Source organism: Cibotium barometz, chromosome 10 (assembly GCF_041138505.1).
Source record: "Cibotium barometz isolate CiBa-2024 chromosome 10, ASM4113850v1, whole genome shotgun sequence".
Lineage (NCBI taxonomy): Eukaryota > Viridiplantae > Streptophyta > Polypodiopsida > Cyatheales > Cibotiaceae > Cibotium > Cibotium barometz.
This window is the reverse complement of record NC_141055.1, coordinates 19,548,667-19,692,845: the sequence shown is the minus strand read 5'-3', so window position 1 is coordinate 19,692,845 and position 144,179 is coordinate 19,548,667. Positions and strand designations below refer to the sequence as shown.

Sequence of the window (144,179 nt, the reverse complement as noted above, 5' to 3'; positions counted from 1 at the left end):
CAAATAAATAAAGCCAATATAGAAAAAGTATAGGCACTGAATGAGACCATCAACACCAAATCCTTGGCGATATAGAAGTTGATGGACACACACAGATAGGAAATGATGCATATTACTCAATAGCTCCAAGCTAGTCAAGCTTTGGCCACTGAAAGGCTTCAAAAGATTACAGAGGCTCAAGAAATGGAACCTGCAACCAGACGAGCATAGGAGGCGGCCACCATAAGACACTTTGAAGAATTGGATCCCGCAACGAAGAATGGTGTGAGAAACAAGCATCTCAGATCTTCTCACCACCAAGGATTCTCGAATACAGGAATTGGAGTACTAACTGGCAATCCAAGAACGTAGTGAAAGACAAAAACCTACCAATGAGTTGCGACTACTTCTTGAGTGAGCCTCGGAGATAGGTTCGTTTGCTAGTAATTCCTGGGGCCCCTCCTCAAACTTTGACTCTCTTTTTGTCTACACTAACACTCTCTTTACTACAATATGAAATCAATCTATGCTGATGATTTGAGCCTAGGAGAATTAACACTAATTAAACAAAATACAGAGCGTGATGCTGACCCTACTATAATCATGGGTATTTTTTTGGGGGGGGGACCTAGTACTAACTGATCCAAAGGATGTTTTCTTCTATCATTACACCCCATTGTGCTCAACCTTCGTAGTTGGTGTTAGGTGTTACAAAACTCATACATCCTGGACAACAGTGTCAACAAATTAGACTTGTTTATTCTAGATGATATTTTTAATACACCAGCCAATTACGAGGTTGTAGCTCATAGTTCTAGTGGATCATAAGTCATGGTTGGTTAGAAGTATATAATACCCACCAACATCTAAATCTCTGTGAGTCTACACTATATCATTATTTTGGCATTCATCTAAATCTCTGTGAGTCTACACTATATCATTATTTTGGCATTCTTAAACTATATCAAAATATCCACAAACATCTAGAAGCCATGCTGACTATCGCACTTTATAATTTTGATAAAATACATATTGAATATCCTAACAGGATATCATTGAGCTACAAGAACTTATGAAGCTCAACAAACCCACCGACCCACCCCCTAGTTCCGGAGAGGGTCAAGAGGAAACATCAAGTTTCTCACCTAATCCAACTTATCCTGTATTTTCAAATGTGGCAAGTAAATTACTTAATCCATACCCAAGTGTTCCTCCAACTGACAAATCTCAGGCCGATTGTATATTTTCTAGACTTCTTGCTCATCCCTTAGAATTTCCCACTAACACTCTCGCCCCCGAGGAGTTACCGGCACCCAACCCATCTCCACCACCGCCAACTCAAGAGGTTAGTCACACTCTACCCCAAGATACTCTTGAGCCGTTTACTAATAATACTATTCTTGAGTCTTTGTCTGCAGCATACGAGGGATTAATTAGAGCAGGGAATCCTCTAATCAAGCCAAAGTTAATGTTCAAAGTGTTAATGCAAATAACACCTTCAGAACCTACCCGGCAGATCCTACCCATAAGCATATTCTGATGTTACTCCAATGAAGCAGCCATATGTACCATACCCTCTCCGAGAGCAGCACTAAAGCCGGAATTAGAAGAATTATCGCCCTTGACTGGAGAGGGCACATTATGGTTAAATGTGGCACAACATACAAAGCTAGCAAACCCTCACGTGGCAGATCTACTTGACATCAGAATTGTTACATTCATGACCAGTTACTGCTTTCGCAGGTGGAAAAAGGCAAATCCAGTCCATACACGAGGGGGATATACAACCATTGTCACAGATGATGCCAACCCCAAACTAGAAGTTTTTGGTATACAGCCAGCATGGAGGAAGGAGTATCTGACCATTCCAAAATACAATCATCAATATATGTATGCCCCACCAACACAAAGAGTGGACCCTTTGTATATACCAATGAAAAGAAGATGGACACCATTGGAATTCCATGAGGCTAAGCAGAGAGATTCACATGTCTGCTACAACTTTCCTTTATTATTGCTAGCAACATTTACAGATATAGGACAAAAAAGAAAGCAATTACTAACTTGGATACATGCATGGCGTCGCATCCTGGACCGTGCCATTGTCCACTAGTGTCTAATTTTTGAAATCGATCGTGGTCCTCATTGATCAAACTAAAGAGAGATATGATGGATATGATGCTGGCCAGCTACAATTCAACATGAATCAAGGACCTATTGATAGAGGCATAATGTTATATTATCATTGCCTAAGGTTTTTATCCGCATACATTCATGTCACATGGTTGACACTGGGTTCTAGAGATCACACTCTGCATTCAGAAGAACCCTGAAACAGCTTCAATCACGTCGGAACTTCTATGTGGAGGTGAAACTTAGAGGATTGGAGCTTCTCAAGTGAGCTTGGAGACCTCGAGGGACATGAGCTCAAAGCATTGGTAAGTTCCCTACTACGACAGTTGTGTTCTATTGCTTCTTCCAAAGGTAAATGCATAGAGTTCCATCTTGGAAGTGTGGTAGCCCATAACATAATCATCATGGTGAACTAATTTGAGTAGTTTTTCTTTTAAAAAAATATTTTTTTGTAATTTACTTTTTAAGAGAAGATAAGCTTTGGATTCTAAACACAACCAGAAGTAAAAAAAAAAAAATTTGTAATTTACTTTTTAAGAGAAGATAGGCTTTGGATTCTAAACACAACCAGAAGCAAAAATAAATTATTTTTCATAATTCAACAAAAAAATCATAAAATCCATGTAAAAAGAATTAAATTACCGAATTCTTGGACTAACACAATTGACTCCCAAAAAAAGTGCTGGGTAAATTTTAGTAAGTTCAAGGGGAGCCCTTTTCCAGTCACTTACCTTTGCTGTACTTAAGAGTTTGTAAAAGCAACTAAAATTAAATGAGCTTTGAAGTGCTCTAGTCCTCATTCTTCTTCTCAAAGTTGAAAACAAAGAAGTACTCAAATGTTGAAGCTTGGCTTCCACGTGAGGGCTTAGAATACCTTTTTATGGATTTCCACCACTCCAATAGAGATAACAATACATGCTCTTGAAGTCTTAAAATGAGATTGTGAAATGTCAAAAAGAGAAACATGTTATTGGCTACTTGAAATGCTTGGGGATGGGTGCACACATGTATATTTTTAGCAAGGAGTTTAGGATGATTTTTGAAATGCTTGGGGAAACAATTCATGGTAGCACATGTATATTTCTAGCAAGCAATTTGGGATAAATTTTTCCAAAAGCTAGCCTGTCTCATCAAAATAATGAACAATGGAAAAAGAAAGCATTGATGTTTCCATTTTCTTGGCCCAAGGGTGTATCAAGTAGTGACAATGAGAACTTGGCAACTAGTACTACTAGCCAATGCTCCATTCTAAAGCAAACCCTGTAAATGCTTCATGCAAAAACAAAAGAAATATATCTTGGTTCAATAAAGTCTTCAAAGCATCAATAATAAGAGTAAGAAACATGGAATGAAAATCTATCTCAGTTCAAGAAAGTATTCGAAAAGCATCAATAATGAGAGCAAGAAGCGTGGGATAGAAATTTTCGAGGGAACCATGGTTAAAGTACTCACTTCAAAGCATCGATAATAAGAGTAAGAAACATGGAATTAAAATGTATTTTAGTTCAAGAAAGTCTTCGAAAAGCATTAATAATAAGGCAAGAAACATGGGATGGAAATGTCCAAGGAAACCATGGTTAAAGTACTTACTTCAAATGATGAGAAATAATGCCCATTCTTGATTGCAAAGATCTTGTCACAATTGTATATGTAATTTAAGTACATTAATACCACACCACGGCACAAATGATCCATTGTTTGGAAAAGATGTTTATAAAATGTTTGAAGATAGGAAAATATGGACAGTGGAAAATCAATTATGGATTTACTCTACAAGTCTCTGGTCAAGTATGAAAGCAAGTAGTGAATATTTTTAGATAGAAAGTAAAGCAATTGTCTTTTTTTTTTTAATGCACATGTTTGGCCAAAAAAAGGTACTTCTTGTCATTGGATTTTTTGTTATAATGCCTTTTTCTCTCTCTTTTTTTAAAAGTAATGTTGTGTAAAATTTTAAGTTATTTTGTGAAAGTATCTGCCGAAAAGTTTGGCAAAAATGATGTTTTTCCAACTATAATGCAATTGAATTATGTTTTTTTAATAGGGTTTTTTAATGATTTTTTGAAAAAAAACTTATCGTTTAAGCGATTTTCTTATCGTTTTTCATGACTCACGATAGTTTCCTCTACTATAGGTGATTCTACCAACACACCACATCTCATTAGCAATGTTGCTAGTTCACCTCAAACTTTAGGTAGTTCAATCTCATTTATTCATGTGCATGACAAAGATCCTTTTACAAGAAAGATGTATTTATGCTTTTGAAATAATGAATCTTTTTTAAAGTTTTTTTATTTCATTGCCATGAGATATCTAATAATATTTTTTTAGCAAGGGTCACTCCACATTGTATATCTAACTATGATGGTGATTATTCTCTAGTCACATTTGCGTGTCTTTATATATAAAAAATCTTGACCACTACAAAGAGTTTAATGAGATGAGAAGATTTGTGGTTAGATTGGCAAGAAGTGGTAATATCATGGATCCCAAGTACACATTAGAAGGCTACTCATTGGTTATTTTCCCAACTCAGTATCCATTGATGCTAGCATTCTATTTAAAATATGTGGAGTTTATGGGCTGCTTATATAGCCACCAGTAAGAGAGAGCACTTTAGTGCGATAATAGAGGCTAAAAAGTAACATAATTTCTACCTTTTACGCACCATCTTTTTGGAATTGCAAACATCATCCACTATCACAACATGAAAAAATTTACGAGGAGGTACGTAACCCTCACTACAGAATCTTTCTATCGGTGTTTATTCATCATAAGTTACAGGGACTTACAAGCTAGTATGTTGATTGTGGACACATTTTTAAGAAGAGCCTCAAACACTAGAGCACCATTGTATTTGAGGAAAAAAGGCCCTGATGCAAGTGAAATGGTGGGATTTCACCCATATATTGACCTACTATCATAGGTCATTGCCCTTGGATACAAAGCTTTGATTTTTGTGAAATACATGACACACCACTACGTGGTGCAACATGTTGAAACTTGTGGATCCAAGATCCCATGGTGATGTTGATGATGAGAAATACTTCATCCTATACTAACTAACAATGTAATTAGTGTTAATCTAAGCTAGGGAGAATGATAAACATAAACATGATGAATAACCTAAACTAATTTATCTTTAAACTCAAGTACAATTACATTACAAGATTAAGACTTGTACTACTCATAAACTCAAGTACAATTACATTACAAGATTAAGACTTGTACTACTCATAAAGAGGCTTGAGAGCTTGCTTGATTTCATTGATTAAAAGTGGCCCCTTTTATATGAGGGAAGTACAACAAGGCTTTGATAACTTATATGGGATACCTTTGACTAGGTGACTTGGCACTCTAGCATCACTCATTTCAACACCACCCTTGATGGTAGATTGGGTACAGTTTTTAGGCTTTCACTCTTCCTCTCTCTTCCCTTGTGTTAGGCTACTTTGGCCCTTGTGTTACTTTGGCACTATAGCTACTTTGGCAATAAATTTTAGCTTGAGTGTATCATATGGTCTCACAAGTTGATTACATCACACCTTTTTTGTAGAGACAAGAGGGCGCAATATATAATGGTTCTTTCTCTAGTAGAGTGCGTCTTCTACTCTACTGGAGCATCTTTAACCTCTCGATGTAGTTTGCATGCTTCTTTTTTATAATAGTAATCTTCTCTAGGTGACCAATTTTTCCATAGTAGTCACAAACAAGCTTTGGTTTATTTTTATTGTGACATTTGTTCTTTGTGTAACTAAGTTGAGGCATCTTGGAAGTTGAGGCGTTGATTGATTTTCCTTTGAAATCTCCCACTCTTTGCATAGAGTGCTTGCTTACTTGAATGTGATTTTAATGGTTCTTTATCCTTGAATTTTGATTCATGTTCAAGAAAAGATGATCTATGTCTTGAATTTTAGTGTTGGGCACATTTTTAAGTGTAGTAACAAGTGATTCATATGTCTCTTTGTCAACACTCTTTAACAACATAGCAATAGATTTATCTTCTTCAATAACTTTCTTCAAAGCACTAAGTTGTTGCTTGATACCTTTGAACTTGCTGATGTGTTGTGCCATGGTCTCGATGTCATTCATGTCAAGCTCATAAAACTGCATGAGAAGGTTGATGTTTGAGCTCTTTGTGTCGGTGCTGCAAATCTTGTTAAGCTCCTGCCATGCCAATCTGGCATCCTTTGTTGCCATATATATATAGGCAGTGATGTGTGTGAACACACTTAGGACCGCCGGGGCACTTTTTCCCTCTTTAGGAGGTTTTTTCCCCCGGCTTGTATATACGGCCATCCTTCTAGGGCTAACTTATATTTTGTACATTGACACAATCTAATACACTTAGTGTTGTGTGCATTCTTGCTTCTTCTTCTCCAAGCTTTGTGTGCTTTCCTGTAACCCTAATTCCAACAATTGGTATCAGAGCAGGCATCGGCTCCCAGGGCTACGCCGCCATCACCCTCCGACTCACGTTCTCCGATTGAGGTGAGTTTTCACGAGCGCTTGCAGGTCCCTATACTCTGCAAATGAGCTCGTAGGGCTTAGCGTTCTCTGAATTTGCATCTGAGGTCGTTTCGGGCTCCGTTTTTGCATTTCAAGTTCTGCACAAGTGTTTTCGTCATTTTCTGCAGAAATTTTGACAGTGTAGTTTTCTGCAAAACAGGCATACGTGTTCTATTGTGGACCGTGCTACATAGCACAAGTTGTCTTCTGTTCAGTCTTTGCTTCATTACAGGTAGCTTTTGCATCAGTTTCAGTCAGTGGCCATGGCTGATAACAGCAATGATGTATTTCGCATGTTGTCTGCTGAAGACAAACTGGATGGAGACAACAACTACCCACTTTGAGCATACATGATGCAGCATGTTTTGGTTGCAAAAGGAGTGTGGAACATTGTGCAGGGTACGGATGTACGTCTAAGTTCTGTGGATGTAGGATCTTTGAGGATGTTGCAAGTTCTAGCAGCTCTACTGTTGCTGCTGTTTTACCCATTGCTGAACAAGCTCGTTGTTGGGATGGTAAAGATGCGCAAGCTCATGCCTTGATTGCACTTTCTGTCAAACGTAACATCACTCCACATATTCGTTCAGCTAAAACAGCAAAACAGGCTTGGGATATTCTAGCTGGTTTGTATGCAGGTCGTAACGAGGCAAAAATCTCTTACCTGCGTAAAGAGCTAGAATTGAAGATTATGCAGGAAGATGATGACATGAATGTTTTTCTTGCTGAGATTAAAGATGTCAAAGAACAATTGATTTCTACAGGTGAGATTATTCCTGATCATTCTCTTGTGCAAACTGTTCTTGATGCTTTACCTGAGACATATTAGACTTTTACTTCCACGTGGAGACTTCTTGTGCTGAGGACAGACCTGATGCTGTCAAGTATGATACTTTAGTCAACAAGCTCTTGCAAGAAGCGCAGTCCAGGCAAAACAGGGCCAGGCAGCGTGCAGTTGATCAAGTATTTATTGATGCCCAGCAGCACAGCAGAGAAGAAGTGGTAAGGCAGCCCCTTCCACTGTTTCTTCTCCTATTAGTAGGTCTGCAACTTCTTCTCCTTCCATAGGTAGCAACAATAAGTCTGAGAAGGCTCTTGATAAAGGTAAGAAAAAGACCAGGTGCAACTATTATAAGGCAAATGATCATGTCATTAAGAATTGCCCTAAGCTAAAGGCTAAAGAGGCAAAGAAGAAAGAGTCAAATGCAGCCACAATAGCGGATGCTTCTACAAATGCAGATTCAGCAAATGTTGTGCAGGATATAGAATGGCCGTTTAGCGTGTATTGCCAGTATGACCCATCTGTACATGATGCATGTTTGGCAGTTTCTGTTGACTCTAATGTATGGTATTTTGATAGTGGTGCTACAAAGCACATTACCTCACATCGTGATATGTTCACTTGTCTTGAGGCTGTCTCTAATGGGAATACTGTCACATGTGCCAATAATGCTTCTTACCTAGTGAAGGGCGTTGGTAAAATTATGCTTACTGCTGCAAATGGCAGCGCTTTCACACTTTCAGATGCTTTGTATGTGCCAGGGATAAAGAAGAATCTATTGTCTATCTCTGCGCTTGCTAGACTTGGACTTGTAGTCAAATTTGTGGATGACAGATGTACTGTTCATGATTTGACTTCTGGTGATACGATTATTGCATCTGGCACCTTGTTTCGTGGGCTGTATAGGCTCAATTCTTATGACAAGTGTGTGGAAGATTCAGCAAATGCAGTTTCTGATGAAAAGGCAGTTTCAGATGCAAAACTATGGCATGCTCGTTTTGGTCATCTGAACTTTGCTAGTTTGCTGCGTTTGCAGAAATTTGATATGGTTGCTTCATTTTCCCCTCTTGAGGCACCATTGAAACATGTTTGTGAAGGCTGTATTTTGGGCAAAATGCAGCGTTCTGCGTTTCCAAAGGATGGTTCTGTGCGGGCCAATCGCAAATTGCAACTTGTACATAGTGATGTATGTGGGCCTATGCAAACTCCGTCATTTGGTAAACACTTGTACTTCGTGACTTTCATTGATGATTACTCAAGGCATGCATGGGTATATCCACTGAAGGCAAAGTCCGAAGTGTTTTTGTGCTTCAAAGAGTTTATGCTTATGGTTGAAAATGTATCCAATTGTACTGTGGGCACCCTCCGTTCTGATCGAGGGGGGGAGTACATGTCTAAAGAGTTTGATGCATTTTTGGCTAGTCGTGAGATAAAACACCAATGTACAGTGCCGTATACCCCTCAGCAAAATGGTGTTGCTGAGAGGAAGAACAGGTCACTTATGGAGATGGCACGATGTATGGTCAAGAGCCAAGCTTTGCCACATGCGTTTTGGCTTGAGGCTGTCATGTATGCTGCATATGTACTCAACAGGTGTCCCACTAAGGCCTTGCAGTCTATTACTCCATACGAAGCTTGGCATGGCAGGAAGCCTTCTATTGGTCACTTGCGTGTCTTTGGTTGCTTGGCCTATGCTTTAGTGCCTGTGCAACAATGCAGAAAATTGGATGATAAGGCTGTCAAATGCATTTTTGTTGGTTACAGTGCTGAGAGCAAGGGTTACAGATTGTATCATCCGCAGTCAAAGCGTATCTTAATTAGTCGAGATGTTGTTTTTGTGGAAGATGCTGTGCAGCCCTTGTTATCATGTACCAAAGAGACGTGTGTGAGCTCACGGGATGTATTTGATACATTGTTGCCTCTATTTACAGGTGGGAATTCAAATGTAAGTCCTAATGAGGCAAATATTCAGCCTATGCAGATTTCAAACGACATCATAGATCAGCCTATTTCTGATGCAGATTTACAGGATGTAATTTATGAGGATAGGGCTGAAAATGAGCAGGCTAGAGGTATGCCTAAATGGCTGGTGCAAACCTTGCGTGATAGTAAAATTGATGCACCTATGACTAGTCGTACTCGTTCAGGTTTTGAGCATGCCTCTTATACATCAGATTGTTATGCTTTGCCTGTGTCTAGTATGTGTGAAGAGGAAGAACCTCTTTCATTTGATGAGGCACAAAATTCAGAAAATTGGTTGGTTGCAATGCAAAGTGAATATGATGCTATAATGAAGAATGGTACATGGTCTTTGTGTGATTTGCCTATTGGTAAAAAGGCCATTGGATGTAAGTGGGTTTTTAAGTTGAAACGAAAGCCAGATGGCAGTGTTGATCGCTATAAGGCTAGACTTGTTGCAAAGGGCTATGCTCAAGAAAAGGGCATTGATTTTGATGAGACCTTTGCTCCCACTTGTCGTATGACTACCATTCGTAGCATTTGTGCATTGGCAGCTCATAATGGTTGGAATGTACATCACTTGGACATAAAGACTGCGTTCTTGAATGGAGATTTGTATGAGAAGGTGTATGTATCGCAGCCTCGTGGTTTTGTTCAAAGAGGGGAGGAAAACAAAGTGTGCAGGTTGAAAAAGGCTTTATATGGTTTAAAGTGTGCAGGTTGTATGAGGAGGTGTATGTATCGCAGCTTCGTGGTTTTGTTCAAAGAGGGCAGGAAAACAAAGTGTGCAAGTTGAAAAAGGCTTTATATGGTTTAAAGCAAGCTCCACGAGCTTGGTATGAAGATACATGCATATTTGACTGCACATGGGTTTCAGAATAGTCCAACAGAAAGCACTTTGTATGTTAAACGTGTGGATGGTGTACGTCTAATCATTGCTCTCTATGTCGATGACATTCTGCTCACAGGACCAAATGAGAGCCATATTGCTGATTTTAAGGCTGATTTGAATGCCTCTTTTGAGATGTCAGATTTGGGGCATTTGCATCATTATTTGGGGATACAATTTAAGCAGTGTGATGGAGGTATTGCTTTGTGTTAGACAAAGTATATTGAGACATTGTTGCGGAGATTTGAAGACTGCAAGCCTATTGCTACTCCAATGGAGACAGGTTTGAAGTTGAGTCTTCATGATGCTGGAGATCACTTTGATGTCACACTCTATCAGACAGCAGTTGGTTGCCTCATTTATGTATTCATTACGAGGCCGGACAAAGTATATTGAGACATTGTTGCGGAGATTTGGCCTTGAAGACTGCAAGCCTATTGCTACTCCAATGGAGACAGGTTTGAAGTTGAGTCTTCATGATGCTGGAGATCACTTTGATGTCACACTCTATCAGACAGCAGTTGGTTGCCTCATTTATGTATTCATTACGAGGCCGGACATTCAGTTTGCAGTCTCACAGGTGAGCAAATGTATGCATAGCCCAAGGTCTCAGCATTGGAAGGCAGTTAAACGTATCTTTCGCTACTTGAGTGGCACCATACATCTTGGGTTGTTTTATCCCAAGGGGGGATCATTGCCGCCAGATTTACATGCTTTTTCGGACTTAAATTGGGCTGGTTGCTATGACACAAGAGTGTCCACAAATGGTTTTTCTTTTCACAAAGGCGCTTCCTCGTGAGAAGTTCGAAGCTTTCCGCAAAGCTTTGGGCTTGCTCCCCTTTGTGGATTGATCTACTTCGGGCATGGCACTCCCCTATACATGAGTGCCAGCTCTCGTTCACACCATCACTCCCACAGGGAGGATTATATATATAGGTAGTGATGTGTGTGAACACACTTAGGACCGTCGGGGCACTTTTTCCCTCTTTAGGAGGTTTTTTCCCCCGGCTTGTATATACGCCCATCCTTCTAGGGCTAACTTATCTTTTGTACGTTGACACAATCTAATGCACTTAGTGTTGTGTGCATTCTTGCTTCTTCTTCTCCAAGCTTTGTGTGCTTTCTTGCAACCCTAATTCCAACATCCTTGATGCCAGCAATGTGACTAATCATATCATCATCGAGGTTTTGAGCAATAAGGCTTGATGCTTTGTTGTTTTGAAGTGGCTCAACCTTCACTTGTTCATCCTCGATTAGGTGTACCAAAGCTCCTTATGCATAAGCAAGTACACGGTCTTGCTTTGCCATGTGTAAAAGCTATCACCATTAAATATTGAGACAACTTCTACATGCTCCATGATGAGAGGGTCTTACCATGAGCTTGTGACAAATCTCATGGCAATGTCTTTAACTCTTCTACAACTGAAGGCTTGAATACAAGAGGGTGGTTAAAATTCAATGCAAGAGAGTGGAAGGGGTTTGAATGGCACAATGACAAATCCTCAAAGCTTAAATCAGCCCCAATTTTTCAAACTTAAAGCTCTAATCTATTAAATATATGCTAATTATAGTTAATGATAATACTTAATGCTTAATCATTAACTATAATGATAATAATTAATGCTTAATCATGGTGATTAGAGAGGGCAAGAAATTGGAGGATGAAATGAAGCTTATAGGTAGCAAGTTTAATAGGGATTTTAGGATGGTTAATTTGTCGTTGATGATGAGAAAAGGCCCAAACAAAAAACACACCAACTTCAAGTACATAAACGTGGAATTAGAGCGATTCTCCTAGAGTGGCTTTTTGCATCTTACGGCTGCTACAATGGACCAAAACCCACTCAGTTTTGGGATGTGGGTTTCTTAAATGATGGTTAGCAAGCTCCTAAAAGGACTTGGCTCAATTGTAAGCGGAGATTTGGAATGAGCAAGAACATTATTACAGCTTGTAGCGTGACATTCGAGTAGTAGCGATGATACTTCTCTAATTCCTTTGGTGAGACTCTTAGCAATGAGTAAAGGAATCTCCCCTCAAAAGGATTTCGGGTAGTAGCGATGATACTTCTCTAATTCCTTTGGTGAGACTCTTAGCAATGAGTAAAGGAATCTCCCCTCAAAAGGAATCTCCCCTCAAAAGGATTCTCGAAATGGTTGATGGAACAAGCAATGCCAAGGATAACAAATTTGAGCCATTGGTGGGGTGAGTAGATAAGATGAGATTAGTGAAGCTTAATGGTGATTAATGATTGAGATTAAGTTGGAAAAGGATTAGGAAAAGCTATAACTAAGCTAATGGGGAGCATAGTAACCTGGACCGGCAGAAACGGTCGGTTCGGACCGGGTTGGAAACGGTGTTTCCGAGTTTCCGCGAGGTCGAAAACGGCAAGAAACGGAGTTTCTTTTGAATTCATTTTAGACATGTAAAAAACATGCATAAAGACATCCTATTAAATAAACTTATGTCAAGAGATGCAAAAAAACATGCATAGAGACCTCAAACAAGACACATCAAAGACTCAAGTGGACATTAGAATCATAAGACTTAACAGAATGTAGATAATGGACATGTATGATGTCGCGGCAAATTCATGTGAACCATAAAAAACTAAAGGCTGAAGGCTGAAGCATACATAGCGAGCTGCAAATTGTGATCATAATACATCATACATATAAGCAATGATCATCAAACTTGGGAGTCAGAGGTGCCCACTGTGGCACTGCCAATTTTCAAAATTAAATGGTTCAAAAACTACAAAATAACCGACATGCCGGCTGCCAAAAAAAAATGTACGGAAACGGCGTTTCCGTCGGTCTCCGTTTCTGGAAACGGCCGAACCGTTTCCAGAGGGCGGAAACACCGTTTCTGGTTACTATGATGGGGAGCTTAAACCTCGCTCTGATACCATGTAAAAACTTGTGGATCCAAGCTCCCATGGAGATGGTGATGATGAGAAAGACTTAATCCTATACTAATTTACAATGTGATTAGTGCTAATCTTAGCTAGAGAGGATGATACCTAAACACAAACATGATGAATAACCTAAACTAATTAAGCTTTAGACTAAAGCACAATTAGGTTATAAGATTAAGACTTGTACTCATAAAGAGGCTTGAGAGCTTGCTTAATTCCATTGATTTAAAGCGCCCCCTTTTATATGAGGAAAGTACAACAAGGCTTTGAAAGCTCATGTGGGATAACTTTGACGAGGCGACTTGGCACTTTAGCATCACTCATTTCAACACAACAAAGAGACCTATAAGTTTCTTCGAGTATGATAAATCAAACATTAATTACAATCTTGATGATGTTAGATTAAAGTACTAAAGTTTTCCCTTACTTCCTTTACTATGTAGGTTCTTTCTTACTACCTTCACAATGGAAGGTGAATTAGCCTTGTATTTGTTTGCGGGGACAGGTAGTATGGCAAAGGCTTAAATGAGCTTTGCCAATGCTATATCGTCATAGAAAATGACCATGAATGCCATTAATATTGTAAGGGGATACAACGGGTGCAGTGTATACAAGAGACCACTAACAAGAAGTCAGATCTTTTACATCACAAAACTAAAAAACTCAAATTGTAGAATAATGTGATGTGAATAGCGACCAGACTGCAACTTGTTATCTTGAACCACTGATACGTTGCATCAACTAACTTCAACAATATTATGTAATTGGCCAATAGCTATCGGATTGCAACTTGCCATCTTCTACATTGCACAAGCCACCATTGATAATTACAAGAAGTTTGAACACCAATTTGCTGAAGATTCATTAGCAACACGACTGTAAATCCAAAGCATTCTTTGACATTTTCTCACTCAAATGAGCAAGGCGGACCATATCTTAACAGACCAATCTTGATTGCATAAAGAATCCAAATTCTCACTGTATAGTCTAGAAATCAAGGCAGAACCAAAAATGTAGATTTAATTATTACTAGCACTCAACCTGTGCGTTGCTGCGGTATGTAAAAGACATTAAAAAGCGAAACGCAAGAATGGAAGCCGGAATACAAAGGGCCAATCGGAATACAAAGGGTCAATTGAATACAAAAAGTCAATCGAAGGGATTTTTTCCTCTTATTTTTTAAAAATCCAGGATTTCTTTTTTCTCTCTTCTCCTTGTCCTTGGTTAATATGTAATAATAATAGATTTCATTGAGAAAAATACTCTCTATATGAAAAAGCATAAATATATATATGTACACGCCCGAAACCCTAAACTCTTTAAGTTCGCGTCTCTCCAACTCTGCCCCCTGCCGCTCGTTCTGCTCTGCTCATTAGGTATGACAGAGTTCAATTTTCTCTTTCTTTCTGTGCGCGTAGCACTCTGATCTTGGCTTGGGGTTTTGCGTGTAGCGTTTCTGCTGCTTCTGAGAGAAACCCGTAGAATTAAACCACTAAGAAGCTATGATGGGGAAGATTGGGTGCTAGTCTAGTGTTTCACAGCAGGATGGGGGTTCTTTGAGCTTTTCTCTCGGATTGTTTGATGATTTCTGCGGATTCTTCTCGTGCAGAATGGCTGGCGTTTCTCCCGATCTGCTATGGCAACTGGTGAAGAAGAACAACAAGTTCCTGGTGAAAAGGAACGGCAACTGCAGTTCCTCTGTGCAGTTCAGTAGCGAGCCAAATAATCTCTACAATCTGAACACCTTCAAGTACTCAGGTATGTATCTTCTCTAGTTATTTCTGCGTTCCTTGTTGTTTTGATTGTACTGGTGTTGATGTTAGGGTCCCTCTCCGATCTGCTTTTCGACGGTGTTGTGCTTAGGTTTTGTCTCTTTTCTACTTTTTCGTATCAAGGGTTGCTTTAATCCTTTAATCCTCTACTGTTGTTCAGCTTTGTACATTTTGTGTGTTGATCCATTATCTTGTCTGATTCTGTAGGTTTAGCCAACAAGAAGACGGTCTCAATTGTTGGCGGTGCTGACCTTTCTGTTGTCCTTGGTACGTCGAAGACTAAAAAGGGCTACAAGCCCAAAGACTGCATCAACAGGTCCCTCCTCAAGAGAGATTTTAGGCGCATGGCCAAGGTCCTTGAGAACCAGGTAAGCTGTTGTCTATTTCTACTGTCATTAGGAATCTAAGGGTGGCTTCACAACATGGTAGCATGTGCGAACTTGCTACCTGGTCTCAGGATGCTGTCGGCTGCATGAAGGGGTACTGTTGGCTGCTTACAGGAGGCGTCGGCTGTACCAGAGACCAAGGCGGCTGAAGGAGCATCATGACATGGCAAGGCGGTTGCAAGCGCAACATTTTATGATTAATATGTCCAATCGGCTGGCCGACTGCTGGTCGGCCAGCACACCATGAAGTCCATGAGGCCTATAAATAGGCAGTTTGCTCATTGTGTTATTCATTCATTCCTCTAGGGAATGGGTCTTAGACTAGGACAGATTTTGGGTGATGTTCACCTTTTTAGCAAGGCAGCCTAGGGTTGTAGACTAGAGTCTGTACTCGGCTCCAACTGCAGAACCGAGATGCTGAGATATGTGGTTGCTGGTCGGATTTTGTGAAGTCACCCTTAGTTCACACTTGGAAAAGATGTAGTAGGTTATGATACACGTGCGGTAGACAAAATTGCTTCTGTGTTATCTGGAGCTGATATGGACCAGCTGCACACTGTACCTTCTGTCATTGGGGACCATCCAGGTTGCACATCCAGAGAAGGATATGACTGACCTGGATGTCCCTTCTGCCAGGGACAATCAATCTTGCCCTACTCCCTGCCAGGGATGGATGGGCAATTTTGCCTTTAGCTGCACTGCTGCCTGCCCATGGCTCATCACCTCGGTGGAGAATATTGTTAACCAGTCTAATATTACATCAGAGGTGTAATTGAGTGCAGTCTTTGATGTCTGCCTGGGTTTTGTGTAGTATAGTCAAAATGTACTTGTTAAGCTGGTAAATGATGTCAACGATGTACCTCTAGTTATATCTGGTAGCAGCTGAGGGTGGCATTTTGTCAGTATATGCATGACGTACGCATACTGCATTTTCTCTGATACAGATGAACGCTTAATTGTGGCAGGTTGGTGAAAATGGCTACCGCCCTGATTTGAAGAAAGCTGCCTTGGCAAAGCTGAGCTCTGTGCACAAAAGCCTGCGAGCAGCAAAGGCAGGAGCAACAAAGAAGAGTTCAAAGCCATCAAGGAAATCCATTAGAAACTAACTCCTCAAGATAGTCTGTCAGCCTTGACATTGAAGCAACCAAGGACTGGATAACTTTTTTTCTCACGGCTTTTTAACTAGAGATTTGAATTTTTGCGGTTGCTCAAGTCAAATTTACTTTTCGTTCCATGCAAGGTTTTGTGTTTTGGCCTTCTGCCTTGATATGATTGTGATTTGGAAATCTGGATGGACTACATCATCCAGCATGATAATGTTAGTTGCTTGGTGGGCGTGGTGCTAGGCATCACAGTTTGGGCATGAAGCGAAAGGGCGTTACAGATATAAGCCTGGCCATTGCAGGGTCTCATCACAAGTGGCCATGCGTGGCTGTGGAGATCCCTTGTTCGAGCACATGCGTGGCTAAATGAGACCACCAGACACATCTATTTTGGCAAGGGACTTGTCTTGGTTCCACTTTCCATAACACTGGATACTTTTTATGTGATTTAGAGCAACAGTTTGATTTATTGGTAGCTGTGAGATGGCTGCTGGTATTCTATGCTCTACTGTAGTAGTGAAAGGGATATGGTAAAATGATTTGCCCCCCCCTCGCACACAAGTTCATCTATGTTCATCAGGTTTCTCTTTCACAGTTGTATATGGTCAGTTTGGGGGTGGCAGGGACAAAGCTTTGATGAAGAGCATCCCTAAAGGGCACTTGCAAAGCGTGGAAGATGGCTTGTGAAGTGTTGATGAAGGTTGTAGATAGTGCTCTCTTTGACTTTTTATAGATAATCAAGCCATTTTATGGAGGAGCAAAATTAGTAATGAGCAAAATTAGTAATTTTTCGGTAGTTTTTAGTCGAGTGGTTATGTAGTGGACTTTTCCTGATGTTAAAGTATACATGGGACGAGGGTGCCTACAAGAGCAACTCATCTTTGTGATGAAGAGGAAGTACCAATGTCTTGTGGGCAATACGTTGCTCGGTGGATATGCCTGCGAGAAGTCATCTAGCCAGAATGTTTTGCATTTGGTTGCTGAAGTGAGATGTTTAGGGACAGGTCTCAGTCTAAGAACTTGGCAGTACCCAAAAATTGAGGTTTTCCAGCTCTAGCACTTCTTGTTTAGTTGGGCCTCTGTACGCTATGCACACATAGCAGGATTAGGATCACAAGTATGTTTTCTTAAATGTCAAAAAAGCAGTGCAAATCCAGTTTCATGTCAGAAATACATGCATTAAGTATCACATTATCTCAACAAATGACACCAATCTTGAAAAATCTTTGTATACCCAAAATCATGTTAAAAGGAGACTTATATAAAAAAGGCTCTACTTATATCAAACATTTCACATTATCTCAATGAATTAACCAAAAGACGTGAATTTTGAACTTTTAAATTAAAGGTTTGATTACTGCATCCTTAAGTTGCCTTTTTTTGCACGCTAAACTCCTTGGCAATTATCAGGGAGAGATGAGATGGGAATCATCTGAGCTTTTATTCCTTGCAGTGTATGGAAAATAGAAGACATGGATGTCTTCTAAAATTTGATAGACTTTTCAGATGATTTGATTCTCCGATTCACAATTTAACATTTTAAAGACATCTTGAAAAATCATAGAATATTGTCATGAAAGGCTGAAATCAGGCATCAAGTTTACATAAAACAGCTGAGCTATAATTTGGATCAATCGCAAAGGCAACACAGCTTTCTCAATTGAACTCATTTTAAAAGAACCTTATATGCTCACTGTGGCCTTTCATAATTCCAAAGTGAAGAGAGCATTGCTATCTCATTTGTGATTCTTGCTAATGAATAAATAATGTTTGGATGCCTACCACCAATTGTCTTCTTGCTTTAGCAGAGGAGCAATTGTCTAAAGCAACTAAAGATTGGCTCTCTTGCAGTTGAGGCCATATCTCTGTCAAAGACACATTGCAAAGATCCACCATCACAATCTATCATTAGGACCTCTTGCAAAGCAAAAGGATGGCAAGTCTCTCTTGTGAGAAACTTGTTAGAGAGACAATAAAGCACCTCATAGGGTTCCCACCAGCAACAATAGATGTGAGAGATCACTATTATATAGATGTAAGAGATCATTATTATTATCATGATACTCAACCCTATATACTTTTCCAAATGACTTCATACTGTCATTTCTAACCTTTTTCGCCAAAAAATCTAAGAACAAAGAATTTTGTATAATTAAGACACTATTATGGTTGGGATATAAAAGATATCTTTATGTAACACCTTGAGCAGCACTCAAAAGGACAATCCCACTAGATTGAGGAAACAATATTAAGCTCCCATGGCCAATGCCATCCTATAATTGAGAGCTTTCAAGAATTTGATATTCAATATCCTCCTCTTTAGATCCCTCAATTCAATCAAAGCCTCTCTTTGAGACAACTTTCACATTGAAGATAACTTTGTTTATACCTTTTCTACACTTGACTTGAGTACACCCAAAAGTAAACTCCCACTAGGTTGAGAAAACAATAGCAAGCCCCTACATTCAATTTCATCCTCTTTTTTAGATTCCTCATCACAAGATGGAATTTTTTTTGAATCAAACCCTCTCTTTGAAACTACTTTGGCATTGATGATAACTTTGTTTGAGCACTAGGTGCTAAGTGGTGTACCTTTATTTGAGATTTCTCGAACCTAGTTGGTAATTCAATAAAAAATAACTTCTTCTGATTTGACCAGTTTTATTTTCTTGGGAGGCCAAAAGGCAAGAAATGAATCAAACATAGGTAGTGCCTACTCTTGTGAATCCCTATTATTTGTCCTACCATCCTTCTTGTTTCTCTTGATCACATTTTTGCTATAGTCTCTGTGAAGCTGAACATGACTTTGATTAGCTTCATTGAGCTCAAAATTTAATAGTTCAAAATGAAAATTTTAAGGCAACATACACTAAAAATCTAGTAAACTCTAAATAGTAATAATACAAATTCAATACAAAATTTTAAAATTTTGAGCACAATGTGAGGAAATTTACAAAATGAGAAAAAAGATGAAAAAAAATGGTCAAATTTTCTATAAACAAAAAATCACGTATCCACTTTAGTGCAAAGATATGAAAGAGTACTAATTATGAAATTGATGCTACAGAAGAGCTTAGCATCATGAAGTGGATATTGAGCAAAGCCTTGAACACCAAATTTGATTACAATGTATTTGAGTAGGATGTGGAATTACTTATGATATGATATTAAATTAGATAAGTTGTATCCAATTGGCTACATTGGGTAGTACTCAAACTTGTTTCCATATGTGGTTTTCAAGTTGGCTAACATGTATGTCTACACAAATTGGCTTGAATGCATCTTAATAGAATACATGATATCCAATTTTGATATCGTCCAATTTGCATGCATCAAAATAGAATACATGATACCAAATTTTGATGTTGTGTAGACACAAACTGGATACTGTGGATACTTAAGACATGATATCTAATTTTGATGTCATGTAGAAAACTTAAGTGAAAAATGGATACATGGTTTTTGATGTTGTGTAGACACAAGCTGGATACTGTGGATACTTAAGACATGATATCTAATTTTGATGTCATGTAGACATAACTTAAGTGAAAAATGGATACATGGTATCTAATTTTCATTAATCCTTAGTTTTTTTAAAGAGTACACAAAAATTATGTTTTAGACATAAATTGAATCTCTAAGTAAACTTTAAACATAGATATATGTACCAATTAAATTAAATTATAGATGGATATACCATGTAGATACATTTAAAGTAAATACTTGACATCCATATCTCAAACTAGATTAATTGTGTAAACTAAATTTAATAATCATAAGTAAAATAAATTCAATTAAGTACCCTAAAATTTAAATAATTAAAAGTAAACTATAGTTAATTATATAAACTAAATTTAAAGAACTATGTAAGTAACCAAATTATGTGTAAAATCAATACCTCACATCTATATCACATCAGACTTTTTTGTTTTAATTTTTTCTTTTAATACTTCAAAAATATAATCGCTAAATAAAAATCAAATACTTTTTAAATAAAATTAAAAATATAACTCTTAATTATTCCTTAATGTATTAAAGACACTAAGATGTATATTATACATTGTAAAAAATTAACATGCCAAGCCATATTCGTGCATGTTAAAATTTGAGATTTTACTTCTACTTATTGCTAGAATGTACTATTATACAAACTTATTTATGCTCTTCTTACTTCTTTTCTATGTTGTAACGCTAGAAATGACCCCCTCCCTCACTTATATGCCCATACATGCCATATTGCTAAACCATAAAGTTAATAAAATTCTATAAGTGCACCTAATCAATTAGGGTTGGCTTATAGTGAGGGTGCTCATTCCACATTTTTGTGCATATAGACAAGGTGCCCAATTCACATTTCATTACTTCTATTATTAATATACGAGCTCCTTGCTATGCATAGAGAAGAATATCACCCATTTATATTAACTAGTTTCACACGAAAGGGAGATTTTGCTATACTTTATGCATCGACGAGATACTCTTGATGGTGGCTGTTTTGCCTCTTTCTTATCTATGTGGAAGAAGAGAAAGCTCTTAGATGGCCCTTTTTTGGTGCAAATTTTACATGATGTTCTTACACTCTAATTAGCACTGACATTGGAGGCCTTTTGCATTGCAGATATACATATTTCTCTTTGGATCTAAGAGACCGACATGACCATCACATATATACTTGATAAACGAGGTTAATCCTAAAAATAGAGGGGACCATTTTGATAGAGGATTAATTGGATATATCGACCCCCCTATCCATAAATCCACATGCCTTTTCCATGCATCTCTATTCTCTTGCATTATCGATTGTTGCATCATGGCAACCTCTCTCCTTTTATACACAGGTGTATACTTAGTATCAAGCTAAAGGTGAATGTGTCAGGACACCAGTCGGACTAGGGCGGTTCAGGGGAGTCTGGACATGTGTGGACGGCCACGGCTATTTTAGCCAGCTAGGGTTCCTATATCCAAATGGTCGGGTGGAGAGTTGTCATATTCTCTTCTAGGAGGTCTCATGGAGGCCTTGCACTGTATCAGAGCATGGTTCTTTCCTCATGCTCTGCTTTCTTTGCGAAATCTCACCACTGGTTGCGCACATCGTTAACATGAGGAGGATTTACTGTAGTTTCTCTCTCCCTCGCATGGTTGCATCTATCATGGAAGAGTGCAATAGCCATCATATACGATGTAACAGCCATCACTTTTAGTCCTTACGTAGCCAAACAGCCATCGTATATATGGATTTTGTAAGGCGCACAACATCTGAGCCGTTGACGGTTCATAACACGTAAGTAGGCCATAACGACTGCATCATATCCATAGTAGCCGACGCACAGCAGCAATCGACGCACAAGCCTCAATGTCAGCTATAGTCGAGCGTAAGACGCTATCCATAAGCATCATAAACGTAGCTGGAGCATTAGTTAGACCAAACTACATAACTAAAAACTCATAATGCCCAAATTTGGTACGAAAAGCTGTCTTAGGCACATCCTCTATGGCGGATGCGAACTTGATGATAGCCTAACCTTAAGTCAATCTTGCTAAAGTATCGCCCACCTTGTAGTTGATTAAAAATCTCATCAACTTGCGGTAAACAGGTACTTATTCTTTATCGTGATTGCATTCAAACCATGATAGTCCATGCATAAAAGCTTAGACCCATATTTCTTCTTCACTAATAAAATTAGTGAATGACCATGGCAAATTGCTAAGCTTAATGAAGCCCCTAGCGAGGTAGTTAGCAAGTTGACGCTCTACCTTACCGGCTTCACTACCACTAAGCCTATACGGAGGCTTGCAGACTGGCTTTGCATCCTTGAGCACTTCAATGGCATGCTGGACATTTCACTCAGGGGGCAAACCATATGGCAAGTTGCTTGGAAACACATCATGAAATTCATGCAAGACTTTGCAAAGAATTAGAAACTTGTTGAGTGAGCTTAGGAAAAATTTTAGTTTGTTCATTATTATGCATAGCAATAACATGTTCACATATGACAGAATTGAGAGATTCAATATTTAAATTGGAATTAAAATCACCACCACTAGCATCATCATGAGACAAAGTTGAAGGAGACATGTAACATAGAAAGACATTTTCTATTTCATGAGCATGTACAAGGCGGTCCACTTCAGCTACTAACAAATGAGTGGAGATGGGGGTACATCACGTTCACCTTGCAAACAAACTTGTTTACCATTGACCTCAAAATCAAAAGTATTATCTAGATAACTACGAGAAAGAGATGGTCCTAAATGAAACAACCATTCATAACCCAAAATAACATTAGCTCTCGTAATATGCATAACATGAAAATCTAAGTGCATTTCATGTCCTTGAATACTAAGTGGTACTTGCTTAACCACCGTGTCCCATACATGCTTATCATGCCCATTAGCAAGAGATACCATCTATTTATGATCACTAAGGCTTTGTGGCAATTTTAACTTTTTAACCAAGTGATAATTCAAAAAGTTATGTGTAGCCCTATCGTCAATCATGACATGAACTCTTCGTCCGTTGATGTGTCCATGCATCCGAACCAAATCATAAGGCCTGAAAGAGGGTACCACATCGTAGAGGTTACACAACACTCATGTGTGGCATCTGTATGGCGGCATATGTGAACTTCAAAAAACTTCTGAGAAGCTTCAAGTGGCAAGACTTGCACCATGTGCACCACCTTACTACCGCCCTTTATCGACATCTTTGCCATGGTTCTTTGGACAATTTTGTTTATCATGACCAGCAACCATACAAATAAAACATAATTTTTCCTTTTTAGCTCGCTCATAATCTTGCGGTGGTGGCAAGGGACCCCTTGGCCCCTTGGCCTTCTTAACCACATCATTACCTTGTTTGCCTCCCTTCCGTTTGTTTCCCTTAGAATTATGGAATTTGGATGCTCCAACCCAAGGTGTCTTGGTCGTGTGTTTCTTCTCAATATTATCATCGAATATCTATGCACTTTTATGGCCTCTTCCAAAGTTTTAGGATATTGAGTTTTAACCTTAGTTTTATATTCCTTATCTAAACCACGCAGAAAACCTCGTACTTTTTGAAAATCATCCAAACCTTTAAGCTTGAGAATTATCTCACGATACTTGGAAATATATTAGGAGCTGCCACTTCTTGATTCTTCCCGGGCATTTTGGTGTCTTGAGTTGACCCCCAGAAGTAGATGCCCCTAGAGTATCAATCGGGATGGTGTGAACCCTAAACTAGCAACCAACTGCTTAAGAGTCTCTTGCATGGTATGTAAACTTTGAGAAAGAACAAGTAAACTTTTCTCAATACAATGTGTGCGTGATTTTAACAAAGTATGTGCATGCAAATCCACAAATCCATGATCACCCACATCCAGATCATCCATATTGGTATCGAAAGATGGATTACCGCCATGCTGTTGACCCTCTCGGGGTGCTCGAAATCTTCCGAGGTCATGGTAATAAATCAAATTCGAATGCAAGATGGATATGCATACCTGACCAAAACCAGCTCGACTTGCTCTTGATTGCTCTTTACTCTCGTGGACACCCCTCGGTGCTGGAGTTGTGATGTTGCTTCACTCCCTCTGCCGGTACAAGAGAGATGCTTCTCTCCTTCCACCAATAAGAGAGATGCTCCTCTCCCTCCGCCGATACAAGAGAGATACGTCTCTCCTTCTTGATATACGAGAGAGAAAGATATGCTGCTCTCCTTCCACTTGTGAGAGCAGAGAGAAGGATGTTGGCTTTGTCCACGAGGTTGCTATGGACACTTAACGGGAGAGAGAGAGTTATTAAAAAAAAAGTTGGTTGCTGTCATCTTTTTTTTTTTGTATGACAACGGCTAGATACAACAGCGTTTGTTATATATTTATATAGGATTAACCACAACCCCACCTCCCTCCACGTGGGGGCAAAAGGAGGTGAGGCTACTTCAAAATAACCACTCCTCTTGCAAGTGTGAGGAGGAGCCAAATCTCACATCTTCCAATGCAATTTTGAATTTGAATCTAAGAAGATCTCATCTCATATCTTTCAATGAAATCTTTGTATACATGCTTACATACCTATAGATACACACACACACACATATATATTATGTATGTATGTGTATCTATAGGTATGTAAGCATGTATATATAAATAGTGTGCATGTGCATGTGCATGTGTGTGTGTGTGTGTGTGAGAGAGAGAGAGAGAGAGAGAGAGAGAGAGAGAGAGAGAGAGAGAGAGAGAGAGAGAGAGAGAGAGAGAGAGAGAGAGATTACATGTAAGATGCATTTATTTAAGAGTGAGCACACCTCACCACTCATCCCTACCATTAAAATTTAATCTAAAATTTAATTAATTAAAATTATATATATATGTGTAAATCTATTTAAGTGTGTGTGTGTGTGTGTGTGTGTGTGAGAGAGAGAGAGAGAGAGAGAGAGAGAGAGAGAGAGAGAGAGAGAGAGAGAGAGAGTGCATGAGAGAGAGAGACACAGAGAGAGAGAGAGAGAGAGAGAGGGAGAGAGAGAGAGAGAGAGAGAGAGAGAGAGAGAGAGAGTGCGTGTGCGCATGAGAGAGAGAGAGAGAGAGAGAGAGAGAGAGAGAGAGAGAGGCTGAGAATTTTTATGTAGGAGATAGTTTGTGTGGGAGGAGATAGTGTGTGTTTTCATTAGTGTATGTGCGGTGTGTACATGTGTGTGTGTGTGTGTGTGAGAGAGAGAGAGAGAGAGAGAGAGAGAGAGAGAGAGAGAGAGAGGCGACAGATAATTTCTACGTAGGAGATAGTTTGTGTGGGAGGAGAGAGTGTGCGTTTAGATTAGTGTATGTGTGGTGTGTACATGTGTGTATGGAGATAGTTCGTGTGGGAGGAGGGAGTGTGCGTTTAGATTAGTGTATGTGTGGTTGTATGTGTGTGTGTGTGTGTGAGAGAGAGAGAGAGAGAGAGAGAGAGAGAGAGAGAGAGAGAGAGAGAGAGTATATGCATGCATGTGCGTACATCTGCATCTATGTGTAGAATGTGCTTGAGAGAGAGAGTGAGATGGGGCAGACCTAGAGAGAGAGAGAGAGAGAGAGAGAGAGAGAGAGAGAGAGAGAGAGAGAGAGATAATGAGGAGGGTGAAAAGAGAGAGAAAGAGAGTGAGAGATAGAGAATAAAAAGTATCTTTTAATAAAATATAAATTAAATAGAAAACATATATGTATATGTGTGTATACATGTGTGTGTGTGTGTGTGTTTTTATTTACATTTATATATACATACATACATATGTATATATATATATATATATATATATATATATATATATATATATATATGTTTGTGTGTGTGTGTGTGTGTTTAGATGTGTGTATGATATATCTATCTATATATTTAAAAGTGACAACTTATCACCCATCTCCGCACATTAAAATTTAATCAAAATTAATTAAATTATGTCGATGTTTGTATTTATATTTTTAAATACATGTATATATGTATAGGTTTATGTATCTAAAACATAATATTGTATATACTATATATTTACATATGTGTATGTGTGCGAGAGAGAGAGAGAGAGAGAGAGAGAGAGAGAGAGAGAGAGAGAGAGAGAGAGAGAGCTTCTATGTGTGGGAGAGTGTAAGAAGAGAGAGGGAGTGTGTGCATGTGTGTGTGTGTGTGTGAGAGAGAGAGAGAGAGAGAGAGAGAGAGAGAGAGCAGGTGTGTATATGTGTGTACATGTGAGTGAGAGAGAGAGAGAGAGTTTCAACATTTGAGAGTGTGTGTACGTGACAGAGAGAGGGAGAGGGTCATGTGCATGTGCATGTGTGTGTGTGTGTGTGTGAGAGAGAGAGAGAGAGAGAGAGAGAGATGGTTGTAGAGAGGGAATAGTTCTTTTCTGGAACCTTGGTCGGCCGTAGCAATGCGTGGGTGCAATACTAGTAGTATATATATATTCTCAAAAAAACTTGGCTGATGATGGCTAGCTCTGCAGCGTTGAACGGTGAACTATAGGCGATGGCCGACTCTACAGCATTGAACAGTGAACTACAGCGATGGCCAGCTCTGCAGTGTCGAATGGTGAATTGCAACACAACTACTTAGATCGCACCAGGCTGTTGTGCGGCTGTGTTGTTGTTGTCGCCTGTGTGGTGGCTATGTTGTTGTTGTCGCCTGTTGGTGGCTGTAGCCGACGTTGAGGTGGTCGGCTACTGTTGATGATGCACGTGTTGCCTTGGCAACCTGTTTCCCGCTTGTGTGGTATATCTTGGTCTATTTGTTGTAGTATTTCTTGATGATATTTTGATTTTTAGTCGCACAGAGGAAGAACATTTGCAACACTTAAGATTAGTGTTCAAATTGTTAAGGTGAAACACACTTTATGCTAAAGAGAGCAAGTGTGAGTTTTTGCCTCCGAGATCCATTATTTGGGTCACATATTTTCAGCAGAGGGAATTTAGATGGATCTTGCGAAAGTCGAGGCAATCCTTAAGTGGCCTCATCCAACCAATTTGGAGGAATTACAGATATTCCTTGGGTTGGCAAGATTCTATTGCTAAGTTAGTGGTTCCCATGAGACGGACCAATTAAAGGCTAAGGTTCACAACTTTGTTTGAGGTGCTGACTAATAACCAATTTTCGATTGCCTTAAGGTTGCCATAGCTATCGCACCTATGTTGGCAATAGTAGATCCTAATCAGCGGTTTGTGGTTGAACGGATGCTGTGACCATGCCAGGTCAATAAGAATGAGTGTCTTATGATAGGCAGGCTAGTACAACCATTAGAAATCCCCGATGGTAAGTGGGAAAGCACATTAGAAAAACTCGAAGCTCATTTTGGGGCCCTGTAAGAAATTCACTATTTTCTTATTTATCTTGCTCTTAAACTACGTAAAATAGTCACAACAGGTCCAAAACCATCAGTTCGAGGCAATAAATATACTGTTGCTCACAAACAACGAGGTCTTATCATTAAAAGCTTTGAGACGATACCTTTTTCATAGGTTTGGCTCACACGTATGAACGATTCTTCTGTCAGTATTACATAACTAATCTCTCTCATTTCGAATTTAAAAATGTTTAGCGCCTTCATCAACTCTCAAACAAAACAATATATAGTAAGAAAGAATATATCACATTGTTGCGAAACATGGCAGAAGGAGAAACCAGTAGGAAACTTCATCATTTCCATGTCGACTTGGAACAACACTATGCACCGATATTGAAGCACCAAAAGAGTTTGCATCTATGCACTGAGCAAAGAGACATGTTGTGGGGAAAGGAGGTTTGCAGCATATAGACTTGTGGTGTGACGGAAGCATCTATCCAACATGCATCATTAGAAATTCAACACCTCCATTCTCTAATCCAACAACTCTATTAAAGTTTGTAGGTAATGGAGTAAATGGATTGTATGGATACGTCTCAGCTCAATGTGCTGATGCAAATATGTACAAGAATTTATATCTACGAGAGGAGGCAAGCAGAAGGCAAGATAAGATAGAGTGTGTGGCATTGAAGCAACTTCTAGAAAATGAGAAGGAAGAACATAAAAAGACAAGACAATGCTACTGAAAGCGAGGAGAAAAGGCACTGTATTAGGAGAGAGACTACGGAATAGAAAAATCCGCAACATTGAAGAGTTGAAGGCTGGCTCTGGAGGATGTAAGCGTAGAATTCAAAAAGCAAGGTATGACGATATCTTATTGTTAACTTCCATTAATGAGCATCTAGAAATGTAAGTATTTGCATGTTTATTTCTTTATTGCATCCAATTTGTTTAAACGAATGAAGAAGTTCCAAAATTTATGATTTCATAGATAAATATATCCATGTTGTAACCAAAAAATTTCAATGTAAATCAATGAACTTTTAAAGGTGAGTTATAAGTGTCTCATTGTAGAGAAGTTATATATATTTAAAAATGTATAATTGTAGATGTGTTTCTTTCTTGTTGTAGGAAAATTTTAAGGCTTGGTGAAAATGAAAATTCCAATCTTGTTCCAGTGAAGCAAATAAAAGGTTTAGTCTCTAAAGTTGTTGTGCAGAGCTTGATAGATGAAAAAAAGTTCAAAAAAAGGGTGAAACGTGATGCTGTCAAAAAGTTTATATCAGAAAGTAGAGTTGATGTCGAAAAAATTCAAGAAGCCCTTGATATGAGTGGGGTGAGTAGAAAAGGATATGCTTCAATCTTTAACATCGTTTCTTCTACTCTCAAAGATCAACGGATAAAACGTGTATTGTTACCCACCCTAGCAGCAGCGTGGCACCAAAGAGGTCTTCTAAATCAGGAAATAGATGACTTCATTGGACAATATTTACATATCAAAAATGTATATGAAGGGTCCAAAGGAAGGACTATATATGATCCTTTGAATAATATTTTTGTGGAGCTGCAACAATTACAGAGAAGAATGGTGGAGTTTTATAACATCACACTTGAGGAATGTAAAGGAGTTTTAAAGTTTGTTGTTAAGCTTGACGAATGTGAAATTGTAAAGGAAAAGAAGATAGAAAGAGTGACTATTATCTTGATGAATCGGGGACTTGATCCATCAATCACAAAGACCAGTTCAAAGTACTTTAGCGTCCAATCAGAAAAACATGTATGGTGGTTGGGATCATTTGAGGTATGGATTTTCTTATTTTGGTGTTAGTATTTGTTGAATATACATGTATATTTTTTAATAAACTTCTACCATATCATTCTACTGCAATGGCACGTGAAGATAGAGGACCATGAAACACTTAACTGGGTTTTTCACCAGACAGATATACCCTCAACTATAAGGAGTCAAATTTTAGGGGGTCATCTTCATGTTCCAAGCAAAGGTGATTTTCAAGTAGAATGGCATATGGCAGGTGATCTTAAGACATTGAAGTGTATGTACAATATCAGTAAAGGGGGTAACTCAAAGATCTTAAGAAATCTACAAATGGTAAAGAGGTACCTATCAAGCCATCCATTGGTGGAGTAAAGGCCCGAAGGTTTTTATCACATCCACAAAATAAAAAAGAAAACAGGGTAGACAATCACAATATGTATCCATAATAAAATACAATGTGTGGAAGCAAGTCTACAATGCAGTAAAAGATCATCAGGCAGATGGGATGGCACGAGATGTGAAGGCTGAGGTGTGGAAATCGTTGGACAAGCTATTTGTTTATTGTGACAAAGTTTCTTGGAACAAAAATGATCAACATGCATTTGAGGAAGAGGTTAAGAATTTCGGAAAGGCAATGAAGGAAGCATGGACAACCTGCAACATAACCCATTACATGGTGACAACACTAACTTCCACCCAATTGTTCAATTTTGAGAACAAATTTATTTGTATTTTCTGTGTTTTCTAATGCTAGACTCTTTCTGTGTCCAAACAGCATATTATCTACAACCATCTTCCATTCTTTGTAAAAAAGTATGGATGCCCTGTAATCTGGTCTACACAAGGAATGGAAAAATCACACTATATGGCCCGTAATGCTTTCTTTAGACACACAACATTTTGGAGGAAAATAAAAAGGCAACAGCTTAAAGGAAGTGTTTTAATGGTTTTATTGAGGCGTACTTCAAAAGATCGAAACAAAGAGAAAGGTCAATGCATCTCAAGTCAAGATAGCCTTTCAAGTAGCTCAGAAGCAGAGGACATAAAATTTTAGAGAGTTCGAATGCAGCAGAGAGACATGCTGAATGGAGAAAATCAAAGGTCTTTGTAGATCACAAATGGGTGGATAGAATACAAGTGTCAATATTGTGTATCTCATAATCTCATAATTGAAAACACTTCTCAAATTTTGATGCATAGAAATACAGAATGTGTGTTTACAATTCTTTTGTGGTGGATACAGAAGAATACAAGTGTAAAAATTGTGTATCTCATAATTGAAAACACTTCTCAAATTTTGATGCATAGAAAATACAAAGTGTGTATTTACAAATTTTTTGTGGTGGATACAAAAGATACAGCAAAAATAAATTGTTGTTCTAAAGCTAAATATAGAATGACAATAATCTTATAGCTAATGGCCTTAGGGTTTCTCCCAAGGTCTACCAATGGGAACCCTCCCTTTCACTTTACTTGGAGACTTCTTTTTTTTCAATGAAACCAGAGTGCTCTGAGATCTTCCTTGTTTAAGTTTGTGCTTGCCACCATAAGGCTCGAGTCTGAGAGGATTCTTTACACCAGCGAGCGCATAGGCAGTATATGACAAAAAATATCTTGCTCTAGAGCACTGTTTTCTGGAATAATAACCAAAAATATGTAAGGCAGACCTCTTCTCTATCAATATCACTTTGTCTGTAGATCTGCAGACCATGAAAGGGAATGGCCACCCAGGGCCTCTGACATACACTTGAAAAAAATAATTATTGCTTCTCCATTGTTGCTCATTGTCCCATGGTATATTAACAATTTGGCATTACATAAGTCTGCAATGAAATGGGAAAGACTTGACAGTTTACCCAAGCCAGCAACTCTGCTTCCTTTGGACCTCAAGAGGAACGTTTCATCTTCAACATCTAACTGCATGTAGACAATACTGTTAGATTACCTAAATGGTAATTAGAACTCAAAATCAAGGATTGAAATATTACAAAAGTACACAAATAAGATGCCATTACTTTCATATTCTCATCCTACTCAAGCAAGTTCTCTTTCCACAATGGGATACTATGTTCTGATGTCTATTCAGAATGATGTGCCAGAGCTGAGCTTCCAGTGAGATTCATACAGGTTGTACCTCTTTAAAGACTTCATCATCCACCTCTTGAAAATTATTTGCCTCTTAAAACACATAGAAAGTTCCAATGCAGGATTGAACTTGTCTTCCAGGTCCAGCAAGGGGTCATCATCTATCATTACTTCCTTGTCCACCTTGCATGATTGAGCTATGAGGCCAAGTGCATAGTCCTCTCTTAGATTGAAAATGCACAATATGTCATTTAGGAAAACATATTCTCCACCTTCTATCTTGAATGATGGAAGGATGGGAACAACATAATTGGAACTATCAAGCTCAATTTTATCAACTGTAACTGCATCTCTCAAAGTCTCTGATTTCAGAGATATAAGATCAAGTGCTGCAATAGCAGACTTCTCCTCCTCTAGATTAATGCTTTGCTCCTCATCTTGAAGTTCTTCACTCTGCTCTCACTTGCCAACTCCTCTCCTTTTCCTCATATTCTTTCAAGTCATGTTCTTGAGCAGACTTTTCAGAAACACCAAGTTCAACATAATGTAAATAAATGGCAAATGCAAAGCTCTCCTCCAATATCGTACAGCCCCTCTTGTGGAGATTGCAGATACCCTTGAAGCACCAGGTAGAACATCAAATCTCCTGTTTATATGATACCTCAGCTTATCACTTTGGCATAAGTCCTTGATATGCACAAAAGCCTCATCCTTATTCACAATCCTTCCATCAGCTGTCACCTATCTAAACACCTCAAACTCGTCCTCCAAAAAGTGTTTGTGCTGAGCCACAATATCAGTCAATTTGAAAGGAGTGTTGAACATCCTGTGAAATGTTGGATACTCCTTTTGGGCTTGCATTGGACTTTTGGAGAAACTCAAAAAGCTATAGGTCTGGTGACTTTTGCTCTTCCAGAGGCTTCCTTGGCTCACCTGATTTGATTACTCCTTTGCTACTGGTATTCTGCCTCTTAGCTGTAATGAAAAATATCATAGCATAAATAAAAAATAATTCATATTTTCTCATAAAAATAAGAGTAAATCCAAATATTGCTCACTTGGACCTTCCTCAGCTTTGATAGAGTATCTTGACAGGTACAATGTTCTCTTAGTAGGAGCATTATCCAAAACTGTACATGCACATAAAGAAACACAGAGAGATGAGAAGAAAATCATTATAGAATATATCGGAAAAGGTAAGAAAATTCTAGAGATTTAACTGGAAAACGAGATATGCATCGATTCTCATCACAAAATACATCATATCGCCACCGCCGCAGACTTCGATGTTAACATACTTTTTTGTCGAAAAACGTGATTTTGACATGTCTTTGCAGCCAGAATCTTGAAATTGCATTTCATTGTGAATATTCTTTGTATGCTTTTAGAACTCATATGCTAGCCTATGTAGTTCAGGGAAAGGATATACAAGAAAATGCTTTTAGAACTCATATGCTAGCCTACTACACCTCGGGGTTCGACAACGTCGACAAGTGCATGTGTGTGGACTGTCACAGAAGTCTCAGATGCTGACATTACAGAATATAACATTGCAGTTGTTATGGATCTTTCAGAAAAAGTATAAAATTGAGATCGCTTTGAACAGTATCTCTTTTTTCTCTGTCCATGCTTTCTGAACAAAAGTGTATGCAGGACCTTGAATAGGTGTACCAAGATTGCCTGCAAGGAGATGTATTTTTTTGGAAAGAAATAACAAGATGGCACGAAGGTGGTTTAGGGTTGAAGTAGGTGAACTTTGTCTATTTGGTATTCAGGGTCTGAGGGTAATGCTTGATGATGAGGAAAGCATTGGCTGGGTGCTTGATATGAAGGGGATGGTCAACATGGTCACTAGATGGTTTGTGTGGAGGAAAACACAAAAGGACACGATTAAAGAATCTGCACAAAAACCGAGGGCACATCATCATGACGCATGTGGCAGGTACCGTTGGACACACGTGTGACATTTAGAGTGGCACGTGCCATGTGGGCATAAATTTCGAGGCATAAAGTATACAATGTGCTAGAACACTTGCCCTCCCCACAAGTCTGTTCAGCACAACAACAAACATTTCCTCCACAAAAAGGCATCCTCCGACTGAAGGATAACCATCAGCATATCCCTAGCTCACCAACCAAAGCCAAGTACAAATACTTCAGAAAGCAGATCCTTCTGAAAGGATTGTACCATCTGAGAGGTGATACTCCTGCAAAACTAAAACCTCGTATTGTTTCTTCCTTATATATTCGATATCTAGTCCAAGTTTTCAAGAATCTTTTCAGAAAATAGATATCTGCATCTGCATCGAAGAGCATATAAGTTTCGGTGTTGAAACACGTTTTTGTCAGAAAACGCGATTTCGATATGTCTTTGCAGCGAGAATCTTGAAATCGCGTTTCATTGCAAATTTTCGTTTTAAGCTTTTCTGTTCTTTCACCTTGGATCACTCATGTATCGTACATCTCTCTACAATGACATGGAATAATTTGTGATGAGATAATATGTGTCTACAGACAGTACTAAAATTTTAGTGGGAAAACGCGATATGAAGCAATTTTCCTAGCAAATGTTCCGAAATCGCGTTTTCTGGCAAATCTCTTCCCTTGACATGCTCTCTCGTGGAGACGGCAAATTTCGAGCTGCTTTGATGTGTTCTCTATTCCATATCTTACTGATGACAGATAGGAATTTCCTGTCCTCCTCTTCCATGTTCTGTTCCATGATAATTCTCATCATTGTACCTATTTATGAGTGGAAGCTTACCTTGCTTGGATGTCATCTTTAAAGGTAATTTACCATTTTGCTTATTTCTCTTTCAGTTCTGATGGCAAGAACAAAGGAAACTGCAAGGAGAAAGGGAAGTGGGCCTAACTTGGCAGTGGCTGGAGGTCAAAGTCCTTCAAAGGGGAGGTCAAAGTCCTCCAAGAAGGGCAAGCCCATGCACATGCTCCAGAAAAGCCAGAAGAAGAGAATCAATCAGGGAACCAATGTTCTCAGGGAGATCAGGAAGGCACAAAAGGCTATAGGCTTTGCAATGCCCATGGATCCTTTCCAGAGACTTGTGAGACAAATATGTGACTATTGGGGTGTCAGATTCAGATGGAGTAGGACAACCCTTCTCACCCTACAGGAGGCAGCATAAGATTTTCTCATAGAGTTCTTCGATGCTAGTTGCTGCCCATGCACACAGGGTGACAATAATGAAAAAGGATATCAACACATTAGTGAGAGTAAGGTACAGATATGATAAAATTCTGAATGCAGAAGACTGGGATGATATTAAGATGAGAGACATCTTATTAATACCACCAAGTAGGAAGCCCTCTAAGGATGAGGTGAAGATAGAAGAGGTCACACACAACTATGAGACCAGAGGGAAGTTAGCCTATGAGGATTTAATGAAACAACAAGTGAAGGATTCATCTTCGGACCTTGAGTCAGAAACACTTGGTAAGGAGTTGAAGATACAGGAGAGGCTTCTGGAGTTGGGGCCCAAAATTACAATAACATTAGAGACCACTGATTTTGATTTGGCTGATTTGGAGTTCAGGCTTACTAGAGACTGTATAAAAGCTCTTTCCCAGAGGAAGACGTACCTGACAGATACTGTCATCCTGGCTACTCTCTAGTGAGTATTTTCCAAGATTATTCTTTCTACAAAAGTATCAATCCTCTTCAATCTCAAACTGAGTCTTTGAGTCTTTCCTTGTGCAGCATGTTCAAGAGCAAATTGCATCCTAGGGTTATGCACAGGATCTTTATCTCATTGATCCACGAATCTCTTTCAAGCTCAGAGATCACATAGAGAGCAGTGTAGGCATTACAAAATGGTTCAATTACTACAATTTTGAAGTAGTTGATGTCATCTTCCTACCATACCACTCCAAGTAAGTACACCTAGATTTTAGATTTAACAGTACTTTGCTTTTTTGGTTCCTTTATCTTTCTGGTCCTTATATTATTCTTCTTTTTGTAGCTCTCGTTGGAGTTTTGTTTCCATTGACCTTGAACAAAAGAGATGTTACACATTTAACTCTCTTTAGGGTACCCACCAGGAGCTAGGCCTGTAAGTCTTATGCTTAATGTATTCTCATGAAACTTTGGAGTATGGAGAATGCTAATATCAAAGAATCTTGGATAGTTCTCACATTTCCTTTGGTATTGTAGTGTCTTGAAAAGACTTTTTGATGCCCTGGACTTATGTCCTCCAAATACAAATTTACTCAACCTGATTGAACCAATTGCATTGCAGGTTTGTGGAAGAACGCCAATCTTATTTTATCTTCTGTATAGAGAACTGTTTATCTTTATTTAAATTTTCATAATTTCATTTACAGACACCAGAACAAACAGACCCATATTCTGTAGAAGTGATTACTGAGCAGAAAGATGTTTTGAAATCTTTTAATGTAAATGATAACATTCTTGATGGGTTCCAAAAAGTTCAGGAGCAGCCTTCCAAAGTGCATGAGGAGATGAAAATGGAAGATGAGCCTCTCCCACGAAATATGAAGTCTTCGGATGTAACTGAGGTGCAAAAGGAGAAGCCGAGGGAGAGCCATAGCGACAAGGAGCCTTTATCTGAGTCTTTGGACCAAAGCCAGGCTCAACCTGAGCTAGAATCCCAAATATAGGCATATTTGTACATCTATAGATATACCCTCCTCTTTACATCTGAGAGAACAACAACAGTAAATGCAAATATAAATGCAATTACTTTTTCTCAATGGATCACTTTTTGGTTTGAAAATGTTAAGAATTCTATAATGCTTTTACTGTCTGGTAAAAGTATACATGAATTGTCTATAGTTCAAGATGATTGAACTATTTGAATTGTTCTGCTTGCAATATCTTTACATTGTATCTTGCTTTCTCTTCTTTGCAGTATATCTGAAACAAAATCACAGTTTGAAAATGAGATGTCTACATTTTTTGAATTAAAATTTTGATAAAACAATTTTGCCAATCTTGAATGAGTACTTTAGGAAACTCAGTTTACCTTTTTGTTGTTTAAAATGAATGAAAATCCCATGCAGACACTCCCTTCAGTCTCGTTTATAATGTCGTTCCGTAATCGAGAGTGTGTAGTATCTTCCAAGGATGCTATTAAAATGCCATTCTCGACAACATCTATATCAATAATATCATTTTCTAGACATGAAGATCTCTCATCTTGTTCCATTGGTACAAGTTGTGTACCTATCATCCTGCTTCGTTTATAGTAAAATGAGAAAATAAAATTCTGGGAGGCACACGTACTTGAGATTAATTGTGTCATGGACAACCTCACAATACACAGTGTTGGCCATAATTTTATCCCAACCATCATCCAAAATTTTTGGAATGTCATCACAGCCTTTTGCTTTAAAAGAAAACATAGTCTTACAAACTTTGATTGAATATTCTTGAAAAATATCTATGAAAACATTGACAGGCATAAAAATTGTTATTTTGACTATTCTTGTTGCAATATTTGGTTTCAATGAATGCTGCACTTTTGCATATAGTTTGGCTCTATATGCCTCTATTATACTTCCATCGGGAACAGGCCAGTCTATTATATTCCATTCCAAAAAATCTTGCCTTTGCAATATGCCATAAGAATGAGCATGGTCCAATAGCTGGTAGAAGTGTAGAAAAAAATACCCGCTTTAGCCAAGTCTCTTATAGATCTACCTTTGTACTGTAGCTCTCCTACCGTGCCAGGTATGACATTGAAGAATCCTAAAATGCATTCCACTGGTTGCCACTCCTCGTATGATGAAGGATATAGATCTGAAACATTCAGAAAGATCATCTTAGTTATAAAGGGAGAAACAATTGTGCCTTGAAAATAATTTAAGTTATATTATGTGTTTACAATTTGGTCTATGATGTGGAAGATAAGCTGGATATTCTCGCAAATGAAGTTCTCGATGCATATAAACATGATGCACCAGAATCTCTTTTACGCATCTTCTGCCTTCTTTCACTCTAAAACCTTTTACTTTGCCTTTCTAGGATGTCAAGAAAGTACTCGTTGATTGTTGCTTTTTGCTCTTCTTCCTGATCCTCTTGGGTTGCATTAGTACCCAAGCTCCTTTTCCCACTTCGAACATTTTCCAGCTAGCATTTGCTATTACAATATTGGAAACCTCTATGCTTGAAATCTGTGTGATTGGCCTTCGTGACAAAGATATGTTTCGTACATTAACAGAGTCTTCGCCATCTAAACCCACTGAGCGTTTTCTAATGTCGCGTCCATTGTTTCTGGGTGCCATCTCAGGCTCTGAATCTAACACACCCCTAATAGAAACTAACACAAAAGAAAGATAGTATGATGTTAGATTTCAATTAATCTAACATTCTAAGTAATGCAGACTTAAAAGAAAGAACAAAAAGATATCCACAATAGGTGAAATGTTGAAGAGAGCAAATTACAACAAAGCTATGGCAAGGAGGGATGCTTGTTGAAGATGGAATAGTCCCTCGAAAGTCTGAGAAGAAAGGAAATTGGATTGTCATGAGCGGGAAGTTTCAAACAGACTCTTACACTCAAAGATGGACTAAAATCTCATGATAGAGACATGCTGGAGAAGAGAATAAAAAACAAATCTCCCTATTCAACTCGTATGCTTCTGCCACCATAAAGTACTCTTCTATTTTCTATTTTTCACTCTTTTTTTGTGGGTTTTCTACGTTACGTTGGCCTTCTCCTGATTGGTTGAGAGACATTTTCTCCAAATCCTAAAAGGCCCCAAAATGAGCTCCCCTTTTTCCTAATGTCTCTATGGATTTTATTGTAGGTCTACCTACAAATAGAAAAGGTCATGATGCCATTTGGGTTGTAGTGGACAAGTTGACCAAGATGTCTCAATTTATTTCGACTAAAACCACAGTGAAAACGCCAGAGTTAGCTCGGCTTTTCATTGAGAATATTTATCGACTTTATGGGCTATCGGCGGCCAATATAGTCAGTGATAGAGACTAGAAGTTTAATAGTCACTTTTGGTGAGCAATGTTCAAAAGGTTGGACACAATGCTTAGTATGAGCACTGTTGACCAACCCCAGAGTGATGGTCAGAGAGAAAGGGTCAACCAAGTACTCGGGGATATGCTAAGGGCATATGTGAGTAAATGGCAAACGAATTGGGAAGATTACTTATCAATTTTAGAATTTGCCTATAACAGTGCGAAGCATGTAGCTACAAGCATTAGTCCTTTCATGCTTATGTATGGGTTTTAACCTTGATCTCTAGTAGCTGTGGGATTAGCTACTGAAAGAATTCAAAAGGTTAAAGATTTTTTGCAAGATCATAGTAGCGATATGCTGAAAATCGCTAAGGAAAATGTAAAATGAGCCCAAGATCATTCCAAGCACTTTGCGGATGAAGACCACAAAAAGTGGTCACATTTGAAGAAGGTGACCAAGTATTTCTCAAAGTTCCCTTGAGTTTGGAAACTTTGGAAACTTTGAAAACGAGAAAAGTGCCAAAGTTATCGCCTAAGTATTGTGGACCTTTCACAATACTTAAGTGTGTAGGTGAAATTGCCGACAAGTTAGCTTTGCTAGAACATTCCAAGGTTCACCTAGTTTTTCATGTTAGTCGTCTGCGAAAATGACGAGGGCAAGATGCCAATGTGGTGGATATAGATGTTCTTGTAGATTTAATTGAGCCTCCGGTGTTACCACACGAGCTAGAGCACATCTTGGACTTTCAAGAGAAGTGAAATCATCATAGAATTAGATAACAATGTCTTGTTAAGTGGAAGGATAGACCGGAAGAAGGTTCAACTTGGGAGGATGTTAGTACTCTCAAGACCCGATTTCCTATCTTTTTTTTCAAGGACGAAAACTCTTCCAAAAGGGGGGAGTAGTGTCAGGACACTGGTAGGACTAGGCGGGAGTCGGGTAGTTTAGGGGAGTCCGGACATGTGTGGATGGCTAGGGCTATTTTAGCTGGCTAGGGTTCCTATATCCGACAGTCGGGTGGAGAGTTGCCCTATTCTCTTCTAGGAGGTCTCATGGAGGCCTTGAAGAATGTCTCTTTTCTTACTATGTGACCTGGCATGACCATCGCATATATACTTGATAAAGGACATTAATTCTGAAAATAGAGGGGACTATTTTGATAGAGGATTAATAGGATATATCGACCCCTCCACCCATGAATCTACAAAGTAGAATATCAAGGAGAAGGGCCAACAATGCAACCAAATCCATCAAAAGCCCAAGAATCAACGAGGCTTTGCATCTTTCTCAAAGACACAAAACATGCCTACAGCCATGCTAATCAAGTGAGGTAGAGATGCCCAAGAGGTCTGCCCAAACAGGTCAATGAAAAGCCACATGCCAAGGTCAGCATTGTTCAACAATCCAAATTTCATCCCTAAGTCGCATAAGCTTCACTTCTTTCTATTGACATCGCCATTCTTTGAGTAAGCAGGCCGAATAGCCACTAACACTTCAAAAAGAGGCTCAAGAAGTGCTTGGATCCATTTGACCATGTTCGACCACCCATAACTTGCCATTTATTAATGTATATGATATATTGGGTGTCCTTAATTCTTCGATTCTCATGGAAGAAATTAGGACACAAATTCCTTGTTAGCTAGCTTGTTACACACAAATGCCTTGTTGTTAGCCAACCTTGTTACACACATCAACACTCAAGTTTGTATCCCCGACAATGTGTAAAGTCCCTTGTTAGCCAGCTTAGTTACACATCAACACTCAAGTTTGTATCCCCATCAATGTGTAAAAGTCAAAGAAAAAGTGTTGAATAAAGTGGTTTGTTGGATTTTTCACTTAAAGGATCTTGTACATGGGCACACCTTTAGCCCCCATAGCCCATGCATGACACCTGCAATATATACATGGGCTCTACATATGCTAGACCCAAAAGAATGCCTAGATGATTGTAGATGGGTTTGTAAGCTCCATCTAGATCATAGATTTCTTGTTTTGCTATATAATCCTAGTTGGGTGATGTGGTTGAAACATGAATCTTTTTTCCAAGTATTTACGTAGCTTGCAATTCAAATAAACAAGGATGTATACATTATAATCAAGTATTTACGTAGCTTGAAATTCAAATAAACAAGGATGTTTTTCTATTATAATCCTAGTTGGGTGATATGGTTGAAACAAGAATATTTTCTCCAAGTATTTACGTACCTTACAATTCAAATAAACAAGGATGTACACATTAAAATAACACATCATAGCATAGCATGAGAATAAGAAAATCCTTATCAACACATGATTAAGAGCATTGGGTGTAATCTCCCTCTCGGTATGTGTGGCTCCTTCTCCCACATGTGGTATTTATGTTATATTCATATTTTTAGCCCTTGGAGCCAATAATAGCACCTTTTCCACTTTTGAGCTTTTGCTTTACATATAAATAACGTTGTCTAAGGTTTTTAAGATTTACACAGAACCAAACCTTTGCCTTATAAATCAAATGGACTTATACATACACCACTACTTGTGTATACACACACATAAAATAACATTGTGCACATACACACATAAAATCTAGCCACATCTATCGGCTACAAATGGTCAATTGAATGCTAATATAAAAATATCATAATTAGCATATGATCTTTGTCTTCACACCAATGCTTAGTCGACCATTTGTACGACACCGTAATCGCGATATCCTCATAATAGTGCGAGACCTCAATCGGTAACCTCGCATATTGAGCACTACCTATACTCATAGACATAAATCCACATTAGTTAAACAATCAATTGAACACATCAATAAATCCCAACGTTGTCATGGGAAATAGTTAATCATAATATTAAATCACATTTACCCGCACCACTGGCATAACACACACGGGCGTCCCTGATACAAAATAAAAAATGTAACCCCCAGGAAGAGAAGCTTCATTCTCCTTGGCTTTTTTAAAGCACAAACAAGGACATTGCTTCTGGGGCCTCTAAGAAGTTTTCTGTCACTTCTGTGTCCAATGCGAGAAATTCATCCTTATGCTCATTCTTTACATCGAGAACACCGGACGTAGCTTCACAACTGTCTGCTATTATAGCAAGATAGTAATCCTTCGAAATGTGGGAGAGGAGGAGGTAATACTTTCCATTAATTAGGAAGGACGATAGCCCATGCATGAAAAAATTGGACGTCAATTGCTCCCCATGGACGGATGACGTTCCTTCATCAATGATGGTGGAGGCCTTAAACTCTGCCACATCAAAATTTGTGCTGAGAAGTTCCTCCTCCTTCTCAGACACAAGGTCTAGGACCTCTTCTTCTGCAGACTGAGCACTTGAAATAAAGGACTGTTCTGATTTATCAGTCCTTTCTTTGAGCTCCTCTTTTGTGTAATCCTCCTTATCAGCATGAAGAAAGAGATAGGCAACAAGCCCAAAATGATATTCTAGCAACCTGCATTTCCTACCATGCATTGGGCACATATCAACACAAATCTTGATACGTTGATCATGTAAGTGTCCCACTATTTCGACATGCTTGAATTTTGAGACGAGGTGACTGTGAGGCTTGACATGTGGACATACGTAATGGACCCATAAGAGACGGTCCCTTCGCCAACCAACCTGCAATAGTCTGTCCACTCTCCCTCCAGGGATGTCCTTGCCATGTCCTTGATAATCTCCTCCAGACTGAAAGAAACGTTGAACATAGGCTCTACATGGCAAAGGGATTTCTTCTTCCTAGCCCTCCTTAGTAGATCAAAGAGATGCTCTGTGGCACTAGGCTCGTCCTTAATCTCCTCCAGCAATAAATCATCCACATCATCTACAGCATTGTACAAGTGAGAACCCTTAACCTTCATTGCTTCTCTGATCTGGGTGGAATCCATCGCTTCTCTGATCTGGGTGGAATCCGTTCACACCGTGCGATAAGGGGAAAGCAATGACGTGCAGGAATGCACCTATCACACCACTGTGGATGGTATGGTTGTGGAAAAAGGTGACTCACACCGTGGACGCACCATGGACGGTATGGAAAGCGAGTAAATTTCGAGCGCAGAGAAAAGCAAAAAAAAAACTTGCACCATCTTTATATAGGTCAAATAATAGGACTGATGTCACATGATTGAGGATCGAATGCCACGTGTTGAAGGGCGTACGTCATCGTCGATTCACAAATTGCCACGTGTAGGACTGACGCAGTCAACGCATGATTGCGTTTTGCTCTATAAAAAGGAGGAATATTTTCTTTTCTACGCTTTTTCTTCCACGGTTTTTTTCACGATTTTTTCGAATTGCGTTTCTCCACACTTTGCTCATGCAGCTCGCTGAATCCATCCATCCTAGCCCTTGTTTCAAGGGCCTATAGGTTTTTCTCTCTCTTCCTCTTTTTTTTTTTTTGCTGATTTCGTTCACAATGTAATATGGTAGTTCTCCATGTTTTCGAATCGACATATCACTCCGTGGACGGTTGGGTGAATTTTATTCATAAGTTCTCTCTTTCCCTTTTCTTTCGCTGATTTCGTTCATGGTGCGATATGGCTATTCTCCATGTGAAATCGAATCGACATATCACTCTGTGGGGACGGTTGGGTGAATTTTATTGATAAGAGATTTCGTTCATGGTGCGATATAGCTATTCTCCATGTTTTCGAATTGAAATATCGCTCCGTGGGACGGTTCTGAAAATTTTATTGATAAGTTCTTGTTTCTTTCACTGTGCGAAAAGAATGTTGGTCCACATTTGGATTCCCCTTATCGCGCGGTGGATGGTGGTCATGTGACTTGGCTAATTACTCTGCCTTCTCTTTTCTAGCGCTGTAATGGCACCGCGCACAAAACAGACCATCGGGAAAGTTTCAGTGCCAGAGCCAGATCCAGCACTCGATCCAACCCGAATCTAGTTTCCGGTTCCAGATATTCTAGAGAAGGATGTCTTAAGTGAATATATGCTTCCTAATGTCAAACCCAGCACCAATAGGAACATTTCAAAGGCCAGGGTCACTTTGCAGAGGCAAAGAAAAATATTTGCGGAGATAAGGAAGGCGCAGGCGGATGTCAATCTCCTCATCCCCAAAGCTCCTTTCTTGAGGATTGTCAGATTCATAAGCGACAGAATAAAGTGGAAAGGTTACTTTAAATGGCAGAGTAGCACCCTCGCATGTCTCTAAGAGTCATGCGAGTACTTTCTTATAGACTTATTAAATGATAGTAACATTTGTGCTGCCCATGCTAGGAGGGTCACACTAATTTGGAGGACATGACATTAGTAATAAGCAGAGTTAGGTATAGGTAAGATAAGTTCATGCGACCTCTACCATTTAGGGATAGGAAGGCAACAAAAATCGCTCCAACAAATGTTTATATCGCTCCAACAGATGTTTATATGCTCGTTGAAAAGATGTTTATATGCTCGTTGAAAAGAATAGAGAGATCAATGACAATATTGTGCTTACTTATTTAAGGTGTGTACTCTTCGCCTTTTTTTGAATGCTTTCTTATTTTGATTTCTTTTTCCCTTTCCTAATGTTTTTTATTCAATCTGTAGGGTACTGTTGAAAGAGCTTTTGCCAGACCAGGCAAAGCAAGTATATATTTGTGATCCTTTGGTAACTATCCTCATTGACCCGTCGAGGTCTGAAGAGGACCTTGCTCCTTATTTCCAGGGAGTTAGTCCGGGTACCTGCTTTGTTGTGCTGCCATATATAGAGAAGTATATATTTTCTTTGGATTTCAAGCTCTTGATGGAATTTAAGTTATTAGTTGCCTGTGTTAGGTTTCTTATATTTTTTGTTTACTTTCTCAATTTCAGAGGGCACGATCTGCTTGTTTAATAAATTTGATGAAATGCCGGACAATTTTTATGAATAGCCTTCTCGAAATGCATAGACAGTCTAAATTGTAAGTGTAATTACGCCTGATGACCCTGACTCGCCACTTCCACCAGTTGTTGCTAGCACTAGTGCATCAAAGAAGAGAAAAAAGATGCCATTTCATTCCCCTATTAAGCATTTTAGCTTAATTCCCTACATGCAGTGAGTCTAGGTGCAAGAGAATATTTTTTCTCGAGATGACAAGCCTCTCACCTTCATGATGTGGTAATTATAGACCACAAAAAGAGTCCAATGGTGCCTGAAAAACATGAAGTTGTAAGTGCTTTGTCTACTAATGACAAAAACAAGAACACATGCATCAATATGAGTAAACTATTGACTTTACCTATGTACTAGAGGTAGAAACAAGAACACATGCTTGCTCATATCAATATGTCCAAAGAAATTTTGCAATGAATTATTGCTCTTTGGACGCCGTGAAGCCACATATTCATACCACAAACTATCCACGAATGAAACCTTCTCCAGAGCATCTACAGGTAGGGTTTTTTCCATCCACCTACAAAATCAACATGCTTTAAGCATCTTTGAGTTGCAAATCCAAAAGCTATATTTCAGAATTAAAAAAATTACCGACATGGCAAATAGGTTAAGCATACGAGTAGACGCTTCCACATGCATGATTGACTCGGCTAGTTGCACATCCACCTTGGCAATGAATCCCAACGTGTAGAGTGTAAGTGAATAGTTTCTCCGTGTTGAAGTCTACATAACCAAAAATCAAACATGTTAAGATTGAAACCATGTATATGTTAAGATAATTCAATATTCAAGCCATAGAGTTAAATAAAGTATACCTTTCATAGACCGCACTTAGATCTTTTACCATGCCCAAGACATTGTGCGTCTTAATCTCACTAGTGGTTATTGTTATTATTACATTTGAAGGCTTACTCTCACTCGGAGAGCTAATATCAACATGAGATGCATTTACATTGCAAGCCATCCCCTACTCTTAAATTGTGTACAAAGAGACATCTTCCACCCCTTACCTTCTTCCGTGTCTTACTTTTTTTAGAGAGCACTACATGAGCCTCCTTGTTGACAATTTTCTCCTAAAGTGAGGAAACAAGAAACAATGCATATTTATGTATATTAGTGTAAGAAAAACAAGAAATAAAGTAGTACAAAGGTTGAAGAGTAGTATTTTCATACCATTGTAAGGGAGGCTTTTCCCTCGAATTCCACATTTCTCATCGACACTTCCTCATCGATATTTTTGTTTCCATGTGAGGAGCCTTCACTATCATGGATTTGAACATTTTTCTTTGATCGAGTCTTTTTAATTGGAAGATTACAAAGTTTCATGTGGCAAATACAATTTAAGGTTAGTACCATGTTTACAAAGAAGCCCTCTCACCAACTAGTATATCAGAAGCCCTCTGACCAACTTGTACACCATCTCTTACCTTCAAAGGAGAAAAAACAACACACTTTTGTCTCTTCTTCACTTGAGATGGAGCCACATGCTCATGGTTCGCCTCATTAATGATTTCCTTCTAGAGGGAGGAAAATGGATTGAGTGACATGTTATGAAAGTAAAGAAAACAAACAACAAACAAGCTAAAAATATCAAAAATTCATTTCTTGCATACCAAAGGAAGAGACTCTTTTCGATTTTCATCCTTGTTGCTTGTCATGTCCTCATCAAGGTTTTCCATCCGTTGAGAAGCCACTTCACCATCATCATTGTCACAATCATCACTTTCTTTTTTGCATCGCTACAAGATGCAAAATGACCGTCGTAGTTTGCTCACAGTCCTAGTTTACTACACAATCCTAGTTTTTGTAGTTTACTGCGCAGACCTTGTTTTTTGATTTTCCTACCACATATCAAATAGACTGTGTGATTTAGAGACAAGGGAGAGAGATAGCAAATTACCTTCAATGTTTAGTCAATAGCAAGCTTCTTTGAGTAAAAGAGGTGGTGGAAGCAACATATGACAAGGTGGAAGCGGGCATTTTTGAATGACAATGAAAATCTTGCATATTTCTTACGTGTCCTAGTTTACTTTTTTTCCTAGTTTACCTTGAAAAGACGTTCAAACCTTATTAATTGACCACTACATGCAACCAATAGATTTCTTAAGAAGAAAATGTTGAAAAATGATTAAGATTCAAAAATCTCTAAACCCAATGCAAATGATTACCACGACCTCCCGAATCTATGATCCGCGTCCTTTTCCTAGCCGCCACCCTCATCCCTAGTTTACTTTTTATCCCTAGTTTACTTTTTGTGCGCTTTTGATCTGACGACCGAGATCTACGCGCTCACCTGAGCCGTCGATCCCACTTGAGGTGCCTCTTAAAGGCACCGTGGGATTTAGAGACGAGGGTCATGCATGCCATCCTTTAGGGCCAGCAGCCCCGAGCCATCGGACGAGATCACCGCCGCCGCCGTCACCATCAAGAGCGCCGCCGCCGCAAGCGTGCATTGGCTCCGGTTCGAGGTCATGCTTCCTTTCCGGAACTTCCAGACCTTGAATTCACCCACAGAAACGAGAATTGGAGGAGCTAGAGACACTCTCGGCGACGGAAAAGCAGCTGGGTATGACCGTGTTACAGCGAATTGCGACGGAAAAGCGAGCTGCAAGTAGCGGTTGAATCTTAGAACATAGCTGTGACGGAATTTACAAATGCAGGAGACAGAACAGATGCAAAGGTGACGATGGCTACGGAATTGCGACGAAAGTAGCTGAAACTGCAAAAGAATGAGCGATCGTGGGATAAGATCTGCGAAAAGTTGTGGTGGAAGGAACGATGGAGTGTGCAGGATTGACGGAATTCTCTCAGACAGCGACGGAACCTTAGCGATCGATCCGTCGTTAGAAGCCTACACGCGTCGAAATGTCCGCCACCAAACTACGAGGAAGGGCGGAGCGCTGGTCGCCCCCTCGACAGGATCATCGCAGGGGAAGGGGGGTCCGCCACAAAGAGACGTTCTGTGGCAGCAGAGGAGATGACGGGAAGTGTCAAGGAAATCGTGACGGAGCCTCGTTCCGCGCGACGGGAATTGACTTGCATGTGAGCTATCGTTAAATAGGGTACCCTAGTAATTCAGTCCACTAAGCACATACCCATTTACCACTAAGCACATACCCTCTCAAATAGCCTATAATTATAGGGCTTGCAAGTGGAGACTTGACTAATTATGCGTGTAAGAGGTTTGGCCAAGCTTGGGTGGGTACCTAACTGAGCACTTAGAGTTGTGCCTAGGTAGTGTGTAGCCCTCCCTAAGATTAAGCTCAACAAAATTTCCACCATTGGTTGGACACCTTAGAATGTTTACTCAGGTGTCCAACCAATGGCCTTTACACATGGAACATTGGATGAGTGTTTGGAACATCCCTTGTCCATGTATAACACATTATCCCCACCATTGGATGGGGTGTTTGTGAAGATCCCCCATTGGATGGGGTGTTTGTGAAGATCCCCCATTGGACAAAATTTCCACCATAGGTTAGACATCTTAGAATGTGTACTAAGGGCCTTTAAAAGACACATGGAACATTGGATGAGTGCTTGGAACATCCCTTGTCCATGTACAAATGTACAACACATTATCCCCACCATTGGATGAGGGTTTTGAAGATCCCCTGTTCATGTATAGCAAATGGCTAGCCATGATCTCCTCTTTCATATGCATGGAGGTGATTGATAAAATCCCTTGGTCACCGTTGCTTTTGCCTTAAGATCAACATTTGAGAACAAACGAGTGGCCATGATCTCCTCTTTGCACGAAGGTGATCAATAAAACCCCTTAATCACCCTTGCATTTCCTTAAGGTCAACCTTTGGACAAAAATCTAATCAATCACCATACTTAGGGTGTTTTTATGTCTCCCCAATGGACAAGGAGATCCCCCACCCATGAATTTTGGGTGATGAGGATCACACATTTGGTGGGAGAAGCACGTTTCCACACCTTTTTCTATACTAAACTTAAATAAGGCACATGCCCTTTGTCATTCAATGTCTTTTGATAATAAATCATTATTATCCTAATTTAGCTGTACCATGCCAAACCAAAACACACTAAAATATCAAATAAATCACCCTCATTGGCCTAGTTGAACCTTCTCTAAAATTATATAAAACACTTACTTATCCCAACATGCAAATCTCCTAATCATTAGTTCTACACATATTCACATAAAGCTTAACATTTAGCTATTAAGCATGCCAAAGTCTTTCTACATCCAATCATCAAATTCTAGTCAACTACCTTACATTGCTAATATATGCCTTGTTTGCTAAGTATTGTGACCCAAGGCATCAATTCCCTAATGGCTCTATATTCCATGAAGTTTTACCTTCACCAAGTGTAAATCAAGAGTTAAGCATATCATATGTAATACATATTGCAATTGTCCACAATCGTAAGTTGAGAAAATTTACCCTTTTTGCACATCACACAATGCCTCTTCAAGTTTCTAGACTCATTATAGGTCAATTGAGGTTTTTTTATAACAATTCATAACTTATGCCAAACGAGAAAAGGACATGCACCAAAAACAATACAAAACAAATGTACTTTAACGTATCATTAAAGGAGGTTAAAGGAGGGAGAGAGTTTAGCACATGTATAATTTTTCTGTGTGATGTGATATCATCTTACACAAACACTTTAGCGTGCATATCTAATTCAAAAGAGAGAGCTCCTGCTAGAGACCCAAGTTGCTTGAGGCTAATTACAATTTTACACTGAAATTAAAGACATACAAGTATTTAATCTTTTTCTCCAATATTCTAGCTACTACCTACACACCAGGATTCGCCTCCTACCTCAATCTATCACTAGTAAACATGAAAAAGAGTATAGTTGATGCTTTGAAAAGACTCGCCTTGAAGGCAATATTTTTTTTATTTTAAGGCATGTAGAAGGAAGGTTCTCATCTTCACTATCTTATTAAAAATGTGTTGAGTAAAGGTTGATGTTCGAAGGGCTAGGGAAGTGTCACACATAATAGAGAGATCTACACAATTATCCCATATGTGTATGGATAAAAATATTTCTAGAGGCATATATAAGCATGAGGGCTCATAATTTAGTGTTGTGTGGGTGTAGATCTAGACTAGGTTTAAGGTGGGTATAGGGCTGCCAAACTTTATTGGCTAAGGTTAGTACCATATGTGGTGGTTAGGGCTAGTACCATGTGTGGTGATTAGGGCTGGTCCCATGTGTGGTAGTTATTTGACTGTGAGACATGGCCTTATAATGTGGAGGCCTCATGTTATCGTGGTGCACACATCCAACACTCCCAAGCTCCAGAGTGGCTTAGAGTGGCAGGCCAATAATGGATTTACCCATAGCTACAATGGAGCTAGGTGGCCTCTGTGGCTCGATGGATTTGGTGTTAGTGAGCACTAGTAGGGATAGAGGCAATGTGGATCAATGGATGGTGGTGGGGTCAAAGAAGAGGCCACAGAAGGTTCTTGCTGATTTGAGGAAGGTCCAAGCGATGGTCATGCCATGGGCCACTTGCGCCCACCATGGTTTCCCCATCTAGAAATGTACCTGGAATGTTATCAAAGATGTGGATTAATGCAATTGCTTCAGATATGAGTGCCCATTAATGAGTCTACTACATGTAGAGACCTTATGTATATATGCATCCAAGGAGATGGCTTGTGGGTTGAAGCCATACCACATCAGAGTTATGTAGAGCACATAAGAGTAAAACACTTGAAAGTGTGTCAACATGAGGTTGGGGAAAATATGTGAGAGGGGAAAATATGTGAGAGGTTCTCTGAGCCTAGTAGAACCATGGAATAAACAAGCCTAGAGGAGGAGAAAACAAGTTATAGGAGGAGGGTGTGAACATATACTAGTCAAGAGCTTAGTGTGTAGTGGACATGGTTTGAAAAGGGAAAGTATGAAGCTCATGGAATGGTTAGAAGGGTGAACTGCGCATGGAGGTACGGGGAGATCGTGGAGATTTGCATGACAAATCAAATGTGCACGGAAAGCATGGAGCAACGGGTGGCAGTTTCCTGTTAGGAAGGTAGGAGAGGTATAGGGGGTTTGGTTTTTTCTATGAAGAAGGCTTTCTGCGCAGAGGGCCAGGGATTAGAGTTGGGATGCATTGAGTGAACTGATTGGAGAGAAGGACACCGGAGCACATTGAGAAAAGAGAGGAAAGCTATGTGAGCATGTTTGGACAAGACCAGAGCAAAGGGAGTGCAAGAATGTCAGAGGACCAGCTAGGTTGCAGAGGCAAGCCCTGGGATCCCTGTTTGCACCTTTGTTAGAACTTGGTGTTATCTAGAGTTTTGTTCACCTACAATTTCTCTTTGAAGAAGAAGGTCTGTAGAGGTTCTCTCATCTCTCTTATTTCTCTCTTTTGTTTGAGCCCAAGGTCTCAGGGCTGTTGAGACCACTTTAGTTTTGTTTACATGCAGAAGACAAGGTGTTTGGGTTTAAATCTGTTGTAAATGGGTGATAATGTTTTGTGATTTGGTATTTTAGATGAGTTGGTTATGTTGTTTGATTGAAATTGATGAGGAAAATCAATGGTGAGTCAGAGTCTGAATTCTACGGACCCAGAGCTGACTCAGTCAGTGTCAGCTGAGAGTCATCAGAGTTAAATAGGGTCAGTTGAACATAAAGACCAATCAATTGTGAGTCTGAGTCTGAATTCTACGGACCCAGAGCTGACTCAGTCAGTGTCAGCTGAGAGTCATCAGAGTCAAATAGGGTCAGTTGAACATCAAGACCAATCAATTGAAGGTATAGAAGTGTAGATAAGGTTTTTGTGGACTATCATCGGGCGGTAGCTCAGTCGCTAAGGTGTTTCGTTGTCAAATCCCAGGTCATGGGTTTGAACCCTGCTGGCTACCCCGATTGATGCCATGCCCTTGTGTTCCGATTGAAGCCTTGCCCCTGCTTTGTGGGATAAGGGGGGTCCCATGGGTACTAAGCCCGTTTCTAACACCAAACTTTTAAAAAAGGTTTTTGTGGACTAAAAGGGAGTCAATCAGAGTCATGTCTGATAGCCTGAGGTCTGTCAGGCCCTGTCAGACAGTTTTGGGCTGGAGGGTATTTAACAATCAGCATGGAGTCAGCGATCGTTAGATTGGTAATTATAAGGTTGGGTCAGGGTGGATTTTAGGTTGTTTAGGGGTGTGAGTGTGTCATAGGACACATATGTGAAGAAATTTGAATCAGTTGAGTTCAGATTACAATTAGCAGCAGTAGGTTAACTGGCATTAGTTTAGGTCAGCTAGAGGTCAATGTGAGGTCTGCCCTATGCATGTAATAATGCTGCCCATGAAACCAAACTGTCAGGTCTTGTAGTGGTTGGAATCTTTCTCTGGGTGGGTCAAATGGTGGCACGGATCCTTCATTCATTCGTATCTGCAGCGCTTTGTCTTTGGGCATTCATTCCAGGATTTTCAATCCAATACATTGCCATTATGTTACTCAGCCAAAAGAACGTTTTTCCCGCCGGTTGGCTAGTGCCCAGCTTCGAACCGTAAGTGTGCGGTTTCCACTGTGAAGCACGCCAACAGACCCACTGTCGAAGAGGAGGTTAAAGCTGAGGAGTTGGGGTTGAAGTTTAGACTTGTTCAAAGCTAGATCTAGCCCAAGATGACATTTCGGTGAATTGGCTGATTCAGATTAGGAGGGTTTAGGTATCAGACTAATTTAGCAGAAATTCAGGGGATGGTTACAAAGCTGCTGGGTGTCCTGTGCTGGATGTTTTCAGTGATTTTGGTGCTATAGAGGCAGATTGTGTTTGCTCTTCTCAACGTGATAATGTTGCACACGTAAGACTATGTCACCATGTGACACTTATTTTTTCCAAGATTTTTTTGAGTGATGATGTGGGGGCGCATGTTAGCCTCTAAGATGCCATGTGACACTTTTTTTTTTCAAGATTTTGTGTGTGATAATGTGGCACACATAAGCCTACATGATGACGTGGCATATGTTAGTCTACATGATGATGTGGCACATGTGAGCGTGGTACTTTTCTTATATTTTTTGGGTTGGCACATGTGAGCCTATGTCACCATGTGGTGTTTTTTTTCCCAAGCTTTTTTTTAAAATATCAAGTTTTGTGTATATGTGTGTGGAAATTTTCTTCAAGGGAGGGGCTGTTTCAAAAATCTAGGGGAAGAAATTTAAAAGGTCTAAGGGGAGAAAAATTAAAAGGGAGGGGTAGTTTTTAGAGGGGAACTGAGTGTGCATACATGTATGTGTGGGTGTACATGAGGGTGAGTATGGGTGTGTATACATTGTGTGTGCGTAAATGCATGCCTGTGTTTTTAAATTTTTATTATCGTTTTTAGTTTTATTTATTTTTAGTGTGGGCATGTGTATATGCTATGTGCTCATAGGTGCATGTCCGTGTTTTTAAATTTTTTTGTTGTTTTTAGTTTTGTATCATTCTTAGGTATATGTATAATTAAGAAAAAGTGCTATGTTACATATATACAATTGGGTTTTAAGGTTTTGGCTTATCGTGTGGTCTCCTTATTGCCATCCCATGATGAAATCCTTGACATCATTGCCATCGGCTTTGCTGGTGCACTTGATTGAGTTTTGTCTTTTTAGTTTCACTTGACGAGTTGGTGTTGTAGTATGGCATGCACACACATGTTTGTGGGGTTGCTCGAGGGTGTGCCACAAAAGTGTGTGCCGCTTAGCTCTCTTGGGATTTGGCAACATAGGTGGCTCTTCTTTTTGAGGAGAACATGGATGAGAAAGGCCATTGCACATGGGCATGGTACTACCTCTTACTGCTTGGAGTCCACAGACTCCTTTGACTTTTCTAAGGTGGTGTCAGTACATAAGTCAAAGTAAAACCTGCTACTCTCCATTCCTGCTTAAGCTTTGGGGTTGCAGTCAGAAGCATGGCTTTTAGTCTCCACTCCACCTTTGGTTGATGGCGTGGTTGTAGAGGCTTCGGTTACTAATTATACAAGTTGTTAAATATTTACTTCATTATACATTATTGCCAATCGAATAGTTCTGTTTTACACATTTGTATCATAACTCTACAATTGAGCATCTACAAAATTTTCAGTTTCATCATTTAACCAAAGTAACACTTCTACTTTTTAAAGCCGCTTTAGAGCTCTTTCCTCTTGAAAAGAATTGATAAAGATTTGTGGTTGAGAAATATCCCACCAACTCCTTATTCAAGGTTCTAGAAATTGATTCTTGAGATTGATTGCACGTAAATGTAAAGGTTTCCCTAGAAACCTTGTGCTTCTAATAGCTTGGTTAGGACCGAACAAAATGTCGGTGGGTTGTTGGCTTGAATTCTAGAGTTGACGTTGCTGCATGACTCTCTTTAACTTTGAAGATTGGGATGCGGTCCACAAGGTTTTTGAGACCCAAATGGAAGGGTTGCATCGTAGAAGCCTTGAGCTTCTAGCATCTTGACAGGGATCCAAGGGGTGGAAAAAATTCTGTTGCATGGGGCTCCCACTTGGTAGATCTCTGCTCATGGATTAGCCAGGGTACTCGTGGGTACCCACTCCTTCTTTGTGATCTCTCGAAGGATTATTGTTGAGATTAAGGTTTGTGGGGTGGTCTTCAGGCGGTAACGACGTTTTAGATCTCCATAATGGTTTAAGGGGGAGGTAACACGGGAAGGTGAGAGGAGTGTTAAGTGAGGTGATGGCTTGTAAGTGGAGGAGAGGCTTGGCACATTGATAGATGCGGGGTGCCCTCATCCACTAAGGGCATCCACTAAGGGTATAGTAACCATTCCATGAGGAAGTTGGAGTGTTCCGGTTCTTTTTCACCAAATTGACTACAAAATCCATCCCCTCCTGAGGATGATGTCTTCTTGTAAGTGGAGGATGAGGCTTGGGATGTTGATAGATGTGGGGTGCTCTCATCCACTAAAAGGGTACAATAACCATTCCATGGGGAACCTTGAATATTACAGTTCTTTCCTGCCAACTGACTTTACAATCCATCCCCTCCCGTGTGGATCCCCCGTGTGGATGATGCTCTCATTCAATCGTACCTATGGGATCACATAAAACTACAACGATGCACATTTAGTTCCAATATAAAATTCATCTTTAAAAGAATCGGCAATCATAGCCTGGGAATTATTTACCAACAATAATGGTTGATGCAAATGCTGTGTACGAGGGGTGGGTGCCTTAATGAGTTCCATATCTCCCAAGATAACATGTTGTAGCTAGCCTCGTGTATCAACCAAGGCAGGCCATGCAGCTAGGTAGTATTTCTATGGAAAATATAGGTTAAGGTGAGCACGTTCCACTCATGGTTCTATTTTAAATGCGTCGAGCATGAGAACATGGATTTGGTAGCGTCCAATCATGTAAACCTTATCCCAAGCTTCTATAGAAGAGTATCCATGACCACCAAAATGTGAATCCAATCCTCAAGTTGATGGGCTCATATTCTTGGAACTCATCTTCACCATCTAACATCTTGTTACAAACTCTACAGATATCAATTGATGTGGTTCAAGCGGTTGTGTTAGACTCATGGTGAGAATGCCACAACCCATGGGACGAGTCTTCTCTATTTTGAAGTGTATTTTCAAGGATTGGTTACACTTTCATATGTATATGTGATTGGTTTCCCATTTGTGTACGTCTCTCATGTAAGGCTTTTTTGAGGATCATGGTGCTTTACTCTTCTCTGAAAATCCATCACCATGAATGTGTGGTGGAGCTTAGCACAAAGATCTTAATTTTTTCATCCTAGAGGATGCCCAAAGTTTTAGCTATGTTCCCTGCTTGACCATGATGCTTATGGATCTACTGAGTGGTAGTGGGTTTGCATGTGGTGTTGGTAGGTTTTCCTAGGTCTCCTAGAAATCCTTGGTGATTATGCTAACACTGGCACCCCATCCAAGATTACACAAACCGGTGTGCCTTTATAAATGATAGGTAACACGGTGTTTGATTCTTTGCTTTCAAAGTAGCGACCCAACTTGTTCATGGACACTTTTGGGTATCCTTTTGTCTTCGGTATATGGAAGAAGAGCTCTCAATGAGACATGACTCATCCTACTCCCTCTTCAGGTTCATGAGTATCAACTCAAGTTCCTAATCATACAATCAAATCTCTTTGAAGTTGAGAATTTCCTTGTAAAAAAGAACTTCTTGTTGGAAACATGGCCATGCCTAGAAGGGAGTGATTGAGAGTGGTAGGAGAGGTGGAGAGATCAAGCCATAGTGTGTGGAAGCATAGACATGGCATATATGGAAGAGAGAGAGAGAGAGAGAGAGAGAGAGAGAGAGAGAGAGAGAGAGATGTAATAGACACAAGGAAGCAAGATTACAAGAACTCAAGTGATACTCATTACTTTGATAAGAATGAAATACAACCCAAGACCTTGCTTTTATAGGCACTAGGGTGCCCTTACCTTAATAAGAGGTGGTTCACACCTAATGTGTTCACACCAAGACTTAATAACCTCTCAAACTACTGAGACTCCAATTATTCTAACCCCCCCGGGAGAAGGTGGTTCACACCTAATGTGAAATACAACCCAAGACCTTGTTTTTATAGGCACTAGGGTGCCTGTAGCATTATATGGTAGTGATGTGTGTAAACACACTTAGGACCGCTGGGACACTTTTTCCCTCACTAGGAGGTTTTTTCCCCCGTGCATATGTACACCCTCTTATTTACTCATTTTGGGGTGTGTACTTATCTTTTGTATCTGGCACACATTTGTTGATTCTAATCTAGTGAGTTTGTGTGCTCTTAACCTTCTCTATCTTGTGTGTGTGCGTTGTTGCAACCCTAACCGTAATTCCAACAATTGGTATCAGAGCTAGCTGCCTTGACACTTGATCTAGTAGTCTGCCTCCCTCCTCATCTCACGACCCTATTTTTATATCTCCGATTGTGATACCCTCTTAGGAGAAGAAGGTGTATATTGTAGTGTGCTGTATACAAAGTATACAACACTGTAGGGATCTGCAATGGCATGATCCGACTGCGTTTTGGGCACCGCAAGGTTTTTGCAGACGTTCTGGAGAGGCATCATTTTGGATTGGTTCTGCTCGATTTTGGATGTTTGGGTTGTGTAGCGGCAAAGATTTGGTGTGCAGCAGCATCTACAGTGTCTTCAACAACATCGACCATCATACTTTTGCCAGTAACACTCTATTCTCTACTCTGTGTTAATTTTCATACACTTTACAGGTGATTCAGTCAGTTGGTAGCCATCCAAGGTTGCATTCAGTGAGTACTGAGTACTTGCAGTGTATTGAAAGATTTTGCATTTGGTAGAAAGTCATGGCTGTTAGTAGAGTGATATATTCAACATGTTGTCTGTTGAGGACAAACCTGATGGGACTAACTACGCATTGTGGTCCTATATGATGAGGCATGTATTGGTTGCTAAAAGCCTTTGGAATGTGGTCAGTGGTAGTGAAACTTATCCTGTTTCACAACTACCAGTGCAACCAGGTGTTGTAGGTACATCTGAAGTAGAATGTGATATACAGATGTGGCTCCTCCACATGCACCACCAATGCCACCCACTGCTGCAAACAAGATGGGATGGAAGAGATGCACACGCACATGCATTACTTTTTCTATGAAGTGAAGCATTATTCCTCATATTTGGTCATGTAAGACTTCAAAATAGGCATGGGATGCACTTGCTGCATTATACCAGGTACACAATGAAGCACGTGTTGCATATCTGTGCAAACAGTTGGAGTTTGAGTACATGAATGAGGGAGACTCAATGGACAGCTTCTTGACCAAGATCAAAGATTTGAAGGAGCAGCTTGCTAGTGTGGATGAGATATATCCTGATAGTACATTGGTGCCCACAATTCTCAATGCATTGTCGGATTCTTATCAGAGTTTTGCCTTTACCCTTAGACTCATGAATGAAGGGAAATCCAAATGCCCTTACATTTGATGAGCTGGTTTCAATACTCTTGCACAACAAGAAGAGCAGTCTAGGAAAAACAGATCTAATATGTGAGTTGGTGACCAAGCTTTTGTTGCCAATCAGAAAGGCAAAGGTAAAGCTTCTTTGCATGGTGGCTATAAACCAAAATCAGGTAAGGATGTAGAGAAAGAAGGTGATAAGCCGAAAAAGAAGGGCAAGTGTCACTATTGTAGGAAACCAGGGCACTACATACATGAGTGCAAGAAAAGGCTAGAGAAGGAGAAAAAGAAAGAATTGGGCATGGCTGTGGGCTGATGCATCTGCACCAAGTGCAGCGAAGAAGGAACCTGCAAGTTTTGCTCAAGATGATTGGGCATGGACTGTACATTACATTTATGACCCTTCTGTTCATGATGTATGCATGTCAGTGGGCAGAATCGGATGCTTGGTACTTTGACAATGGTGCTAGTAAGCTCATTACTTCACAAAAAGGTTTGTTCTCGTCTCTCTGGAATCTGCCCCAAGTGCAGGAACTGTCACATGTGCAAATGCTTTCTCATATCCTGTCAAAGGAGTTGGTAGAGTTGTGCTCACTGCTGCAAATGGGGGCACATTTACTCTTTCGAAAGTTTTATATGTGCCAGGAATTAAGAACTTGCTATAAGTTTTAGCCTTAGCCTTGTCAGGCTTGACGGTGAAATTTGTGGATGATAGATGTAGAGTTAAGGATTTAAGGATAGAAATGATGGTTATTCTATCATTGCCTCAAGTACCTTGTTTCATGGCCTATACAAGATGGATGTATTTGAGAAGTTGCAGCATAATGCTTGCTCAATCTCTACGACTCGTACTATAAGTGATGCAGAATTATGACATGCACGATTTGGCCATTTGAATTATGGTAGTTTGTTACGCCTTCAAAGACATGATATGGTCTCTGAGTTGCCAACTCTTGAGACCCCTACTAGACATGTATGTGAGGGGTGTATTCTTGGTAAAATGCATCGGGCATCATTTCTAAAGGATGGATCTGTGAGAGCTGTTAAGAAATTACAGCTTATACATAGTGATGTTTTTGTCAAAAACTCATGCTTTCATGCAAAAAAAAGCACAATGTATGCTCACAAGAATGTTTGATTCGCTCCTACCTTTGTTTAATGGAGGGCAGCCATATGTAGAGCAATTGAATGCACAACCAAGTGCTGAAATTCAACCTTCTTGCAGATGCAAAATCAGCTTGCAGATCAATCTTTTGATGAGGCAATTATTGAGGATGTAGTGGATGAGGAGAGGGATGAGGAGAGAGCAGCCATAAAAGAATCTAGGCGTATGCCAAAATGGCTTGTGCAGACATTGAGGGATAGCAAGTTGGCAACTCCTTTACCTAGCTGAACTCATGCAGGTTCTCATCGTGCAGATTATTCTCATGTGGATCATGTTCTCATTTCTACTTTATGTAATGAGGAGGAACCTGTTTCCTTTGAGGAAGCACAGGATGATGATCATTGGATGCATGCTATGCAGGGTGACTATAACTCTATACTTAAGAATAACACCTGGTATTTGACAGATCTACCACATGGAACGAAGGCCATTGGTACTAAGCGGGTTTACAAGTTAAAACGCAAATCAGATGGTAGCATTGATTGCTACAAGGCCAGACTTGTTGGGGTATGCCCAACAAAAGGGCATTGATTATGACGAGACCTTTGCACCCACATCTCGTATGACTACCATTAGGTGTCTCATTGCTTTGGCAGCACATCATGGGTGGAATGTGCATCAGTTGGACAGTAAGACTGCATTCTTGAATGGTGATTTACATGAGGAGTTGTATGTATCGCAGCCTCTTGGTTTTGATGTGAAAGGAGAAGAGTCTAAAGTATGTAGGTTGAAAAAGGCTCTTTATGGCCTTAAGCAGGCTCCCAGACCATGGCATGAGAAGATTCATGCATACTTGGTTGCAAATAATTTTTGCAATAGTCGAACATAGAGTATCCTCTATGTGAAGAGGAGTAAGGATACATTTTTGGTCATTGTTCTGTACGTTGATGAAAGACATGCTGCTCACGGGACCCGATATAGATCAGATTTCAGCCTTTAAGGCTGATTTGCAGTCATTGTTTGAGATGTCAGATTTGGGGCCCTTGCATTATTATTTACGGATTCAGTTTATGCAGCGCAATGATGGCATTGTTATGATGTAGTCTGAATATATACATAAACTATTAAAGAGGTTTAATCTTGAAGACTGTAAACTTGTGGCTACACCTATGGAGACAGGTACTCCACTTAGTCTTCAAGATGCAGGAGACTCTTTTGATGCTGGTTTGTATTAGCAGGCTGTTGGATCCCTTCTTTATGTATGCAACACGAGGCTAGACATACAGTATGCAGTCTCACAGTTGAGCATATTTATGCATAGCCTAGGTACAAAGCATTGGTAGGCTGTCAAGCGGGTTTTTCGCTATTTGCAAGGCACTCAGTATTTTGGATTGTTTTATCCAAAGGGGGGTGAGTCACAACTGCATGCTTTTAGTGATTCAGATTGGGCTGGATGTTATGACACACGAGTGTCCACTAGTGGGTTTTGCTTTCGCCTTGGTGATTCATGTATATCATGGCTCAGCACAGCAAGAAGCAGCCTACAGTGGCCACCACTTCTAGCTATGAAGCTGAGTACAAGGCAGCTTTTACAGCTACAGTTGAGTGTGTGTGGCTCAAACGTCTTATGGGCTGATTGGGTGTTGGACAGTCGTCTAGCACTACGATTTTCATTGACAGCCAGAGCACATTAGTAGTTACGAGGAACCTAGTGTTTCATGATCGCACTAAGAACATTGAGGTGTATTACCACTTTGTCAGGGAAAGACTCTCTGCTATGCATTAGAGATCAGCTTGGTCTCTATGTGCCTACACATGACATGGCAGATTTATTAATCATGAAGGCTCTTCCTCATGAAAAGTTCGAAGCTTTTTGTAAAGCTTTGGAGTTACTACCTTTTCAAGATTGATCGGCCATATCCTGTACATGTCCACATTATCACTCGAGGGGGGATTTGTAGCATTATATGGTAGTGATGTGTGTGAACACACTTAGGACCACCCCAGGGCACTTTTTCCCTCACTAGGAGGTTTTTTTTCCCGTACGTATGTACACCCTCTTATCTACTCATTTTGGGGTGTGTACTTATCTTTTGTATCTGGCACACATTTGTTGATTCTAATCTAGTGAGTTTGTGTGCTCTTAAGCTTCTCTATCTTGTGTGTGTGCATTGTTGCAACCCTAACCCTAATTCCAACAGTGTCCTTACCTTTAATCTCTTAATAAGAGGTGGTTCACACCTAATGTGTTCACACCAAGACTTAATAACCTTTCAAACTACAACTGAGACTCCAATTATTCTAACGCCCCCCCCCCCTCGGAGAGCGAAGGTGGTGAGACCTGAACATAAAAGAAGCACCTACCCTCCAACTCCATCACATCGCTGTGCTGCTGCAAAGAGGAGACCTAGTCATGCATACTTCCCATGTCATGCTATCCCCTTAATTAGCTTATAAAACTAAAGTTGAGATCAATGCTTAGTCACCCCCCTCCCCCACACAACTCCTATAACTGGGATAAGAAAAATATTTTTCATGGAAAAAGATAATATTGTATTAATAATAAATTCAATTAAATTTCCTTCTTAGAATCTCTTTTTAGTTGAGTCTCTGATACCCAAAATACGGCAACAGTGTGAGCTTATATGGTTAGTTATACTAATAGATCAATGTCTCCACTAAAGTAATCAATCAAGAATACATATCTAAACATTTCAATTTAGTTAAAAAACAAGGTGATGGTCTCAACTTGAGTTGAGAAAATGCATGGTTGCTCTTTTGAATACTTGGTGGTCAAATTGGTCTTTGTTTAGAAGTCTTTTTCTTATAGCAACAAAGACTCATTAGAAATCCTTGAAAAACTTATATCTTGCTCAAGGGTTGTTTTCCTTGTCATTCTTCCTTTAGAACAAGGATTTTGGAAGCTCACTTAGAGGATTCATGAAGTTTTAATGCCTACGTCCTTATAGATATAACTACTACCAATGTTAGCTATGAAGAAGTACCACACTCATATCAATTTTAATGATATAGAACAATGACACACATCATGAAATGTGTGTTCAATGATTATGCAAAATTAATCATTAAGAGATTAAATTCTTTCCTTAAAACAAGGCATTTTGAAACAAGCTCACTTAGAGGATTCATAGATTTTTAATGGGCACATCATGATCAATATAACTAATACCCATGCGGTATATGACGCAACACTCATATTAATTTTCATGTTAGAGAGCTAGAATGCTCCAAGGACGATTTCCCACAATGCATCAAGACCAAAGGAAAAGAAAGTCTATAATCATTTTTATGCTATAGTTTTGTATAAATATGCCATTTTTTGTTTACACTGAATATTAGAAACAATTTGATAATTATATAAGGGACTGAGAAATCAAGTAAATATGCAAAATAATTAGGGGCCTGATTGGCATCTTGGTTTGTTTTTAGTGGGCACAATCAAGTGCATCGTGGTTTATAAGGGTTTGAATGCATGACCTTTTGTACATATTAGCCATTTAGTGGCCAATTGGTTGGTTAGTTTAGTGAGCTTGGTCCAGATGCCTAATTCTATCTCTCTCTCTCTCCCCCCTTATTATGGATGTTTGAGTGACCTTATTAGCATCAGTAAACTAACCAATATATTAATCAAAGTTATGGTGATTGCCTAGATCATGTGGACAATTGCTTGTTCGAAGTCATTTATAAGTGTACGTGATGTGGGATTAACCATTCCCTCAAAGGTGCCTTTTCATGGAAGTGTGTTAATCCATGGGCTATGTGCTGGTTTGATCGAAGGGTGAGCACCACATAGCTGATTTGGAAATGATATCTTTGTTTATGAACCTAACTTGGGAATAATATCTACCCAAATGAAATTAATTATCATGTAGCATTGATGAATGATATCTTTGTTTGTGAAGATAACTTGGGAATGATAGCTAACGAAATTAATTCACGTAGCATTGATGAATGACCATGTGTGAAGAGGTTGGAACCATAGGGTTCTAAAGACAAAGCATTTAAGAAAAAACCAAATATGGGTAGTGTTTTCATGTGTGATTTGGGTTTTTGCATCAATGATCCTTACAAAGAAACTATCCTAGTTGCTTTGGCAAGCACTAGATAGGGTTTTGATCAATAACAAGATTTAAGATCTTCTTTATCTAGACCTCTTTGAGTGATGGTGTTTAATGGTTAAATGATAAGATTTTCAATGCCTAAGTTGGTTGGATTATTCATATCCAAATGTGCGACACCACTAACGAGAGAATTATGCACTACTATATTGCCTTGAGGGCATATAAACATAATGTAGATTATGAACGTTTACGAGAGTCTAAAATAAGGATATCATCTATCTTGGGTAGTTAGACTCAAGGATTTCCAAAACCTCCAAATGTGTTTATGGATAAAAGCAAGGCCAAAGTCCTATATAAGCATGAGGGCTCACAATTCAATATTGAGCATGCCTTGTGTGGGGTTGGATCTAAACTAACCCTTATATAGGGTTGCCAAGCTTTTTAGGTTGGTACCACGCATTTTTATTGGACATGCGGTGGTGATCTAATTGCAAGGTGGCCTCATGATTTGAATGCCTCATGATATGATGGTGCACGAATCTAACTCTCCTAAGCTTAGGGTGGCAAGCATATGGTGGAGGGATGAGTCCTTGCTTTCCTTGTGTGAACCATTCGTACATGTATGTCAGGGTGAGCTCTAGATGCAAGGCAATCATGGGATGGCATTGTGAGGGTATCATAATGTCTATGTGATTCAAATTCAACAATGTTAAAATTGACCTCTCCCCAACTTCCTACTAGGATATGAATGGATAATGTCACCAAAATTATCCTTAAAGAAACTTATTATTTAATCGTCTCTTTGTAATACTCTTTATATAGCAAATACATGAAAAGTCCATACTTTTGCCATAAAGTTTAACAACCTTTAATAACTCACATTATCACATATAACAAGTTAAAAGTAAAATAGACTTCATCCTATGTTGAAGCCTTTACTATGCTTAGTTCATAAAAATATCATTTTACAAGCATTTACTAGCTTTAGTATTCATAATGGAGTCTTTATAGATTATTATATATTAATAATCTTCATTATCATGAATGGTAAAACAAAGAATATGGTCTTTAATGTCTGTTGGCTAAGATATTCTTCAAGACGATGTTAGGCTTTTCATTATTTGTAAAAGTTTTTAAGTATAAATTTGCTAAAAAAATTAGGTACATATGTACGTGTGTGTGTGTGTGTGTGTGTGTGTGTGTGTGTGCGCACATATATATATGTATGTATGTATGTATGTATGTACGTACACACACACACACATATATGTGTGTGTGTGTGTGTGTGTGTGTGTGTGCACATATATATATGTATGTATGTACGTACACACACACACACACATATATATACGTATATATATATATATATATATATATATATATATATATATATATATATATATATATATATATATATGCATATATATGTATGTATATATGTATATACATATATATACATATACATACGTATACACACACACACACACACACACACATACATACATACATACAGATGTATATGCATATATGTATGTATGTATAATATATATATATATATATATATATATATATATATATATATATATACATGTACATATGTATGTATGTTACGTATATCTATATGTGTGTGCGCATGTGTGTATGTATGTATGTAAGTATGTATATATATGTGCGCGCATGCACACACATGCGTATACATGCATACATATGTATATGTATGTGTGTGTGTATGCATGTATACATATACATATACATATATGTATACATATATATACACACACACACACATATATACATATATATAAATGTATATACATACACATACACACACGTATACATTTATATATATATACATATATATAAATGTATATATATACACATGTACACACATATACATTTATGTGCGTGTACACACACACATATATGTATATATATACACACACATACATATACATATACACATATATGTATATGTATATATACATATATATATACGTATACATGTACGTACGTACATTCATGTATGATACACACACATACACATACATAAACACACACACACACACACACACATGCACATGTATATGTATATATATGTGTCCATGGGTATGTTATATGTATACATACATATACGTGTCTATATATGTGTGTGTGTGTGTGTGTGTGTGTGTGTGTGTGTGTGTGAGAGAGAGAGAGAGAGAGAGAGAGAGTGCGTATGTGTATATATGCATGTATACATCTTTGTATATACATACAGGCACACAACCCATATACATATATTACACACGTTTTTATAGATATATGTGTATATATCTATTATTGATTATGTTAAAAATGTATTCTAAAGGGCGTGCTAGAGTGTGGACTGGTGGCAATAGCGTGGTGGACTTTCATAATTATTCTATGGAGGTCTGTTGCGCAAACAAATTGGGGGAGGGCGCCAGCATTGATTGTAGCCAGCCCAATCATCAGCCTGAACCAAAGGAGGAAAGAGAGGAGGTTGGCTTGTACCCAAAGAGAGGAAAGAGAGGAGGTTGGCTTGTACCCAAAGGTGGTGGAAAGACATGAGGTTGGCTTGTTTGATAGAAAATATAACCTTTATAGTTTACCTTGTACCCATGCATTATTTCTTCCCAAATTCATGATTTTGTGGAGTGCCTATGTTAGGGGCCACAAACATAGTGCATATTGTCCCCCTTCCGTAGGAGAATGTCATAATTGGTATTTTGTCTTTTTAGATTTAATAATCAAATTGTGCTTTTAACACCAAACTCAATTGCAAAAAGATCATTTGAAATGTTAAATTACATGCCTTAACGCTAGTTGACCCAATGCTTGCTATTAACAAAGAACATAATAGGCTAGTTTTCTAGACCTAATCAACACACTAATCACCCTAGTTTAACTTGGTAGCATGTTTTATAAAACTCAATGCTACAATAAGTACGTGCTTTCAAAGACTTAGGGTTGGTTGTATTGATTTTATAAGAGAAACAACTACTCATCTTTTGGTATGTTTTTCTTTCTTAAAGACCACAAATGCATATATCACTACCACCTCTCCATCTTTTTTGCCAAAAAAAAAAACTCATATGACTACATGTTTTATGAATGTCACTTCTAGACATACTTTCTATGAGCTTGAAACAACTCTTGATATTAAAACAAATCATATTAGATCTTAATGTTTCAACATTTTGGGAACTCCAAAAGGACATTTCATAAAAGTTTCACTAACAAAATTTTGATTCTCCAATGGCTCTTTTTCAATGAAAATTGCATTTTTCTTAATATTAATAGCTTTCTTTCAAGATTCTACAAATTAACAAAGCTCTTGACTTACAAAAAAAGAGATTATAATGTTGTGCCCTGAAATTTAGATAGCTTCACATGTATATTTAAACTTCATACATGAATTGAATTCTCTCTCTCTCTCTCTCTCTCTCTCTCTCACACACACACACACACACACACACACAAGTTAGAAGTGATTAAAAATCATACTTGCATTGGATATTTAGCTTTGTATAGAAGTAGCACTCTGGTGGGATGTATCCCTAACATAACAAACAGATAGATCTAATAAGGGACAAGCTTACGTTGTCATTGGGAAAAAGCTTTCTGCCAAGTTTTTCTTGCACATCCAGTGTAAAAATTCTGTAATTAAATATATTTGAGCCCCCATTTGAAATTGTCACCACACTAAGTTTTTGGATGGTACAAGCATAATGACAATAAATTGTGAGGCTACAACGATACTTGATTAGGGTTGTCCTTGAAATTGTTGGCTATACAAGAGAAAGATTGTATCTTCTCTTTCACTCCAAATTGAGCACCCTAATGTGGAAGTATACTCCTAGATGGAATCAAAGCACTTGCTAAAAGAAAGTTTGTTCATTGACGAAGGTTTCATGCTCATTTATTCACTTTCACTATACATGTATATTCTACATATCCCCATGTAAAATCAAGAAATGTGGACAAGTATGGTCTTTTAATGGAGCAATGATATAACCTCCGACACACATCAATTGAACCCAAGTGTTAAGCTTCATATACACAACTAGTGTTTGCTCGCAAGCACTAATTAATGAAACATAATTTATGCCATCAAAACAAAACGTGTGCATCGAGGAGAAATGTAGAAGGTTGCATGATTGGAGGAGTACCATGTAAGAAGCCTCTTGAAGCAAATGGGTGCTTTTGATTAGTTGATGATAAAGGTTAGGCTTTTAGGGTAATCTTGGTAGGAGCCATTTTGCAAAATTCTTATTGGAAGTTAGAAGAGCCTTTATGGGCTTGAACTTAAAAGTACATGTAGCTTGCAAAATTAGTACTTCATTGTGATATCCAACTTTTCAAGAGTTGTTTGGTTATGTTCTCTTACAAAACGAAAAAATGCATTTACGTATCTTGCCCATATATTTTTGTTCAATGAATAATGGGTTAAGGAAAGCTAAGTTCAACAAGTATTTTTCACTCACTTCCATGTCTGTTATTTTTACGGATTGAAGACGGTTCTCCACATACATTGATTAAAAACTTCAATAGACTAAAATGTGAGCTGATTTTTTTTAAAACCACATGAATAGAAGGCAATCAATGCTAGGTTAATTTTAGCTATTGTTTGACAAAGCATTAAATGCATAAATGTGTGGTACACAAAATCCTTTCCATAATTAGTTGTGTTGCTCTCTTTTATACCTAGCCTCAAAATTTTACATTGTAGAAGATTGAAAAAAAAAAAGATTCTTTGGAAAGAATTCCTTGTAAATTACAACATGCGCATGCATTACTCCATGATTTAGGTTATATTGCATTTGTATAACAAGCTATTTTTCCATTATGATAGTGTTGAAACAACTTTTTGTACAAAGACAGACAATTATCTTAACAAGATTACACATAAAGAAGAAGATAATGTGATCTACAACATAGATTTAGTAAATCAGCATGGATCTAGATTTGGTGTATTTATCCTGAAGAGATTTCAATGATTATAAATTAAGGTGGATTTCAATTTATATTGAAGAGATTTCAATGACTATAAATTAAGGTGGATTTCAATTAATCCTTGCGTAGTTTCTTTTACTTACAAAGAAACTGCTTATAAGCCATCTTATAACTACTTAACTGTATGGTCTATGCTTAAACTTCAACTGTTGCAATGTCGATTTTGCAAATCTTTTTTGAATCTGTGAGTGAGAAGTATTCATGAGATTTTGCACCTTTGAGATTTGGTTTTGGAGTTGAGACCTTCCATTTGGATGCTCAGAGATATTTGTAACCAACTGCACATAATCATAACTTATAGAAAAATATGCTGAAACATGCATATTTATAGGAGTGAAGATTATCGATCATGAAAACTAATCTGAATGTGATGTAAGAAGTTGCTTATACCTGAAGAGAATTGAAGGAGAGGATTTTTGAACTTGAATCAATGAAAGGCACTAGTGAAGCTATCCCATTTCCAGCAATAAAATCCTTCTTTGCATCGATGTTTATTGTAATACTGAAATGTTGGGAAAAGATGTGTGAGAACCTCTCCCCCTCACTCTCTCACTCTCTCCACAATGGAATGGAATGCATGCTCACAATGATAAAGATTCTTCCGCCATGGTATAAATGAAACAAGAAAATGCTGATTTGAAAAAGCTTGTGAAGTGCTTCACAATATCCAATGGAAGATGCCCAAAAAGATATATGAGAAGTTAAAGGCAAAGCTTGAAGTGTATGAAAATGGAATCCACATATCACCTTGCAGTCAAGCACACACCAGCCAACGTCGTGCTGCAAGATGCTGTGGATGAGGAAATATTAAGAAAAGTAGAAGACCTAAAGCTAATATTATAGGCACACGATAACACCACGGAGCTTAGTGTAGAGTGATTAGAAGATTCGAACTGGAGATCCCTACATATATCCGGATCTCCATATCCCCCCCCCCCCCCAGTGTGGTGCTGCCTTATTCGCTAAACACATTTCAATTAACTTTAGAACTAAAAACTAATTCACATCATTATCTCAGTTCGCCCCCTCTCTCCCTACCTCCTTCCCTGCTGCTGCTTCCATTTCTGGGCTTCCCATCTGCTTGAGTCAACCTTCATTCCCCGTCTGAAAGTAGCCAGATGGCACCATTGCTTCACACCCGACTCTAATCTGCTGGCCTCCGTGGTTGACTGCCATGGCCCGGGCTGCAGGCCAATTGTTCATTCTACTATTTCCCCCACTTGAGAACCTTCCACAGCACCACTAGATTCCTCAACTGGATGGTTCTAACATCATTCGGAAGATGAGCTCCCCAGCTGGTGCTTTGTATATTGCCAGATGGGGCACATTGCGTGCTTCTGCCCCTAGTGCTGCGCTAGTGGAAGGCCATCACAGCAGCCACTGCACACAGCACAGCGGCCTACCCAATGAGGAGGCCCTGCACAAGAGTTGTCTCCCCCCACTCCACATGGTGGATGCAACCCCTAGGCAGCCACAGATGGGAGATGCAGCCCTGCGCCCTCACCAGCCCGATCTGCATCACTAGCAGACCCCGCCCAAGCAGGGTTGGCAAACTCCCATCCACCACTGTTAACAGCACAGACACACACACCACCATGGGCGTGGCCCTTCAGGCAGCGAACTGGAGATACCTACCACCTCACAGAATGTTTACAACAAGGTATTACCAGATGCCACAGAGGATACGATGGCCCGACCAGTCATCGTTTCAGTTCAAGCTGCAGAGCCCAAATTAAATTTTTCTCTGCACATTTGTCTCCAGATCCGCCCACAGCATGCCCAGAGAACTCCATGGGCCTGCTGACAGCTCCTGGAGGCCCAAAAGGGGCCCAGCGCACAAACATCCACCTCTTAGGCTTGTAGAACCCTCTTCTCCCCGCCTTCTTTGCATAGGTAGACCAAAATTCCCCCCCCCCCCCCCCCCCCCCCCCCCGCCCCGGCTGGGCCACCATCAAGAGGTCTTATTGAGACTACAAACAGGGCCTTAGGATCAGCAGGAAACCACTCAATCACCATCACTCACTTCTTTGGACCCCATCAGGTGATTGTGACAGATTCCCCACATAGCCAACATTGGAGGGCATCGAGTGACCGCGGACAGGACAACACACAACTGGCACACAACACAAATATACTCACAAGCATAAAATAAATAAACAAATGAATGCACAGACAGTTCCTTTGGAGAGCTTCTTGCTCTCACGGTTTTCACCCTTCACATAAAGTGACCTTGGGTTTGATCTCTCTAGCACATACTCCCACCCTTACACCTCTAGAGTCGCCCTCAGGCAAGAGTTTCCCACCATGATTCTCTTCCTGTCAAGATCAACAAGCACCCGTTATATGTCAAAAGACAAACACGTGCACACATGCTCATCCTTGGGTTTAACCGGGCATCCCCGACCCTTGGCACACAACACAAATATACTCACAAGCATTAAAATAAATAAACAAATGACTTGGTTTTGACACCAATTTCTTAGTTTTTACACTAGTTCCTACCGAAGTCCAACTACCCATGTCAGTGTCTGACTATCGTAGACACTGAGAGGGCCTCCATGAGATGGCTAGTCCCATGACTCTTGTACAAAAGATTTAGTGTTGTTCAATCTCAGTTCTGATTTCCTTCACTAATAAACAGTGCCTCCATGAGATGGCTAGTCCCATGACTCTTGTACAAAAGATTTAGTGTTGTTCAATCTCAAAGTTGCTCCTTTTGGATCAAGTATAAATACCTAAAGAACTTATAGTAGCCATCTAAAAACAGTGTAATGATAAAAAATGGTGTCTTCTCTCGCATCTTGAAACCATCCTTATTTTGGTGAGGCATTATGGCAATTTTACTTGATTAGATGCCACAAATGGTTTAATCAAGGACTCTTATGCAATTGAAGAAGAGAAGGTAGAAATTGGGAAAGATTTAAGACATTGAAGGATGGTGTATAAAGAAAAAGGGGAAAGAATAGAAGAGAAGAAGAGCAAGGGAGAAGAAGAGGAGAGAAGAAGAGAAAGGAAGATGAACAGGAGGGAAGAAGAGAATGAAGGAAGGAGGAGTAGAGGTGAAAGAAGTAGTAGAAGATGAAAAAGGGAAGGAGGGAGGCAGGAGAAGAAGAGGGAAGAAGAGAATGAATGAAGGAGGAGTAGAGATGAAAGAAGTAGTAGAAGATGAAAAAGGGAAGAAGGGAGGCAGGAGAAGAAGAGGGAAGGAAGGTGATGAGGAGGATATGAAAGAAAAACAAAAGTAAAAAAATCCCATAAAAATTGGGGAGGGAAAAAAAACTAAACCTGAAATATGGGAGAAACTGAACCTGAAATTTGGGCGAAATCACCGTACTGAGAGGTTTCGAGGTTTTTAAAAACTGTTTCGAGGTTTTGAAAGCTAGAAACAAGTTTTTTGTTACTATGTTTTGGATACAACTTGGACAACAACCATCGAGTTGTAGAATACTCAATTCCCTGAAGTGAAATATAAACCTTGAGCATTCTCCTTTGTTCCTAGTTCCTTGGATGTCAAAATACAAAGGCCCGTGACAGAGAGACTGCACGGTATGATGCTTTCACCTGGGATCAGGAGTAATCCATTATTGCCACATGCCATAATACTGGCAGGATTCGGATCAGTCCCTTGCGTCACAGACCAATGTTCCAGGCCATCACATACATACAATATATTTGCACACTGCAGAGAGCAGCCTCTGGAGTCCTCTAGACAGGGCACAAGAGGAGGGTCATTGCAGTTGCTAGTATGCATGGACCACCAATTGTTTCGAGTCACATGGCCTTCAGATGGACCGTCTTCCTCCCTTTGAGTACAGCATGGACTCCCCCTTTCTTGATCTCTAGCAGCACGAAATCAACTGCATTATCTACCTTGATTTGACTCAGCTTCATATAGACTGGACATGGATATCCTGCGCCGAGCTTCCCCAAAGCAGCAGTCCTGCAGAGAGCATTTCCTGAGGCTCACTAGGAATGGATTCATTGAGAACAGAGACATATGTCCCACAGCATGAGGAACGTCATTGGTCAGCTTGGGTGTTGTCACGCCACCTTCGGATTGAGACAAGGAGAGCAGAGCGGTATGCAAGTTATGTAGCACTACGGAGATGGTCAGAGGAACACTACTATAGATGCCTAGTTTACTACGGGATACGTGGATGCCAGCAATGTCTCTTCAAGGAGCTTAAGTAAGTATAGTCCCAGACATCTCTGAACTCTTTAATGCATCACTTGTGACAATGGCCTAAATCCTTGAAGCACCACAAAGATAGACTACTGAGGAAGCAGTCTGAGAGGCAAGATACCGCACAGTAGACGTTAATAGCATCTCTCTCTCTCTCTCTCTCTCTCTCTCTCTCTCTCTCTCGGTGATGGCCCTTTATGAGGCAGTGACTGATAGGGTTCGGGAACCAGGAGGGCTCTCTGCTTTGAGTATAACCTCAATGCCCCTCTTTTAGATCTCTCACAACAGGAGATCAACAGCACTATCCGCTTAGAACTTTCTACAAAGCTCCAAATTTACAGAGAACACTTCTTGAGAGTTACTGACAATGGTTTCATTGAGAAACCCTTTCTCTATGGACACATGTTCCATGCCAAGAGGATTGCCATCAGTCAGTTGAGGATGTCATCTCATCGCCTCTGAGTAGAGTCGAAGAGATCCAAGGGCATACCACAGGAGGAGCCGATACGCAGACTGTGCATGACTGGGGAGGAAGAGATTGACGAGCACTATCTGTTCAGATGCCCAGTTTATGGGAGGTTTCACGGTCTCTTCAAAGAGGGGTTTGGTCCTCTATCACGGCTGATGCACTACAGAGACCAGCAATGTTTGGGACTTTACTTATAAGAGCCACTATCAAAGAGAGGCTTTTCCGAGGCTACAAATAAGGAGGCGAGATCAGCAGGATACCACACAAACATCCATCGCACACTTTTTGGCCCCTACCGAAGGGGGAGAGACGAGATCCAAGCCATAGGCCAAGCACACTTTTAGTGAGACCATTCCACGTAAGACCATATATTCACACTTGGAGTCATCAGAGAGCCAAAAATAGGAGAAAAAGCTTTATTGACATGGTTCCACGAGCTCAATTGATTAGCACGTTGAGACATAAAAAGGTGGAGAATAAGGTCATATGGGCTCCAGGCATTTCCTGTGAACAGGTCATTCACTGCTTATGCATCTGAACAGGTCACTTGGTGATTATGCACAAACCAGGGGATTTCAGAGCCCATATAAAGCACCACTGGGATGAAGCAAGGTTGCTGTCTCTCTTCCACACTCTTTGGACTCTATATGGATGATCTTGCAGATTCCATTGACACATTGGGTGGTGAGGGATCCACCCTAGCTAAGGCAATGATCTGCATCCCTTTTTGTGCACATGATGTAGCTTATTAACTTGGATGCATTACACTCCTGTTAAAAAGAACTGGACTTGAGTGTCAATCTTGGAGGGAGCTGCAAAAATACACTTTTACATTTGACAACCACCTAGTGGGAATAGTGAATCAATAATACATACTTAGGCGTGGAATTCTCAAGCCCGGCCACAAAGGCAAGATTGGCCAAGGGATATGCATCTTTAGCACATCTAGAGAGGCAATGCTCCTAGGCACATTTCCAACAAATAAAAATAAAGTCTTTGACTCACTGGTTAGACCAGCAGCCATGTATGAGGCACCATTTTGGGCAGTCAATCTTACATCTCTTGACTCAAGCTTGGTTAAAAGGTTGCAGGCCAAGATGCTCACGTCTCATACATAGCAAATCCTACATCCAGCATCACATCATTTTGGCAGCGTTTGCAGCTCGCCCCCCTACATGAAATGCCTCATTTCAGCTTGTCACGTACATACGAAGGGACTTGTGGACAAAACAGAGGAAAACTAAGGCTCCCATGGCTAGGCTTGTCTTCATCCATGCACAAAGCATCACAGGAAGTAAAAAGCTGCTGGTGCACCAAAGCAACCAAATAAATGGCCTCCCAAGTCCCCGTGGATGCATTCCTGCCTTTTCAATAATCAAGTCAATCCGATGCACTCTTGAGTCTAGAACTGAATAGAATCATTAGGAATGACATCTAGCAGATATCTTCATAGAACATGATAAGCTGTATTGAGAACATTTTCTTGTAGTGACCACAGATGGGTTTACCCAGATGCCAGGATACTTTACAAGGAATACACATGGAATTTTCATACTTTACAATGTGTGGTATATGACATGCAGGAGATTGAGACTGGCAAGCATGCCATCCTTCAATGCCCAGCATAATACAAGATCAGGGGTCGCTTTCACAATCTATGGGTTTGGTCCTCTTCGCCAAGTCATGAAATATGAGAATCAAAGTTGTGTGGCACCTTTCTTGCATGAGATATAAAGACACAGGAGCAAACTCAGGTCCCCCTTTTGCAAATTCATTTTGAGCTGTTGGGAAGATGTTTGCCAACTAGTTGAATGGAAAGGAGACTCTAGAATGAATGCCCTGGTTCTGCCTATGGCCCCTTCCCATTCACTGCCTATGGCCCCTTCTCATTCACTGCCCGCCCTGCTTCGCACCTGCGAGTCTTTCTGTTCGCCGACCCCAGCGCTCTCCTCCTGTGCTCCTTTTCCCGACTCCCTGCTCGTCATCCCCTCTCCTTCCGCCTGTGTTCCCCATTCGCGCCCGCTGCCTCTTAAGAGCTTGCCGTCACCCCTCCTTTCCCATACAAGACGAGAGAACCAGGATCAAACACTTATCGCATCCTTTTCCAAGAAGGTTGGTCAACACCAAGCTAGAGAGCAAGATGATGAGGAGGGGACACAAGGACGCCTTGAGAGAACCCCAGCCCAAGGAGTTCTCATCACGATCTCCAAATGGTTAGTTTCATCTAAACGCCCAAAGACTTGTCTTAGGGCACCCAGACTTGTGGAACCACATCCATTGCCAAAAGGAGACTAGAGAGAGCTTCATAGGAATACCTGAACATGCTCCATGGATGCATGAACAATTCACTACATAGGCCCTCAAAGGATGAGGTACTCACCCACCATTGCGTCACTTGGATCCCACACTTGGATGCCATGTGGCCATATCGATACAACAGGTGCAAGTCTTAGAGTGGTAACTGGCCCTTTGTGAGCCCTTGTCTGGGACAAGGGATCCACTATAGAGGGTCATGGTCAAGTGTACATGTCCCGCACATGAAGTCAGTGCATGTTCTGAACATCTATAACCCTCTAGAATCATGTAGAGGTTGTACCAGGAATTTGTTAGGCTTCTAGCCAGATGCATGGGCGCACCAGTAGACAAGACTCAATAGGTTGGTGTGTGTATGGTAACTAGCAACACCAGACATGGGGCATCAGGCTTTAGGCAGCCAAGTGTGGAAGGCCTTAGTCAGCCAGCCCTGGCGAGCCCCCAGCCAGCAGCCTAGACACGTGTGAAAGGCGCCTGCATAAACAGCAATATCATCTTGTCGTGGGCACATATAAACAGGCCGACAAGATTGAACCTGGCCGACCAGCAGGCATGTGTCCTCTTCAATAGGCCGACAGCTTATCTACTAGCCGACTAGCATGTTTGGGCCCTATATAAGCAAGAAGCAGCATTTGGCATAAAGGATCTTATTCTCTCTGCAAGTGCTAAAGTCCAAGGGCTGGAAACAAGCCAAGAAGGGAGCCAAGCAAGATGGAAAGTGTAGATCAAGGGATTTCCTTCAGGTTGAATGCTACATCAGCCAAGGGAAGGTATCCAAGTTGACAGCCAGCAGTCTATCAGTCTATTCATTCAATAAAGCAAATAAACCATACATGGTGGGCCCCTTTCAAAGGGTATTTGCGACCGGTGGAGAAATTCAGCAAAGACAAAAAGAAAACAAATCGCTTGTATGGTTGGTTTATAGAAGCTGGAAGCACTCCCCTTTCCAGTGTGACTCCTATCCCAGCCTCCAGAAGCGACCGGGAATGTCTCCCACACACCTAGTGGATGGTTTATTTGCAGTCAAGGAAAAACTTGACCATGCCCACAATGGCAAACTCTGACAATGAGAGCACCAAATCCAGGAAGAGACTGTCACTTCTACAACAATGGCATCAGGGAGCAATGCTCTTTGTGGCGACTAGATCCAAACGATGTTCCAAGATTTTATACTTCTCATGAAGCAACAGGGAGACCAATTGCATGAGCAAAAAGCCATAATCCAAGCCCTATAGAAGCAACTACCTCTTTCAGTTCTCACCCAGATCCCTTTCCAAATCTCTGCCTCGACTAACTCCATCGAGCGGTTAACACAGCAGGCCCGTTCATCACCGCGTGAATTGCAGATTAGGAATTTGAGCTTGGGATGCAGGTAGAAACTCGCACTACTGCACAGAAGGAACAAAGACGACACATGGAATATGACCGTTTCCTTGCAGCTCTTGACGCAAGGGTGGTACCAGTTACTTCCTTGACTCGTCTTCACGAGAAGGTGAATTTTAGTAAGTATAATGGTAAACGCGATCCCACAGCTTTGTATTGTTGGATTCATAGGTTTGAAGCTTATGTTATTGTGGGTAAAGAGTCAGATGTGGAGAAAGTAGTGTTAGCTCGTTGCTACATTGAGGGTGAAGCTATATCTCGGTAGACTCATTGAGCCCAAGCCAATTCCTAGTTTGGAGTTGCCGCCTATGAATGAGACCAGTTTGTCAACGATCTCAACAATTGGTTTCTACCGCCTCATTATCTTGCGCGGCTTGAGGACGAGTTCCGGGGATTGCACAAAAACAAGCATCTGGTCCTCCACTTTGCCAAAAAATTCACTCGTATGGCTTTGTAGTTGAACAAATCAGAGGAGGACAAGAAAGCGTTTCCTATATGGTTTCGACATGCGATCCAATGGGATGTGCATATGTTTGAACCACCAACCTTCGAATGGGCACTCGCACTAGTGCAAAGTGCCGAGATGAAGTAATGGTGGAGAGCCCAAGAATTTCAAGCCCAAGGTAGCTACTACACGTGGCAAGGGCCGAAACCAAACAGAGTCTTCCCCAGGACAGCACGGGAGTCTCTGGCTCCAAGGACTTGACCAACGCAGTGACACACCTAAACTTACTCCAAACTAGTCACCAAACAGCTCAAGCATGCAAGACCAGTGGTAAGCGCAACCAGATGAGCAGAACCAATATAAAAAGGAGGGGCGATGCTTCTATTATCATACAATAGGGCATACTTCTAGGGCGATGCAACAAGGACAGATTGTGAGCCTTTTGCATTGTGGACATTGTGAAGGAAAGGAGTGCAGCTGTCCTAGGACAATTGCAATGCAAGTGGATGACGTAAAGTGCATGCAAGATGAACAGTACATGTAGCAGCATGGGCACACGCACGTGCCATGTGGCATTGCTAACGTGGCCTTCTGACGTGGTAAGTTGTGAACAGGCTAACAGCCTCAAGCCGACCCGTAAGTTTTAAGACTCGTGTGTGCTATGTTGATTTCTGCTACACTGTACTCTCAAACCCTAGCACATAGGCACAAGTGTTCAAAGTGTCCCATCCTATGTCTACCTTGGTGTCACTTTCAATGGCCCACGCTTCACCATGCTTTCCACCGCAGCACATGCTAGAGTGACACGGGGATATGCAGCCTTGAGCTTACTTGAGCGGCAGTGCTTCTAGGCACATTTCCAAGAGCCCAGGATGGGGGTTGGCTTTTTGACACCCTCATCCCACCAGCCTTGATGTATGGAGCAGCCTTTTGGGGGGGGAGGGGGGGTGCAGATTTATTTGATGAGGATTGGCAGGCGAGTTGAGAGGCCCCAGGTCATGATGTTCTCCCATATGATCTGCAACAAACCATCAACCCGCATTCCAGCTTGCCTGACGTCCCCGGCCCCTGGACATCAGCCACGATCCCCTCATCAACTCCAGATCTAGAACATGCTCCATTGCCATCGAGCTACCTTTCCACATGACATAGGTGAGGGAGACCTCTCGGGCATACTCATTAGTCCCATGCTTGATATTTTGGAGAGTGGTATACCATCTATTGGAATGTGGGGCCAGGGGGCCTCTCATGTTTCATGTTCCTGGTATTCCATGCTGAGATTTCCATGGACAGTTTTGTATCACTCAAGTGAGATAGTTTAGATTTGTTTCTATTTTATTTTCCATTCCATGATGAGATATGCCATGGACATTATTGTATCACTTTGGTCTCATAGGCCCATTGGGCATGTGGGTCCGAATATGCAAAGAGGGGCTCCGCAAGCTATATGTGGCGGTATGCTACTTTCCCCCAGCCCACTCCAGGTTTGCACCATCAGGAGAGTCGCCCTATATGCCACTATATGATGATATCATGAGGTTTGCCAGCATGGGAGACATATTACTATTGGGAGACTTTAATGCACGTACAAGCACAAAGCAGACAGAGCTGTATGATACCCAAGAGGTTATGTACCGGGAGATTACGGCAGACGATGTAGGGTTGCAGAGATCAGCACAAGATGAGGGGGAGATTACAGATTATGGCAGGCATTTTCTCACACTAGGGAGTGCACATGGGTTGGTCATATACAATGGCTTATCGAGATGGCAAGGATCAGATGCTCTCACACACTGGAACTCTAAAGGGGGAGCGAGCACAGTGGACTACCTGATGGGATCTCCTTCATTGATTCCTGATGTGCGGGGTTTCACGATTTCCAGTCGGCCCATTAGCATAGCAGCCGATCACGCATACCTGAGTTTCACACTAGTAGGTAGATCCCCGAGAGATGGGATAATTTGGGCAAGTACTAATCTTGATTCCTAGAGAGACAACGCTTTTTTTCTCATCCATGTAAGGCACAGCCGGCTGGCCTAGTCTCCTAGAATAGAGTTACCCGAGAACCTATTTATCTGGCCAGGGGTCTCACTTAATCTATTGTTGGAAAGCTACCCGACTAATCGGTTCCACCCGTCCGTAGGATGGTGCCCTTTGGGGGCATTCCATCCTCCCACTTTCCACCTTGCTCACGCGTCAATTTGTTTTCTAATTAATCCTACAACAATGTTTGACATAAATAAATATGTTCCTTAATTAAAGCCCTTTTCACAAGGTTCATTAAAACAGTCAGACGAGATCACGAGAGGACTGGCAAGTGTACTACATGCATCTGCCTCATATGCGTTTCCCTGCACTGTGATCCCTTCCACCCACCCCCGCAGCATTGCCCCACAAAACAGTTGGTATGATGATGAGTGTCGTGAGACACGAGCACAACTACAGCGTGAGATTGCCATTGGGACTCACACGCATAGACAAGCCAGGATGATCTTTCGGCGCCTTGTGCGGAGGAAGAAACGAGCCTATCTAGCTAAGCTAGAGGAGGAGATCTACCAACTCTTCCTGGGGAAGGACAGCAAGAGGGCACGGAAGATGTTTCAGGAGAGACAGCCTGGTACTCTGATTACTGCACCTGAGGCATGGCATACTTATGCTAGAGAGCTATATGATGCACCAGGACAGCCCCCCACCCCCCCTCCACTGGGAGCTAGACCGGCTAGCAGCACCTTTTTTACTAGCGGATGGTGCTAGATGTGATAGACACGTTACGGAATGGAAAGGCACAGGATCATGATGGGCTAGTTGGAGAGCACTTCTCATATGCACGCTCCGCTCATCGTACATGTGTTTAATCGTGCCATTTGTGAGGGTTTCCCGGCAAGCTGGACAGAGCATATCATTGTACCACTCTTTAAGAGTGGGGACCCCATGGTACCACGCAACTACAGGACGATCATGATTGGTCATTACTTGGCCAAACTATATGGCTCTATATTGGAGTTGGAGCTGAGCCACTGGGTAGAGAGGCATGGTCATCGAGCACATGGACAGGCCGGCTTCAAGAGAGGATTTACCACCTTAGATCACATGACACTTCGGGCACTTATTGAAGAGGGCAGGGCACAGAAGAGAAGGATATACTGCTGCTTTGTGGACTTCCGCAAAGCCTTCGATACCCTACCACGTGCAAGGCTTATGCACAAATTGCATGACATTGAGGTACCCGAGGATATGCAGTGGGGGATCTATGCTTTGTATGAGTCTGTGTGACAGGCAGGGTCCGAGCTCCAAGCGGACTATCCGATATGGTGACTAGCACGATAGGGGTGAAGCAGGGATGCCCGCTATCGCCCACCCTCTTTGGACTGTACATTGATGCGGTCTCTAGTTATGTAGACAGATTGGGAGGCCTAGGGGCATGCCTGGCAGGGGTGTTGATGCCCATCTTGCTATATGCTGATGATATTGTTCTAATCTCAGACTCTCCGGAGGGATTACAGAGACACCTCGATGCATTACAGGCTTTCTGTGCGGATAGAGATCTAACAGTGAACCTTGGGAAAACCAAGGTTATGGTGTTTAACACCACACAGGCATGGGTGACGAGATCAGAGCCTTAGTTCACTTTTCGAGGGGAGCCGGTTGAGTACGTCAGGTCATATGTCTACTTGGGAGTTACTTTCACAGGACCGCGTTTCTCCCTGAAGGAGGAAGCAGCAGCTAGATTAGCTCGAGGGCATGCAACCTTGGGAGCACTTGAGAGGCAATGAGCACACATACAGTTTCAGGAGCCATGCACCAAATTGTGGCTATTTGATACGCTTGTCACACTGACCCTCCTATATGGAGCTCCAATTTGGGGGCCCACCATACATCACAGATCTCATAGAGGGACGGATGAGGGATGGAGGCAAATGGAGAGACCACTGATTATGATGATTGCCCGCATGATTCGGAGCAAATCATCAGTACCACATGAGATTGTTCGGGCTGAGCTGGGTGCCGCACCAGTAGTGACCGAGGCCCTATTCCAGGCAGTTACCTTTTTACAGCGGCTATGGGAGCTCCCTCAGCAGAGGTACTCCCGATTGGCATTGACCTCATCCATACAATTGGCAGAGGATGGAGATACTCATTGCAGGTACGCTCAGATGAGATCATGGTTTTACCTACATGGTTTGTGGATAGAGGCACTACCGCCCTTTCAGTACAGTCTAGATTGTCCATTTTTGGATCTCACCCGCTCAGAGCAAAACCGCGTGATCAGGATGGATATCATCAGAGTGGACACAGAGAGGACATGGACTAGCCCCCTTGAGTCCTTAGGCACGAAAATGGCTCATTACAAGAGCCATTTTCTACACCTCTCACCAAATAATTTTATCACCTGCCCGGCGTACATGGATGTACACCTATCACATGGGATACGTTGTGCCATTGGACAGATTTGGACCTCATCACACCAGCTGCGGATTGAGACAGGGCGATATGTGCATCAGATCTTGGATGACCGCATTTGTCAGCTATGCTACCAGGAGGCAGAGATAGAGGAGCACTACATTTGCCGATGTACATTCTATTATGAGATCCGAGGGAGATATCACTGCCTATTCCGAGAGGGTTTTGGGCCGTTACGTAGCGTCATGGAGTTTGAGGATCAGAGATGCCTGGGATTGTTCCTACTTGAGCTCGGGAGACACAGAGAGATCCTCTTGGCAAACAGGAGACCGAGCCATGATGTACCTAGACAGAGGACCTTGACAGATTTCTTCGGCACCAGCACCAGCAACCCAGCCCACACACCTCCTGATACCTTATGTCGTGCTCGTCGGCCACGCCCACCAGGATCCCGACCATGGCATCCTCACCATCGCCAGATTAGAGCCATTATTGCTCGGCATCGGAGGCGCCTACCTCGCTTCTACGACCTCTCCATTCTAGACAGCCCCATGGCGGAGATACTTGATCTAAGGAGAGGGAAACACTTCAACTGATTAGCATACATGGATCTACCTGATATACATTTTCCAGTATTTTCTACTTAGTATCATCTCGGAGTCTTACAATTCTGTTTTTATAACTGTAAGACAATCAGTTTATTGTACTTTTTAGTCTCATTTAGTTGTTCTCTTTGATGAGACACCAACTTCAGATGTACTCTCAGTTTTGGTCTCACAGGCCATTATGGCCTCTTAGAGACGTTAATATATCATTTCATTTCTCGCACGCCAGCCAACCATCACCAGCTCTAGGTCCAGGACATGCTCATCGCCATAAAGCTATTTGTCCAAGTGACGTAGCCTCTTGGTCGTACTAATTAGCCCATGCTTGATATTTTGGAGAGTGGTATACCATCTATTGGGGGCTGATCCTCCTCTCATGTTTCATGTTCCTTGTATTCCATGATGAGATTTCCATGGACAGTTTTGTGTCACTTGAGTGATATAGGTTATTATTTGTTCTATTTTATTTTCCGTTCCATGATGAGATATGCCATGGACATTATTGTATCGCTTTGGCCTCAACGGCCCATTGGATCTTTAATAGACGCTTAATATATCTCTTTCTTTTCTCCAATTTACTAGAAGACAAAAGATAACGGTCCTTTACCTCATGAGTGCCGACGTTGCTGCGGTTTGAACTAGCAAATTGTCTTTCTTTAAAAGTTGTAATAAAATATCTATTCCAAGGCTGCTCTGAGCTTGAGATTTTCCATCATTATGCATACTGAAAAGGCTTAAGATAACATTAGTGTTTTTATTTAAAGAACTTATTTTGACATAGCATTCATCCTTTTTAAATTTTAAAAAATTACATTGCAGACAAGAGGATGAGTCATCTAGGCTTAAAATTTTCTTTGACCTGAAGTATGCTGATCCCATGCACATGTTATCAACTAGACACCAGTTAGAGATATTCGTGGAGAGTTTTCAACGAATCTAACTATATACTCAAACCTTGGTACATGCAGAAAGCAGGAGACTATCATGATTGGCCATAACCTTGGCCAAGATCTATGGGCCAATACTGGAGGCAGAGATTGGTACTCTAGCAAAGAGGCAGAGACAGAGAGCACTAGGACAGGCAGGCTTTAGCAGGAAGTATTCCACATTGGATCATATCTTTACTCTTAGGGCTATGATTGAGGAGGCTAGGGCACATGAGCATCGGGTTTAATGTTGCTTTGTGGATTTCCGCAAGGCCTTCGATTTAAATCTCCAGATCACGACTTCTTGGGCGATTGCAGAAGTTCCACTTCCCACTTGAGATGATTTGGGATGTCATGGCACTATATTATATATAATTGGGGATCACTTTTACTGGCCCATTGTTTTCTATGTGCATGGCTGCCCAAGCACGATTGGCACAAGGACATGCCGCTCTGGCTCATTTAGAGAGACAGTGTTTTCATGCTTACTTTCAGGAACCTAGTACCAAGTACTGGCTATTTGATACTTTCATTCACCCAGTAGTGATGTACGGAGCATCTTTCTGGGACTAGATTTTGGGAGCAAAGGACTGGAGCACAGTCGAGAGACAAGAAGTTATGAGGGTATGATGTTGTCACGCATGATCAGGAGTAAGCCATCAGTGCCACATCCCATAGTATTCACCGAGTGTTGGAGCCGCCCCTCTCGTTCATAGATGCCATGTTCCAAGCCGTCACCTACATACAGCATGTCTACACATTACATAGAGATCACCTCCCATGGTTAGTTTTGGAGTCTTCTAGGCAGTTGGGAGAGGAGGACCATAGCAGTTGTTGGTATGTGTGCACCACCAGTTGGTTTGAGTCACATGGCTTTGAGATGAACCGGAAACCTCCCTTTAAGTACAGCTTGGACTCTCCTTTTCTTGATCTCTCTTGCTTCAGTGACAGAGAGAGGCACTCCGACAGGTAGTGGACATCAAGGCCAAATACTCGCTCCATGACGAGGACGACGCATTATGAGTTTGGACACAGGAGGCTCTTCTGCTGCCCACAATATTGTACTTCAGGGCCTACGTAGTACATTGGCCTTGTATTTTTCTTTCAGCAGCTAGTTCTTCTTTTTTCGTGTTGTGTTGTCTTGACATCCAGTTTACTCATGGATCACATGTAACATCTCTGTGGTTTCATAGACCCTTCAGATCTTTCGTAGACGTTAATAACATATTTCTTTCTCTCTCTTTCGCCTCCTTTCCAGCAATTTTGGCCCTCAGTTGGATCATATAAGCCTTATGATCACCTTGGTAAGTCCATTACTGGCTTTTTGCTCCTCCAGGTATTCCTTTTCATGGAGCCTTGAAAAGTATCAATGAGCTGTCTAACTTCTATCACTACATCAAGAGACTCTCCCTTGTGCCTAAGAGTTTCATTGTCGGCAGAGGGGGCCCTCACCATGCACCACCCCCTTCACGGGAGGTATGAAACCTTTCATCTCACTCACCGCAACTTATACATGGTCAAGAATCACACACGTCAGATGTGTGTGAGGCCTTCCTGTAAGTGTAAAAGAGTAACACAGAATAACGCAATAGAAGACTGAAACCAACTCTGAAGCACTCACAGATACCTAAACTGTATTCACTATTAGTTCTGGGAAAAAATTGCTCGGTTTGAAAGCCTGCCAAATGAATAAAAAATCCATGTCAAAGCACCCAGAAACAACCAAAGTCACAGAGGACCTCTGTCTCAGATGATCACTGCATGTTGCTGCAAATTGGGGCTGCTTTGTTGATGTTTCCCACTGCTGATGTCCGCTCTAAAAATGCTGTCCTGGACAAGCCTGCAAGTTGGCCCTTCTGAGAAGTGTCACATCTTGGGAAGGCAGCACATAGTGAGAACCCCATTCACAAACAATGGTACACTTGGGGGAAGAGTCTCTCGATGTAGCACTAGAAGTTGACGCTAGACAGAGTTCATCTAAAGTAATTGATACCTTTCTAGGCTCCATCAGCAGTAATGCCTAGAGGTGCAAAAATCCAGCCATGAGGCTCTCGTAATTCCACTAAGCTCAAACGCTGCTGAAAAGGAAGGAAAAGAGATTTGAATCCCCCCTGTGAAAGACGGCTTAAGAAAGGGTCCAAACATGCACCAGAAGCCAAAGAGCTGAAAGATCTCAAGCCATTGAAGAGTGACGAGTCAAAGGAGAAGATGACCAATAGGACTTCGGGATGGCAAGACGAAGCATGTGCGCAGACTCCAACCTCAAAGATCTAAAGAGAATCGCTTCTCCAAGATTATAAATCTCATCCTGTGGTGGATAGGAAAAAAATGAATGTTTCTGAATCGGCTCTGCTGTTACTAAAGATTGTCTTACCACTAAGATTGGACCAGCATTTACATGCAATAGGGAAACAATCCAGGAAGATTGGACGCCACCTGTAGGCAGCAGATATAAGTATGGATAACTGTGCACGTAGACCTCATGAATAATGACTACGAGTGATTTGGCCACACTCCCAAGCATGGTTACATACCCGAAGAGCTCGATTTCAGGTGTAAAATGCTTAATTTTGGGTGGATCCAAAGCACAATTGCATTCTGCATGAACATGTTGTTTGGCATATGCTTTGCACATGTAAACTTGTTTTTCTTGCATGGACATTGCCTAGGTTTTATGCATGTGAATGTACATGGGACCCAGGACGCCTCGAAACCCATGGATGCATGTGTGCATAATACTACTTGAATCTGACCTTGTATCTTATGTTTCTTGCAAGTGTTAAGTATTATTTTGCTCAATTCACAAAATCAGTGGTTTTACAACTAATGTGAATGGTGCAAGTTTACACCACTAAAAACCCAAGGATAAATAATAAACAGGGCAGATAACTTAAAAGTTGGGCACCCCTTTATTAATGAAGCGTGGGCTGTCCTAAAAAGTGGCCAGGGGGCGGACATGAGGGTTTGGCGCATCCTCTTGAGAGAGCGTCTTGGGAGAGGTTTATACTCTCCATTTATGGCAAGGATTGTTGGCATGAGGATGACATTTCGAGGAGACCATCCACTCTTCTTTATTCATGGTCTAACAGGAGAAGGGATGCAGGATGTATCTATGCATGGTTGGACCAATTTTATGTGGATGATTGGGTGCTTGACAGAGGGGGGCATACTTATATTGCTGCAGGCACCTCCAAATCGGATCATTGCTAGCCCTCCAAGTCTCTTAAAGGTCCTGAGAGAGGGGGATACGGGAAGGAGAGGACAACGCGGTTCACAGCCATCACCTACAGTCCATCACCATTGCAAAGGAAGGGCTGTTTTTCGAAACCTGCTCAAGAAGAAGAATCGCTTGCGTGGAGATTAAAATGGGATTCGAGAGACATGGTAGAGCCTGGAAGAAGAGGACAACGCGGTTCACAGCCATTGCCTACAGTCCAACGCTATCACCATTGCTATCGCAAACCAGGAAGGGTTGTTTTTCAAAACCTTCTCAAGAAGAAGAATCGCTTGCGTGGAGATTAAAACGGGATTCAAGCCGTCTGCCCACTGTTGATTGGTTCTATGGCTTTTGCCACAGTCAATCTTTCATCACTCCCACATACTGGGAGAATCATTAATTTTTCGCAAGACGAGCTCACTTCTCTTCAGCACGACATTGACATTGAGGTCCAGACCACCCTTGTTGCGAGGGTCTATGGCTCCCACCCCTCTCGTTCGCACACCCGTGATGAATGGCTTATGGTAGCTCTCCCTTCGAAGCTGATTGTGCACTTTTAGGATACTTGTTTGCTTGGTCGAGGCTTCTTCTAGGTGGACTTTCGTTCTCCAGAAGCTACTTCTCAGGTTTTGGCTAGCAACCCCTTCCCTCTTGGCCCTAGGAAGATTTTATTTTTTCAATACCAGGTGGGCTTTGATCCAATGGCGGAGGATCAGCCCCTACCCCGGTCTCACTGTGGTTCCCTGCTCTTCCTCAGTCTTATTGGAAGCTTTTAGCTTACATAGGGGCATCCTTTGGGCAGGTTCTAGAGGTACCGACCCTTCTGAGCTCTCCCCCCTCAACTTCTGCAGCTGTTACCGCCACTTCTAATGGTGTACCCTGGGTTCTTGTGCTTGTTCCTGATCCATCAATTACTGACAACCATATTATGCTTCAAAGACTTGACGGCTCTCATTTCCGCCAAGAGGATGGAGATTGCAGGCAGACCTGACCAGTGTCCCATTTGTCGTCGAGACAGGGCCACATTGCTAGAGATTGTCCCGGATCGAGGGGCCATGCTAGGAGGCGGCGTGGTCCTACCCATAAGATGCCTTTGCAGTTGCCCAGACTCTAGTTGCCCCTATGCCACAACAGACCACACAACGATGGGTTGTGGTTAGAGATGGCAGGCGACCTCGGACCCCGTAATTGCTCCTTCACACGCACCCCTACTGGAGCACCCCAACCCTTATGCAGCTCTTGCCTCACAGGATGTTGATCCTTCTTTGGAGGATGAGGCTCTACAGGCACAGGATTTGGATCCCTCACAAGAGGATGTTGCATTACAGTTACAGGATGATTGCACCCTCGAGAATGATGTTGCGCAATCGCACTGTCATGGTATGTCTCCAGATTTGAGGACCAGTTTCCTACTAGGCACTGAGCCTTGGGAGGATTTTTTTTTGTCTCAGATTTCCGGATGTACACCCTGTGTTGGGATAGATTGGCTGACCAGCACATGGTTTTTGTTCACAGAGGCTGATATCAGGGCTCCATCTTCCCCTCTTTTTACAGCCATTGTCAGAGCATGGAGAAGCATGAGACCGTTTTTGGGACAAAGGCTTCCTAGGTCTTTGGATGAGGCTGATTGACAACCTATTATGTGGAACGAGTTCATCACGGATGAGGCCGGTCGGCCACTTGGTGCATCTCGTTACATGCAGTGGTCAGGATGGGAGAAATGTGCATACACAATTCTTTCTTGGAAGACCCTTAAGAGTCTTCTGGAGGATTGGAAACCTGCATCCATTCAGCATCTTAGGGACTATCGCATACATATGGATCAAATTGATGAAGCTATTCTGCATGAGTGGCTCTCTAGGACCTTTCATGGAGACTATCATCCGAGTTGGTTGGGAGTCTTTTTGAGGATAGGCATACCTCTGCAGGTCATTGCTCTCCAAGGCCAGGAAGCTACAGATTGCATCGTTTATTCCATCATGCCTGGAGGAAGATTGAGGAGATGTAGCACGGAGGGGATCATCCCAGATACTAGGCTTAGTCCAGTGAGGATTGTTGGTCATTCAAGGAAAAGCATTGGTTCATTGACCCTTCTCAGATAGTGACTCATGGCTCTTGGTGTTTGTGGCTATATGGTGGCAGTCCTATCCAATATCTTCAATGTGATCCAAGAGAGTGGGAGTGGATTGATGCCTTCGATCTATTGAAAAGCCTTCTCTTCTTTAGTTTCACAGAATGCCACGCTTCTCCTAACTTGACGGATGCATAGGATCCCTACTCTTAGGCCTCATTGGGAGAGTTATGATATCTCTCCAGCAATACAACGCATATATTGGCATAGGCTTTGGCATTCACACAAAAGGAGTCAAATATCTCATTTCTTTTGGTTATTTTTACATGGTGGTCTTCCCATCAATCAGTTAAGATCGATCTTCGGTGTAGCAATACCTACCCGAGATGTGCAGCAAATTTTGAGACTGTACAGAATTGTTTATGAGGATGAGCACTACACAGTAGATTTGGGGTTCTATATCCCAACTTATGGGCAAATTGAGTGGTCGTGCCATGCATGTGACTTGGGGGGAAGTTGCTTGGCTCTCCCAATCCGCTCCGCAGCTTTTTTACTAGGGTAGTGGTACAAACTCTGCTATTTTCATTCGTAGAGGTATTGCCCAGCATGGTTTGTTGCAGGATGTCCCTCACTCTGGTTATAAACCCCCCAGACAAAGGATTGACACCAATTGGGAGATTGTTGCCAGTATTACAACATGGCAGATCTGGAGAGCTAGATGCACGGAGGCTATTGAAGGTGTCCAGATCTTTGGGTCTCCGTGCATTAGTACTATATGGGGTGATATCATCCATACTCTCATGGCTACTCGGGCTCGTATTCAAGGGTCCTCTCGTTCCGCGCAAGCAAAGCACGTTATATTTATGCAGGAGTGGAACCATGGCATTTTCTTTTTCTCTAGTCCCACAAGTCTCTCATGGCATCATGATGCTCCTCAGTGGTTGAAATCACCTTACATATTGGGGTGATTCTATTCTATTCCGGCTTATAGCTGTGATTGTTGTATGCCTTTTTCATACTTAATAGAAGTCTCTTTCTTGGAAAAAAAAAAGTGGCCAGGGAGCCTCACTTCCTCGTCTCTCTCCCAAAGAGCACCTTTGAGCCCTCGTCCTGGGATCGTACCACAACATAGGGCCCAAGAGCAATCTTCCTCATCTCCCTTCCAAAGAGCGCCTCTCGAAGTTCTTCCAATGCCTAGAATGCTTAACTCCAAATGTACAAACGTTGCCAAAAAAATCTGAATATTCATACTAGCAAGGGCAAGGAGAAAGCAAGTTTGCTACTACAAAGGCGCCTACTACGACTGTAGCTTCAGTAGCACCAGCTACCACTCTCTCTTGCCCAGACGCTCTTGCCCAGACGGTACTACAACTTGTCGTGCCTAGGTCATACCGTCTCTCCATTGTTCTTGGACAACATGGCTTCAAATTCATGGGCATCAAGTGTCCATCTTGTTTGCTGATAAGGCATCCAAGGACATTATCCATGATCTCTTAGGTGGCAACAGAGGTGGACACTAGTGGAGCTCAGTTGACCACAACCATGGGCCACAAGAAGCAATCCAGACAATGCAGAGTACTTTCTGAGTATTCCAAGAGGCGCACATTTAAAGTAGCACCTCTGAATCAAGTAGATGTTATTCTAGGTCACCCATATTTGTTTGATCATCAAGGGGTGCTCTTCCACAAGCAACACAGCTTAGCATTCCAGGATTCCCAAGGGGTCTCTGCCTTCCCTCGCAAGTCCTTCGGCTTGTGTCTCCATCGTCTAGATGAACCGGCTAGCATTCGAGGGTGGACTATTGCATGGTGTAAGTTCAGAGTTTGGCATCCACCAAGGCATTGGACAGGCTCAAAAAGGCATGAGTAAATTTTTGGCCAAACATGGCCACCTCTTTAATATGAGATCCCCTTGGAGTTGCCTTCTCCTCAAACCAAGGACCGTCGCATCAAGCTTATCCTAGGTGTTGAGGGGGGATCCTATAATGACTAGGCCTAAGCCCATGGAGCTCAAGCAGCGATTTTTGGTTTTAAAAAAAGGATGGAAGTACGTGCCTCTGCATGGATTCTAGGGTGCTCAACAAGCTCATCATCAAGAATAAGTTCCTCCTTCCTTACCTCAATGTTATGCTAGATCAGCCAGTGGGATCCAAGGTTTTGAGTAAGCTATATTTGCAGTCCAGATATCATCAGATTCAGATCTTTCCGAAAGACATCCATAAGACAACTTTTCAGGCTTCTTATTGTGATGCCTTTTAGTTTTACCAGATTGGAAAGGTGTCACATTCTCCCCCGCTACATAGCCTCCTGATAAACTGGCAACAAAGGACAAGACTTGTCTGTGAGTTGGCTCTTATCAGACCACATGGCTTGTTGTACAGGGTGTCTTTTGCACTTGAGAAGGTATTGAAGATCCTTTTGGGGATATAGTGTCACATTCTCCCCCGCTACATAGCGTTCTGATAAACTGGCAACAAAGGACAAGACTTGTCCGTGAGCTGGCTCTTATCAGACCACATGGCTTGTTGTAGAGCCTACAGGGTATCCTTTGCACTTGAGAAGGTATTGAAGATCCTTTTGGGGATATACTTGCTTGAACTGATAAAGAATCAAATCAAAACCTCCCAAAGACCTCCATTATCAATTAATTTGGGTTCAAGCATGTAATGGAAATCTGTCTTGACAGCCCTTGTACAACTATTCATCTTTGATAGTGTACTTTGAAGCAATGCCTTGAATGCAATTGCTTCTATGGTATGCATGTTAAAGGCATATTTGTCCTTCATGGGTAAAAAGTACTTGTTCAACCTGAAAGCTGTCTGGATGACACAACATGTCACAACTGCGTGAATATATAGATACCTAGGTGATTGATATAGTAAGTGCAGATCCGGATTTTGCACCAAGTAGGCAATGCCACCCTTTGAGCAGGGCGTGCACCAATGCAAGAAGTTTTTGGATGGTGGTCTCAACTTTGCGTCCCAGAGTTTCCTTCAAAAGCAACTCCATGTCTATTTTGTTGCAACTTGCTACAATGCCCCCACCATTGGTGTCACAAGACATTGTAAAAGACACGTCAAGTAGGGGGAATGGAGCACTGGAGCTGGCCACACGAAGACCTTGAGCTTTACGAAGCTTATTTCATGCAGGTCTACCAAAATACTGGATCCTCTGTTGTAGCATGTTAAGAGGATTGTTCTCTTGGGCATAGTGCTCCACAAAGTGGGGATAGAACACCGTCAAGCTTAGAAAGTTTCGAAGCTCGTATACATTTGCTGGAACTGGCTATGTTACTACATGGAAACCCCGTTTGCAGAGAGGATGTGACTTAGAAAAGAAACTTCTTCCATGAAGAGCTCAGAATTCTTGGATAGAGTCAGGCTTCTTTGGGTAAACTTGGACTTATTTGGATGAAGTCGGATTTCTTTGGATAAATTCATATCTGCTTATCTTGGACAGCCCCATGATGATCTCTAGGTGCACATGGCCATTATATCATTGATGACGAGGAATCTCTCCATGTTGCATGCGCAGAAGCCTTGCTGTACTGATCCAAAGCCCTAAGCCTCAGTAAGAACATGATGCTAATTAAACATGATTAAGACAAAGGAGAGAGAAGAAGAGAGAGATTGGGTGTCAAGGTTTTCTTTTATTCATATGGTACAAAAAGGTTGCATAAAACCTTGTACATGTGTGAGCCTTGGTCAGTCCCAAGAGGTTGACCTTCTGGCCCCTTTCTACATGCTTCTACTGATGCTAGACTTGATGAATGATGAGAATGACTTGATTGATTGCTGAATTATGACTGAACGCTTATATATGCTGAGGTGTGCTGGTCGGCCTGTTCCAGTAGCTATCGGCCTGCTGCTGGACAAACAAATAGGCATTAAATGCTATAAAATGCTTCCCCGCCTGCTGCCAATGCTCTGATGCCTGGCCGACACTACCCTGAAGCCCCTTCAGTCAACCAACAGGGTCTTTATGGGTTGCCAACAGGTCTTCAAGGACACTCTAATGCTATATGAAAGCTGATATGCTGCTGAAGATGATGCTAATGATGGTGATGATGATTCTGATGCTGATGCTTCTAGTGAGGATGATTCTGATGCTGACTTAACTGCTGACTAATCATGGATCAAGAATGTTCATGCCGAAGATTAGCCATGGCACAGGCATGCACATGCCATTCCCTTCTGCTAAACTTAATGACGGGGTGGACACTGTCATCCTTCCTCCCTGGACTTCTAACTTTAAACTGCTACTGACTTTGACGTCTACTTAATTGACTTTGACTTTGACCAATCTTTTGTCTGAACACCTTCACTCCTGATCTCCACTTCCAAGTCTTGTTGAAGAACTCAGCATCTGTTAACTACTGTCCCCATGCCTGCTTTCCCTTACCCTTAACACAGCAATGGGTCACCTGTTGGAATTAATCATGCTTGTTGCTAGGCCTTTGGAACTGATCTGAAAGCTTGATGATGTACTGGTTATGCGTACATACCCTTAGGGAATGCTTTCTCTAGCTTCACCTGTTGTTGCAGACCACTCCATCTGCTACCTTGCTGCATTCTTTCTGATACCAATGTTGCATGCGCAGAAGCCTTGTTGTACTCATCCACAGCCCTAAGCTTGATTAAGAACATAATGCTGATTAAACATGATTAAGACAAAGGAGAGAGAAGAAGAGAGAGTGTTGTCAAGGTTTTCTTTTATTCATATGGTACAAGAAGGTTGCATAAAAACTTATACATGTGTGGGCCTTGGTCAACCCCGAGGGGTTGACCTTCTGGCCCCTTTCTACATGCTTCTACTGTTGCTCGACTTGATGAATGATGAGAATGACTTGATTGATTGCTGAATTGTGACTGAATGCTTATATATGCTGAGGTGTGTTGGTCGGCCTGTTCCAGTAGCTGTCGGCCTGCTCTGCTAGACAAACAAATAGGCCTTAAATGCTATAAAATGTTGCGCCTGCTGCCAATGCTTGCCCCGCCTACTGTCAATGCTCTGATGCTTAGCTGACACTGCCCTAAAGCCCCTTCAGCCAACCGACAGGGTCTTTATTGGCTACCGACAGGTCTTCAAGGACCCTCTAATGCTATGAATGCTGATATGCTGCTGAATATGATGCTAATGATGGTGATGATGATTCCTACTAGTGATGTGAGGCTAGTGATGATGATTCTGATGCTGATTTAATTGCTGACTAATCAGGGATTAAGAATGTTCATGCCAAAGATTAGCCTTGGCACGGGTGTGCACGTGACATTCCCTTCTACTAAACGTAAAGATGGGGTGGACACTCTGTGATCCTTCCTCGCTGAACTTCTAGCTCTAAACTGCTACTGACTATGACTTCTACTTAACTGACTTTGACTTTGACTGATCTTTTTGTCTGAACATCTTCACTTCTGATCTCCACTTCCAAGTCTTGCTGAAGAACTCAGCATCTGTTCAACTGTTATCCCCATGCTTGCTTTCCCTTACCCTTAACACAATGGTGGGTCACCTACCGGAACTGATCATGCTTGTTGCTATGCCTTTGGAGCTGATCTGAGAGCTTAATGATGTAATGGTTATGCGTACATACCCTCAGGGAACGCTTCCTCTAGTTTCACCTGTGCAGACCACTCCATCTGCTACCTTGCTAGAATTGTGCACCTTGGGACAATGCTTAGTGGGCTGAGCTTGAATGCTCTGATAGCAATGTTGCATGCGCGGAAGCCTTGCTATGCTGATCCACAGCCCTAAGCCTAATTAAGAACATGATGTTGATTGAACATGATTAAGACAGAGGAGAGAGAAGAAGAGAGAGATTGGGTGTCAGGGTTTTCTTTTATTCATATGGTACAAAAAGGTTGCATAAAAGCTTGTACATGTGTGGGCCTTGGTCAGCCCCAAGGGGTTGACCTTCTGGCCCCTTTCTACATGCTTCTACTAATGCTAGACTTGATGAATGATAAGAATGACTTGATTAATTGCTGAATTATGATTGAATGCTTATATATGCTGAGTGTACTGGTCGGCCTGTTCCAGTAGCTGTCCGCCTGTTCCTAGACAAAACAAATAGGCATTAAATGCTATAAAATGCTGCACCTGCTGCCAATGCTTGCCTTTAAATGATGCGCCTTCTGCCAATGATTGCCCCACCTGCTGCCAATGCTCTGATGCCTGGCCAACACTACCCTAAAGCCCCTTCAGCCAGCCGACAGGGTCTTTATGGGCTGCCGACAGGTCTTCAAGGACCCTCTAATGCTATGAATGCTGATATGCTGCTGAAGATGATGCTAATGATGGTGATGATGATTCTCATGCTGATGCTACTGATGAGGATGATTCTGATGCTGACTTGACTGCTGTCTAATCAAGGATTAAGAATGTTCATGCTGAAGATTAGCCATGGCATGGGCGTACACGTGACACTCCAACAGTGTGCACCCTCCATCAGGGATGGCCTGTCCAGAACAGCTAATAGGGAGCAGTGAGATGCGGGCTGGTATTGATGGTGCTGAAAAGATTGGGTGTCATCCAAGGGCAGCAGACAGGCCCACACGGGCAGTGGGCTAAAAGGCAGGCAAGGCAGACAAGTTCATGGCAGGTGTGGCCACCTGTCAATGGTTGGAAACCCCTTGCTGCAGTCCAACAGCAGGCCAACCAACTGGCCTGCTGTAGGGGGGCCCTGATGAGTGCCCCTCCTCATTCTTCTTCTTCAGCATTGCCCTCAGCCCCTGCCTCCAGTGCTACAGTGCAGCCCATAGAAGTTGGGGCCAGCAAGCAACCAGTGTTCATCTGCTGAGGAAGAGATTCACTGTGACTTCCGTTGTGCCTGGGTGCTTGTAGCAGTAGTTTCAGCTCTGTCTTGGCAGTACTTCGCAAGGTTTTTAAATAGAGCTATTAAGCATCTGTTTGTGCAAGTGACTTCTTTAAAATCTTCCGTTGCTATCTTTCCTTTGTTATCTGCCTGCACTTTAGAGTCTAGACAGATAGGCCTGACAGTAGTGGAGGCACCTTTCAAAGATGTGCTGAGCCTTAGGGCCTGAGCCATCCACCATGCAGGGTGTTTGATTCAGAATTCAAGGGCGGTGGTTGGTCAAAAATCATCACTCTACAAGCTGCCTGATCCATTGTCGTTATGTTTGACCTTTATGAAGCATTTTAAGAGGATTAATAAGGTTTCTCATAGTTGGTTTTTTATATGCTTGTATGTAATATCAGAGTGGAGTAGAGGTATCTGCTGCGGCCTACATAATACCACTACATCCAACTACTGTAGTATCTCTACAGCTAGCCGTCACATAGCAAATGTCTTAATCCAAATCACTACAGCCAACTGCCATAGCAAATGTCCAGCTGGTAACAGTGTGAAATAACCTCTGTGGACTGAGCATGGACTGGATTCCATGCTAAACAGAAGGTGGGACTTAGCTCACCCGGCTGATTCTGTGCGCAAGCTGGCTGCCTATTGAGCTGGGGAAGATCCTGGAAAGTTGCATGAGGGTTCCTAGTAGATCTACTAGACTTTTGTTGGTAATCTCGATGCTTGTATTTGTAGAGCTGAGAAACGATGAATTAGGGAGGGGACGAGGCCTTAATAGAGAGCACTTTATGCACCCTTCATGGGGTCGGCGCTCGATTTGTTGCACGACCAGCCCACAACCCACCCCAGGCTACTACCCTACCTGTGTTTGGCTGCCCAACCAGCCGACTTCTAAACGACCATCTGGCTTGCCAAACTGCCCTGTCCAAAACTGCACAAAAGGTCATTTATGCTGCCTGGCCCTGTCTGTAGCCTGTCCAACTACCTGTGGGTCCTGTAACCTGTCCACAACTATGTCCAGCACCCATCTCTTGGCCTAATAAGATGCTTGGACAATTGTACAGACAACAAAATACAAGTTAGTTACATATCCAGGCAGGACAATGCACTGATTAACTATCCCTAGATCCAATCCTAGTCTAAACTGGCAACTAGCAAGTGGTCCCTGGACTAGGGCTCACAAAATGCTCAATGCTCATCACTAATCCGAATGGTAATTGTGCACTTGTATGGCCATGTGGGACCCTAGTGCAGCAGGTGCCGACGACCAAAAGAGAGCATAAAGAGGAGAAAAAGAAAAGGCGAAGAGGACAAGCACGAGGAGGAAAGTGGGGAGGAAGGAGGGAAACAAAACAGTACAACCACTCAAAGCAAAACATCGATGATCGTTTCCTTATTATTGCAATAATGAGAAACTTCAAACACACAATTAATCATAGATTTTGATACACTTCTATGAGTGAGTGTTCCACCACCAGATATTACCCTAGCTTTTGTGATTAATAAAAATTACATAACATAACAATGGTGAACTTGTTCTCCTTATAAACAAAATAGTTAATCATACCTAAGAAGGCCAAGTAGTCGCAAAGATGCTTCTTGTAACTCTTCATTAGGATTTAACATGAGATCCATGAGTGTTGGAATTGCATCCACACATAAGAGCTTGGATATTGCAAGCTTGTCAGTACCTCCAGCGACACACCTCTGGAGAATCTTAACTCCCAAAGTAGCACAACTATCACAAAGATTTTCTTTTGAAGTCCTCATGATAAAAGGCATTGTGAGCTCGTCATGCACCAATTCAAGCCTTACTATAAAAACCAAGAGCATATGTGAAATGTTTAGTTCTATTAAAAATGTGTGTTATTCAAGTTTGAGATATGAGAAGTAAAATGTAATAAATAGCACGATGATGCAAGGTCATAAAGGAGTCCATTTGAGAAAACGAAACTCCAAGGGATCCACACGCTCTATCAGTCCCTACCACCACTCAGATTCTTGTGTCATACTCGGCACATAGATAGGGTTAGGTTAATGGAGAAACCAGCCTAGCATTAATTAAAAATGTTGAAACATCTGAGTGATCTTGCGTCCATATGTTGGGGTCACGTTAGTGTGTGCACTAGATTAATATGTTGTGTGAAGGCTAAATGGTTTAGCCTAAGGTCTAGCATAAGGGCTAGAATGAGGACACCTAACACCTGTGTGTAGGTGGAATTAGCAAAGGTGGAAAACTCCTAAATCCTAGCCACACTCCTATTAATCCATCACTATACGTGTGATTCTTGCTTTGTACAAACCCTAATTTTCAAGTTGGTATCAGAGCATCCTAGAATCCTAGTTTAGGCCCTTGCTTATGTAGCCATTTGTATGGTAGTGAGTGTGGACGTAGGAAAATAATGGGCCGGGGCACTTTCCCCTCAGGAGGTTTTTCCCCCAAGTGTGTGTACACACTCTTATGAGCGTGTGTAAATTGTACTTCACAGCAAATACAGTGCATGTTGCTAACACAGATGTTCAAATAAGAACAAGATCCAAGCAGCCAGTTCATATGCCTGCTGAAACTGAATGAGATTGTGAAAAATGAGACAAACAAGGATAAGAATGTGATAGATTCGGAGGGTTGGCAAACACCAAACCCCAGAAAGGTTATTTCTGTCCGACCTTGATCGTTACAGTCCAGAATGTGGACCGAATCGTCTACCTCTCAGAGTAAATCTTGCTCGTCGGGAGAAGTAGATACAAGAAAGCTTTGGGCTGCAATAGTTCAAGGTGGGATGCAAACTCTACAGAATATACTTTCTCTGGTGTGTGTTTTCTTATTAGACAAGAATTGTAGCGGGTAGTTGCTTATAATGATCCAGAAGGCAGGTTACTCATTGTACAGTGTATGCTGAATGGTGAGATTTATGAGTTTGCATCTGTTTATGCTTCCACAATGTCTTCTCAAAGAGCTAGAATGTGGTCACAATTGCAACATTACCCTTGGTTGACGAATGATCTTATATGTGGGGATTTTAATAATTCTCCGACAAGAGATGATAATACTCCTGGCAATTCACACATGATTGCAACTGAAAGAGTTGCTTGGTGCAATGCAATAAATCACATGGAAGCACCTGATATTTGGCTGGCCACCTGCCCTGATAAGAAGGGGTGTACCTTTCATCATAATACTTATACAACTTACAGGGCAAGACTTGACAGATGGTATTACATGTAGAATGTGGGTGGATTACTCTGGAGCTCTCTGATCATGCTCCTATATGGCTGAGTTTGTACTTTGACATGCCACTAGATGATTTACAACTATCAGCTAAAAGATTATTGTTGATTAACAACAGTTATTTCAATCATCAATATTTTAGAGACATGGTTGCTGATGTAGTCCTTGCTTTGATCATGCTCCTATATGGCTGAGTTTGTACTTTGACATGCCACTAGATGATTTACAGCTATCAGCTAAAAGATTATTGTTGATTAACAACAGTTATTTGAATCATCAATATTTTAGAGACATGGTTGCTGATGTAGTCCTTGCTTTGATAGCTGAAATTTATGAAGCTATGGATATTGCTTGGTACTATTTTGCATCCCGTATGCAAGGGGTGATTACAGATTATGGTAAATGAGGGGAGAGAGAAAATTTAGTAGCTAAAAAATCAAACCCAAAGCTTGAAGAAATTAGCCATGCTCGTTCCTTGTCTCCTCAAAAAGAGGATCCGATATGTTATACCAAGCATCAACTTGAATTGAATAATTATAGAAAGTTGCAAAAGTGGCAAGTCAAGTCTAGAGCTATTCATCTAAAGCTTTCTTTAAAAGCTTACATGTAACCAGACAAAAGCAATGCATCTTGGGAGTACAAAAGGATAATGGAGAGTGGACGCAAAATGTACAACAGTTAAGAGCAAGAATGTGTGACTCACTTTCAACAAGTTTTTGCATCACCTCCTGCTGAAACCCCTTCTATGACAGATGCTCAAACAAAATTGCTTCAGAATGTAAAAGAAATAATGGATGTGCATGAAGCCTTTAAATTAGAAAGCCCATTTACGTCTATGGAGATACATAATGCAGTCAAGGCTTTAAGCAAATGGAAATCTCTTGGGTGGGATGGACTGACTGTGGAATTCTTTTTGCAATTCTAGGACCTGCTTGAGGATCCATTATTACTTGTGATTAATCAATCATGCATCCTAGAAAGAAGGACTAGTCAGATCAGTACCAAAGAAGTAGCTTTCTCAAAATCCTTTGGACTGGCGTTCGATTACTCTTATGCCTGTTATTTATAAGATCATCACTCAGATGATAACTTAGAGAGTTAAAAAAATATTGCACAAAGGATTACATCAAGCCCAATATGGTTTTGTACCCAAAAGACAAATCACAAATAACATGTAATGCTTATGAGGGCATTGAGTATGCCAAATACTTGCAATAGAATGTATTATTGCTGAAGATAGATGTTGCAAAGGCTTTTGATACAATTCACTAGGATTTCATAGCTGCATTAATGACAAAACTTGGTTTTTGGTTCTAAACTGCAGCGAATCATTTACTAGCTTTATCAAGAAAGCAAAGTGCGTTCTATATTAGGCGAAGGATTGTCATGTCCTTGGATATTGGGGTAAATCGGTTAGGCAAGGTCATAGTTGCCAGGCGTTTCAGAAACGGCAGGTATGAAACGGGTTTCATACGTTTTGAAACGTTTCATAAAAGGTAAGAAACGGGTACAAAAAGGTTTCATACAAAATAGAAAAAACATGTATATTTTTTACTTGAAATATACAAAAGAAAAAACTGTTGACATAACTTATAAGAGACCACATTGAATTCATTTCAATAAAAATAAAATACATGTAAGATATGATGATATCACAAATCACGTGGGTGATCACTGATGACTAAACAAAAATCAAAAGCATCACCACGTGGGTGATGAGTCATGACTCAAAATCCAAGATCAAAATAAATAACATGTCCAAAGTTCAAACTAAATAACATGTCCAAATAAAATGATATTGGCAACTGCTAGCTACTATCTGCATCCTCATGCTCATCCTCATCTACATCTTCTGCCTCTGCAGCCTCACTCTCAAGGTCACTGCCGGTAGCCGAGTCCTCAAAGGCCTCATCCTCTAGAGGTGCAGGTGCACCACTAGTACTAGCCTCTCCAGAAGATCGTGTAGTGCGAGCCGGAGCCATGATCTCCTCATAGAGCATAGAATAGATGTCTCTCTCCTCCTGAGGAATGTCGGGAATCTCCTTGCACTTCATGATATCAATCTTATCTGGATTCACTTGGCGAGGCTCAATGGGATGACCCTTTTGTTCTAGCAATCAGAGATTGTAATGACAAAAGACAAGCCTCTCCAATTGTGCTGAGGAGAGTCTATTTCTCTTTTTCGTGTGAAAAAGAGCCCATGTACTCCAGTTTCTCTCACAAGGCCCTGAACTGCAATCCTGGGAGAGAACTCTCAATGCAATCCGTCTCTACATTGTACAAAAAAGAATGTTAAGTATACATGTAACATGTGACATACATAAGAGATCAAGATTTATAAAATAACTCAAAGACTAAAGTTAAAGCCCAAGGGTGAGCACCTGTCACGCGACAAGGTAGTGAAATCATTGAGAGCTTCACCAATTCTGTCCATGAACTCATAAAGCAGCCCAATGGTACGTCCCTCCCTGTCTGTGAGCCGAAGGACACTATACATGGGCTGAAGTGCCTTCACAAGTCCCTCTGCATCCTGCCACCAAGTATCTCTCATGACCATACGAGAGAATGCTATCGACTTGGGCTCATCCTTGTCCTCCCATGCTGTCCATTCACGACACACAACAGTGCGTAATAAGCCATGTCGCACTCTCACTAGTCTCTCCACCACAATAAACATATATGCAAACCGAGTTTTGGAGGGCTTTAGAAGCTCAAGATCACTATTGGCCCTGTACATGCTCAAAACCTTTGGCCTCTTTGTGACAAAGTTCACCATGGTAGATGCAGCTGAAAATACATGGCTCACCCAATCAAGCTTCCCCACATCCTCAATCATCAAGTCAAGGCTGTGTGCTGCACAAGGTGTCCATACAATCTTGGGGAACTCCTCCTCTAACATCCTGCCCATGGATACACAATTGGACCCATTGTCCGTGATCACCTGCACAATGTTATCAGGCCCAATTTCATTGATTGCCTGGCGCATGTGGGACATAATGAACTCCCCTGTAACCACTATCCCTGGCACCGATGCATCTATGGCACGAATGAACATTGTGCCTTTGCAGGAGGACACAAGAATGTTGTACACATTTCTCTTCCGCGCATCTGTCCATCCATCACAAAGCAAAGTACAACCATACTTTGCCCAAGTGGCCTTGAGAGGCTCCATCTCCATCTCCACAGCCAGTTGCTCCTTGCGAAGCTCAGTAGTGCGCAATGTCTCGTAGGAGGGGCCATCCCACTCACACCCAATGCGGGAGATAGCTCTCATTGCCTTCTTCCATCGAGGAGTCCTGACAATGTGGAAGGATAATCCACATTGAATAAACAACTTCATCAACTCCCTCGTTGCCTCTTTCATGGCAGCCTTTTGCATCCCTGCATGTACATGTCCTTTCTTGAACACTGGAAGACTAGTTCTTTTGGCTCGAGGTGCCGAGCTAGAACCACCTACAACACCACCTGCAACCTCACCACTGGTATCTTCCTCTCTGATACTACGAGTCCTCTTGGAGACACTTTGACGTGCTTCAGGCTCTCCCAGATTGGGGATATCCTCAAGGGGGATACCTAGCTGCATGGCCTTCCAAGCCTTGAGGCTATCATAGATTTCTTGTGGCACATGCTTACATGGCCCAATGCCGAAACCCTTTGTTTGTGACAAATGTGCCTTCAACCTAGTGACACTGCCATGGTGCTTATCAGCACAAAAGTTGCATTTCCACTTTCCGGAGCCTGAGCCACCATATCTAGACTCGAAGGTGACATTGTTCCAAAGAGAATCACCTGTTCAAGGCATCCTACAAGGCGGGGATAAATGCAGATTGTTGGCCCTGCAAGTGCGACACATAACATAAACTAATCTCAATAGAGCAAGGGTGGACCGTGGAAGATATGCCATAAATATTGATGGAAGAGAAAAAAGTGTGCTGCTTTGTGAGTTGTGCAGAGAAAACCAACTTAAAGCAAAACATGACATTACCCCTTTGGAAGACCTCCACAAGGCCCAAGGACACCAAGGAGCAGGGGGCCAACACAAGCGATGGAAGGAATCGAAGGATGGCACACAAATCGGCAAACTCACAGGCGGCCTCCACTGGGAAGCGTGAATGAACTGCGCTGTACGATTCACGAAAGGAAACGTTTTTTAAGGTTTTTAAAAACTGCATGATGTATGAAACGCGTTTCATACTGTACGAAACGTTTCGAAACGTTTCGTACGTTTTGAAACTGTATGAAACGCGTTTCTATGCAACACTGGGCAAGGTTGCCCATTGAGTGCATTACTATATGCAATTGCCACTCACCCTTTGCTTCTGTATATCGGCAAACTCAAGGATCAAGAACTTCTGCACAGTTTGTAATTGCCAAATTTGTCAAATGGCCGCAATTTAGTGGTGCAAGCTTATGTTGATGATTCCTTTTTCTTCCCCACAAACACACCACAAGATTTGCAAACCCTTATGAGGGCTCTCTCCAATTGTTTGGGGAAGCTGGAGGATTAATCATTAATCCAAATTACTACCACTTTCAACAATAGATTGGCACAATTTAGTATGGACTGGACACATTTTTCCACCAACAGATATTGTTAGACACCTGGGTTATCCATTGGAGTGGAATGTATCTATTACTGATGCCACAAACTAGGTCTCTCAAATGATGAGAAAAACTGGAATACTGACAATTGCCTACCTAGCCTTTACATGTGTAACTAAGGATAGTACAGACCATCTTGATGGCTTATGGATAGTTTTACTTGCCTCTTTTGGTATGGACAAAGAAACATATTACTGCTTTCATGTCTCCGACCATGGAAGTACTATGGAAAACCAAACATCAAAAGAAAGCTCTTCGGCTCTTGAGATGTGAATGGATTTGTTCGCCAAAGATGCATGGAGGACTGAATATTATGAATATTCATTATCATGTTCTGGCAAGAAAAGCAACTCTGCTGACCACCTTCTTTGCCTAAAAGCAGCCTTGGACAGTGATGATTGCAGCTATGTATACTGCACTTAAAACAAATTCTTTTGGCAGATGGCAATGTACACATTGGGATTTGCTTCTTGGAAAGTTGCAAGGGAAGATACAAGGTTGTCCTTTCACTACTAGACTGATTGCTGATTGGAAAAAGGTCCTCCAGTACTTGCATTGGTCTGGAAGATCTTCATAGACCAGTAAATCACTGAGATTAGAGAGCATCCACTAGAGTAGCGTTTTTCTAGAACCTCTGGCAATCTAGGAGCCAAGGAAAGCCTATTTTCTTTCCACTAAAAATATATGTATGATCCAAGATGTTGTCTCTCCAAATGGCAAAATACTTACATTCCCGCAGGCACAAAGGAAGTGGAATTTGGACATGCATTACAGGCCTCTCTGGCTGAAAATTAGAGCTTTATTGCAGCAATTTGAAGTGATATACAGATTGATAATTCATGAGCCATGGATTGTTGCTCATTCGAATAGGATTTGGAATACAACCAAATGGTGGAAACAAAATCTCCAAAAGATTTGGACTAATAAATTATAAATTATCATTAAAGCAAAGAGTTTTCCTTTGGCGATGCTTGGTTGGAGTGCTACCTGTAGGTGAAACTCTAGCCAAAAGAAGGATAGCTCTACCTATTGTTGTAGATGCTCAAAACACAATGAGACTGGATACCAAGATTCCTTGCTTGCCATAGACTACAAGAGATGGACCAGCTGCAGTTAGACTTGTTTTTCCACTATTTCTGAACTAAAATCCCAAAGGGTCAAGGGTCTATGAGACCAAAAAGTACATATGACCCCTGTGTAGACGAGAAGTCATAGAACATAAAAAGAAACAAAAGCCTTTCTACCAAAAGAAACAAGGCCTATGTACTACACAGGCCTTGCATGTACAAGACCAATTTAAGAGAGAAATTTCGTAAAGGAAGAAGTTGATTAGTTTCGAATATAGTTGGTCCAATCACCTGTCTCATTGAATGACGCATTTAATAATGCACTCAAAGATAATTCTCTTAGCCTATCATCAGTGGATGAAACCTGACAAAGAAAAGACGATAGCATACAAATAGAATGAACAAGAAACCCATACAAAATGTAAATATGGATTTCTTTTTTTCTTTTTTCTTTTTTCTTTTTTCTTTTTTCTTTGCAAAAGCAGACTTCTGTAAGTATGAATAGAGTATGAATTTTTTAGCTTTGTTTTTGTGAGAAGTATACTTGAGTGATGGGAAAGATCCTAACCCTGTTCGCATGTTTTTCCAAGAGAACCCTTCCCAACCGCGTTGAGACATTGGCATCTCAACTTGCCAGCCAACCTTTTCGAATGTTTTTGACAACAATGTTGAAAAGCCTTGGTTGGTAACTTCACATTACACTTGGCTTTAGAAGAATTATGTCTGTCCTAGATCTCAAACCTTGCACATTCATCAACTTAATATTGCTCATGCCTATGTGCTTGTCTATGAGACACAACTAGTCCTATGACTTGGCATGATGACATAGTGTTGGAATCACTTATCGTTTCCATTTTTTGCCCTTTTTTGGGGGGTTTGCTGTTTTCATTTCTGTTGAAACATTTTGAAAACTCTAGATGATACTCTGGTTCGATACAGGGGTCACGGTAGATATAGCCAGGCCTTAATTATCTATGCCAAGACAGAACGTTGCCTACCCTTGAAAGAGTTAAACGCAAAGCTTGGTCTTGAGGGCTAGAGCTTGCCAACAAGCAACGTTCAGAATGCAGCCTCCTTCATGGGCATAATCTGTTTTGAGCCGTTCATGTTAAATTGGATGTAAACTTGGGCATGGTTCCGTGCAGCTACCTACCATCAGGCCTAGCCGTATTCTGCTTGTGGGTAGGGATCTTTATATCCTTGAACGTTGGGTGTCAACCTCAACAGAAGGTTTGCTGGAGTAGCCATTGACAGACCCATCCTAGCTATGCAAGTGTTTTGCATCATCAGCGGACTAGTTTGCCATGAGTCTTCATAGTTTATGGTGATGATTGTAAGAGAGGGCCCCTGTACCTGATCACACTATCTACAGGCCACCAAAAAGTGCATTGGTGGACCAGGTTGCCATTTTCTTTCGCCATTTATGGTAATAGTTGCACTCTGAGAGAGCCCCCTCTATGTACCTACAGTGAATGTCCCATTCATACCACATCTAGATAACCCATAACCAAACACAACTTCAATAAACATTATTATTTTTTCCTTTTTTATCCTACCGATAACTGAATGTAAAACTTCAATCACCTTTTTGGTTCTTAGAATTCATTTGACAACACCCTTCGAGAGAAAACATCAATAATGACAACAGCTGAAGTAAAGCAATGTACCATTTTTAGTAGCCATTTGATCACCCCGATATGACTCATTTTAACACAAGCGTCTTGCATTCCTAAGCATCCAAAATTTGAGGACAAAATTAGTAAGAGACTGCAATCACTATATCTTGGTAGGTGGTGGTGGAGATGGAGGTGGACTCCTCGAGGGGGGACAGAGGTGCAAGATGTGGAAAAGCGGGTGGAAATTTGACAAGATGTGGAAAAAGCAGGTGGAAGTTTGACATGATTTCTCACTAAACTAAAGACTTTGCATCAAAAAAAGTACCTGCAAGATGTCCAGCAACAAGCGCAACTTGTTGCTTAATGAATATGTCTTGCTCATCAAACCTTTTCGCTAGGGCCTCAAGCATTCCTAAGATGAGAACATGTGATTTTAGATATGGAAAACTGAGAGACACCACGTTAGCAAGGATGATGCAAACAAGGGGATGGGAGGAGGAGAAATATGGAGACGGCTATTTCTGAATTGTCCCCCAGTATGCAAGTTTATAGTGTGAAACATATATCAGCAAATCTCATACCTGTCTTAATACATTGAACACGGCCCTGTGGTGTCGCAACAAGCTCAACAATCCAGAGTAATGCCTTTTGGCGCACATGAAGGTTCTGATTTTCTAAACATTTTACCTACTAATATTATAAGCATGTACAACAGTAATCATATATAAGACTTTTAATTCAGCATTGCATTCACATTACTAAAACTGTTTATGGACCAAAACATGATTAGTACAAACAAAGAAGGGTGCAGGCAAGCTCACCACCCAACCATAGGTTTTGCGTCCGCAATGCTGCAGTTGTTGAGAGAGTCAAAGAGACGTGCACAGATTTCCCTTAGTTTCAAGATAACCAGGAAGGGATGTCGCATGCAACAACTCCAAACAGAAAATGCATGTGTCATGCATGACTACTAGGGAACACCAGGTTAGGGCTCAGCAAAGAGAGCTGGGCATTGCAAGTGTAAGTGAGCACATGGAATAAGTGTCACCTGCGAATGGATTCCACTACTCAACAACATCTGGCCTATAGCAGCGTCAAGCTAAGAGCAAGAGAAAAATTAGAAAAATTTGGCATAGGCGGTGGTGAGGTACTCCATAAGAAGCACTTCTTTGGCAACAATGTCTCACTATTTGGGAACAAGAATGGCTCCACATACCATCACTACACTGCGTATGACCCACTGCAGACACAAGGCACAGCCTGTAGGCTGGCGGGCAGATCTGCAGCATGTCAAGCAGGGCAAGGCAGGGCAAGGGAGGGCAGAAGCAGGTCATGCACCAACTTGGGCAATTCTGAGCAGGTACAGCAGGTCGGGCAGGTTTGGGCCAGCCAGTGGCCATGGGCACCCACATGTGGACAGTCACTCATTATTATAAGGTTTAATTGTGGCTGTCAGGTTAATCGACCAGCCACAACCTGAATTATTACAAGCCAACCAGCCCATGGGAGGCTATAAATAGGTGCCCTCAGGCCCCACAAGGATCATCTTCAAACAATCAATCAGATTCAGCCTCTATCAAACAAAAGAGCAGCATGAAAGGCTTCACAGAATGCATCGAAGGTAAAGGGAAACTGCAAAAGAGGCCAGCATTTGAGGGAAGCACACAATCTTCATCAACTTGGGCATTGATCATGTTTTGAGAGTAGATTATATTAGTTGTACAAACAATTTATTGTAGCTATTATTTGTAAGATTCAAGCGAGCATGTAGGGTTTGTGAATAGTTCCAATTTTCAGCAGCCTACATATGAGCGGATGCCACCTTGGGCCAAGATGCTGACAGTCCAGCTTCACAGAACGCTAGTGCTCGTTCAGGTGGAGTTGGATGCAATTTGAGAAAACACAGCGAGCATCTTGGTATAGTCCAACGCCATGGACAACTACAGCAACTGAAGCTCTCAGCTCCGTGAAGAGCCACACCAAAAGCCAACAACAGTGTCGCCACCACGACAGCTAGCATAAGGGACGTCCACAAGATTGCCATGCCCGTCATCAGGATGATGCTCTCGACTATGATCATGAAAGCCGTTTGCATCCAAAGTGGGACCCCAAGGGAAAACTTGATGACTACAGTGGTGAGAGCATGTATTGCTATGACTACAGTCCCAAGAGGCGTCACCAGAGCAACACTCACCATAAAGCAAAAAATATAAAATAAAAATCTAACAAAATAAAAACACAAACTTTATTGATTGATAAAGAGCATGCACTGCTCCCCTGTTTTTTTCTTTGTTCTTTCCCGCTCGGTCTCCATCACTTTCCCCTCAGTCCGTCCTCACTGCTGCTTCTCGACTAGTTCCGTGCTCCTTTAGGCAGCGGGTCAGCAACCCTTGGACCTTCTACTACAAGCAGCCCTAGTCCGTATGTAACTTGGTTGAACACAATGCTAATCAATACATTTAAATACACTAAGATTTGATGGACACTCGCTCAAAATACAAGAAGTAAATTGTTGAATTGACAAGAGACACACAATGAGCCGGAACGGCCGACCCCTCCCTCAAATAAAATATATTGATCTTGGGAGAATCAAATACATAGTGTCATGGACATTTCTCACCAAATTTCCATACCAATGCATATGAATACAGTATTGCAAACAAATGGTTGTCGATGTAGACTTGCAACCCACACTACCCTCTCAAGTGCCCATGTTCCCTACCATCTGCTCTCTATTGTTCCACCAACACATGGTAGCAACAATCTGCAAGAGAGCACGTAGGACAAGAGAACACTACACAGGGTATGTGATCTTGTTATCCGGTTCCTCCCTCCTGCTACTTGCCTTCATATTTAAGCATAAATGCTTACCAATAGCAAGTAGAGTCGATGATAGCCGAAGTCTTCGCGATGGAAGTCCTTGGAGTGTTGAGATCTTTGATTTGTCGCCTTTCTTCGCGACAAAAGTCTTCAAGAGGATAAAGGGAACCTTGGGAAAGCTTCCCCTATGGTTCAACTTGAGAAAGGAGAGCTGAAATTAGGGTTTTCAGCAAAAAGACCAAAAATTACAGCAATAAAGAGAGCTGTTTTGTTGAATTTCAGTCATTGGGAGTGTGTAGGAGAGTGATTAGTATCCGGAAACACTCTAGGAAGCTTGAAAATCACCTTAGAAAGCTTGGAAATGGAGTTGAGAAGGAGAATGTGCAGAAAATGCAACCCCTACAGCCCTCATGAAGGAGGCGCCAAACTCTAGAGAGAGGAAGAGGAGTAAGGTGGTGAGTTGTCCAGTGTAGGTGACATGCAGGTGCTTTGTGGAGCAAGCTAGAGTGGACACATGGCTGGTTACTCCCTTTGTACAAAGGGGATAAGGTCTAGGCGGTGGACATTGGGTTATGTCCACCTCGGGACATCAGTGTGTGTGAACATTGAGCTGGTCATAATTTATAAGTGAGTTTTGGTCGCCCAAAACTTAATGAAGTGTATACACACTCACTTATAAATTAGTGCTAACTCCTAAGGCCCAGTTTATGACCAATACTTACCACCTGTCACATGCCACATAACCATGTCAGCAGACAGTTTCCACGCACGGTTCGCAGGCGGGCGTCCCCTTACCCGGAACTACACATTGGTCATGCAAGCATGAAAACAGCATGCAATTTCAATTGCAAGCAAGCACATAAAGATGCTATGCAATGCAGCATTGGTATGGACAATCCCCGTTCATAAGACTATACCAAAATAGACGTGCTCCAGGCAAGTACACAAGGTACCAGACCCAATGGAACAGCAATCCACCAAGCATTTCCGGGCATGTACATGGAGGCACAAGTCCCAACGGAAAGCCAAGTCTACAGTATCACATGAGTGGCATCAATCCCCGGAATAAACAACTGCCATGGACACCAGTCCAATGTACATACATGATAAGAAAGCACGGGTGGACCAATTGGGTGGCCAAATGGTGACATCCCCATGCGGGCAATCTTTGAAGAACTCTTCATCCATCCATTTAGCATCAATGAGAAGATAGTTCCTAAACTTCACACAGTAACGCCTCACAACTTTGCTTGCAGCAAGCTTGCGTTCCTTGTGATAAACAATCTGCTCTGGCTGCAAGATCTCCTCAAGCTCATCCACTTTTGGTGGATCCTCAATGACCATTTCACTGGGCTCTGGCCCTACATACTTGCGAAGGAGACTCACATGAAAAGCATTGTGTATGTGCCAATGACTAGGTAATGCCAATCTGAAAGCCACTTCATTGATCTTCTCGATCACTCGAAAAGGCCCATAGTACCTAGTTGCAAGCTTAGGATATGCACCCTCTTTGCCAGGCCTCTTTGCAAGTCTTGCTTTCTCAAATTTCAGCAATACCCAATCATTCTCTTTAACATCCAATTGCCTTCTATGCTTGTCAGCAGCCTTTTTATGCTTGTCTTGTGACCTTGCAATGGCTGTCCGCACCTGAGCAAAAGCAATATCCAAGTCTCTTACATACTCATTAGCTGCAAATATCTCATCCTTTGTGCGAAGGATGGGTGGCAAAACGACCTTACCATAAACAATCTCAAACGGGACCTTTCCCGTAGATGCATGCACTGTGTTGTTGTATGCAAATTCCACAAGCGGTAAGTGCTTCTCCCAAGAAGACTTCTGATCCGCCACATAACATTTAAGAGATCCAACACAGCTGAATTTGCAGCCTCACTTTGCCCATCCGTTTGAGAGTGATAAGCTGATGAGAAGTCCAATTTGGTGCCCATATTATCAAATAAGGCCCGCCAAAAGAGACTTGTAGTCCTGGGATCTCTATCCCCCACAATGGACTTCGGCATTCCATGATGTTTGAACACTTGTGCAAGATATATTTTAACCATATGCTCAGCTTTGATGGTCTTTTTGACCGGCAAGAAATGAGCTTGCTTGCTAAACCTATCCACAATTGTCCAAATTGCATCATTACCCTGTTGGGTACGTGGCAAGTCCATAATGAAATCCATTGTAATACTTTCCAATGGCTGCGTGGGAATAGGCAATGGCTGAAGCAAACCTGGTGCCTTTTGCCTATCAAATTTGACTTTTTGACAGGTGATACATGCACGTACATGTGCCTCTATGTCCTTCCGCATGCCTAGCCAAAAGAAATACCGCTCAATCATGTGCGTAGTAGGCATTATGCCTCTATGACCAGCATATGGAGGAGCATGGCACTCATCCAAAACCTTTTGCCTCATGTCAGACACCACACATAGGCAATTATCTTTCATGAGATAACCCTCTTTGATCACATATGAGGCATGTGCATGACCAGCCATCAAATCAACCCAAATAGTGGCAAAATCAACATCCATATGATACAAATCACGCATGGTAGACAACATCCATATGATTCAAATCAACATCCATATGATTCAAATCACACATGGTAGACAAGTCCCCATGAGAGACAACCGAAATAGCTACTACATACGGCTTTCGTGACAATGCATCGGCCACTACATTCTTCTTTTCCGGGGTGTACAAGATCTGAAAATGAAACATAGAGAGGAAATTGGCCATCCTCATATGCTTCTCTGACAACTTAGTTTGAGTAAGAAAATACCTCAAACTCTGGTGATCTGTCTTCACAGTGAAATCAGCCCCAAGAAGATAATGTTTCCATATAGTAAGTGCATGAATTACAACCAAGAGCTCTTTCTCATAAATGCCAAGAGATAGCTCTGCAACATGCAATCTACGGCTCTCATAAGCCACGGCATGTCCCTCTTGATTAAGAACAGCTCCTATGCAATTTCCAGATACATCACATTCCACACAAAAAGGCTTTTGCAAATCCGGAATGATCAACACTGGACCATGAGTAGTTGCATCTTTCAATTTGAGGAATGCATCTCTCTCTACATTAGTCCATTTGAACACGGCCTTCTTCTTTGTCAAATCATGTAAAGGAGAAGCAATCCATGCAAAGTGCCGAATGAACCTGCGGTAGTAAGAGCATAATCCAAGAAAACTACGGATCTCATGCACCGAACTCAATTCGGGCCAATTCCGAATTGCATCAATCTTTGCAGGATCCATCCGGACTCCATCTTTGGACACAATATGCCCAAGATAATGTATCTTTGACAAGAAGAACTCACTCTTCTTTGCATTTATGAAGAGTTTATGCTTATGGAACTCTTCAAAAACAATAGCCAAATGAGCTTTATGCTCTTCTTTGGTCTTCGAGAAGACTAGGATGTCATCAAAGAAGACACCTGTAAATTTCCTGTACCCACGGAATATGCGATCCATCATTCTATTGAATGTAGCCAGGGCATTTGTAAGACCAGAAGGCATAACAAGATACTCATAAAGCCCAAATGCTGTCCTGAAAGCAGTTTTGTGTACATCCTCAGGCACTACACGCACTTGATGATATCCACTCTTGAGATCAATTCGGCTAAAGCATGCCGATCCATCCAACTTGTCAAGGATGTCATCTATGCGTGGAATCGGAAACTGATTCTTGATGGTAAGCTTATTCAAAGCTCTATAATCCACACACATATGAAAGGATCCATCCTTTTTTTGAACCAAGAGGATGGGTGAACAATATGGGGAAGAGCTTGGCTGAACCAAACCCTTCTCAAGAAGCTCATTCACTTGCTTCATGATCTCCTCTTTTTGGGATGCACTTACACGATAGGCTGGCCTATTAGGTGGTGGGCTACCCGGCACAAGATCAATGCGATGATCTTCCGGTCGTACAGGTGGTAACTCATTTGGTAACTCATCAGCAAAACAAACATTGTGCTCTTGCAAAAATTTCAGCCTATCATTACTAAGAGTGTTTACATGTACATTATTTTCCTCAACATGATCTCGTATAAAAATCAAGTACGCAAAAACACACTTTTTCATTACTTTCTTAATTTGTACATGAGATACAAGGGGAATGGTATCACCCTCTTCACCAGCATCAATTACATGCTCTCGGCCTTTATGCATGAAGGTGATCCTGTTGGTCTTGTAAGCCTTGCACGGATCAATACGTGTATGCCAAGACTTTCCAAGCAATACATCACAACCATTCAAAGGTGCCACAAGAAAAAATCTTCATAATCCACATAGCCTTGAATGTGTATACGCAACTTGCCAAAAATAGGTATAACCTGCACTTCTCTACCAACAGAGGCAACCCCTACTTCAATTTGAGGACCCATGTCCTCCACTTCAATACCCAAGGCAGCTACCATCTGAGTGGATATGAAATTTTCAGATGCACAATCATCAAACATGAACAAAGCAGGCTGATCTTTGAGCTGTCCCCAAGCTTTACATACAACCCTATCTTTGAGCTGTCCCCAAGCTTTATATACAACCCTATCTTTGCTATCATGTGAAGTGTTGCCCTGCACATCCAGAACCATATGCACATTAGGCGTTGATGCATTTGCATTATCACGCTTCTTCTTGTTTGGGCATGCCTTTGCAATATGCTCGGTGCTACCACAAGTAAAGCATTTCCCCTCACTCATATATTGCTTTTTCTGCTCCGGAGTGAGACCATGGTCTCTCAGTTTGAAGGGACGCTTCTTGGTAGTGTTATTTTGAGCCTTTGGACCATTTTTATCTTGGTTTTGGTCCTTTTTAGGTGGCTGTCCATCATTTTGCAGGTTTTGGACAGCTCTCTCTTTGCCTTGAAATGAGGGTTTAGCCTTATTGGATCGACTCAATTTGAGTTCCAATTGCTCGGTGGTGGTGGCGGTGGCGGCTGCGATTAATTGGTGTAAGGTATGACCAGGATACATTTGTAGTTCCGCTTTGTACACGGGTTGCAATCCCGATTGAAACCTTCTCTTCCTTTCCGCCTCGATGACATGCATAAATGGAGACACCTCCAAAAGCACTTTCCAAAACTTTTGTACATATGCATTTACCGATTCCCCCTCATTTTGCTTTACTCAATCCCACTTCATTGTTATCTCATTCAATGCATTGGGAGGCAAGAATTGAGCATAGAACCTCTCCTTGAACTCTTCCCATGATCTAACAGGATTCGGTGAGAACTTCTCCGTGAGCCACCAATGGGCAACAGTGCCTTTCATGAACATGCTTACATGCCAGATCATGGATTTTTGAGTGAAATCCTCATCACTGAAAGCAATATCAAACTGGGCAATAAAAGCAAGTGCCTTTGATGCATCATATTCCCCATGATATGTGTCAAACTTCACAGATTTATCTCCGGCTTTGAAGTCACGAGACTTTGATGCATGTGTGTGCATCTCAACATGTTTTCCCCCATGTTTGTCCATTGGGACAGCCCCTGTGGTGACTGGCATCATTTTAAGACCAAAAGGTGATGCATAAGGCATAGATACATGTGCCCTGTAAGCATGAGGCATGGCTGGCCCCTCAACATGCATTGATACATTTTCAGCCATAACTTCTCCCTCACGAGCACACTCGAAGGCATGAGTGGTATGAGAGATACGCGGAATACCTGCACCAACAGAAAATTGCAGCCCATGTTACATGTGTTGTGCATGCACATTTTCAGCCGGCAATGACATTTGATATACATTTTGACCACTGCCATAAACATTGTATCCTTCACGAGCTACATAAGGTGTTCCTGCATGGCGTGAAGTTCCTGATTGTTCCTCTCCCATAGCATGGAGATTCATCCTCTTGGACATAAGTTCTTGTTCGGGCACTTGTGGGGATTCCAAGACATGTGGGATGGTTGTCTTCTCTGCATAGGCATTCTCGGTACAAGCCAAGTATGCACGTGCTGCATCCCTCGGTTGCATGTGCAACTCTTGAGCAATCATTGCCATTGCATGATCCATATAAGATTCAGCTTGCTTGGCCTTCAAACGGGTCATGTACCAATGGATCCTCGCGGCGGTAGAGATTCAATTCTTCTTATTGTGCATGGAGAAGAGCCTACATACAAGTAAGTTCGGCCCTCAAGACTATAGACTCTTCTTCCTGCATCTTCTCTTTGCCACGGGACGGCTGTCCCACATATTCATGTTCTCTATTGTGCACCACATGAGTTTGCTCATCCTGTAAAGCATTGGAGGCATGCATTTCATTGTCCCTGCCTTTTGTATTAGCGTCTCTCACGATAGAAGTGAAAGAGAACCGTATGCTCTGATACCAATGTAACTTGGTTGAACACAATGCTAATCAATACATTTAAATACACTAAGATTTTATGGACACTTGCTCAAAATACAAGAAGTAAATTGCTGAATTGACAAGAGACACACAATGAGCCGGAACGGCCGACCCCTCCCTCAAATATAATATATTGATCTTGGGAGAATCAAATACATAGTGTCATGGGCATTTCTGACCAGATTTTCATACCAATGCATATGAATACAGTAATGTAAACAAGTGGTTGTCGATGTAGACTTGCAACCCACACTACCCTCTCAAGTGCCCATGTTCCCTACCATGTGCTCTCTATTGTTTCATCAACACATGGTAGCAACAATCTGCAAGAGAGCACGTAGGACAAGAGAACACTACACAGGGTATGTGATCTTGTAATCCGGTTCCTCCCTCCTGCTACTTGCTCCCATATTTAAGCATAAAAGCTTACCAATAGCAAGTAGAGTCGATGACAGCGGAAGTCTTCGCGATGGAAGGCCTTGGAGTGTTGAGATCTTTGATTTGTCGCCTTTCTTCGCAACAAAAGTCTACAAGAGGATAAAGGGAACCTTGGGAAAGCTTCCCCTATGATTCAACTTGAGAAAGGAGAGCTGAAATTAGGGTTTTCAGCAAAAAGACCAGAAATGACAGCAATAAAGAGAGCTGTTTTGCTGAATTTCAGTCATTGGGAGTGTGTAGGAGAGTGATTAGCATCCGGAAACACTCTAGGAAGCTTGAAAATCACCTTAGCAAGCTTGGAAATGGAGTTGGGAAGGAGAATGTGCAAAAAATGCAGCCCCTACAGCCCTCATGAAGGAGGCACCAAACTCTAGAGAGAGGAAGAGGAGTGAGGTGGTAAGTTGTCCAGTGTAGGTGACACGCAGGTGCTTTGTGGAGCAAGCTAGAGTGGACACATGGCTGGTTACTCCCTTTGTACAAAGGGGATAAGGTCTGGGCAGTGGACATTGGGTTATGTCCACCTCGAGACATCAGTGTGTGTAAACACTGGGCTGGTCATAATTTATAAGTGAGTTTTGGTCGCCCAAAACTTAATGAAATGTGTATACGCTCACTTATAAATTAGTGCTAGCTCCTAAGGCCAAGTTTATGACCAATACTTACCACCTGTCACATGCCACATAACCATGTCAATAGACAGTTTCACACGCACGGTTCGCGGGCGGGCGTCCCCTTACCCGGAACTACACATTGGTCAAGCAAGCATGAAAACAGCATGCAATTTCAATTGCAAGCAAGCACATAAAGATGCTATGCAATGTAGCATTGGTATGGACAATCCCCGTTCATGAGACTATACCAAAATAGACGTGCTCGAGGCAAGTACACGAGGTACCAAACCCAATGGAACACCAATCCACCAAGCATTTCCGGGCATGTACATGGAGGCACAAGTACCAACGGAAAGCCAAGTCTACAGTATCACATGAGCGGCATCAATCCCCGACATAAACAACTGCCATAGACACCAGTCCAATGTACATACATGATAAGAAAGCACGGGTGGACCAATTGGGTGGCCAAATGGTGACACCGTAAGCAGGGGTGCCTCATAGATGTGCAGTTTCTTAGCAATGGCAACACTTGGAAAGAGTTTGATTCGAACACCTGAAGGTCTGCTTCAAAAACTTGACAGCAGACTGCGGCCTTGGATGGGGTAGATGGAGGGGCAACCATGAATTCCTGCAAGGCCTGGCTGGCCTGATGCCGAGGAACTTGCATGCCAAGGTGGTGGCTTCAAGGGAGGTCACTGAGGAAGCTAAGAGCCTCGCCATGAAAACCTTGTTGTCAAGCCCCATTCATAACATGCGTGCTAATGGCAGAAGATTTAAACAATGATTAACGCTAAGCAAAAACTTTGAGAGAGAGGGAAGTACCAGAAGTCTGCAGAGTTGATTATATCAAATGCGCCTTTTGCAAGGCTGGTCAGGGCAAACTAATGCTAATCAAGACAGCAAACGCTTGGTAGAAAAGACCATAGACCTAAACTCGGTGTATATTTCAACGAGTATATACAAAATGTTCGTGAACAGATCTCAACTAAAATCTGAAGATCAGCTCGTGCATATTTGTGCATGACTACTTATGCATATGCAAAAGGTTACCGGCTGCTCTTCATGTGAAAACACACATAAGAACCACTATATGTTCTTATCTAGAATACTGTTACTGTGCCTCAAAACAGTGCCTCTGAATCACTGTTGAATGCATGAATGAATGTCCTCTAAGCTCCTTTATCTAGGGATATGGTGGCAAGTCGTATTCAGGTCAGCCATCCATTTTTAGGTCACAAAACATCATCAAAAATACCATAAAACATGCCCATATTGTGCCCAACTTGTGTCCCAACCATTGGGCCATGTCCTAGGCACCTTTGGACGCCTATTGGGCTGTCAAAACTGTCCAAATAGAACCATATTCTCTCCCTCATCTTGCCTAAGAGGCGGCTGATGCTGAGATCCATGTCCATGTGTGTAAGAGGCCTTCCAGGCCTGTCCAACCAAGATCTCCTAAACACAGTCCAACACAAGATTAGAGAAACCAAATAAAAGGGGTGCAGGCAAGCTCACCACCCAACCGTAGAATCAGTACTTTGATCCACCCCCGAGCCAGGGGCTAAGGTTACACTCCACAAATACATGCCAGTCAACACTCGCATCCCATACCACTAGTGGCCTGCCACATGATCCCTCGGCAAGACATATGTCATGTCCACTGCAAGGGTAGAAACTCTGGTCCATGCACGGACCCATTAGAAGTGCACCACACAACTAACTCACGAATAATAACCCAAGGCTTCACATATATAGTGATAACTGCCGCTATAAATAGCTAAAATACTATAGATAGCAGGTAGCCTAGTTTATTAATTCTGAACCTTAGCCCACTGTATTTGCTTGCTATCTCCTAATCCCAAGACCACCCTCTAACCCTACTAGATTATCATCTTGCATTGGTTCACTCTATTTTGGTGTACCAACCCAGTGTCTCCATATTGTACACAAAATCTTCCCTTTCACGAACAAGGATTAGCTCCAAGTATAGAACAATGTGGCACTCACATCTCTAATGCACACGACGCCTTTGCGGGAAACCTTTGCAGTATGAGGCTTCCAGGTTTACTTCGCCACTTGGAAGCATGGGTTCTCACCATAGTCACATGGGACGTGAAATGGGGATGGGGAACGAGGACGGAAAAGATTGAGAATGGCCATTCCCTGTGACTATAGAGTGACATGGGATGGGAATGGGAACGGGAAGATGCTGCCATCCCCAACATTCCCGAGTCTAAAAATGCCCATTCCCTGTTACTATGGTTCTCACCCATTGGCAGAGGCCATTGCTTCTCAATGTCGGTTTGCTACCCACTAAACCCCAAGAAATACCACGCTCTTCTTTTGATGATAGGACAATCCGTGGGTCTGGTACTAGAATCCCACCCTTCCCCAAGATGACCTAACAGTAGCAGCTACTGTCACGTGCAGGCAGCCTCGTGACGACCGACCCTTCGGATTCTCATTGCCTCTCCAAGGAACCTTCCATATCATATTGTGATCCCATAACTAGGACGTGACATCTTTTTCACCGAGGGTCGAGTTTTCAAGGTTGCCTGGGCAGTGTGTCTACTGCCAAAGCGTCACCTAGCACGTGCTTGTCCTCACCCCCACACACGTGCAAGACAGACATGGAGAACCTTCCATGTCACGCTACAATCTCGCGGCTAGACGGACTTCTCTTTTGCAAAGGGTCGAGTTTTCAAGGTTTCCTAGGAAGTGTTCTGTCCATTGCCAGATTGTCACTTGAAGCGTGCCTGTCCTCACCGCCACCCAGGTATGGGACAACCACCAAGAGACCTGGATGATGGGGGTTGAGCACACTGCCCACTAGCAACCTCCTCCCTCAACGTCTCACGGAAACCCCCCCCCCCCCTCCCAAACCCCCTCTCGAATATATAGGTAGAGACCCTCGTCAAACTCTACATCTACAGATGGACTAGAGTGGTGAACCACTGACAGGCAAGGCCATCACCGACACTTGTATATATTTCATGTTAGTAATATATATACCTAGATGAATCCAGGAAAATGCCCGAATATATAGGTAGAGACCCTCGTCAAACTCTACATCTACAGATGGACTAGAGTGGTGAACCACTGACAGGCAAGGCCATCACCGACACTTGTATATATTTCATGTTAGTAATATATATACCTAGATGAATCCAGGAAAATGCCCGAATATATAGGTAGAGACCCTCGTCAAACTCTACATCTACAGATGGACTAGAGTGGTGAACCACTGACAGGCAAGGCCATCACCGACACTTGTATATATTTCATGTTAGTAATATATATACCTAGATGAATCCAGGAAAATGCCCGAATTCACCTTTTAGGAACGTGCATGTTATATACTCATGGTAGTCAACCCACAAGACTATATAACTATCAACTCCACAAGACTATATAACTATATAATCTAATCTACCATGTTAGTAATACATGGTAGATTAGATTATCTCTCTATCGTGTATTCAGCATGAAGAAGAAGCAGTTTGTTGTGCATGGGTTTAAGTCTCACCATCACTCAGGTATTGGAGCACCCTTCTCACCAAAGCTTGCACCACCACCACTCGGGACGGCAGCCCTCTCTGCTCCTCACCACCCCTCAGGTATTGCAGCACCCTTGTCACCAGAGCTTGCACCACTCGAGACGGCAACCCTCTCTGCTCTTCATCACCATTCAGGTACCGCAGCACCCTTGTCACCAAAGTCTGCATTGTCATCGACATCATCATCACTTCACCTTCCACTACCCACTACCACCTCCGAGTGCCTCTGCATCCACCGACGCGAACCTTCAACACGGAGTGCCTTTGCCTCACATTGACGCGAGCCTTCGTTACCGACTGTGCTTCAGCTCCAAAATCCTCTTTGCTTCTGCATTGGTCTCAGAGTCACCTCACATTAGAGGGCTCTTGTACATATGTTCACTCACCATTATATATAGACTCACTCACCTATTTCATGCTGTGTTGTTTTGCTCTGATCTCTCGTACATCTGGGCCTTTCGTCCTTTTGCCCTCACACTAATCACAATCAATCAATTCATACACTCACTTCTGCAAGCACTCATGTTACAGCTAAACCGCACCAGTTTCTTATGAGGTTTCGGAACCAAGGGACGCATGAAGCGGTATGGCTTAACACGAGTTTCTTTGAAGAGTATCCGGCACATAGTAACATGAAACGTTTCGTTGTTTCGTCATTTCAGAGGTTTCATTTCGTTTCGTTTGGTCTGTTTTGGACGAAACGCAAAGGTTCAAAACAACACTCCTTATATACACATACCAAATTTATAACATAGCCAACAGAAAGATGAAGATGCATTTTTTGGGACTAGTGGGTATGAAATTCATCATTTTTGGGAGTCGGTTTTTTGGTATTTTCGAAATTTGAGCAAGAAAAGGGGAGAAAGAGAGGAGGAAAGAAACAAGTTGGAAGGAAAGAGGGAGGTGAGAAGAAAATGAGAGAAAGTTGGAAGACAAGAAAAGGTGAGAAAGAGGAGGAGGAAAGAGGAGGAGGGAAGAGGAGAGGTGGACCGTGGAGGAGGAGAGAGAGAGAAGAAAAGGGAAGAGGAAGAGGAGGCATGGAGGAGAAGTGAAGGAGCGAAAAGGAGGAGTGGACAAGGAGAAGAGGCGGAGCAACAGGTCGCGGCCGAGAAGAAGTGTCAGATGCGTGAAGTGGCAAATGGGCAGCAAACAAGGACGGAAACGACGGCAAGAATTGCATTTGCAAAAAAAAAACTCCTGTCCGTTTTTTTGACCTCACTTTACATTTGGGCGAAACACCGTTTCGATGGGCAGGTTTCGTTTTGTTTCGAAACGTTTCGTGCCAGAAACGTTTCGAGAGGGCAAAACGGGTTTTTATGTTACTATGATCCGGCATTATTAACAAACTATTTGGAGGCCATGCAACTTCCGTCAAGTTAAGTAGAAGGGGATGTCACGTGCATCCCACACTTGGATGCCACATGGACATATCAATGCAGTACAAGTGCAAGGCATATGGTGGTTTTACCTAGTCCCTTGTGAGCCCTTGCCTGGGGACGACTCAGCCAAGGATCCGCTATAGAGCATCATGGTCAAGTGTACAAGTCCCGTACATGGTTATGGTCAAGTTGTGCATGTCCCACATGTGACGTCAATTCATATCCTCTGCACATCTTTGTAACCCTTTGGAATGATGTAGAGGTGTTCTAGGCGCTTATTAGGCTTGCCAACCGGGTGTACGGGCACCACGCTAGGTCTAGGAGTCAGTAGCCAAGAGAGGGTGTGTATGAGCCCATATCTATATGATAACTAGCAACACAAATAAGGGGATTGTGGACTAGCTATGGCTCAAGGACAAGATGTGGCACCTTGAGCAGTACAGCAGGTCTACCTGTTTGGGACAGCCCCATCCCCCTATATATAGTGCTCCAGGTCCCTTGGGTGAGGCATCTGATTCACGCACATGCTCTAGGCAGCCTGTGGAAGCCAAAGCGCAAGGTAGAGGAGGCTGAAGCCAAAGGCAGCCTTCAAGAGGTCATGGTCAGAGAAAACGCCAGCAAGGTCACAAGGGAAAAAGGCAGCCAGACAGCCCATTCCAAGGCTCGGTGTGCTCTCCGGTGGTCATTCACAGGCTGATTACAGCAGCCAGTCAGTCATCTACACATTCAGCAATAAAAGCAAACACACCGTCCATGGTGGAGGCCCTTCAAAGGATATCTGGAGCCAATCCTGTGTATTCTCTTCCTCTCTCTCTCTCTCTGCACTCTATCCTCTTCATATTGTGCTATTCATGTAAAGATTGAAATCAAAGTAGAATCCTCATCTGTAAGCTTCTCCATGTTACATTGGTATCAGAGCATCAGGTGTGACGGAAAAAGGGCTGCCAGAGCGCTTTTTTTGGGAGGAAACATGGTCCATCAACATCAATCTCTACAAGACCATAGTGAAAACATATAGGATAGAGAGGGGTGAGGAGAATATCTGGCAGTTGGAGAGCCAGTTGGCAGCTTGCTGACAAGAGATCGGTAGATGAAGCTCAACAGGAGAGAGTGTCCGAGGATACCGGAAAGCTTTCAAGAAAGGAAGTGGTACCGGTGATAAAGTTCCCAAGTAAGGAGCAAATTTTGGAGCATGAGCCCAAGGAGCAGCCACTACTAGTCTTGGGGTCCAGCCAGATGGAGGATGGAGAACCCATCCCACAATCCTTTCCAGTTTCCAAGGACAGGGAGGAGTCATCAAGTGAGTTTCGAACTTTTCTCTCCAAATCCATTGACGAGGAGGGTGAGATGATGAGCGATTCCACATTGGTGTCTACCATGCTAGCTGAGCATCCAAAGGCCGAGGGACTAGTTTTAGTGCCTGCGATTCTCGAGGAGGCAATAGTAGAGACATCATTGGAGACAGCAGGTCTAGTAGCCATGCTATTGGAGTTCGTATCGGTGTGTGGAGCAAAGAGAGTTTTCCAAAAGATCCGTATTGAGTTGAAGCGATGGAGCATCATTTGCACCCATGCTCCAAGTTAAGCAAGAAGGGGTGTCACAAACACACTCTCCCAAGTGTGACATGGATATGCTTCTACCCATTAGCTAGCTCAAAGGTTGAGTACGTGGCCAGATTCATGTGTTTGCGAGGGCTATTGTGCCACATCATTGTGATATTAGCCAGGCGCCCAATGAGCAACCAAGTGTGGACAGAGTTATTGGGTTATTATGTGAACACACTTAGTTGGACATTATTATTAGGGTTGGTAGGGTTGATAGCCAACCTAGTGACTCACCAACATTAGACACTATAGAATAGTAAACTAGCCTCTAGGCCTTAGTCATATTCATTCATTGATCAATCAATCTGATTCACTCATCATTGAGTCATTGAGAGCTCGAGAGCAGTGCTACCATCAAGTATCTCTATTCAACATTGTATATACTTCACGTTAGTAATACATGATAGATAGATTATTAAGCATGAAGAAGAAGCACTTTGTGGCATGGATTAAGTCTTTGATTAGGTGCTCATCGCAACCAATCAATCATAAGCATGCTTTCGCAAGCACCCATGTTACACTCCATATTCCAAGCGGATCCCCATGAGCAAGACTAGTGGGCCCAACAACCATTCCCCGGCCCCCGCCAAGTCCCACTCTCACACTCACCCACCCCTCCCCTCCCTTGCATGCTTCTCCCCTAGCTCTGACCTCGTCTATGGCTCCTTCCCCTCACCCAAGGCCTCTCTTCCTCAACTCACATCCCCCCTCCACCCCACCTCTTGTTGCCCTAGAGGAGCGCTAGTCGCCCATCTGTAGCACCTAACCCACCACGGACCATACAAATCCTAGCAACAATACTCAAACCCGGTGGAGACAATCGCTTGGTCCTCTTTGAGGGTGCACCTCCACTCACCTTGGAGCACCCGGTGGATTATGCTTTCTTCAGATGCCTTTCACACAACTCCAATTGGGGAACATCTCTTAAATTGGGACATGTGGCAAGACAGTGGATCAAAGTGAGACAAGTGGCCTCACACTTGTCACCTCAGCTTTACACTTTCATTATAGCTTTTTCTTGCAATTCTAGCTTATGTGTCACGTGCATCCCGCACTTGGATGCCACGCAGACATTTCTGTACAGAAGGTGCAAGACCTGGGATGGTGAACTGGTCCCATGTGAGCCCAGTCCGGGACAAGTCAGCCAGGGATCCATCTCACTCGTCCGAGGTCAGGTGTGCATTGTCAGTGGTTCTGTGTATCTGGTATGGTACCGGATGCCAAATCACTGAGTAGATAGTGGTTAGGACAAGGGGCCAGCCCATAGGGCTACCCCGGATCTGAGTGTGGGCATGGGAATGGTGTAGAACCACCCCCATGAGGGCCAGGAAGGCCCAGGCTGAACCCACCAGCCATGGAGGGGCTGTGGGCAAAGATAAGGCTATTTCCAAGAGTTTACAGCCTTTATATGGCTGTAGGGCATGTATGGGGCAGCCCATACAGGCTGCCCAGCCCTTGGATTGTGGGCAAAAGTTGTGTACAACCAATCAGAAGCAGGCGCCTGATGTCCAGCCAGCCAGGAAGAGATGCGCAGATTTTATGGGATTTTTTCCAGCATTTAATGGGATTTTTCAGCATTTAATGCTGAATTTCCAGTCGTGGGACATTTCTAGGCTGGCCGACTGCCTTTATGCTGGCCGACTGCTCCTGATGGGGTAGTATAAATAGAAGTGCCCATAATCCCAATCATTCATCTCATTATTCACCAAGAGCTCAAGCAAATCCAAGGGGCCAAGACAACCAAGGGCTTGCTAACGCAAAGGGGTGAAGGATTCAGGTCAAGGGCAGGATTTTCCAGCCAAGAAAAGGTCCAAGGTTGCTGTATTTTCTTTCAGATTTCTCATCATTCTAATAAAGCAAATACACCATCCGTGGTGGGGGCCCTACAGAGGGTAATTGGGACCCAATACTGTGTCCTCTCCATCTCTCTCTCTCTCTCTCTCTCTCTCTCTCTCTATTTACTGCACTTCTCCTTTCGAGTTTGTGCGTTAATTTCCGTCGCGAAAAGAGTGCTGAATTCTGAGTTTTGAAGTTACCGATCTTTCTCCAAAGCTTCCGCATATTACAGTGGTATCAGAGCCTACTTCAAGTACAAAGATTCAGCAAAGAAACCAGATTTTTTTCTTGCTTGTCTGGTTGGTTTTTAGATGCCGGTGGACTACCCCTTTCAGAGTGACTCCTGTCCCTCGAAGGACGGTTGGTTTTTAGCCTTCGGAAGTCTCCCACACAGATAGTGGATGGTCAGATTGCGTTCCAGAAAGGAATTGCATTTTCCTGCTATGGTGAGCTTCGACGACGAGAGAGACCAAGAACCATGGGACCAGAGTGCACCAAGCAGCCCAGCTAGGGCACCAGGCTTGAGTGTCACAGACATGTTCCAGCAAATGATGCGAGTAATCGCAGAACAGACCGCCAAGTTGGATGAGCAGAAGGCGCAGATCTTGGCTCTGGAGGAGCGTATCCGCTCTCCAGCGTCGCATTTTCCATCTCCTCCCTCTCCTTCCGTATCCCAGATACCAAATCCTCGTCACAGGGACCCTCTCGCGGGGTCACAGCCGCAACCAAGCTCCTTGCTTGAGTTGCAGATGCGTGCATTGGAGATCCGACAACGAGAAGACGACGCCATGCGACGCGTGGAACACGAGCATTACTCAGAGCTTTGGACGCCAGATTGACACCGATGGCACCCTCGATTCATTTTCCCGAGAAAATGAATTTCAGTAAGTATAATGGTAAACTCGATCCAACATCTCTTTATTCATGGTTACATCAATCTGAAGCTTACTTTGCCGCAGTGAGGAAAACAAATACTGACAGAGTGATCTTAGCTAGTTAGTACTTGGAAGGTGAGGCCATTCCTTGGTGGACTCAGTGGGCTCATGCCCACACCAGAGCAGGTATGGCAGCTTATGTGTGGGACGAGTTTGTCCGCGACCTTAAGCAGTGGTTTCTACCGCCCCACTACCTTGAGCGACTCGAAGACGAGTTCAGGGGAGCGCGTCAGAACGCGCAACCACTCCTTCAGTTTACCAATAAAATTTCGACCTTATGTCTGCAATTAGGCTTATCTAATACGGACAAGAAAGGGCAGTTTTTGTATGGCCTGGACACGCAAATCCAATGGGAGGTGCGTATGTTTAGGCCAGCCACCTTTGAGGACGCACTCTCGTTTACGCAGAGTGCAGAAATGAAATACAATGGTGGCAAGCCCAAGACTTCCCAGCCAGCTTCTCCCAGGGCTAACACCTCGGGGTGCAAAAGCCAGAACCAGACGGGGTCGTCCCCAGGTCGACAGAGCCCGGGAGCCTCTAGCTCCAAGAACTCGAACAATGCGTCTAAGCTTACTCCAGACCAGAAAGCGGAGGCAGGCAAGACAGGTGGCAAGTTGAGTGCTAAGGAGCTTTCTCAGTACAAAAAGGAGGGTAGATGTTTCTTTTGTCATACAAAAGGACATACTTCTCGAGATTGTCCTAAGAAGCCTCCAAAGCCCGCCGCCGCCGCCGCCTCCACAGCTTCCGTGGTGAGCTCAGCTCCCACACGGACCCCAACGGCTAACCCTAGTTCTTCAAACTCCGGTGCTTCAATTGGAGCAATTATTAGCCGGGAGCTCGAAAGCAGAAGGGCGCCCATGACCAGGAGTATGAGCGCAACGAATTGCTCAAGTCCTTTGGCTACATAGGTGGCCAAAGAGTCGTCGTCTTGTTTGACAGCGGCAGCACGGAGGATGTGGTCACGGAACAGGCCGCTAGGCGTGCCCGTTTTTTCGAGCTGACTTCGATGGACAAACAGGTTGAGGGTTTTAGCACAGGTATGACAATGAGCGTCAAGTATGAAGCTCTAGGTGCTAAGTTAGTGATTCAAGGCATAGAGTTTGTGCGTGACTTTATCGTTGCCCCTCTTGTAGGAGCAGACATAATTTTGGATATCCAGTGGTTTCACAAGTTTCTTCCTGATGTCAAGTGGGACAAGCACACGTTCTAGATCAATCGGAATGTGTCAAACACCCCGGTGACCATTAAGTGTGAGCTAGGTATTCCGAACTTTCCGCTCATAAGCCACTTGCAGGCTAAGCGAGCAGTCAGGAAAGGCGCACAGTGTGCGATGATTTACATCCAGACAGCCCAGACGGTGGCTAGTGCTTCCGAGAAGTACTCGGTTCTCCATGAAAAGTTCCAGAAAATTTTTCTTCGGAACAACCTCCCTCCCCAGCTCCCCCCGTCCAGACCGGAGGATTATAGGATTGACCTCCTCCCAGACTTGGAACCCCCAAGCAAGTTTCCGTATCGCCTTTCCAAGGCAATGGAATCGGAGTTGGACCGCCAACTCCAAGAATTGTTGCAAGCTCGCTTCATCCGCCCCAGCGTATCGCCATTTGCAGCACCGATCTTGTTTGTCAAGAAGAAAGATGGGTCTTCCCGGTTGTGTGTCGATTATCGTGCACTCAACAAGCTAACTATCAGGAGCAGATTCCCGATGCCTCGAATTGACTATATTCTCGAGAGGCTGAATGGAGCAAAGGTGTTCTCAAAACTGGATTTAAAGAGTGGGTACCACCGGGTACAGATTGTAGAGGGGGACATCCCCAAGACAGCCTTCCGTACAGAACGGGCCCACTATGAATTTGTGGTCATGCCATTTGGTTTGATGAACGCCCCAGCTACATTTAACCGCATGATGATGCGTGTTTTTCGGGAGTTGATTGGAAAGTGTGTGTTCATATTTCTGGACGGCATACTAATATTTTCAGCTACGGTTGAGCAACATGACGTTGATGTGGAGAAAGTTCTTAAGTTGCTGGAAAGCAACGAGCTCTACGTCAATGAAAAGAAGTCAGAATTTTTTCTGTTCCAGGTGCATTACTTGGGATATATAATTAGTGCTGAAGGCATTTGACTTGATCCGGCTAAAGTGGCCAAGATTGTTAACTGGGAAGTACCTCAGACAACTTATGACATTAGATCATTTGTGGGTATATGCCAGGCATATTCCACCCACATCGACAAGTTTTTTGATCTCTCGGCAGATCTCACCGATCTGCTAAAGGGAGTGAAAACAAGAAGGCAAAAGATTCAAATGACTCCACGAGCATTGGAGGCATTCCAGAACCTCAAGGTGGCTTTATCAGAAGCGCCTTGTTTAGCCCTTGCCTCGTGGGACGAACCATTTCAAGTGATCACTGATGCAAGTAACATCGCAATTGGAGGTGTATTGCAACAGAATGGTCATCCAATAGCTTACATGTCTCGTAAGTTATTGCCCACCGAGAAGAACTACTCAGTCTATGATCGTGAACTCCTAGCAGTTATACAGGCCTTGAAACATTGGAAACATTTCCTGTATGGCCGTGACTTCAAGGTTCGCACTGACCATCAGGCATTAAGCTGGATCCAGACAATGCCAAGTGCACAGTGGAGTAATCAACACCACCGCTGGGGTCAAATATTCCAGCAGTTCAGTGGTATGATTGAGTACCTTCCAGGAAAGGCCAATCCAGTGGCCGATGCTTTGAGCAGGAAGGGACAAGTGAATACGATTCAAACCACTAGACTTGACCTCGTTGGTACAGGACTAGAGGACATGATGCACATGTACGTGGATTTCGAGGAATTCGGTACACAGTGGGAACATGCATTGGATGCCACAGGACCATGCCATTTTCTGATACGCGATAGTTGGCTTTTCTAAGGCCGACTATGTGTCATGTAGTCATTCCGGACAGCTCTTCTCCATGATGCCCATGACGCCATTACAGGTGGTCACAGGGGAATGAATTCGACTCTGGAGAAATTAGAACGGCAATACTATTGGCCAAAGATGAGGCGTGATGTGTTTACATATGTACAACGCTGTGACATTTGTCAAAAGGTGAAAGCTCCTCATGGAAAGAAGATAGGGTTGTTACAGCCCTTGCCAATTCCTAAGGGTCCTTTCCAGGACATTTCGATGGACTTTGTCACAAACCTGCCTCCCAGTCCGAGTAAGCGTAATACGCAGTGCTTAACTATTGTTGACAGGTTTAGCAAATTTGTTATGCTTATTCCTTGCAGGGCCAATGTGACCGCCGAGAATGTTGCCCAGTTGTTCATTCGGCATTGGTACCCGATTGCCGGGATTCCTAGAACCATAGTGTCAGACCGAGATGCCAAGTTTACCAGTCATTTTTGGAGGGCATTGTTTGATAATTTTGGTACTAAGTTGAATTTTTCCAGTGCATTCCACCCACAGACAGATGGCTTGACAGAGATATACAACCAGTTGGCCTTTGATGTGCTAAAGTGTCATGTCCACGATCAGCAAGGTAAGTAAGAATCGTTTTTGCCTTTAGTTCAAGGTGTTTTGAATGGCTCTTTTTCTTCAGCTATTGGTAGGACTCCATATGAGGCAGCGTTTGGAAGACCTTTCCAGTCGTCGTTAACCAGGACTTCGTCTTCATCGTGCTACCTCCGAGTTGGACTATGCACGATGTATTTCATGTCAGTTGGTTAAAGCCATATGCAGGTCCACCCCCTTCAGAGGTCAAAGACGAAGCGGAACCAGACATTGTGGATGAAGCAGAAGTAATGGTTCCAGAACAGATCCTTCTGCACCGTTTCAAGCATGTCTCAGGCCGAAGACTACGACAGTTCCTCACAAAGTTTCAGAACCTAGGAACTCATGAAGCGGTATGACTCGACAAAGAATTTTTCGAAGACTATCCGGCGTTATTGACAGATTATCTTGAGGCTATGCAGCTTCCGTCCAGTTAAGCAGAAGAGGATGTCACGTGCATCCCGCACTTGGATGCCACGTAGACATTTCTGTACAGAAGGTGAAGGACCTGGGATGGTGAACTGGTCCCATGTGAGCCCAGTCCGGGACGAGTCAGCCAGGGATCCATCTCAGTCGTCCGAGGTCAGGTGTGCATTGTCCTGCACATGAATCCAAGGTCAGGTGTGCACTGTCCTGCACATGAAACAGTGCCAGTCCGCGCTGTGAGTCTCCCTCTAGAATAATGTCAGTGATTCTCTGTATCTGGTATGGTACCGGATGCCAGATCACTGAGTAGATAGTGGTTAGGACAAGGGGCTAGCCCATAGGGCTACCCCGGATCTGAGTGTGGGCATGGGAATGGTGTAGAACCACCCCCATGAGGGCCAGGAAGGGCCAGGCTGAACCAAGCAGCCATGGAGGGGCTGCAGGACAACCCTAGGGCAAAGATAAGGCTATTTCCAAGAGTTTACAGCCTTTATATGGCTATAGGGCATGTATGGGGCAGCCCATACAGGCTGCCCAGCCCTTGGATTGTGGGCAAAAGTTGTGTACAAACAATCAGAAGCAGGCGCCTGATGTCCAGCCAGCCAGGAAGAGATGAGCAGATTTTATGGGATTTTTTCCAGCATTTAATGGGATTTTTCAGCATTTAATGCTGAATTTCCAGTCGTGGGACATTTCTAGGCTGGCCGACTGCCTTTATGCTGGCCGACTGCTCCTGATGGGGTAGTATAAATAGAAGTGCCCATAATCCCAATCATTCATCTCATTATTCACCAAGAGCTCAAGCAAATCCAAGGGGCCAAGACAGCCAAGGGCTTGCTAACGCAAAGGTCAAGGGCAGGATTTTCCAGCCAAGAAAAGGTCCAAGGTTGCTGTATTTTCTTTTAGATTTCTCATCATTCTAATAAAGCAAATACACCATCCGTGGTGGGGGCCCTACAGAGGGTATTTGGGACCCAATACTGTGTCCTCTCCATCTCTCCCTCTCTCTCTCTCTATTTACTGCACTTCTCCTTTCAAGTTTGTGCGTTAATTTCCGTCGCGAAAAGAGTGCTGAATTCTGAGTTTTGAAGTTACCGATCTTTCTCCGAAGCTTCCGCATATTACATTATGAGAGTCCCAAATCTATAAATTGGAACCCTCTCTCTTCATTTGAGTAGGCTCTATTGTTGCAAACTAGCCTCTACCATGTTGGTTGCTCGCATTCTTGTCTGCAACACTCTATGGAGAGTCTCTACGCTACTTCACTTTCCTCTACTCTATCTCTCGAACTTTTCTATGATGATATTCTTGCTATATCAAGTGTTCTTGTCACCAGCCTAGACATTTTTCAGTATGAAAGAGGTTTGGTGAACTCCACGACATCCAAATATTCAGAAAGAACAAGCTTTGGGAATGGGGGATTATCCTGGAATATAAAGATCACACTCCTAAAATTTAGGAGAGTTGCTATTTTTTGCCCGACTCCGATGGAAATTCTATTCGCGTCATTACGTCTCGAATTTAGCAGATACCAAGAGTTGTCAAAGTACCTATGACAAATGGGCTACCAGCTGGGATATTTTTAGAGAGAAAGATTATGGAAGAACCCATCTCTTAGATTAAGACATGTGGCAAGAAAGTGGATCAAAGTAAGACAAGTGGCCTAACACTTGTCAAGAAAGTGGATCAAAGTGAGACAAGTGGCCTCACACTTGTCATTATAGCCTTCTCTTGCCATTTTAGCTCATGGGAGGCCCAAATCTATAAATTGGAGCCCTCTCTCTTCATTTGAAGGAGGCTCTCTTGCTGCACACTACCATTACACGCTGCCCTAATGATGGCTACTCTCTTTCTCTCTCTCTTGAAGGTTGCCTGTGAAGAATATCGACTGTTGGGGACTGTTTTGGAGGCTTTCATCACGACGAAATACTGAAGGCAAGGGTATTTTATTATTTTATTATGATTTCTAGCAACTTTACTTTGTTGTACTTGCTGTACCAGCCATTGTATCCATTGTACCAACCCTTGTACTTGTACCTATTGTACCAACCATTGTACCTGCTGTACCAGCCCTTGTACTTTCTGTACCTGCCATTGTACATGGTGTACCGGCTGAGTGGAGGGTGTACCTGCTGTTTCAGATTCTGTACTTGCTGTACTAGCTCAATTGGTGCTGCCCTGACTTGTTTTGGTTGCCCATGGTGCTGCCTGACTTGTTCATGGTGATGTATGTGGGATATTATTTCCTTCAGATGAGTTTTTTCACATATGGCATCTTGAAGACCCGTGGTGATGGTGGGGGAGATTACTACCCTCACGGAAAGAGGTGGTTTACACACATTAATGGTATTTAGGGACTTCTTTTGATGATAGCCCATGTGTTTGGTCCACAATGGTTGTATATGGATAATCCGGCATCTCCCGTGGGGAGAGTAAGGCCCTCAAAGCTTGTACATGATATTATTCTCCTTGGGTAATATTATTCTCCTTAGGTAATAAAATACTCCAAGGGGGGGTCGGCCCATTCCGGCCTCTATGCGGTGTCACATGTGCAAGCTCCACTTTCAGCATTTGTGGATGTTTTGTCCAGCTTTTTATGTTTTATGCAAAGTGATGATGGATATGTGTTAAGGCTGTGGCCTGCTTAAATGTTTTAATATACATTGATGATATCAACAAGTGTGTCAAAGGCCCTAGTCCCCTGGGCACGTGAGTTTCAGTACTTGCCACTGTATTTAATGTACCACCATTGTATCTGTTGTACCATCCACTATACCTATTGAACCGCAATTGTACCTGCTGCTGAACCCAATGACTATACTTGTTGTACCAACCCATGTACCTATTGTTACAAATTCTGTACCTGGTGTACCAACTCTATTGGCTGCCCCAACCTATTTTCGTTGCCCATGGTGATGCTGCCCAACTTGTTCATAGTACCTCTTGAATCAAAGTAAAGAGGAGGACCACCATATCCTCTTGTCACATCTGCGTTGTGTTATTCACCTTTCAAAGGGTGAAGATGCTATCAGGATGCTCCTATCTAGAGAAAACCTGTTTGGGTGCCATGTATGAGGTTAGGGAGGTAAGGCTAGAGTCGACGATCGATCACCTTGCGACAATTTCGTAAGCAGTTCCAAGGAGGGTAATGGGGCACCATTGTCATACCTCGAGTGTAGGTCATGAGTTGGCTTCCGGAGGTATTGGCTCACTACTCTTCAGCACAACCGGGTCGTCCACGGTCATACAAGGCGCACAAGGGGATCACTTTCCTATCTTCCGTTCGTCGCCCCTTGGCTCCGTTCCTTTTCTTCTTTGTTGCAAAGGCCATGAGTTGATTCTTGTGTGAGCTAGATGTAGGTCTTCGGGGCCTTAGCCTCCCCATCCCCCCACTTTGGAGGAACTCTTGAATACGAAGTTTGTGGATGACAATGCAACCTATCCTTGCGGATCAAAAGGTAATCTACAAAAATTCCCTGTTGCCGTAAAGGTGTTCTGCCTTCTGTCCAGCACATGATCAATTAGCACAAGTTATGTGATTTTTGGGTGGGACCCTCCCCCTCACGGACTAGGCGGCCAATTGAAGCTGGTACATACTCAAAGGCACCATGCAGCGATATCTTGAATGCCTAGTGAGTATTGACATCACCCCCCGAGCAACAGATTGCCCTTCCCCTGTTGAGCATTCTGAAAAAGTTGTATTGGACTTCAGTGCACTTGTCCCTGCAGGCCGTGTTGTTGTGGCCAACTAGGTGCTATTGGCCACCATGTGGTATATCGCATCGTGTTGGTATTTCTCTCGTTCATGCATCGGACGAGTTCAGAGACTCGTCCGCAACTTCCTATGGTCCAGCAACAATGGACCCATTGCCAGTGCCAAGGTAGCCTGGAGAGCTATTGTCCAGCCCCTCCACAAAGGGAGGCATCATTGATTTAGTGATTCAGAGCATAGCTATTTTGGGTAAGTTGATATTCCGCAGCCTCTAGCCAGGAGGAGAATCTTCTACTAGCCCGCACACCAATTTGTAGCAGCCCACAGCCTCCAGGCAATCACATGGATCTTCTCAACACAGCTTTGATCCACAAACTTAACCTCTCTTGGGTTTAAGTGTGCGGCCAGCCTCTTCCATCCATGGAAGGCACTGATGAGGATGCCATTAATAGCCATTGATGTTTATTGAGCTCATCCATCTTCCCTCCATGCCACTTCCTTGGAGCCAAGTCTCGCATCTCTTGGGGCCGTATTTGCTCTGGCCTTGCCCAATCGGTGAGCTCTTGGCCTTGCTTTTGAGCACCACCACCCCCCCTCCCCCCAAACAAAAAGCAGGAGAGACTTGCAGACCTCCAAAGGGGGAAAGAGAGAGGAGGGGAAGGTGGTGTCAGAATATGCAGCGGAGATGATGACCAAATCTGGGAACACGAGCAAAAACGCAGGCAGAAAAACAGCACAAGAGAGAGACAGATGTAGGCGTGTAACTCTGCTCTATATACACAAGAAGATCCCGAGATATGATACAAATGAGGGATGGGGGCTGGGGTCCTATATATACCTCCCATAGAGGGCAGTCGGCCAGCAGAAGGAATGCCCACGACTGATGAAAAGACCCACGACTGCATAAATGCAGTCGGCCAGCAAAACAGGTGCCCACGACTGATCAAATCCAGTCGGCCAGCAGCCCAGTAGCCCACGACTGATCAACATGGAGTCGGCCAGCACTGGGGTGCTCCTGGCATCACCTGGCAGCCCTCCCAAGCCTCAGAAAAATGGGAAAAAATAGGGGAAAAATGCGGAGAGTGGGGAAAAATGGGAAAACACCTCATAAGGGCGGGCACACCCACAACAAAGGCCCTGGTGTATAAAACTGGACAGGAGATGACTTCTAACACCCCCTCTCAGCTCCTGGCTGTGTAACCAACCACTGGGAGCTGGGGTGCCGCCTGAGCAAATCCTGAGAGAGCGACTTCGTGAAGAGGTCCACCGTACTGTCCTCCGTCGAACAGAACTCCAGCAAGATGTCATCACCAACGATCTGTTCACGAACAAAGTGCCTCGGGATGACCATGGGTTCCTCCAGTGGAAGCCCAAACCTGCAATGTAACCTCCTCCTGCTCCGTAAAACTGCTCCTGGGCCATAAGTCGATCTCCTCGTGTCCGGATCTCCTCCCCAAACTGAGTCACTCCATCCGCGGAGTCGGACTCCATCCAACAATCCCCCTCCTGTGTAAAAGAGTCTCTGATCCTTCGCATGTCGCAGAAACCACAGGAAACGCGATCCTGCCTCCCAAAGAGACATCTGCAACCAAGAGCTCAACTGCCTCATCAAGAAGCTCCCGTCCAATCCGGTGTCCATCAACCAGATCAATGAACCATACAGCTTCTGAGTCACAGAGACATCACACTGCTCACAAGGATCAACACCTGTTACAGTGCACAAGCAAGTCCTGGAAACCTGATGAAACCTGTCAACCACCCCCTCTGAATCCAGAACCACAAAGCCCGGAGAAACCACCTCCTTCTGCAAGTAAACACCTGTCACCTGCCTCGCTTTCCGAAAGGTCCCCGTGGAAAGAACATCCTCAACTACTGGAAGTTCTATGTCCCGAACACGACGAGACATCAGAGCATAAGTGACCTGTTCAGCTTCCTCTGACTCACGAACACAAGAACTACCAACCTCAGTACTGGAAAGTTCCTGCCAACTGCTGCCATCTTCTGGTAAGCTATCCACCATCTGGTCCCAGAAAGCCCGCACCTGCAGCGTATCCACACCTGAGTAGCTATTACCAAACTGCCACTCATCACAATCTTGAGGACCTCGGAGAGAGAGTGCTGAAAGCCTGTAAACTCCATTCTCCACTCCACCTTCCCAAACCACTTGGCCTGTTGCTTTGTCCCGGAGAGCAACAAAATGCTCATCAAACTCCACCCGTACGCCAGTCTTGCAAACCTCATGCACTGACAACAGATGAAAACCAAGTGTCGGAACATACAACACCTGGGAGGAATGCTTCCCCCCTCTGCCATCGAGAACTATCTCCATCCTGCCCTCACTGTGAACTGGGATAGTGGACGTATCCCCAGTAAGAATATGACCAGAAAGCCTGCAGAGATCCTGTAAACCGGAACGGGAAGGAGTCATGTGCCTGGAAGCACCACTATCGAGAATCCACTCCCGAGTATCCGTTGCGGAGAGTCCTCCAATCTCCTCCCTGCCTGAAGAAAATGAAGCATCGGTGTCCATCACCTCCAGGTGCACAAAAGCTGGAGTCTTCATGATTGCTGAGGAGTCTTCACCCTTCTCGGTCTTCTGCTTGGGACACTGCCTCCAGTAGTGGCCTTTCTCGCCACAATCATTACAGGTCCTCTCTGCCTTCAGTTTCTCGCGGTCACTAACGGACATCTTCTCAGAAGACTTCTCCGACGAAGCCTTCCCCTTGCCCGTGTTACGGCCTTTCGACCGTTGGCCAGTAAAGGCCTCCGAACCTCCACCCTGAGGAGGGTTCGTAAATCGTTCCTCCTGGTCCAAGACCATGGGCACAAGCTCCTCCCACGTGATGGTGCTGAGCCTGCCACCACTGGTAATCAATGACGAGTAAAATGCTGAGTATAAGAGGGCAAATGTGACAGCAACGTGATGGCCATGTCCTCTGACGATATCTCCTTCCCAGCCTGGAGAACTTCCTGCTGAAGAGCCTGCAGCTTGTTAATATGCTCCCGCATCGTCGACGACTTTGCAGGGCTCATAACCCGCATCTGTACTTCCAAGGAAATCCTCTTCATGGGCGATACCCTGTTGTAAAGTGAGGCCAAATGCTGCCATATACCTCTGGCCAGCGTCATGTGCTTTACATGATTAATTACCTGTGGTGTGCAATTGAGGAAAATAAACGAACGGACCCTGGCATTGACGCGATCCCACATCTGCGTCTGGGCCTCCAGGTCCTTTCGGGTTGACGGTAACTCCCCTTCCTCAACTTCCGGCCGTGGAATCCCAACAACGATGAAATCAGCAAGGTCGTAAGACTCCAAAACGGATTCCATCATCACCTTCCATATGCCGTAGTTGCTCCCGTCCAACTGACGGTCCACCGAGAACGTGGGGAGTGTCGGGATCTTCACGTCTCTCGGCCATCTCATACAGATCTGCCATCGCGGGGATGTACTCTGAAAAGGGTGGGTGGGTGGGAACAAAGAAGAACTGATACCTGCAAGTGGCTGTCCAGCAAATCAGCCCGCCTTCCTCTTGCTTCTCCTCTTCCCGAACAGTCCAGAACAGTCCACCAATCCCACAAAACAGTCCCCTCTTGCTCAAACAAATCCCAAGACCTATCTAGAGCCTAGGTCAGAATGCGCAGCGGAAGACTAACGCACGTAGGAGATGCATCACCATCGAGCTCCACGAACACCCCCAACAGGCACTGCAGCATCCCTCCACCGGGCTCCCATCTCCCGGTGAGCTGCCTCCCAAAACACCGGCCGGAGGAGATGATTATGACAAGGTGCCACTCTAGCCTATATATGGCTCTTCAACTTCCCATGCTTCCACTTATGGGATAATCCAAGGCACCTTCTAGCCATAGATCACATGCTCGAAATCGCCAACCTTCCAACACCCTCCCTCGATTCGAGCTCCGCAAGCCATCGAGGCACGAGGGGATCACCCAGGACCACACACGCCTGAGCCACCCAGGACCACGCACGCCCGGGCTCTGATACCATGTCAGAATATGCAGCGGAGATGATGACCAAATCTGGGAACACAAGAGCAAAAACGCAGGCAGAAAAACAGCACAAGAGAGAGACAGATGTAGGCGTGTAACTCTGCTCTATATACACAAGAAGATCCCGAGATATGATACAAATGAGGTATGGGGGCTGGGGTCCTATATATACCTCCCATAGAGGGCAGTCGGCCAGCAGAAGGAATGCCCACGACTGATGAAAAGACCCACGACTGCATAAATGCAGTCGGCCAGCAAAACAGGTGCCCACGACTGATCAAATCCAGTCGGCCAGCAGCCCAGTAGCCCACGACTGATCAACATGGAGTCGGCCAGCACTGGGGTGCTCCTGGCATCACCTGGCAGCCCTCCCAAGCCTCAGAAAAATGGGAAAAAATAGGGGAAAAATGCGGAGAGTGGGGAAAAATGGGAAAACACCTCATAAGGGCGGGCACACCCACAACAAAGGCCCTGGTGTATAAAACTGGACAGGAGATGACTTCTAACAGGTGGGGGGGAGGGGGGGGGCACCTTAACCTTGACATCAACACTCAACCATTCCTCCAAAAAGGACCACTCTCAGAGCCTAGCCTCCAAGTTTGGTATGGGTGGCCTCTTCCTCGAGGCAAGACATCCCCTACACAATCTTTTGCATTCAAGCGGATTCCCCACCACTAGCCTTTGTGATCGGCAACCAGGGCTGCCTTCTTCCTTGCCCAGATCTCACAGAGAAAGATTACCTCCCACCAACTCCCGACCCCAACGATGAGGGTACTGGGATTTCATGACGGCAGGTGACACACCCATCCCTCCTCTTTGGAGTTTGCAAACGATCAAGCATGGCAACTATAGCTCTGTGGAGCCACCCCCCTGCCAACTTCAGTGGGAAGTGGTGTTGGCAGACCTCAATCGAAGACTCCTATTATCTCCTCCTTTCAGTACCCCACCCGGCACATTCTTCTTCAGGTACGCCAGCGTATCCCAGTGTGTGTTCTTTTAAGAGTGGCCAGCCGGAGGGAAAGACCCCCTTTCCTCATGCTTTTGGTTATATAGCCCTCACATGAGGAATCTTTGTATTGTGTCAACCTCTGCAAAGGGTTGCAGTCTGCATTTTGCGGACGTTTTCTTTTGACTAATAGAAGGATCTATCGGGGAAAAGACATAACAGCCCAATATGAACATGTTTAATGAATTATATTATTATGTGACATTATTTTTGGGCTTGGAAAGGAGTAGACGATTGGAACAATTACAAACCTATAAATAGCAATATAATGCAATATTCAGCAATTGGACGAGCAATTACAAACCTATAAATAGCAATATTTGGGTCATAATGCAGCATTCAGCAATTGGACCAGCAGTCCTCAATTTTGGATCAATATTAGCCAACCCCAGGACAACAGTTTGCGACACATGGAGGCTTGAGCAGCCAGTTTAGTCATTAGCATGCCATAGAAGTTAGTGCACAGCATTCAAGTGTCAAGATCAAGTCCAAATCTAAACAATCATCATAAATATTAATTCATTTAGTTAGTATAAAGTAGATTAGGTGAATCTCTTCCCTTCTCTTGTTTGTGACGTTAATTGCAACACTTGATCAAGCACGCTTCTTTACTCATGTAACTTTGCTATCAAAGCTTAGGTCTTTTCTAGGGACTCATGCATGCATATAGCTTATGCTCTCAGTCGTAGATTGCTAGGGAGAGTCTAGGCAACTCTAGGTCTAGGTAATAGGCTTCCAATCTACATCTTTCTTCATGGCAGACATGGCATATGGTCTCAAATCAACAACCTACTCCCAATGTGAGTTAGAGCCTTGAGAGCAGGCGATCAAATATATAATCTCCATGATGCAAGGATTCGGGTGGGATGACTAGTGGAACATTGGGAGTACAACGGCAGAGTGTCAGAGAGAAATTCCGCCCTGAGAAGCAATTTTGGCAATCGCAGCCAAAGTTGACAAAGGCACCGCAGTGGTGACTTCCCTGGGGGTTGAAATTGAGCAGTGAGGAGTTTCCTCACAGGAGTTTGAGCCAATGGAGACAAGCTCATACAACTTCCAACGACACGCATGTAACAGTCTGGATGCTGCATACAGAGGTCAATTGAGAGGTGGGAGTTGTCGAATTCTGCAAAGTCAACACAAGTACCAGAACCAGACCAGCAAAAACCAGAATTGGTGGGAGCACCAATAGCCAACAATAACATCTAAGTTCATTCTCCGAATCCAGTACAATGGAGGATGAGATACGAGTCCCAATCCAGAGCAGTTTTCTCTGTTAGCAGTTTCAATGGATTCACTATTGGAAGAAGAGCCATATGAGGTGCAGCGGTGTCTACAGGTTGACCAAAGAAAAGGAGTTGTCTCCTTCAATTAGTCCCATTTCCGGGGTTAGTAATTAGCATGCAATAGAAGCTAAGACAGAGCATTCAAGTGTCCAAATCAAGTACACATGTGAACAATCATTGTAAATATTCATTCATTCAGTAATATGTATTACATTAGGTGAATATCTTCCCTTATCTTGTGTTTTTTCAGTTTGTACATCTAATTAGTGTTAATTGCAGCAGTTAATCAAAGCATGCTTCCAAACACATAATCTTTGTACAAAAAACACCATGCTGGATTCTACCACTTCTTTGAAGTGAAGTGCAAACCCAAAGACTTTCAGTAGAGAGCATAGCCGATTACATGTGGTCATTTTTCTTAGTTCCAGCTTTAACAGCAGTAAAATCGTTAATTCAGCTTGACCAAAACACACACTCTCTCTCTCTCTCTCTCTCTCTCTCTCTCTCTCTCTCTCACACACACACACACACGCACGCGCACAAAAAAAAAAAGCTCACATACCATATAACCAAGAAAACTTACAAGTTTGGTAGCCATGAGGTTGCCATAGGCACACGTGACAGTGGTGAGAGCTTGTGGCTTAATGCAAGGGCGTGACTGGTGACGCACAATTTGATGGGAATTGTTGAACCAGTTAGTGTAGTTGTTGACATGATGAAGGAACGGATCACACTGTAGAATATCAGCAGTTTGATTCCAGTGAGTATGCTCCTCCTCAATCATGTCTTGCTTTGCTGGACAATTCTCCACACCATCTGCTACCAATTTCTGATCAATCTGCACGCTCAACTCCATTGTCTTTTCACCCTTTGGTGACAATGACTGTACCTCCCTCACCTCTGACATCTCTGTGTTGTTGTAATTTGCCTATTCATACTCATCGATTTACCATGACACTCCTGCAAGCTCAAGATCTGGTTAATTTCTATCCACAAAGCATCTTGTACATGTGCATGTCCATGTCCATGTCCATGGACATTCAAATGGATGTCCTCTTCAAGATTTTGCACTACATACACACTCTATGCCAATTAGCAAGTGAACTAGCACCCACATGCATGCTGAAGATCTGGTTAATTTCTATCCACAAAGCATCTTGTACATGTGCATGTCCATGTCCATGTCCATGGACATTCAAATGGATGTGCTCTTCAAGATTTTGCACTACATACACACTCTATGCCAATTAGCAAGTGAACTAGCACCCACATGGATACGCACATGCGAACTTTAACATAGCTATTAAGGGCCTTTAAACATTTTCCAAGAGACTAGAAAAGAAAGATTTTCACCATTTATTACTGAGCACTGCACACATCACAACCAAAAGTGTAAAGGCCCTAAACACACCCACATGCACACGCGCCCTTTTACTCTTAGTAGTGCATAACACGTGCACCCTGTATAAACCATGTATGCATATGCTTACACATGCAATGAGGATGTGTCGTACAATATATGTACATGGACTGCTTAGGCCCTGCGTGCATGAATTTGTACACGAAATCGCCTCTGAAGGTGAGTTTTTATGCGTGCCAATTGCTCGACACCATGACCGCAGGCTTCTACCATTCGAAGAGATGGCCTTCAATCGTTCTCAATGCTGCTATGAGATACAAATGGGTGTCGGGGTAATATACTGTTACACGTGTTCACAAAAAACCGCGCGTGTCAACTTAGAGCGTTCACACGATCCGTCCTTTCAATTAAACGACTGGCCCAGACCCGCCTCTTCTTGGCTCTTTTTTTTTCCCTCGTTAACAAAACAAAACACCTTTATTTTGAAAAATAATTCTCTCTCTCTCTAACTCTTTGTAACTGTCTCTCTACTTTACTCTCACTCACTCTCTCTCTCTAACTCTCTCTAATTCAATCTCTCTTACTCTCTCTAACTCTCACTATTTCTCTCGAACTAGCCAATTCTCTCTCTCTCTCTCTCTCTCTCTCTCTCTCTCTCTCTCTCTAGCTCTCTCAATCTCTCTTACTCTCTCTAACTCTCTCTATTTCTCTCGAATTGGCCAACTCTCTCTCTCTCTCTCTCTCTCTCTCTCTCTCTCTCTCTCTCTCTCTCTCTCTACCTTTCTCTAATTCTCTCTTTTGAACTGTCTCTAACTCTCTCTATTTCTCTCGAACTGACCAACTCTCTCTAACACACACACTCTCTCTCTCTAACACTCACACTGTCTCTCTTTACCTTTCTCTAACACTCACACTGTCTCTCTTTACCTTTCTCTCTCTCTCTCTCTCTCTCTCTCTCTCTCTCTCTCTCTCTCTCTCTCTCTCTCTAACTATCTCAATCTCTCTTGCTTTCTCTAACTCTCTCTATTTCTCTTGAATAATAGAAGATATATTACCAAAAATTACTTTACAAATGGCCACATGGCTGCCAGGGTACTAGCTTTCCCTCACTAATTACTCCAAACCATAGGTGTAGCTCGGAGTACCCTCACTAATTACTCCAAACCATAGGTGTAGCTCGGAGTACCCTCATCCAATATACAGCCATGTCATTCCCCACTAAATGAGCTGACTGCAAGGAAGAGACTTGCCACAATAGTAGCCCTTTTATATGACCTATGTGAGTTGTGATACCAACTTTTACCTCAAATATGAAGGCATTCCTAGTTAACCAAATATTCCACAAACCTGTCCACCTGAAAAAATGAAAGAAAACTGAATGTTCTAGGTTATCCGGCCCATTCGGAATCTTGCCAAAATTTCAGTCTTTAACCTTTACAGGCCTATCTGTCAATGGAATCCATGCATGAGAAAGGAAATCCCAGACCTTCTTTTGCCACCAGACATGAAATGAAAAGATGCAGGCATGTTTCCACCGTCACTTTCGCCCTAGTCCCCCAATGGTAGGCCTCCAATTAGTATGCACCATAGGAACACCTTCCCTTGATATGGAATCTTAGAGAGGTGAATGCTCAGCCACAACCAAATGTGTCCTAGGGTCCGTCTCATAAGGATGCATTAGCTCCTGTTCTGCCATTTGGTTTGAATATAGAGAAGGGCAAACACGTAGCAAAACAAAGTGGACAAGTGGTAGATAAAGGCAAACAAGTTTTGGTAGTTACAAAAGATAGAACTTGGCTTGTGGTGGTGAAGAGAGGCCCTTGCCAGACAGCTACTTCTAGTGGTAATCAAAATGTGGGTGTTGGTCATGGTGCCTCTTCATCATTTCGTCCTGGTGTCACAAGATGGAATCAAGAGAAAGATAACCAAGACAGGATATCACACTCTCGGTATAATTTGAGACCTCGAGTTACGAAAGAAAAATATGTAAATTTTCCTCTTCTATTTGATAAAAAAGGGGCTATGGTCTCAGCCTAGGACAAGAAGTATCTAGATGTCAAGTGGAGATAGGACACATCACCTAGTGATGTCCATACTTTAGGTGAGAAGGAACGAGTAGATGTTTTGCTGCAAAGAGTATGGGAACAGATGGAGAGAGAAGGCATTGAGGATCCTATGTAATATTTTAAGGAAAGAGAGGCCTATGGTGGTACCTCTTATTGATTGGCTTTTTGTTTGGATGGATTATGAAGATTTCTCTTTGGAATGTAAAAGATGCGTGTTCACCGTCCAAGAATTATCGCATGTGGTGTACTGTGTTTCAAGGTCAATGGTATATGTTTTGTGTTGTGGAGCATAAACAACATTCCACGGCTGGACAAGTGAATGATTACAAGGAATTTCATGTGTTTTATAGTGGGCAACCCACTACACCATCAGGGGTCATGATTGTAGGGAAATCTCAGTTTAAGCCATCATTGGTTATGCAAGTCCGGGGGCGGTTCATTGTTGTGGAAGTGGAGTTTATGGATGAAACATTATGGCTTGTGAGGCTGAATGCGCCTAATGGTGTTGCACAACGTCGTTAGTTATATGACAATTTATTGTGTTTGTGCAATGCTAAGTCTGGCTTTGTGTTGGGTGATTTTAATGTATATAATTTGCCAAAGCATTCTTCTACACCTCACTCTATTATGGATGGGCTAGAGAGGTTCAGCTAGAATGTGTTTGCCAATCAAGTTTTGAAACAAGATATGTGGTCATGGCTACACCCGCATGAGAGAGGATTTACATATGCCTCTCAATAGTACGCGGGTACAAGAACTCGTCTCTGGACCGAATGTATATTTACCAGCATGATTTGTTTATGCCATAGATATTATCCATGCAGGTGGAATATAACCATATTTTGTCAAATCATTTTCCTTTTGTATTGGGGATGTATAGCCATTCTGTGGATGCTTATAGGCCATTATTGGGAAAGGCTTTTCTTAAGGTTAACTAGACTTTCTTGTAGCATACTGTTTTCCATAAGTTTATGTTGTAGGTGCTACAAACTTTTGAGGCCATGTAATCTATGTTGGGGTGTCACCTTGGGAGTGTTGTATGTTCAATATTCAAAAGCTTACTCTTCAGTATGGGATTCATAATGCATCGTATTTTAGGGAGAAGTTGCGGAACCTAGAATCATTATTTGTTGATTTAAACCAGATGGTTCAAGAGGATGGTTCTTGCCCTGACATTGAGATAGCTATTGATTGGTTGTCCCATCAGGTTGTAGCATTGCATGAGAATCAATACGTGAGATATAAGCTTATGGATCGAATGGATTCCCTAATGGATTCTAACTATCAGTCACATATGTTATTTGGTTGTTTGCAATAAAAGCATGTGTGTGAGAATATTTTTAGGATGCAAGATAGGCAAGGAGTATTGATTACTGATCCTACTTGTGTACTAGATGTGTGTATGGGCTTTTATTGCCATTTGTTGGGTATGCATGAGGTCATATCTTATGATGTCATTGCAGCTAGAGAGTCTTTGTTTCACTTGGTTTGTCACCAAGTATCAGATGTTTCTACAAATGAATTCGAAAGAGATATTTTTGCGGACGAGGTGGAAGATGTGTTGAAGCATTTGCCTAAAGGGAAAATTCCAAGATGGGATGGGTTCCCCAATGAGCTTTTCCCAAAGTATGTTGATGAGTTGAAGGTCCCTCTCGTTTCTATTTTTCAGGAGGTGTGGAATATAAGTATCATGCCTGTGAGTTAGAAGATTGTGCTTGTACGTTTATTACATAAAGTTCCATCCCCACTTAATCTACATCAATGGAGACCAATCACATCGATGGGGGCCATGTATAAGATATTTGTAAAGGTTTTAGCTAAGAGGTTGCAGCGATTTCTTCCTACTTTGATGCATCCAAGGTAATATGGATTTATTAAAGGTCAGAATATTTTGCATAATATCTTGAATGTACAAATTGGAATTAATTATGCAAGGGCTTCAAGGTGAGAGGTGGTTATGATTCAACTGGATATTGAAAAGGCTTATGATCACGTTAGTTGGTCTTTTCTTTCACAGCTTATGCAAGCTATGGGATTTGGCCCTTGCATGTCTTCTTTGATTTATACTATTAGTCAACATGCAAGGGCTAGGCTTATGATTAATGGTGGGGTGACTGAGCTCTTTCATTTGATGAGATCGGTCAGGTAGGGATGCTCACTTAGCCCTCTTTTGTTTGCAATTATTACACATCCAATCTTATCTTGGTGCAAAGGGTCAAATCCATCCACACATAACCTCAATTGTTGAGGTTAGGGCTTCCTAGTATCCCATAGCATGCAAACCTTGTTTTTATTCTTGGACAACATTCTGGGCTCCACCAAAACCTCCCCAATAGTATGCATGGCCAATGGTAACAATTCCCACATCTACAACCTCAACCCAAATAAGGCATGCCTGGTGCAACATATCTCTATACTTTGCCATAGGGCGTCAGGGTACAACATGCACCAATTGTCCATCTAAAAATAACGAGACTTTCTGCATAACCAAATCTCAAACTTCTTTGGATGAGAATAGGACCTCATAGAATCCTCTGGGACCGTCAAAGATCTTCTCCACAAAATTACCATCTAATAAATCATGTAACCAATGTGTAATCCTATTGAAGAATGGAATTTTATCCAGTAAAAAAATAAATTATAACCTTGTTATGAAAGGATTCCACTTGTGCCACAAACCGCCATGTTTCCTTAAATGTGAAGACGTGACCTCGAGATGCGTGTCATACCAAAAACATAGAAAACAAGAAAGAACACCAGATTGTGTCCCAACTGCCCCCCTCCCCCAAGCGTGTGTCAAAATCATCCCTGCCTGAGTATTTTTATTCCATCAAAAATAGTTTACATGGCTATTTTAGCAGGCTTGCTCTACAAGCTTTCTTTTTACAAAAATTGGATAGTAAAATATCCCAAAAATCTCCCTCCTATGAAAGTCCT

The 144,179-nt window shown here is 42.4% G+C and overlaps 2 protein-coding genes across 2 annotated transcripts; one reads left to right on the top strand and one right to left on the bottom strand.

The window, feature by feature from the left end:
- Positions 1–14,403: 14,403 nt before the first annotated feature.
- On the top strand, positions 14,404–16,572 carry LOC147634637 (large ribosomal subunit protein eL28y-like). The gene is made up of 4 exons (XM_086803770.1): positions 14,404–14,535; positions 14,769–14,917; positions 15,139–15,299; positions 16,283–16,572. The coding sequence occupies exons 2-4, from the start codon at positions 14,770–14,772 to the stop codon at positions 16,421–16,423; spliced, it is 450 nt and encodes a 149-aa protein (XP_086659896.1). The 5' UTR covers positions 14,404–14,535; position 14,769; the 3' UTR covers positions 16,424–16,572.
- Positions 16,573–66,936: 50,364 nt separating this feature from the next.
- Positions 66,937–139,490, bottom strand: LOC147634636 (radial spoke protein 14-like). Its single transcript, XM_086803769.1, has 10 exons — positions 139,331–139,490; positions 138,400–138,776; positions 104,883–104,988; positions 104,627–104,713; positions 104,353–104,414; positions 102,977–103,049; positions 95,355–95,601; positions 81,362–81,478; positions 67,346–67,457; positions 66,937–67,233 (listed from the first exon to the last, which is right to left on the bottom strand). Exons 2-10 carry the CDS (start codon positions 138,721–138,723, stop codon positions 67,072–67,074), a joined length of 1,290 nt encoding a protein of 429 aa, XP_086659895.1. The 5' UTR covers positions 138,724–138,776; positions 139,331–139,490; the 3' UTR covers positions 66,937–67,071.
- Positions 139,491–144,179: the final 4,689 nt, after the last annotated feature.

Excerpts from the sequence above, each read along its gene's own strand:
- LOC147634637 (XM_086803770.1), top strand. The coding sequence starts at position 14,770 with ATGGCTGGCGTTTCTCCCGATCTGCTATGGCAACTGGTGAAGAAGAAC. Across the intron at positions 14,918-15,138 it reads GAACACCTTCAAGTACTCAG|GTTTAGCCAACAAGAAGACG; the intron begins GTATGTATCTTC and ends CTGATTCTGTAG. Across the intron at positions 15,300-16,282 it reads CCAAGGTCCTTGAGAACCAG|GTTGGTGAAAATGGCTACCG; the intron begins GTAAGCTGTTGT and ends TAATTGTGGCAG.
- LOC147634636 (XM_086803769.1), bottom strand. The coding sequence starts at position 138,723 with ATGTCAGAGGTGAGGGAGGTACAGTCATTGTCACCAAAGGGTGAAAAG. Across the intron at positions 95,602-102,976 it reads TGCGTCATTCAATGAGACAG|TAAGGCTTGAATTGGTGCAT; the intron begins GTGATTGGACCA and ends TGGTTTTTATAG. Across the intron at positions 67,234-67,345 it reads TCTCCTTCAATTCTCTTCAG|TTGGTTACAAATATCTCTGA; the intron begins GTATAAGCAACT and ends GATTATGTGCAG.